The 143729-nt window shown below is 36.4% G+C and overlaps 2 protein-coding genes across 2 annotated transcripts; both read left to right on the top strand.

Moving 5' to 3' along the window:
* Positions 1-64303: 64303 nt before the first annotated feature.
* LOC126823779 (glutathione hydrolase 1 proenzyme) lies at positions 64304-88640 on the top strand. Its single transcript, XM_050552753.2, has 13 exons — positions 64304-64584; positions 74909-75694; positions 77214-77311; positions 77831-77947; positions 78791-79010; positions 79217-79377; positions 80353-80499; positions 80771-80907; positions 82150-82340; positions 83097-83196; positions 86054-86194; positions 86571-86684; positions 86959-88640. Exons 1-13 carry the CDS (start codon positions 64529-64531, stop codon positions 87136-87138), a joined length of 2448 nt encoding a protein of 815 aa, XP_050408710.1. The 5' UTR covers positions 64304-64528; the 3' UTR covers positions 87139-88640.
* A 1932-nt stretch (positions 88641-90572) lies between these two features.
* On the top strand, positions 90573-138419 carry LOC130010341 (glutathione hydrolase 1 proenzyme-like). Its single transcript, XM_050552755.2, has 13 exons — positions 90573-90734; positions 98529-98768; positions 98987-99084; positions 101304-101420; positions 116857-117076; positions 126714-126874; positions 128958-129104; positions 129335-129471; positions 131887-132077; positions 133457-133556; positions 134844-134984; positions 135859-135972; positions 136638-138419. Exons 1-13 carry the CDS (start codon positions 90679-90681, stop codon positions 136815-136817), a joined length of 1902 nt encoding a protein of 633 aa, XP_050408712.1. The 5' UTR covers positions 90573-90678; the 3' UTR covers positions 136818-138419.
* Positions 138420-143729: the final 5310 nt, after the last annotated feature.

Here is a 143729-nt window from a genome sequence, read left to right as displayed (position 1 = left end):
CATAAATCATTTTTTCAATAAGTTCTTTTCTATGTGGGTAAGTTTCGTGCCACTTATCATATGTACAAATCTGACCAGCTCTTTTGAGGATAGACTGATTTAAATCCCATTATTTATTATGTTTGAAAGTTTAGTGCCATTTCCCTATAGCTATCAGAATCATTGAAAGACTTCTTGCGATTTGGGGGTGGATAGATTTAATTGTGGACAAATTTATGATATACTCTTCAAAAAAAGTTGGGGATATTGAAATGCAAATACCTATGCAGGTTGTGATATGATAAATAGTCATGGACACTTGACATGCTTTGAGAGTACATGTATGTTCACAGATGAAGAATTTATCACCCCAACAGAACCACTGAGCTGCACATGCGACACGCAATAGCGCCATACACGTGGGAGGGGTACATTGTCAAATTTGACACTTCAAGGAAGGGTTGATGAAAACTGCCGCGTGCTGGTTTATCTATCCATGTTTGCTTTCCTATCGGTTCTTGCATAAGATTTACCGTTTAGCGTATCCTTGCTTTAGTGTGTTACGTTTAATTTGATCGGGAGACGTGTTCGTAGACGTCAACGTCAACCGACAACACTGCAAGAATTTGCCGTGGCACTGCAAGAGGAGTGGGTCAGATTGCCCCAAATCGTGATTGGACGGTTGATTAGGAGCATGCCACGACGAATTGCTGAATGTCTGAGGATTGGTGGAGTAATTACTCATTATTAAGACAAAAATCAAAAACGTCCATTTTCACTTTTGACGGTGTATCTCTTTGCGAGTGAAATGGGGCCGTCAGATATGAACTGTTTATGTTCATGTGTAGGCAATTGGCCTGTTATTAACATACACTGGTTACCTCTAATAAAAACAGCAGTGCATTTCCGCAGTTTTGTATTGTTTCTGAATATCCCCTACTTTTTTGAAGAGTATATTTCAAATGTTTAACAGCTTTTATAACATCTGCAGGACGTAGTTATTACATGGCGATGACTGCTCTGATCATCTAGACAGCAGTTCCTAATATTTGATTCATGTTGTTCTTCGTTTACTTATTTTTTGCTTATTATATGGCACACAATTAAAATTCATGATATTTAGAGAAAACAAATTTGCAATATTTGTGCTGTATGCTTAACCTATCAAACATAGTATTGTATAATTATCCTACCAACCATAGTATTGCTTATTATCCTACCAAACATACTATTGTATGCTTATCCTACCAAACATACTGGTATATACTTATTCTACCAACCATACTAATGTATGCTTATCCTACCAACCGTAGTATTGTATACTTATCCTACCAACCATACTATTGTATACTTATCCTACTAACCATACTATTGTATACCTATCCTATCAATCATACAAGTACGTACTTATCCTATCGGCCATGCAATTGAATAATAATATCCTTAGTGTTGCATGATTATCCTTTGCACAGCATGGTCATGAGTCCCATTTCAGGGCAAGACTTAGGTAAATCGAGCAGACACAGACACGCCCAAAATAACACGCCTCCAACTAGGATAGATTAGTCGGCACTGTTCCTGTGGTCCAAAAAATTAAAAATTGTGCCAGGATGCGTAGAATACTAATACCTAGCACATATGGAAGAGGCGATAAACTGCGGTTGTAGGAACAATTTTATTTTTCAAAATCGCATTTTATCGCCTCTTCCATACGTGCTAGGTATTAGTATCCTACGCATCCTGGCTAAAAATCTATTTTTTTTAGAACACGGGAACAGTGCCTGCGAAGCTAGCCTAGTTGGGGGCGTGGCATTTTGGGGTGTGTCTGTTAGGGGTAACCCACCGCACAAACTGTCTGGCAGTGGTCATTCGTGACTCCTGTGGTGGCACTGAACAACTCCAAAGCTGTTTTAGGTGGTACAGATTGGTCTGGAAATTAGATAACTCTTGTCAGGGATACTCCACTACTACAAATGTATGGCAATTAAATAGCTCTGTCAGGGGTACCTCACCACTAGAAATGTCTGTCAGAGTGTTTTTGTAATACCTGAAGATGTACGGTACACTGCAGTAAGATTTTCGTGTGGTACACTTTTGAGCTAATCTAGCCTAGTTGGGGAATCATGGCATTTAGGGCGTGGAATACCACACCCACCACCAGAAACCCGGCAGACTTACATTCTGATGATACCAAATATACATACATTGATACCATATAGGAGAAAATTGGTACACTTTTCAGCTAGGTTAAACCCCTGGGCTCCCGGTCTAATAGTGCTTTCCATTGTAATATTTCAAACGCTCGTAAAATTCGAGTTTTAGAACTGCCCATTGAAATATTGTAAACACCACGAAGAAACTGTTGGTTTGCGTATTTTTCTTGCCCTGAAACATTACGTTTATTGTGGAGCAATGTCTAAAGATTGCTTTGGTTGTAACGTTTTCTCTCCTCGAACTGGTTACAGCCAAACGGAATTGGAGGGGTGTCGTACGCGTTTTCTAGTCTATATATAGGCTTTGATATTTTGCATAAAGTCGACATTAGCTATACCCAAATAAACTGATAATAAACCCATGCCCTTTGTTGTTATTTTGTTTTGTCAATTGGTCCTCCATTAACATAATTTATGGTTATTTACTGTAATTATCAGTTTGCTGTAATTAGTTATATAAGACATGGAATCAGTATTAGTTGTCTGCGATGATTGTTCTATTATTTATAGATAAATTCTCACCTGTCTATCATAAGCATCGACATCAATACACTAACATGACAATTGATGTTCCAATCTGACGTCTACCATGTTAAACATTCATGTTCTACACGTCTTGTAGAACGATTGTATCTTTCTCTGAAAGTAAGCCAGTAAAGAACAATAATCAAATACGCCAGTAGAATCCTAACTTTTGATGTTCATGGTTTTAAGTTTTTTGATACCAAAACCGGTAATTGATAATGACTTATGTGACCGTAATATTGGGATATATACACCCCCCCCCCCCACACACACACACACAAAAAAAAGAAATCCCCAAAACAACTATGAGATAAACCCGTGAATTCTTTGTAAATGTTTATGAGCTAATATCTTGACAGCAAACAGTCTATTCAACCGTCCATCAAGACCTTCCTAATTAGGGTAATCTTAACTCAATTCCAGCCAAACAATCATAAAACATTTTACTTCTCAATATAACCTCTTAATACTTTGTTACTATTAATCTTTAAAAGCAAAAATATGTGTTCATATCTGCATTGTCTATAAGCTAACATCTGGGATTTATTAAGTCTGTAATTAAAACACACGAATACGTGCTTTGAGGTGAATAGCCAATATCAATTATTATCAATAAGATGTGGTCTTTATTACCTACATTGCATCTAAATAAATAGATAGAACTCAATGGTCATTGAGTTCTGTTTTTATTCTAATCTATAACTACATGCAAATCTCAAAATACATTGTACTATCCAGATTATCAAAAAAAAAAATATCATCACCAATAATGTTAAAATTCATCATAATTCTGAAAGTGACGTCATTCTGAACAAAAGTAGTACGTGTCCAAGCCACTGAATACAACCATAGGTTATTCAATATGTCGGTATATTAGATTCAAAATTCTAACATACTATCGTCTAATTTCTTACTTCCATTCAGGTAATTTCTAACTTCTATTCATGTAATTTCTAAATTAAGACAATGTATAATCCAACTTCTTTATTTGTTCAGTGTACATTTTAATTCTGTTTCATCTTATTTCTATTATTTAGACGAAAAATGTCTTCTTCATTGATGCTTTACACGTTTAGCATCAACATCAACGAATTTCGAATTTTTACATTCTACCCAGTGATTACGTTTCTAGTGTAAGGAAAGATTTGTAATATAAGAATCTTCAATGAAAAAAATGGAATTAAACAGTTAGAAGGTTTAATGGACCCATGTGATTTAAAGCGTCGACACATGGATCCAAAATTTTCACAGTCTACAACAGAATACAATACAGAACAGCTGTATTCATCCGCAAAAAAAAAATAGTACCTAAAATTCATGTACATTATATAGGTTTAAACGTCAAATGAGGTCAAATGAATAGAGACGTCTTTAATATATACTAAATATTCGTATCATCCCAAATCGACAATAAAACAGTGAGAAAAAGGAAAATCTAAGTAATGGCAATCGAATTAACATAAAATTTACGACATAATCGATTCTTCAATGTTTTGATGGTGATCATGAAGAAAATACATCTGTTCTCAGGAATCCGATAATATTTTCAAAAAAAAGATCACTAGAATTATAGATTGTTATTCCACAAAGTCGAAAGGTATGTTAGATTTTTCATTCAGTCAAGTTAGAGCGAGTTTATTGTCGTCCTTTGAGCTCTTAACCCGATAGAAATGAAGGCGGAAGTGGCCATAATAGTTTTAGAGATCACTACGTGATGGCGCTCCTGCGTCGCGACAAACGGGGCCGATTTGTCTAGCAACAATCATTATGAAGTCGTTTGGTGTCGCCACTGCGTGCTCATTTGGTGATTGCGCACCTGGTCGGGACCATTATGTTGATATAAACGACTCGTCCTTAGTCGGGTTGAAGGTTGGACAGAGTGCTGAAATTTGCTGAGAGAGAGAGAGAGAGAGAAAGAGAGAGAAAGACACGGACTTGATAAACACGAGTGTATCCTCATCGAAACGTCGCTTAGTATTAAACTCAGTAATTGTTTATCCATAAAATTGTACCCTGTGTTAATATAGACGGTACAGTGTATAAATATTAATTGGCTCAATTGTAAAAAAAAGAATCAAATAAAATTCTCCAAATCCTGCACTTGCCTTAAATAAAAATTAGCAAATGCTGTTTAGCTTATATTTGAAATAGTATTTGCAAACCACATCACGTTCGATGTTGTTTGGGGTGTTGGATGGCCGAATGGTTAGCACGTGCGCGCTGTATCATAAGGTCTGTTATCGAGTCAACTGGTGTGGTTTCGATTTCCCGGTTGTACGTGCCAAGGAGTATGTTCGCCTGTCCAACCTCATGGGTTATCTCCGAGTCCTCCAGGTTCCTCCCACTGCTAAAGACCCTACGCGAAAGCGAATTATTGAAATAAAATTGAGCCATATGTTAGTCCCGAAATGACTTAGTTTGTGTGGCGTGGACGTTAAACCCCATTTCTCTCTCTCTCTCTCTCGGTGTATTCAATTTTAACACTCCGCCAAACCATTCAACCTGACGAAGAGCGAGTCGTTTGTATGAACAGAATGGTCCCGATCAGGTGCTCAATCGCCAAATTGAGCACACGGTGGCGACACCAAACGACGTCATAATGACGGTTGCTAGGTAGAAGTATCAAAATTCTAAAACATTTTGACATTCATGCTTAACATGTAAAGCTACAATGAAGTAGACATTTTTCGTCTTAATAATAGAAATAATATGAAACAGAATTAAAATTTACACTCAACAAAAAAAGAAGTTGGATTATACATTGTCTTAATTTAGAAATTACATGAATAGAAGTTAGAAATTACATGAATGGAAGTAAGAAATTAGCCGATAGCATGTTAGAATTTTTAATCTAATATACCGCCATACTTCAATGGCTCTGTTCAATGATATTTGCTTGTATTTGCATGTATTTATAGAATAAATGTTAATATTTTATATGAGAGAATGTAGTCTAACATTGATGAAAGTTATGGAGCACTTTGCGACACTTATTACCACATTTCTTTCATCAGACAAAGTGCGAAAGGTTGAAATTCAAAAACCGTTAATTGATAACAACTCTTTACTTTAATTCTTTCACCAGACAAAAAGCGAAAAGTTAAAATTAAAAAATTAAAAAGATATTTATAAATTCAAGAATAAAGAACAACTCTTTACTTTAATTCTTTCACCAGACAAAAAGCGAAAAGTTAAAATTAAAAAATTAAAAAGATATTTATAAATTCAAGAATAAATATACGTTGAATTTGCAAATTTTGAACATTTAAAAGCCAATTTCCTACAGTTGTAACACCGCTAAGATACATGGCCACTGCAATCATACACGCGTCATTTTATATTCATGCCCATTGCCCAGTCTGGGTTCTCGTATGATTCTACGATTCCGCCATATCATACACTCGATAGTCAAATACACACCGAGATGAAGACTTTCAGACAGGACAGTCACAAATTTTCCCTAGTATAACTGCTTTAAGCATATGACCGTGTATTACACCCAACGTAATTTAAAAATTATTTATAAAATTTCTAGTCGTTTTAGTTTTTTTTATAATAATTTTAAAAAGGAGCAATAATTTCTTTCATATACATCCCCTTTAAAGTGCCATTACTAGATTGAATATCTCGAATTACCCTATCGTTCATTTTTTGTTTTACAATACAGCCCTTTAAGATAAGATTCAAGAGAATCGTTTGTGCTAACACGCATGCAATACTCTAACCATCGTCAATCAGCCACTTCCGATGTTGTCGGAAGTTTTTTCAATAGTGTCTAGGAAACAATCAATTGTAAACTGTATGGTTCACTGTATTCTTGTGAATATGGGCAATAATAAAATCAAGTGCTTATATTATATGGGTTTTGTAAACGGGAAGGAAAGTCGGTAGTGGTTGGGTGAACCCCATCTGGTTCCGCATGTAATATAAAGTTAGGCATTTAACCCAACGTTAAATTAGGAAGAGGGCAACAGTGTTTCTTAATTTTATAGAACATACGATACCACATCTCTTATAAGTTGGACGTTCACACAGATAACGTAACATAAACGACAACACAGTGTCGTGTATCTTGTGCACAACGAATTTGATACTAATGGTAAAGCTTGTCGAATCGATATTCCCAACAGGTATAACCAAAGCAGGTTAATAACCACAGCAGTTATGTCTAAACATCTCTCTTTAAAAAGGGATACAAGAATACAACACCATAATTTAAAAAAATAATAAAAAATACCCCGGCATTTTCCTTGGATACAAGATAAAGTTGTCATGCTTAAACGCTTTTCTCTCAGATGTTTTAACTATCATGCCGTTTTATCCGTTTAATAGTTGCGTAAAGATTTCTTCTGTAGAAATATTTGTACTTGAGCAACTCTGTTGTCAGTTGTAGATCAGCCAGTAGAAATATTATAGTTTACAATTATTTTATTAAATTAGAAACCGAAGAAAAAATTACTACAAATTTCATTCTCCAACATCTCCAACAGCGTATCAGGGCAGGTTATTGGTACATTAAGCGTTTCTTTTAAATCACAAACAAGCCAACAGAGACGCGGATAATCATCACCGCAATCCCAAAATAAATAGATGACACATATTAATTAGTTGCACACTTATCTTTTTGAAAAGTATCGAGCAATCTAACTGATTATCTATACGTAGTCTAAGCAGAAAATGTTGACGATTGAAGTACCTGGTAGTGAAACAATACACTAAGTTTCATCACTCTCCACCAGTTCAGATCAAAGTTATCTTGTCTCAAAGCATCGACCAATGAAATTGCTTAGCTCTGCTTTGCTTAGCTTTAGCAGAAAATGTTAATCACTGAACTCAGTCAAGCCATTCATAACATTCTACCCCAATTAAAAGCATTGGTATAATGAAAATATACTCTGAGTTTCATCACTTTCACTTCACTCACTTAGAACCAAAGTTATCGTGTTCCAAAGTCTCAACCAATCAAATTGCTTATTTCTGCTTAGCCTTAGTGGAAAATTCGCATGATCGAACACTGTCAATGCATTCACCTAAGTAATGGACACCTAACCCAAGATCTACCTCAATTAGAATGAGAGTTATTGTGTTCTAAAGTCTCGAACAATCAGATTGATCTCTCTTCTTACCCTAAGCCGAAAATGCTCACCATGGAACTTAGTCAAGGTATTGATGTAATGAAACACAAAGTCACACCACTCTCACTCAATTAGAATCAAAGTTATTGAGCTCCAAGGTCTCGACTAATCAAATTGATTATCGCCTTGCTTACTCAAAACAGAAAATGCTCATTATCGAACTTAGTCAAGGTAATGGTATAATGGAACTATACACCAAGTTTCATCACTCTGACTTAATTCGACCCATCCACACATACTGCCTATCTCTGCTTAGCCTAAGCAGAAAATGCTCATCTTCAAACTTCATCAAGGCATTCACCTAACAAACACTTACACCACATTTGAATATTCTAGCTCAATTAGAAGAAGTGTGACGGACGGACAGACCCATTTTAAATAGTCCAATGCGTTCTTTGAAATGCCTGGGTCAACAAATGAAATAAAGCATTTTAAATTTATGTTGTATCTGACAAAAAAGAAAATTAGATTTCAATGACAGTATACATGTAATTATGTTCTTTATTGTCTGGTATGAATCGATCAGAAAATCTGCGTCGATTGACATGGTATGACGCTTCCCTCGGTGCAATCCCATCCGTGCAACATGATTTAGATTTCTGCCGAATTGTTTATCTGCTATAGTTATTGGTTAAACGGCCGTATGATGAATTTACCATTATTGCAGGTTTGACATTCTGTGGGTTTGTTGGTTAAAAGGTACCGTGGAGAGTTCAGTTTACCATTATTGTCGGTTTGACATTCTGTTTGTTTGTGGCTTAAATAGCAGTGTGGAGGGTTTACCATTATTGTCGGTTTGACATTCTGTGGGTTTGTTGGCTTGACATTATGTTGATTTATTGGTTAAACGGCAGTGTTGAGAGTTTACCATTATTGTCGTTATGACATTTGTGGGTTTGTTGGTTAAACGACAGTGTGGAGAGTTTACCATTATTGTCGGTTTGACATTCTGTGGGTCTGTTGGTTACCATTATTGCCGGTATGCCATTCCGTCTGACAGTGTGGAGAGTTTACCCTCATTTTTGGTTGGATATTCTGTAGGGCAGGGGCGTGCTGGCAGGGAGTTTAGGAGGACGGTGTCCTCCCGGGCCCCCATTAAACAATAAGTCCACCCGTATAAGCGGGCCCCCCTGAGAGCTATAATTTTCACGCGGAATCCCCTCAAAAAACTGAGAGTGCGCACGCGAAAAAACATACATACACAACAATTAGTAAAATATATTATGCTGACGTGCAAATGTCTGTCACCTTAAGGTGAAATGGTCTTTGATACATGTATTCATGCCTCGATATGTATAAGATGCAATTTATTATTTGGATAGAAATACATTGTATTAGAATTATATTAAGCAGACCTGTCTTGTGTAGTACAGTAGTATGTCTTATAGTCAAAATAGCAGCATAAATTTGGAAAATATGATACCTAGATTTCTCCCAGAAGTGCTTGCAAAACGCGTTTCCCGTTGTCAAATTTCAAAAATTTTCTGGGGGGAGAACCTATAACCTGTAACTGAGTCTGGAAGACTATGCCACTGATCTAGCAACATGTTTTGTCAGATGTATGTTGCACGTAGAACATGCCAGGAAATTCGATCGTTTTAATTTGACTTGATGTGTATAGCAAGGGAAATAAAATTCCTTTATTAAATTTTGAATTGTTATCAATGTTTTATGGATTAAGACAAAATGCATATTTTATACTGTTCTAATGTCCTATAGAATATCATACAATACAGAAATTGTAAGCAATGTAAACTAATCATATATCAGACATACGAGGGGTGGCTGAAAAGTTTTAAGCCTGAAAAGGATAGATCAATTGGGATGAAACAAACTTTTACCAAAACTATACAGGTATATGGGACAACAATCACTGGTTTATTATACACAAGCACGACGTTTCGATAAGTATTCTCTTATCGTTATCAAGCACAATGACATTTAGTACCGTTCGTTCGTTTCTGGAGTTTTACGTCCACTTCCACCTAAGGTGATATCGTAGACAAAACATTTAGTAAACTTGAGGGTCTATATATATGTACAATGTGAAACCATTCTTATTACTAATCATTAGAAGAGTTCAAACAATTAACAGGCATATTTAACATCAAAGACCTGAAAAGCACCATGTGATGACAAGGATATAGTTGTACATGAATCTTAAAACCACCCTGATATTGAAAAAGAAAAATGATTAGGGGGAAACCATACATTAAACAACCAGTATATTAACAGATAGAGCTTATAAACACACGGTCTTGTAAATAAAACCACATTCACAAAATGTTATGAAAACAAAGCATAATAGCACTAAGATAACACAATAAACTGATCCAAGGGTTTGAGGGATCTAATATAGGCTAATAATAATTTACTAAGTTAACATAATAATCACGATTCAAGGTGTTAAAGTTCAAAGAATATATGTTATTAAAAGTTAATAACTGGGGGGGGGGGGGGGTCAAAAATATACATAATTAAAAGTGATAACTAAGGGGGGGGGGGGGGAGAAAAACCCATTAGACCACTTGTATGTAACTGATAAGGGCTTATAACACAGGATCTTGACTGAAAAGTAATTCAGCATAATATCACAATAACTTAAAAGGTTATTAAAACACAGCATAATAGCACTAGGATAACACAGAAATCGCGAGCTAAGGTGTTGTAGGTTGATAACGGGCTAAAACTGATTGGACTAGGTTAACATAGTGATGTGCGATTAACGTGTTGTAAGTTCAAAAATAATTATTGAGAGTTAATGGTTACCCATTGTAGGCTAATTGACTGATTTGATAACTTCATCATATGCCCTCAGAATAAATAGTCCCAAATCTTTGTTTAATTCTGGAGAAAATCTTTTGATGTTAATGGCTTCTTTTAACTTCCTAATTTTCTTATTGTTTTGGTTAGCAGCCAGAATTTTTACCTTATCCCAGTCTATTTTGTGTCTTGGATGGTCTTTCAAGTGTTCGGCTATGGCTGATATGTTGGTTGGGGCTTTGGACTTGTGTTCTGAAATTCTTTTATCCACTGGTCTTTTGGTTTCCCCGATATAGGTCTTATCACATGAGCAGCTAATTTTGTAGATGGCCCCTTTTGGTTGCACAGGAGTGGTAGGTTGTAGTTTTCCACTGGCGTTTAAGATCTGTTTGAGGGATGTGGGGATCGAGAAGGACGTGTCAATGTTGGATTTCTTTAGTAATCGGCTGATCTGGTAAGTGAGATTTCCATGGAATGGTAGGGTGATTCTGATAGGGGAATTTTCTTGTTTCTGTTGGTTGCTTATGCTGTTTTTAGGGTGGTGCTTTTCAGGTCTTTGACGTTAAATATGCCTGTTAATTGTTTGAACTCTTCTAATGATTAGTAATAAGAATGGTTTCACATTGTACATATATATAGACCCTCAAGTTTACTAAATGTCATTGTGCTTGATAACGATAAGAGAATACATATCGAAACGTCGTGCTTGTGTATAATAAACCAGTGATTGTTGTCCCATATAACTGTATAGTTTTGTTATGTTTCCAATTGCTAAATGCCACTAAAGGATTATAAACTTTTACCACCAACAAGGACCAATCCCAACACAGATACATGCTGATATGGTCTCCACTTTAGGGGATGATTCTCTTTACTTTTCCACGGTTATTTATGCGGGACAGAGAAAGCCTTGATGGTGACCTGCGTCGTGATAGGTTATCACCAGACAGCAACTATTCAAGAACACATTACCAGGGTGCACGTGACACGGTGATGGCTGCTCCACGATTGACCACTCGACATAGTGCCAGTGTTGTGGGCATCTCTCATGAGATTGTTGGGCACATTATCGCCAACGAGTTAGGAATGACAAAAGTGGTTGACCACTCGACATATTGCTAGTGTTGTGGGCATCTCTCATGAGAGGGCTGATCACATTATCACCAATGACTTAGGACTGACAAAAGTTTTTGCAAGATGGGTGCCAAAGCTCCTAACTGCGGAATAGAAACGTGTAGAAAAATGAATGGAAATGAAATTAAACGGAATGAGGTTTAACGTCCTAATGTCCTGCTCCGACTGGACTAATGAAGACGGACATACGCCATGCAGTGTCCTATGGGGTGAATACTGCCCAGACAGCGGCGCCACGGCCTACTCTTATATCAAATTCGAACTGGCCAGGGATCTTTTACGTGCACGCCAATGTGTATATGGGACCTCGGTTTTTCGTCCCATCCGTACGACTAGACAGACCATCCGCCTTGCACCACTGACAAGGGGAAACTACACCGGGAAATCCCGATGAACTTTCTCGGCCTACAACGGAATGGAACCCGAAAAATAAATGGAAACCATCGACTTTGTACAGGGCTTTCACAGATAGGCTTAGAACTTTTCAACCAGCCTTCGTATTTTTGTTGTACTTAAATCACTGGATCACTTCAGGGTTGTCTTAAGATCCGTAGACTCCACCTTCTGAAATCCAGACCAAAACGATCACATTGTGTGACAAAATGCTCCATAACTTTGATCAAATTTAGACTATATTCTATACATATAAAATAGTAACATTTATCAGATGCACTGAACCCCACATGTTATTGATAATATACGATATAGGCTACTGACCACAACAAATACACGTATATGTAGTACGATATAGGCTACTGGACATTACATATACATACTGTATTTATTGTGTTTAATTACAGACTTAATAAATTCCACATGTAATTGACAATGCGTTACATATGACTTTGTGTACGCCGGGATGGGGGGGGGGCAGAATGGTTAGCACATGCGTGCTGTATCATAAGGTCTGTCATTGAGGGTCAACTGGCGTGGTTTCGATTCCCCGGTTGTACGTGGCATAGAGTAGGGTCGCCTGTCCAACCTCGTGGTTTTCTCAAGGTCCTCCGGTTTCCCCCACTGCTAAAGACCCGTACGAGGAAGCGAATTGTTGAAATAAAATTGAACCAAGTGTTAGTCCTCAAATGACCTGGTTTGTGTCGAGTGGACGTTAAACCCCATCTCTCTCTCTCTCTCTCTCTTGAACGCCGAGCAATGATGCCGGTTAATGAAAACTGAATAGGAAATTTATTGTGATACACATGTATATGTTTCACAAATCACCATAATGTCGATAGATAGATCATAACTTTCAGTTTAGCGCTGTTTTATGTTCTCGCGTCGTGTCAAATTGACTGTCTATTAGGATGTTATAAACATGAAATTATATTTTTAACATGTAGTAGACAAAGCATTCATGTAAAGTCACTCATACCGAACAGGAGTCTATGCCCAATTCATGCCACGTGGCTAATCAGGTGGTTTGTTAAATACAAGAACGCAGCTAAAAACGTCGAGATATACTGATGTGCTTGTTTTTGGCTACAGAAATATTATGAATAACAATAATCAATCGTCGTTTTGATGAAAAATATGATCAATTTTGCTTACTGAGTCCCGATGTGATTTGCGTTAGGATTTGCTACGTGGAACTATTTAGCACCATCTCATATCTCGAAACACGGAGGGTTGAGAGATGAGGTTTGTTATCTAGTGGTTTGTGTGACAGCTGTCAAATTATGACCGTAGTCTTGGGAAAATGTAGTTTCAGATCTTGAATCATTACAGAACCAGTACCGAAAACTGTTTCCGACAGACAGATCAATTAGAATCCGCTAGGTGGGTCTTATATATTCATTCTATAAAGCTTCTATTATCTGAAAGAGAGACGTAGAACCCATGTTAACGATACACTACCAAGGACACGTGGGTGTATGACAAAAATCGTGACAGAAATGAGTACAATGTTCGCAGGACTCCTACAATAAAAACTGAAGAAACAATCACTTAGCCAGAAGGCAACACCTGTCAGAAGCACTGTACATACCCAAACCTATTTGGACTCAATCATACCCTACGTATTTAATTAATTAAGCAGGTTTATTACCAGAAAACTGTAATATGCCAAAGGTATAACAAGTTGTTAGAGTATAGCACTGGAAGCTATACAGGGTTTGTAACAATCAATATATAGTTGTTCTAGTCTAGGTAAGTAGTCGTGATTTAATCACATCCGAACCAACTTTAAAGTACACACAGTATATGTAAGCTTACTGAAAAAAGATCAAATAGTAAACGCTAACAAACATTTCACTGAAAATTTGAATAAATAAGAATTATTCCTGGTGATAAATGAATCAGTATTTCCCAGTCACTATAGAAACTATCATAATATAATTAAAAGTGTCGTGATCCCAGACGGCATTGAAGTACTGCATAAGGAACTCTTCCAGTTTGCGAGGATGTTTTGGGTGGGGTTCACGAGACAAATGAATGCCGTTTGTGTAGCACGCACATGGAAATCAGCCAATCGGTAAAGGCGATCAATCGATTCTCACGTTTCATTGGCCCGAATGACATATTGAGTCTTGTGAAACGTATGGATTGAATTAAAAGTTAAAAAGTGGTTTTCTAATCAGGGCGCCTACGATCGAGCTATCACAACATATATACAGGACTCGTATCATGGACATACCGAGAACATAGAAGCACTGAAGATAAGAGAGCGATTGATTGATCTAGGTGTGACAAGTGTTATAAAGAACTTTTAATAGATAACTGAAGATCTGATTACAGACAAAACACCTTTGCGCTCCGAAACAAAATTTGAAAAAAAAAGAATTTTTTAGTGTCTACTTTTCCTTTTTGAAAACATATCACCGGTGTATACTTTGAATTCAGATTTAAGATTGGGCTTACATTGTCTCGCTCCGTCCGGCAACGTTTGGTATTTATCAACTGTTTTGTGAAGAACAGTCGACTGTTTGAACTTCTAAAAGAATGTGGCAAAAGGCATTAATACAAGTCTGTTTAGTCACTGTATATTTATGTTGTGTATTAACTTTAACGACATCATTACCAGTATCAGGACAAGGATATGATTTAGATGTATACAGACGTTTGTACAGGTACGTATTGTAATATTCTTCTATAAATATCTGTTTTAGTTGGTGGGTGAAAATTCACTAGGGTTCTTATACTGATCGCGAAAGCTGGAACAGTGGGGATTGTCATTTTTGAAAACTTAACTCTCCTAATATCAAATGAAGGTTAACATAAGTAACTGTTCAACAAAGAATGACTTGCCTTGGTGGGTGCATATCTACGAAAGTTCTCATACTGGACTTAAGGGTCTTATATTCCAAACTTTAATCTTCTAATATCGGCTTGAGAAATATATTCAGTGACGTAATCACGATATTTATTAAGAAGGAGTTCGGTCCAACAATCCAACTTAACATCAGACATAAAACCAAAAAAGTTTTAAGGACGAGGGGCAAACCATTTTGTATTGCTGCCCAAGTTGCTCAAGGCTCTCTCACTTTAACCCTGCCATAGTTACGTGTTCTTGCGTACCATCGCGATCTTTTAAATGTGTAAAAATAGTTTGACATTCATTAGTATCAGCTTTTGATACCTCATTCATACCACAAAATATGTAACATATTTCAGAACTGCGTATTATGAACCATGGTGCATGTCAATTTCGGACATATTAATAATTGCAATTAATTCAGTTATATAAGGGAAACCTATACGCATGCATGGAACTTTCCATATTCTTCGAAGGCTTCCGATGTGTGACGCATAACTGTGCCCCAGGAATGTGCCATATTTCTGCAGGCACATGACGTATTAGAGCTTATATTTGACTAGATAATTAATCTCAAGTCTCCATATTTATTTGTGTCCTCCGGTAAATTACAACAATTTACTTCGTCTAAAAAAATCGACAAAGCTATTTCACAGAAAATGAAAAAGTGTGTTGGAGTATAAAAAAAAATGTACGCTGATCTATTTTTCACATTGAAGAGAAAAAATAATCTGTGAGGAGTTTTTTTTTTTTAAATCTCACCGATTTGTATCTCTTTTCCATCTAATGACACCATTTTTAAAAAAAAAATTGTATCAGGATATTACTTTTATAAGAAACACAAGCTCACAGATTGTATAAGACATAGTCGCAATAGTTGTGAACATTAATAAAATATATCCCGAATGGAAACGGTCATTCTTCTTGTTAAAACCTTAAAAGAGATTATCATTTCAAATCCCTCATATTCGACACGGTTCGTAAATTTTGCTGGGCGATACTTAAACTGGATCGATAACCTGCACATTCTTTTTACTCGCTGGAAAACAACAAAAAACGAAATAATAGTGGAAAGTAGCGAGATGGGTATATCCAGGTACTAGGTGACTGCCAGCAAGAGACCTCTTTCATAACGTACCACAGAGCTCCCTCTACTTATTATTAAACCAGTTTTAATCAACTGAACATATCTGAGATTTCTCCTTTTTTAAAAAAAGAAAAAGAATAGGAATATACCCATTTAAAACATGTACGTTTTTGTTATACAATAGTTTCGTATGACAACTGCCGGGTCTTCGTATAGAAAGCAGTGATGAAACGGTTGATTCTTAAGAATTCGTCCCACTTCTATAATTCAATTCTAATTCTATAATTAGCCAGCACGACGACGGAACTAATTTGGTATTTTTTGAGAGTTAAAGCCAATTCTGCTTTCAAAGATTCAATTAGAGTCTAGACACAAATTAAAGGTTGCTTTGGCGAAGACAGAATATGGTCAAACACAGAAAGGTGTTCAGATGAGTTCCAATTCGTTTTTTGTTTTGTTTTTTTCCTTTTTTTTCCTTTTTTATGTTCCGTGTTTTATATTTTAGAGGCGCTATACATAATTTCCACCCAGCTTACGACAAGTAGAATCTGGGCAAACATTCAAAAGTATACCAATTGAAGATTAACATAAATTTTGACATACCTACCAATCTGATTAAAATCAATGTATTCGGTTTTTTTTCTTTATATATTCCGTATTCTATCTTTTTTTAGAGGACTTCAACATAAATTGTTATTTTATCGTGTTCTTACTTTTGTACCCTGAACAATCAATTATATAGCATCGTCCACTATTTTTATCCCACCAAGGTCTCACGCAGAACATGGCCGACGTAAGCCATCCGACAGATTGCCGTTTCTGAATATATGTTAGATCTAATGTAATGTAGAAAATCAGAATAATACAGAGCAAACGAAATAAATATATAATTTTAATTAAACTGGATAATAATCGTGTGGAACTTGGTCAGCTACACACGGTTCTTGATTTCCTCGTGCGACACTGTTATAGAGAAAGTTTATGCCACACCTGAAAGAGACAAGCTGATATGTTGTTACCCATTTGTTAACTTGGTTTCCGGTCAACCCAAATTGTTTCCACTTTGACTACAAAGAATATTGGTCTGGACAACATAGCGTATGTCTCAACACACTTTCAAAGGTGCGCCTTGCGATGTACTGTTAGCTGGTGAATTGGAGAGACACTTCCCATCAAACACGAACAGCAAGTTAACATACACGCAACTGACGCCATGTTGTCCTGGCAAAAATTCCTGGTAGTCGAAGAGGACAATTTGGGCTACAGTGATCGCATAGTATGTTATGTATTATTAAAAGAAGGTCAAGTAGTATTTTCAAACTTTGATTTATCTTGGTTGTGGATTGTTCTGTATTTCCACAATCTCCACAATTTTAAGTATGGTTTAAACTGGTGATTCCCTTGTCGGTAGCTCAAAACCATAACGACACAATAATACCCCATATCAATTCGATAATTTTGACACATAAATATCATATATTTCTTCGAAAAAAAAATTCAGTTTGTGATAATCACTTGTAAAATTATCAATATCTTGTTAACATTGGTCCTTTTATCCTCTATGACGAGGTATTTAGTATTACAAAGTATGAGGGCAAGAGGCCCTCTAACACTGGCAAAAGAGCAGATTCACATGCGAATATGTGCCTTGTGTAACTAACATTTACATTACAAGTCTATCGAAACCGTTAACATGGATGGTGTACAATTGTGTGGAATTATACATAACTAGCGGTTGACCCCGCGTGGCGCGGGTATAGGCATGAACCGGAAGTATCATAAATCAGAAACCGAAGGTAGTAATCCAACGCCACCAGGACTATGTTACTCCCCGGTCCAAGCAATCCCTATACACCAAATCTCAGCCCCGAAACAACCCTAGCGTAGCCGCCAACCCTGAACAAACGAACGACAGTCACATTAGTATAGATAGAAGCTCTGCGTACCAATTGAAATTTAAAAGAAATCACGAGTGAGTTGGAATTCGAAATAACAGTAGGACCTTTAAACCGCATTTCATTTATAATTAACAAAATAGAAATTATTATTTAACCGTATTTTCACAAAAGGGACAACGTGGATTCAAGCAGGTATTCAGGACCGGGATAAAAGGTTTCTAATTGTAATTGCAGGATGACCCCACCACACATTAATTACCCAAGACAAACCCACGTACAAGACACGCAGACATTCCAAACAAAAGCATGTATCAAATTAAGTGAATGGATCCGTGGGCTATCCGCGATCTTCACTCTAAGATAAAAAAAACCCAAACTAACAATAAGGGAAACAATCCTAGAAAAAGGGGAATATTCTCCAACGTACCATACTGGTTTCCACACATTAATAACTAGTTTGCCTTTAAAATAATTATGTTCAGTAACTTAGACATTTAATCACAATTTTCAGATCTAGAAATGATATTTCAAAAACAATAGCGAGAAAGGGAGAAAACACAATTAGTTCAATACGATAGCTGTGAAATAATATGTATAATATTGAAAATTTTATTTGATACATGATAAGATTTATTGAATTCGATATGGTGTGCGAATTTAGTATATAGATGAGAGTTCTGGAAATTCAATATTTAACATTATTAACAAATCAAAATAGATTCATAACGACAATAAGAATTAATAATTTAGAGTTTCTGAGTTTTGCAATCAACCAGAAATCTGGAACTATGTACTCGACTCTCAGTTTTCATGTAGCCTACTAATACAGGCATCATTCCATAGTGTACAATCGAATTAAAATAAGATTAATCTTTCGTTTCGTTTGTTCATCTTGATTTTACACCACACTGGAATCTAGCCTAACTTATATCAGAACGATGTATACTAATAAAGACAATTTGAATAGTTAATGAGACCACATGGTCCGAACACCGTCTTCTCAGAAAATATGTCAGATGTTCATGTAGTACAGCATAGGAAAAATAATATATCTTTAAAGCCCCGATCCGATGCAATTGTGTGAAACTGTAAATGTCGACATTTCTCAAAAGTTGGTCCTGCTATTGCTCGGTATTTGTACACAATAATGACGTAAAGGAGTCCTGGGCATAACTACGAAATATACCGAATGCCTAAACATTCTCTCAAATTGGTTGCATTTAACTGCTTATGCCACTGCAACCAGTTGCACCTGATTGCAGGAAAGTAGAACATGTGCAACTAACTGTAACTGACTTTTTCAAAGTCTCATAGGCTGACAAGACCGTTTATGGCATCGCATTGGAAGGTCGACCCCCCTCTCACCCCCGGTTAGTCATAAGAGTGTTTACTAGCAGACCAGATCTTTCTTCGGTTAAAGATAACTCTCTGTATTAAGTAAATTAGTACTTTTATTAATTTCTCCTTAGCTGCAGGTATTACAAAACATGTTACAGTTCGTCACTTAAAGAATGTTCTAATCATCGAGGAATTTATCTGACGATTGATTCATACGTACCATGAGTTGATATCTACCACAAAAATATGCCCGGCTGAATTTTAAATTAATTTAATATGATCAATAGCAAATAAATGTACTGTTTCAAGGTCGACCTAATGAGGACACATCTGTAACGATTACAGCGCCCACATAATCAATTACCTATATTTTACTGAATTATTTGTCTGACAAAAGCAACTTGTTTGCTGTCTTCATACCGTCAAATCTGAGATGTATTAGAACGTATTAACATTAGACTACGAGAAACTTTTAACATCCATTTATCAAAATAAGTTTCGTATAACGGTATTCAGTACTTTATCTTACGTGACATTATAGTGGTGTTGTGAGCTATAGTTTTCACTACAGTTACTCGTAGATAAAATGTCGTGTTAATAGCTCTTTTCATTAATAGGCTCGTGAACTTTAAACTTGAATGGTATAGGTTTTAGTAGAAAGTAGGATATAGTAATTAATACGGGAAAAAGTAACTGAACATTGAAATTAGAATCTTAGTCGTCTTATCATTCAAGGTTTTACTTCTTAGAAACCGACCAAAGGTTTTCCAAACCTGTCACTTTGATTGGCACTTCTTTCAGGCTTTAAGCCATAGAGATGAAAGTTGACGAGGAATTTAAGGATTTGCTTGTTTTCTACTTTATAAAATGTTATTTGTTTTGAGTGTTTTTATTAGTTTTCAAAGAGAAGCATTACAAGCCCATCATGTCTTTTGGCCTTTTCATATTTTCGAGCTGAGATTCCACTTCGCGGGTTATTTTTTCCACCGCGGGAATCTTTCGAGATTAGGTTATTTTCGTATAAATAAGCGATGATATGTCAGAGTTGAACAGTTATGCCATTAGCTGGAGGCAAGGTTTTTCTTCAAATCACATTTATTTGAATGCTATTTGTGCCGAACCCAGAGAAATCAACGTTCATAACTTGTCATAAAGCGAACGACATTAGTCACTTATCCGATTATCAAGCTATCAATATGCAATATCATTTGCCAGTGAAAATTAGGTTTTATAGAAGTGATGGGCGAGTAAGAATCGTATTATATTTCTATATCTAATTATGTCTATAAAGATGTTCGGTAATCAATAACTTTGTACTAACACTTCGCCATACTATAAAATCCTATAGGGTTAAAAGTTGTTCAAGTGTTGTGTTCAATGTATTGTAATACTTAAATGATCTTTTTATTGAAATAAACAGGTCTGTATAAAGGCGATGTGTTATACTTAACATCTTGAAAGGCAATGCAGAAATCTCCATTTCAAGCAAGGTGGTGTGTCTCATAGTGGGAAAGATTGCTGAAACCACCTATCCCGTGGCGATACAAGCACCATATTTCGCACACAAGTGCTTCAGAGCCTCCTCTTAGAAAAGTATGTTATCTTCTTGAAAATACAAAATGGTCACAACTACGACATGGTCGGGACACAGGGTCACTATCTTGTCAATTAGGAACCCCAAGAGTTCAGTCTGGTCGCAGGAAGATTTTTCAGTTGGGTGGTAGTTTACTTTTGATTTTATCTGTCACGTCGATCTCCCTTACCTCTCTTTGACCTTGTTTCAGCCTTTAGGCAGGATGTCTGTTCGCTCATACTTTGATGAGTAAGTCTGGATCTTTGGAACTGCATCTTGGACAGCATATTTATCAAAGGTCTTTGATAAATTTTGGAGACAATGAATACACAAGATAGAAACCATTATCGATAATAGCATTACATTCTGGTTGTGTGTCAGGAGGAGAAATGGTAGCTTCCAGAATGATTGCAAGCTGATCAGAGTGGGGTTTCCCTGTGTAGCTCATTTCTGCAGGGAAAGACTAATTCTCATGCTTAAAGAACTCAAACAGGTCACACTCGTGATTGGCAGGACATAAAGACCTGCGAGAACAGACGACGGTCATCTTTGATTGCCCGCTTCTTTATGTCACTGAAGAGTGCAGCTACCTCTTAGCAAAAGAAGTCAGCTTTGTTCTTGTTAACCGGCCTATAGAAGGAAGTCCCATCACCCAGACCATTGAAAAGGTCTTCGATGGCAACTTGACCTTTCTCAGAGTGAGTTCTTACTAGCAGCACTGGGGTGTGCGATATTTTAGTGTGTCCAATGTGAGCAGATCTTTGGACTCTTCTTGTAATGGATTGTCCAGATCCTTCATCACCAAAAAGTTGTGAGTCACGTAATAGCCGCCATCTTGAAAAAGGGCGGCCATATTGAAATTCAATTGACACCTTTGAGTTTTTCCAGTCAGAATACATTCATTTTGATGTTTGGGTCTTTAACACATATCTGTTCAGTCAACTTCTACTTCAAAAACCATTTTATTTTTGCATTTGACAAGGCGGCCATCTTAAACATCAATTGTATCACCAAATGAAAGAAAGATTCATATGGAATAGTGTCTTAATCTGCCCTGTTTAAACTTGCAGACTTATATTAAACCGTACTTTAATGTTGTCGTATATTGTTGTCACTCCGTCCGTCCGTCCGGCCGTCTTCTACAATCTGCGTTAATACTTTACAAGCTAGAACCGATATTTTAAAAATGTTGTTGGCGTCTACCTAGTCTATGCATAAACAAGATCGTAAATGTTGGATTTATTCTGCCGTTTATGTTCCAAATCATCCAATTATGTGAACGCGACATACCTGACATTTTCCGAAAACCTAGTGAGATTATTCATCAAATCAGAAACGAGATTATAAACACTAATAAGTTTAACTTTAACTCATTTTCTAAGTCCTTATAAAAAACCTTAAAATATCTTTTCCCCCAAATTCTTCAAATTAAATAGCCCCAGATTTGTTTTACGTTCTATCAATCACACACCTACTTACATTAAATTGGAGTTTACAAATTACAAAGTTTAAACTCTGAATCACTCTCTAATCCATATTTTAATAAGTTAAACCGAAACCCGTTATTTGTTTTAATTTGAAACCTTGACACTTGTTGGTTACAGAACCAGATGATATTCTGAATCAAGAAGCAAGTATCATTTTATAAAATAAAAAATACAAGTGACAGATTAAGGAAGTTAGGTATTATGTTACAAGAAAATGATTTTTCAAATCATACTTTTTAAATATGACATCTTCATTTGGTTTGGCTTCTTTTCATTTCCACTGAGAGGAAATAGAGTTATAGTCTCAAAGCCAATATACGTCCACTAGATGCCCCTTTCTTCATTAGCTAAGTTGGAGCGGAACAGTAGGACGTTAAACCCCATTTCATTTCATTTCAGTTCATTTCTGTTAATGCTACTTAAAGGCATTGGTTATATAATTTAGTACGTGTTGTTTACCAGCTTAATGTCGGCTATCACGGGGTCGTTTGAATGGGGCATCTAGAAAGTTTTTAACAATTCATTCTAGTAGACACAGAACCTAACCAATTTTACAAGCTTAATGTCCGCTATCACGGGGGCGTTTGAACGGGGGCATTTAGAAAGTTTTTAACAATTCATTCTAGTAGGCACAGAATCTAACCAATTTTACAAGCTTACTGTCCGCTATCACGGGGGCGTTTGAATGGGGGCATCTGGAAATTGATTCTAGTAGGCACAGAATCTAATTAATTTGTAACTTTACCTCCAACGCCTCCTTTAATCAATTAAAAACAACATCTGAAACCATTACCGTAATCCATAAAAAGTAGTCTAAATGTTTCACCCTTAAAGGTTAAAAAAAAAGCTTAACCAATTGTAACCAATTCAATTAGCCATAATAATTTCTGGTTGTTCCGAAAAGAAATGTCATTTACGTGTATATAAATAAATCGAGGGGCATCATTATTATTTACCGAGCCATCGATATGTAACATTTAATTATTTTCATTAATTTAGAATAATACAGTAACATCTCTAAACAGTTATTTCCATTAAGAGTGTTAATTGTTGTTTTTGGCAATATTTAATCCTTTGAGGTGCAACATAGAGAAAACTTTCCACAATTCAATATTTGTTATAGATAGGTTTGTCCCGATAGCGTACAATGGAAAATTAATGAGCTAGTTGGTTGTTGAAAATGGATTTGGATCGACATAGACGATCATGAAAGGTTTCAATAATTTGTAATAATATTGAAATTATGATAGTATAACAAAACTCGATGCCCACTATAGACTAAATGAACGCGCTCAATACCATGATGCAATAGCACTGGCTTCAACTTAAGCTAAATTAATAAAGTTATTTATACCTAATTAAAATGGTATCGTGCTGTTTTCAATAAGTGCACGGAGTACAATGTACAATGATGATCGCTATTAAATATCTGATTAACTAATTTACTGGCGAACTTTACCTATTTGATGACAGAGATTCATTTTGCCTTAAAGATGATAGCATTACTTGCTATGTATACTTATTTTATGCGACACATTTACTTGCGGTTATAGAGTAGATTGGGTTTCCTTTTTGCTCACTATGTGTACAATTGAAGCGACTTACAATTTTAGAGTTCCCTCCTTATTCTTAGTTGAACAGCTCAGTATGTTTGAATATAATTTAATAAAAAAAAAACTTTGGCCTGTACAGTATTCACAATGTTAAATTTACAGCGAGACAACCCCGCAAATCATTGATGTTTGACTGCAGTTCAGTGTTGTTGTTTTTTTTACAAGCCAAGCAATTGCTTTTGACGAAGTTGTGCGAATCCGGATTTCAGCAGTCTTACTTCTTGTGACTAGCATCACAATCTCTGCAAGTTACTTCTTGTGACTAGCATCACAATCTCAGCAAGTTTGGAAGACATATCTCTAAAACTTTAACATAATTGTGGACCAAGCGACCGACCAACGAACATGGGTGACTACAATATACTCAGATATAAACTCTAGGCGTATAAAAGATCACATAGTCTGCACCCGTTGCTGCAATCTGGTTTTTGACTAAATATTAAGAACTGCCTGTGATTACTTTCGTGTTGGGTTTTTATGGTCATAAATTTGAGATATTTAAAGGACCATTATTCTCGCCTTTACGTCATGTTGTAACATGGCGGTAATGATGTAAATTAGCAGTATTGGATAGTGGTAATTGTCCAATTGGCGGATTGGGTAACATTTCTTAACTATTTATTCTCGACGAATCCGACGAACTTTGCAATTTTCATTTAATGAGTATCATGTTCTCTGTATGTAATTTGCTATGACTTAGAAATCGCCACAAGTGTGCATGTATGTATACTGGTGGTAATTACGTTTATATTTAACTTTTGCATTTAACACTGTTTCTGTTTCTGTCCTTACATTTCTTAATATACCCAACCTCGTGGGTTTTCTCCGGGTCCTCCGGTTTCCTCCCACTGCTAAAGACCCCAACGCGCAAGCAAATTATTGAAATAAAATTGAACCATGTGTTAGTCCCGAAATGACCTAGTTTGTGTCGAGTGGACGTTAAACCCCACTCTCTCTCTCTCTCTCTCTCTCTCTCTCTCTCTCTTTTTTTTTTCTCTCACTCAATATATTCCTTGAAGTCAAACAGTGTTTTATAGCGCGTCGAAATATGGCGTTGCATCCTTATTCCGATAGAAACCCAGTCACGAAAGACGTATCCATTCTCTATAAGGCGGTTTACTATGATCCTGAGTATTCAGGCAATATGTATTTCCAATTATGGCAGTTAAGCATTTTTGTCAAGGTTAGGCAAGTTTGATCCTTTGCCCAAAACATGTAAGAGAGATAATGTTTTGAAATCAAATTTAAAATTTAAGGAAAAATAGCTACCATAATAGATTATTACAAAATGAAATATCTAAATGTCACCAATTTCGACAATACCCCTTAGGAATTGACATACAAGACAACTGCTGTAACTATCATAACGCGTTTCAACGATCTATATTTGAGGTTTTATAAACGAGAACTAAAATACAATACTTACACGATTATCCTATGTCATAACCTTAACGTCAGACGAGCTGTCGGGGCAAAATTACCCTCATAATACATGTCCGTCTTCGTTAGTCCAGCTAGTGCAGGAAAGTAAGACGTTAATTTCTTTTTCATTTGTATGGAACCCAAAGGAAATTGCGTCCAGCGATGCTGAAACAAATGCATTGCATGTTTAACAATTTGCCTAATGAGGCCTAAAGTACAAAGTCCAGTAGTGTTTTCCCAGCTTAGCCATCACAATCGTATCGTAAATTAATTCAACATGATTATTACATCTTATCTTTTTATTGGGCTACTAACAGCGGTATTGTCAAACACGCAGTAATCCCATAAATTTACAACAATAATATATCCAATGAGTTTCTGATTATTAGTTCTCCGGGCAGACTTCCATAAGAAAACAAGCATAGCATGACAGATTCTCAGTAATTTAGAATCATATAAACATTGGAAGTTAATGGGTTTTTACCACCTGACCTGATCGTGTATTATAGAGACCATGATATGAAATGTTAGTGGAATTCTTATACAGACATACTAATACATATATAAACAACAGTATGCAATTCAAACACCAACAAATTCGAGCAGGGGTGGGATTCTAACGCCAGCACTTTAGATCATATAATCTGTCTATGACTCAAGTGTCGTGTTCTCGACCCTAAGCTTGTACGTGTCATCAAGGACTAGAGTCGCCTGCCTTACCTAGTGGATTTTGTCCGAGTCCTTCGGTTTCTCCAACTGCTAAAGACCCCTACGCGCAAGCGAATTATTGAAATAAAATTATACTATATTTTAGTCCCGATTAAAAACCGTTTTACACCTTAGCTGCTCTTTTCCTTGGACGTAAATGTTTCAGTTCTGTCGTTTATATAGGGTGATATAACAGATAACCAATTGGTAAATATGGAATGGTAAAGGTAGAGAAAAAAATACTTCCTTGGAATGGGAGATTATATCTGTGAACTAGAATAAATATCTGATGATGATTGGATTTTAATGTTCTAATAAATATATAGTATTGTCTAAACGCATAAAAAGATACCACCGCTCCTCTTTCATACATACAGACACCCAGCCAATCATACGGACTATTAAAAGTTATTTTAATGTTTATCATTCACACGTTTTAAAAATAAAAGCAACAAACAACCATCCTTCCTGAAGCTGCTATTGTTTTCGTATCATCTTTTTCCAGATTATAAAAGATTGAATGACGGCTTTTTGTTTCGTTTAGTTACATTTGTATATTCGCATTATCGAACAAATTGCGGCGTTTTTCTTTAATTTGAAGAATTTACTGGACAACATTTTAATGGTATCCACAAAGTCTAAAATTACCATGACTTAAATATATTATGCTGGGGAAACTATAAATTCTAACTGTTCTCTTTTCCGAGAAGCCTTTTCAAAAAAGAACAAAGAAAAGAAATCTGTCTTTTCAGAATGGGGTTTAGTTCGTCCAATAATTGCTTTTGCATTGTCTAAATTTTCTGAATTGATTCCACTGTTAAAATAAATAAAGCCATGAAGTGTTGGTTTTTAATTAAGACCAGTCGTAAGTCAAGTGATTGGTTCTCGTGCAGAGTTCACTTGTCTTTTTCTACTTTCTGTTCTTGTTATAGCCAAAAAAAAAGTACTGACCTGTCGTTTGGTACCAAATATAATAGGAATATTAACAGCAACGCTTAAGCTAGTGTCAGTATGAATGAAATGATGTTCTGTTTAACCTACAGATAGATGGTGTTGTTTTGAAATGAATTGGGATACATATTTAGCAAAGTACCCAGTTAAGTTTCAGCCAATTTGTAATGTAAGATGTTACAGAAAGATAACAAGAGTGAAAATATTTAAAAAACGCGGAACCTGCGAAGCCAGGAAAAAATACAAACACTTTTCATTTGCAGTAAGGTGTCACAAAGACATTTCGAACTAAACTAACCTGGTGGTAATACCACTGTTACTTTCTATTATGCGTAACAGAACTATTGAAATCATTCTGAAATAACCTTATGTTAACGGTCATTCCTTCTTCATTATGACGTATCATGTTTATATATTTAGTCATGGCGGTCCCATAAACCGACAAAACTCTATTTTTTGTGAATTTTAGGTCGCTTTGTTAAAATTTCAATTTTGTCAGGTTATTATTATCTTAGCGCAGTCGCAGTGGACTTTCACTTGGATAGAAACGGACATAAACCCACGAGTTTGAAGTCCCCCCTCCCTCTCTCTCCCCCTATATATAAGCCACATACGTTCCCACCGCGGCCACCAGGGATTGAAACCACGACCGCACGCCACGGGTGACACTCTAAACCACTAGACAATCCCAACCCCAACCCCATGTTGTGTGTGGTTAATAGGACACAGTCATCGTATATATGCATCGCATACCATCACCTATACACACGGGTATTTTAATGTCATTAAAACGTCAATAGATAAGTATTTTATTGATTGGCCGTTATTGCCAAATTAGTCAAGGCCTAATGAAGAGATATTCCGATACAAACAAGTTTTTTTGTAATCATAAATACTAAGTACGCATAATATATACTCGTAGGTCAAACAAAGACGACGTAATATTATACTACATAATATTACGATGCGTTATGTAAGATTTAGACAAAGGGCTGAACCCTCTTGTTATAATAGTTAAAAAATAGATAATGAAAAATGAATAAATAGAAAATTTATGTTAAATAACTTTTTAGCAAGAAAAAGTCTAAATAGACTCGATTGTGAGTGACGTCCATATTGACGTTTAACGAAGATATGGCGGCCCTTTTCTAATCCACTCAATGGACTGGAGAGTTAGAATTGGTCATGGGCTCTCGTCGTAATACATGTCTAAATAATAATTCATATAACATTTGAAACCAGAAAAAATTACCCCGCAATGAGCAGATTTAGCTTTAACATAATGAATCTTTAATTTATAAAAATGTATACTAAATAAATCCAAAACAAAGCAAAGTTGTGGAAGATAAAACACATTAATAAAGCTCATGAATTTGAAACTGTAAACGTTTCTTTAAACTTGTTAAAAAAAGGCGATTGTCTTTGATTGTTATAAAGAACAATATTATTTTATCTGAAAAATGACCTTGGATTCATTATTGTCTGCAGATTTGTTGAACTGTTGTATGAAAGGAAATGGAGTTTAAACGTCTTACTTTATTGCAGAGACCGGGCTAATGAAGACGGACAGAGTACTGTCGTAATGGCATACAAATGTGGTTCCCTTTTGTTCAAATTATCAATATTCATCGATAGAAAGAAACAAAACATCGGTACTGGAGAGCTCTTAAGTTGAGTAAACTTCGTTTACAGTCACACGCAATAGGTACTGCCCACACAAAATGGACGTTCCATTTTCTTTCAACCACAATGAACTCAGACAATTGATTGTTCTTAATAAAGAAATATTTATAGTTACCTAGGTGGTTATTTCGTGAGCTTGTAAGAAAATAGATATTTTACTTACTGTTTTATGGTCTTATAGGTCTGTAAAGGTAACTCATGGAGATAAATTTCTTAGTATATGGATACGGACACGTGATATGATGTCTAGTTTGACATAAGAATAGTGTTTAATTACACATTAAAGATAGCTTTAGGAGATTTCACGGCGGGTAGACATTCGCTTGGTTACTGTCATTGTTTAAAGTTTCACCAAGACAAATGCAGTGATTTTATGGTCATGTAACCTCTGTATATGCCCCCTTTTACTGCTTGCAGATAAAATCCTCATTTATTATTCTGCATGCCAGGGATTAAAAATTACAGACTGACGTATTATGGTTGATATGGAATTTACGTAATCAGACTGTTATTTCTGAATGATGGTTTCTCGTCTGCACTCTTCATTTAGAATTCAAGGGAATTCCACCAACCAAGTTAAAGCCACCCTATCCAGAATAACGGTTACATAAATAATTTCAGGCGATACACAATCAAAAGAACTTTTATTTAAAAAACACATTTGGTTCAACAATCATTTCACGCTTAGATTGGTGTCTTCGTTTCACACGGCATAATACTCCCGCTGTTTTAATCCAGCTAATTGCATCAACAACTACTGAAAAATGTGAGTTTTTCCATTAATTTACCCAGACTAAGTTTTCAAATTTATGACTACTGGCAGCTTTTTTTAACATTTATCAAAGTCTTTACGATGATCAGAATTATAATGGAAGGGTGGGGTGGGGCGAAACACATACCAGATAGCATCTATAGTCTCTCAGCATCTTTATTAAATAACTAAATAATTTTGATTGAGTAACTAGTTAGGCCTTAAGTGACACTCCCTAGCACCCCTTATCTCATACGAGGCTTTGGTGCCATCCTAGAATCCCGAGCACCCCTTATCTTATTTGGGGTCCTGATGCCATCATTGACATCCTAGCACCCCTTATCTCAGAGAGAAAAAAGAGGGTTCGTTGATAACTTGGGACTAACTTGGACACACCTGGGACTCAAATAATAGGTCCAAAGACTCATGTTTGTGACTCATTCAAACATGTCGTTATCTTATATTTTTGTTCTTCACTTAAACAGACAAAGTGAAAATTAAAACACCCATGAACCCAGCCTCAAGGTTTGCTTATAACGACAAATAGAAATTACGAAATTATGGCCAAAACCCACACTATTTAATATGCACTTAAAGGCAGTACATCTACCAATATTACCCTCCGCCATATTGCGTCCAGAAAATTTATTGAAGCGAAGTTCAAGCAATTAAGCTGTGTAAAAAAAAACTATTTTGCTCCCGAGGCTTGATCTATAAATTGCTTATTACATGAAGTACATAATGCTTAAACTATTCTTCCTTATATAAACGTATACATTATTATCTCATTTTCTTATTTAAAAAACGAAACTGGCTCCTTTAATTGAAGTTACCTTATTTCTTCCGTAATTGACATTCTTTGAAGACGATGTAAAAGTGCCGAAAGGTAGAACAGCGTTTAAAAGTGTATTCTTATAATACATGTTTTAATACATTACCACTATATGTAATCAACTTGTGATGTTCACATTAAAGGAGATGGTTCACCCATACGTCAAACAATCACTGGGATCTAGGTGTTTTAACTAGCCATGCCTGATATCATCACATAATTAGGAGGCGCATAATCGTATAGTTGTTTCTCAGCAAAAAGTCAGTGTTTGAGTTCTCGATTGTTATGCAAGTCTATGATGATCTAAACTATATGATATCGTTCAAAATAAATTATATTCATTTTCTTTGTGAAAATTATAATGCACCTTTAATTGAAAAAATGTAATTTTTCTATCATTGGGAGGGTATCCGTCCTTAGAAGATTGATATCGACCATTAACTTTTAAATATCCGCGCACACCTAGTGTTATTTGTCACCTATAGACGGTTTAAACATATTATACAACCTAGCCCGGAGCCCGCTTAGGACCGAGGCTGCAGCCTACAAAGCATAGGCAAATCCGGGACTGTATGGTTGTAGTTCAGGCGTATGCTCAAAGACCCAGTACTGTGGTGTTAATATGATGTGGGAACATAATCAATAGAGATTGTGTCAATAAAAAAATGGCCCGCAGCATAACACCAGTTCAAACATGGATTCTTTGTTTATATGTTAGATTAACAAACACCAAACCCTAATAATTTAATCATAACAAATAATCATTTGTTGGGTGATAATGTGTTTGTCTAAAAGACATGTTATTTTAGATGTAATTAGAGAGCGCTTACAGCGACTTAATGTTTTGATCTCTTCGCGCCAAGATTTAATAACACAACACAACAAATATTGTAATTGGTCATACTTTAATAACACAATAGAAAACTATAGAGCATAACATTATAGTACATCTTTTTTTGTAAAAATTGAAAAAAAAACCCCTTGGTCGGTAAAGTGACCGATTGTTCAAAGAAAGTACATGAACTGGAATACATCAGGTTTACTTCTAGCCTCGAAACGAACTGGTTTTAATCTTGGTTTTGAAACTCCATTGTGTAAGGACGTGACTAGGGTTTACCTTTCGTAATGGAAACGCTAACGTAGTATGCAGTGAAGAGCTTACTATGTTCCCCGGAAATCAAATCAATGGGTACAAAATTCCAATTGTCAGGAATACTTTTCCGTATACTCCATTGCGTAGACGGGGCATCAGGTTTTCGTTTTCGTAAGATCCCATAAACTAGACACTGTTCTTTGCCAGGCCCTCGGTCATCTACCACTGAAAAGGGGAAAATCCAGCGTCAAACTTGCAAGGATTTATTATCATGCTCCCTAAAGTAGCAACGGTTATTTAAGATTTTCGATGAATGTAAGCCTTGCTTCAAAAATGTCGTACGCAATTTTTGTGGACAAGCAAACTGAACGGAGTTCCTGACCCATACAGATGATACACCTAAGGTTTTATTATTAGGTCATAAAGGTTATTTCGTTGCTTTTGGGCCACTTAGCAATATGCAGTTTGTAGTGGGTTAAACATACATTAAATCTGCCTATTACAAGTCTTTCTTTGGACCTGAAATGTTATAAATATACACTATTAATTACACATTTATTAACAAAACAAAACCATAACCAACTCGCGATGACATTCAATACTCGAGATTTTAAATAGATTAGAACGGTTTGCCATTTAAAAATTTAATTTAAAAATGGGAAAGCGAGGCCAAGTCTCGAATATGCCAGTGCTCTGGTTTCCACAATGCACACATCTTGTAAAAACTACAAACAGTGATGACTTTGGTCAGAATAAAGTAATTTAAATGAAATTTTCAATAGTTTCATTTTGCATTATCTATTTTCGAACTATTATAGTAAGTATGATCAGCTCTTTATCTAAATCCTAACTAATGTATCTTTAATATAAACTGTATCATTAGACTACCATTGGGTAAGCTTCTAACTCTATTTGTTTATTCTGTTTGTTTGTCTTTCTTTAATCTTCAAACATGTCTCAGCGTAATTTCGAAGTAGAACTTTTCCGGAGCCTCTGCATTCAAGATAAGACTTTCTTAATGGCATCCCATTTCTTGTTAGGCCATTGTTACCAAAACTGGTTACATTTTTTTTCACAAAAATGCTGAATAAATTGTCTTTGTGTTATCTAAAAAAATTATGCTTTTCTCTGTTAAAATATACGTCTTTTAAAAGAAATAACCTCTCGACTTTACTTCAAAGAGACTATAATTTCAGGATTTATTTCAATTTTGAAAAAAAGTGTCGTGTTTCCAGATGACGGTAAATATTATTGTTCATGACAGTATTGTATAAAATATTGTTTTATTATAAATCGTCAAACATATTCCCTCGAGCATTATTGGGACATCTGTTGGACCTGCAATATGAATGCATGATAATTCTAATGATCAGGAAAACTAATTTAAACCTAGGATAAATACAAAACGTCAACCAATGTTTATGCTTTGGAGGGACTGCAATATGCAACACCGACGCTCAGTCAGCGGTGCAGCCGCCCATGGGTGGATTGGCGGAGAAAGATAGAGCGAAGTCCCAGCTTTCGCCACATCAAAGAAATGTTTGAAAACTAGACTGCCGGATATGCAGCCTGGCAGTATTTCAGGCACTGGTCGTCGAGATAAATAGAGCTGTTTTTGACTCAAAGACATTGAAAAATATATAAAAAAAACCCACTGAGTTCAGAAATGCAATAATTCAATAATAAAGTGCAGTCTGCTATCAGAACACCCAAGCATAACGATTTTAATGCAAACTGTTGCTAAATAGAGAACAATTCTTGAATTTGGGTATATTTTAGCCCAGATCCAACTTCATTGCCCGCCCCCTTGTGTAAACTTATTACAGCCAAGTTGCGGAGACGGTTTTTACCAGATACCGCCTGTCGCCTGATCACAAGCTTATCCGACCAGAGAGAAAAGTATCAAATGAACGAAGTGAGTGAATCAAAGTGAGGGAATATTCCCGCCGCGTTGAACCTATACCCAAAACTTTGAGGATCGTAAAAAGCACTTCTCAAGTTGTTCACATGTTATAATAACTTTATTTAAGAAGGGTAAAGGATTAGGCTGTAATACAAAAGATGATAGCATAACAAATAAAAGAGAAGGGTGAATAAGAGTATAACATAATAAGGATGAAATTATAATACAAAAGATGACAGCACCAATGTTATTGTTTACAGGAGGTTTACTGCAGGATGGGTTTGGTAATAAATCATTCGGACTCTACAAATCTATGACTGATGGGAATGTGCCGAAGCATATCAGAAATATTGTATCTATTATTTTTGTTAATATTTAATGCGGGTGGGCAGATGTCAGACCAGATCTAAAAGGGTGTGGGTAATTAATAGAGCTCTCCACCCCCCACCCCCCTCAACCTCCATCGCCCAAATGGCGTCGCCACTGGCTCACACAGTGATCGACTTATTGTGAATTATAGGCTACAATTAGTTTTGCATGAAGTATTTGGGGTCTCAATTCTATGGAATACAATGATTATTACTGAGCAGTTGGTGGCATGTGTCGCATTGGTCACCATAACTAAGAATTGTTTTTACATGTATATATACCCCATCACATTTTATATTTGTTATGACGTGTTAAGACTCGCTCAGTAACATACGGTAAAATGCCATTGAAGCAATCTGTGAACTAACTCGAATGAGATATTCTAGTACGGAATATATATTCCCCGGTAGTTTGAATATGTTTTTTAAATCGATGGTAATACATTAAAGATCTAGATGGTCGAGGACATTTTATTGTATGTTTAAAGGGGGGGGGGCTTAGTGGTTAGCACGTGCGCGCTGTATCATTAAGTCTGTCATTGAGTCAACTGGCGTGGTTTCGAATCCCCGGTTGTACGTGTTCAACCTCGTGGGTTTTCTCCGCATCCTCCGGTTTCCTCCCACTGCTAAAGACCCCTACGCGCAAGCGAATTATGGAAATAAAATTGAACCATATGTTAGTCCCGAAATGACCTAGATTGTGTCGAGTGGACGTTAAACCCCATTTCTCCCACTCTCTGTATGTTTAAAATCTCAACAAAATCAAAGATCTGAACAGGATATCACTGTCGCAAACTGATCGGCAGTAAATATTCTCGTGGCCGCTGTTGTATAACATTTGTATTTGTGCAAAATACAGTATCGATCTTGGCCAAATATGTTAACAACCTGTCCAAGAAAAATAAACTTATCAAATTTGGCGTGTGTCATGACATGTAATTATTAGGTTATGCCTTCTAAGTAATCTGCATCATTATTTTCCATTCAGCCTAAAGGTATGTTCAAACGTAAAGACTCGTCTGCTAGTAAGGCCACGCGTTTTGTCCATTATTTGTAGGTCTTCCTGAGTTTATTTGTGTGGCTCTTTGGCATTTGTTATTATAGCTTAGTGAAGATTCTCAAATGATGCCTACTGTGAATATAGGGTGACGAATGCGTATCTAGTAAGTGTTATAACCTACATATAAATGGTTCAAACTACAGAATTAAAGTCCATATTAACTAACAAATAAATAAGAACATTAAAATATTGAGTTTTATAGATGAACGAATCAAACAGATGTAAATTAAAGTAGCCAAGTCTCGAACTCAATAGCATTCAAAGTCTTCGACATTCAAAACACGAATTATTTGTCAATTTAAATCAACATTGATGTTGTGATCTTACCAGGAAAATGTGGGCTTCTGATATCTAATATTTAAGACATAATAAGCATTTTACCATTGGTACAGCCAAGGTCGCTGAGATTTAAATAAGGTTAGGGCACGTGATTGTTGGCGAGATTTTAGGTTAGGGATTAGGGTTAAAGTTGGGATTAGCGCTAGCCCTGTTTACATCTGGTGACCTTATCAAACGGTGACCTCATATTCTTATCTGAAGAGCATGCGCAATAAATACTGTCGGTGTAGATTGGAATAACAAGACGCTAGAGATTGCCATTCGATTTAGACTTCTGGCGTATTTCGCCAACCATAACTGATTAGAAATTACAATTAAAACAGAACCCATTTGTGTCCATTTATAGGTGAAAAATATTAGCGATTTAGCTCTTTTAACTATTTAAATTGCTGAATATCATTCCGATGCTTTGTTTATCCCAAGAGTGTTTTCTTTAACATTATCGAATATGTTTTAAATGTTCTAGAAGTTTTAGAAAGATACATTATCTTTGATGACAAATATATATTATGTACAAACTGAAAATTCTAAGTTTTTCGTTTTATTTGCAGACACTATTAAATCCTTAGCAAATCTCAAGTCGAAGAGAAATTTAATATATTTGTGTTTATTTCCAAAGTAATAGACTATCTCTTTGAACAAACGTTTACTCTGTTTTTAATATATTTTTTTGATATATCTATTTTTTATAAATTTGGTCGAGCGTGTTATTGAAAGTCTCACTATCTATTTTTGGTTCTTTTACAAGAAAATTCAGTCAAGCATAAGTTTGGTATACGTTTACGATGGGGCCGTGGTGGTTTAGTAAATAAGACACTGGCTCATTAACCTAGAGGTCCTAGGCCAGTGGGTTAGCACGTGCGTGCTGTATCATAAGGCCTGTCATTGAGTCAACTGGCGTGGTTTCGAATCCCCGGTCGTACGTGACAAGGAGTAGGGTCGCCTGTCCAACCTCGTGGGTTTTCTCCGGGTCCTCCGGTTTCCTCCCACTGCTAAAGACCCCTACGCTCAAGCGAATTATTGAAATAAATTCAAACCGTATGTTAGTCCCGAAATGACCTAGTTTGTGTCGAGTGGACGTTAAACCCCATTTCTCTCACTCTCTCTCCTAAGCCAGTGGCTGACTCGCCTCACCTCACCTGGAGGTCCTGAGTCCGTGGCTGACTCGCCTCACCTGGAAATCCTGGATTTCATCCGGGTAGTAGACATAAACGTTCTTCATGATTTTCCGGTGTTATTATACCAGTCTAATAGCCTTAATTGGATTAGCCAGTCTATTGTTTCAATTTAGCAATAGTTCTGCCTCAAAGTCTTCTCCACTCACCCTGCCGATTAACTGTCTGTCTTAATCACTTAAGGTAACTCTGTCAACTTATGGTTAATCAATGAGTTTAATTACGAGAAAAGCTCATAATACCTTACTAACCCTGTTAAAAGAGTATTTTCATAGGAATATATGTGAATTAAAACGACGTTATATTGGATTGGTATATTATCCCCCTTGCCTGTGGTACCATCTCTAATATATTTTAAAGAATAAGATTGATTAATTCGTACTGACGGATCTGTCTTGATAATGTAACAGCTAAATATTTTTAGCTAAAACACAATACAAATAATTGGGGTATTATTAGGGTATTTGTTTTTACCTTTTTGGGGTTTATCTGCATATTGTCTCAAGCAATTCACTGTGGATTCTTTGACCGTTTCTTTAACTCTAAAATTGGCCATTGCCATTATACCAAAAGGAGGGGAGAGGGATAGCTGACCGAGCAGTATCTTTATTTAGTTTCCTAATGACGCAAATGTTAGTTTTAGAATTCAGTTCCTTTCTGATATTTCAAAACTATACACATAGAAAGACTCGATATAGTTCAATAAATCCGGCAGGGAATCTGTCTATCTCTCTTCTTTATGCGTAGACATATTATTGTGTTTGTAGACTTAATTAACACTTGTGTTAGATGGGTTACTTGACATTACGCAAAATAGTTCCTCGGGTTATTTTTCTAGGCATCACGACCTTGACTATAGTAACCTAACATCGCGCCATGATAACTTCAAACACTTCTTCATGGCGAGGGGCTGCCGCATTAAATTAGAAAATAACAAATCCCTTTGACAGACTTTATAAAACTGATTCCGATCAGTGTCTCTTTTTATATATGAATCTGTACTATAAATCAGAGAAATGGACAGAAAATGGCATTTCTGTTGAGATCGGTCAACATCGTTTTGTTAAAATCTAAGAATGCATACATATTACCAGTGATATCTGAGCTGGATATTGTTTTAAATAAAAATTTATTCTCGAAACTTTTTATTATTTTTTTCAGACCTGTATCAAGGATAGATCTGGGTTTATTCCCCAAAAGAGGTTGTTCGGGATTTCCATGTATGTACACTCACTTAGGAGCAAAAGCAGGTCGTCAAGCACTGATGAGGTCGCTTATGTCTATAATTGATGATTGCGCTAATGACCCATCTTGTTCACCAGGTAAGCACTCAAATAGAATGGATGACATTTTTTTATGTAGATTTAATATAGAAACAGAAATCTGATATTTCTTGGTTGCGGCAATGATACTGCTAACAATGATCTCATGGGACATCGATGAATACAAACTATCAGTGTTCCATCCTGCTGGACAGTCTATATGACTGATTAACAACTTGGGGATAGCGCTAATAGCATGCTGGAGGTGGAGAATGGCAGTTTGTTATTGCAACGGTCCTGGGAACCTTATGGACCCAACTGTTACATTTTAGAACGATTTTGAATAAAAGACTGATCTCTATCAAAATTATGATTTGCCGATTCGTCTTTATCATTAGGATTTTTTAAGCCTCGCAAAAGCCAATTAGGTGTTAACTTGGTTTGGTTCACAGAGACAACTAACAAGGGGCCCTAGGTATAAAAGCTTTAGTCAGACAAACCCAAGTTGTATGTAGAACTGCCAGAAGCGACTGTCTAAGTGTTCTAGGAATCTGAACATGGATTCATGCAGGTTTGATCAGAAACATGGAGATTATTTCAGTTTAAAGAAACGAAGCGATACAGTACCAAAAGGTTTTATAGATATAGCCCCCCCCCCCTCTTCATCCATCCCAGAACCATATTGTTGTCTTATTAAGAGTTTGGGGAGCAAAGAAAGACATACTAGAGTATCTTTATAGCATATCGGATCCTATTATGATTTTAAAAGATCTATTTCCAGACAATGGAACATACAACCACCAACAGCTAAGACTATTTACAAATGTTATCCCTGTTTTTAAGGTTTTGAAGTTTTCATATTAATCCCCCTAAAACTTTTTCAGGACTTATAGAGTTTTGATATTCAAATATTTTTCAAAATATTCATTTTTAAAAAGTTTTTACAAGCAATGAACTGATGTGCTATTCATGGATATTCAAATATAATATGTTTAATCGTCTTGCTTTTTGTTTCACTATTAAAATAATCCCAAAAGGCTTAATTGGGAATATATTATATAACATTATATAAAAACTCAGACTGTACTAATTGCAAGTTGTACGGGCAGTTACGTTGACAATATATGACCACGTGAACATGTAGGCGAATAAACATTCATTTCGAAATTTATTGTTTTCAAAATACTGTGATTAAAATTACATATCTGGCATATCCATATCCAATTTGCGAAAGATGCGTTTTGCTTTTCATAAAGTGCCGATGCTCGATTTTGAGAAATAGGAATCACTTGCAATATTGTGAAAGGTGGATCTCTAATGTGAATATTTGTCCAATAATGGTTCATTTCCGTTCAGTATTTACAAAGATATGTGGAATTTGAAATTTCATCAATCCATGCAATATTCCCTTCGCCAATATGTTGTCCACAAAAATTTAATGATAGCCCTGTTGTATTAAAATCGATTGAATCCTTGGTATTTTGACTTTGTTAAATAACCAATCGGAGTACATATGGATTAAGCCGTGAGCAATTTGATATTTTAGCGATAAATGCAAATGACGCATCGTTACTCTAATTTTCAAAAGACGTCAACAACATGAAAAGTAAAGCAACATTTAGGTATCTTCTGGAACTTTTTATGTTAATTTCTATCACACTTCACATAAAAGAGCTTGTCAAAAAGGCCAAATTGTTTTTATTATTATTACCTAATATGTAAAATGTTTTACTATTTTTACTGTAACTAAGAAGATTAGATAATGCCATGACGTCTATGAAACTTTAAACATAATGTTTTTTTATTGATTTTTTAAGTTGTTTTCAAATCCATTAAATAGATATTGTTATTATCTCCCGGAACTTTTTATATTAATTCCTATCACACTTCACATAAAAGAGCCTGGCAAGAAGGCCAAATTGTTTTTATTATTATTACCTAATATGTAAAATGTTTTACTCTTTCGTTGTAACTAAGAAGATTAGAGTAAAAATGTCTAACTTAGAAAATGCCATGACGTCTATGAAACTTCAAACATAATGTTTTTTCGTAAGCTGTTTCCAAATCTATTAAATCGGTATTGTAAATATCTAAGAAATATATAAAAAATGTTAAAGCAAACTGAATCTGTAGAACAACGGGGCTGGATAAAGGATACCCGCTAATCCAGATTTAAGCTTTACCAACGCAGTACATCAGTACAGGAAAGACCCCCGCGCGTGCTCTGCGATAATAAAGATAAGACAACTTGTCTGCGATATTACCCTCGGTGGAAGCGGACGTTAGAATATTTCATGCGTATATTCTCTGTTGGGGGAGCAGCGGTGGCTCAGTGTGTAAGGCGATTACTCACTAATACGGGGGCACTGAATTTGATCTTTTTTCAGTGGTGCAGGACAGATGGGATGAAAAACCGAGATCCCGTGTACACGTTGGTGTGCACGTAAAATAACCCTTGGCAGTTGGAATTCGAAATTAGGGTAGGTCGTAGTGCTGCTGTGGTCCGGACAAAATTTCCCTTGTAGCACACTGTATGGCGTATGCCCATTTTCATTAGCCCAATCGGTTCAGAAAAGTAGGACCTTAAACCCCATATCATTTCATTTCTAGGGTTAGGAAAATTAGGAAAGCAGGGGCAGGTGTTTGGTTTATCGTTTATCAGTTAGAAGTTGCATTCTTAGGACCAGTAGGAGAAGGGATTAAAGACATGTTAAGGTTTACAGCCAAGTAATACGATTTCAAGTTGACGCCGTTTTTATGTGTTACAACAAAACTGGACTGTATACTTGTAGCATACCTGATGGATAGTAGTAATTAGTCTAATTATCTATACCCCATTGTCTGAATGTCCATTCTTATATTACTCAAAGTCGACCAGGGCAGTCTGTAAGTAAAGGTCACAATAACTGAAATTGTTATAGTGGCAAGAGACTGGAGGATTATAGACTATTAATTAAATCTAACACGGAAGTTTGGTCAACATATTTGTATGACCACGGATGCAGACTTTTAACAAATATGAATAGCTCGTGGTTGCTTTGTTTAATTCCGGCAAAATTGCAACGCATCAGTCTTAAGTTCTGGTATAACAAAATCGTTTCAGACACGCCTTCGTAGACGGTTAATAAACTGACCAATTTAATTAAAACCCATTACCAACCCATATTAATAATAAGATCGTTTAACATTTAATTACTCCATATGTATGGGCATAGAAATTTAAAGCCAGGAAAATATTTAATTTAAAATTTAAAAGAAAATTATATTTAGTCGAAATAGAACGCATCAAAATGATAATCGAGAAAATGAGTGGACCTTAAAATGGATAGCCATTTGAGTAGTTAAATTTTTACGGTTTGCCTTCGGTAATTTTTACGAACCGACTATTGTAATCATCCCTGAATGTGCTTTACTAATTTTTGTTTTGTTGTGATTGTAAGGAATTGACTAATCTGTACACAAGTAGAGATCTCGCTCTCCAACTATCTAAATACAACATATTATACATATTTAAACGTTTGCTCGGGAGATTGATAGACTTCGTCCTACCTCGATCAAGATTCTGGCTACGCAATTGTGTTCTCTCTTTTCTTTTTATATTTTATCTTCAAATTTGGCTAACTTCCGTTGAAACATCCGAAATGCAGTTTTTCAATTGGTCTTGCGAAACCAATTTTGAAGATGTGTAATTAATGGATATTAAAAAATATTTTGTTAATGTCACCTACTTCTTACGTCATTAGGTTAATATCTGATAATAAACTTCGATAGTTATCTCTCAAGAGCTTGAGATTATAATAGTGATCTTAATCTAGAAACCAATGGATCCTTATCTTGCAATAACGATTTCAATTTCGTTTCGCTACATTCTGCGTTATAAATGTAAAAATACTTAAAGCCGAAATCCAGGCTATAGTTATTACCCAATAATCTTTATGTCATATCTTGGATTTATGTGTCTTTTTAGTAGATTTAAATTGTCCGGCTTTAAAGTTGCTCGATATCCAAGTAACAGTTGCTTAAATAATTAAATTTTAAAACCCCGCTTCTCTTCATGTCAGTACTGGTGTATTGGGTGGACTGGGTTAATAGCATAAATTGGATAAAATGTGTACTATACGCTGAGATGGTTATAAGCTTCAAGTTACCATAAACCACAGACTTCAAGTGGATTTATAGTTCTTCTATAAAGTGGGAATTAATTTCATTTTTACGGTCGGGACGTAAAATAAACTTTCTTTTTTATTTTCCTGCAATTGTCTTCTAGAAAGACACCGCGAGGTTCCATTGTCTAGTGAAGTCGAACAACAAGAAAGTTGCGTGCTGATTAATTACAAGTGGGTGTCGCCTTCGTTTTGGTTGTGTATTGATTTCTAATTTCAAGCTTATATACTGCGTACATATGTTTTATTTTCTACAGAAATTAAATCTCGGAATTGGCCTTTATACAACTACGAGAAGACATTGAATTTGGGAATAATTGGAATTCTAAAGAAATTGTATCAGATTTAATTATTAGCTTCATTTTCCAAAAGAATATAATTTGTTTACAGATAGCCGATTCATAAAAAGCAAATATTTAGAATTATTTAAGTGCCAAGATACACGCTATTCTTTGCTAGGTTCTTCATGGCTGTTGCTTGAAACCGGGTTATCTTCAACTATTAATGTCTAGTTTAACTTGTAATCAATAAGACATTATAAAAACCTAAATGTGTCAGGATTCATGGACCTATGGATAACGAATGGAATTGCATTAAACGTCTCATAGACAATTCTGTGCACAAACATAAGGACTTGTCCACACCAAGAATTGTTTTGGTGGACGATTTTCCATCATTCGTCTTTGGTAAATTATACAGCCTAACAGACTGTCTTTGGCGTTTCGCATGTTAACTTCAACAAACAATACATGGTCGACACAATAAGGGTGGATAAAACTTATTTTCAAAATATTTTTATAGAAATGCAATGAAATTGGGTTTAACGTCCTACTTTTCCGCACCTACCAGGATAAGGAAGATTGGCTTACGCCAGGCTGTGTAATATTGGGGAAATTTTGCTCTTATTTCGAATTCCAACTGGCAAGGATTCTTTTAAGTGCACGCAAACGTGTACACAGGACGCTGTTTTCCATCCCACCCGAACGATTAGATAATGTTCTTGATCAGACCATCCACCCTGCACCACTGACAAAGGGAAACCACGCTGTAAAATATGAAACTATAACTTTTTGCAATATGTGTCATAAATAACCCTCACAGTGAACATTAGCCTCTAAAACTATATAAATTTCAACAAATTATTTCAGATTATACAAGGAGTGAATCCTTTGTCAGATAATACAACAGATTATATAAAATGTCATTTTTCTTTTTAAAAAAATGTCAATCTGGAATGATCACATCTGGTTGAAGTGATCATAACTTTTATAACAAAATTCAATACTATTCCGATCAATGAACAAAATACTGTAAGAATCAGATCATTGAAAAATATAATCTGTCGGAAAATCAACGTCTGTAGACTGAGAAACATGTTTACAAATAATGACATTCCAATTCGTTTCATAAGGATGGGGTACAATTTTTCAAAATTACCATTGACAATGCGATAAGCAATGAATTTGTTGTTTTATGATCTTTAACTTGCCAGGGGGTTGCGAGAGACAAACACACAACTAGGTCATTTTGGAATTAACATATGATTCAATTTTATTTCAGTAACGCGCTAATGCGTAGGGGTCGCACGCATTAGACCATTAGACCACTGAACTCAAGCTGCGCAAATAGAAATTAGATTAAACATTGTTTTAATTAAGAAATTACACGAATAGAAATTAACAGTTACACAGTATCACGATACTTACAAATTTAGTAATTTAAAATCTAATATGCCGCCATACGCACATGACTCATAGAACCATAAACAATACCAGATTTTGTTTCAAATCTAGATTAAATAGCAAAAAAGGGTTTATATTTCCATTTTAGTACATTTTATGCGCCTTTGCATGTGGAATGTTATAGCGACAACATAGAATTTGTTTTATATTCTGTCTATACTCTCTGATATTGATGATATCGCAATGTAATAAATCAAAATTGACATATGTATGTATTTCTCTGTGCTCATTGAACGAGAAAGCAGTCGGCTGTAACTTATTGCAACGTGCGCCATCTATCTATTCTATATCGGTATTTTATTTATTTCTATCCAAGATCTGATCAGACGTAATCAGATGATAGGTCAGTGGGGTCAATGTGTTGTATAGTAGCCAGTGGTCAGTATGGTCGAGGTAGTAATTAACTATTGAATGACAGAAAGAATTATAGGACATGCTTATAGTGGTTGACCATCTTCTCACATGCAAACATTATATTAATTAAGTCGCTAACTAAAAGATTCCACGTGAACATGGATACGTTTCATCAAGTGCGTCCTTCACCTTGGACCCTACATCAAAATTCAAACAGAACTACAATGAAATCGATTCTAAATTACTGTAAGATCGAAAAGGCTTTTAAGACATGACAATAGCTCCCCAATTGTATTGGCTGATGTCCATATCTTAAGGTTACGAGAGGTGGCTGGGAAATTCTAAGCATATCTGTTAAAGACCTGTACAAAGTCGACGATTTCCATTTATATTTGTTGCCAGGCCTTGGATGCCGGTCGGGAAGAACTTTTCTTCAGCTATCCTAAAAAAAAGTCGTTAACAGCTGACATTACGTCACCATTATTAGAAAAATGACGACCGGCTAGTTCTTTTTTCAATTTTTGGAAACCGGTCTCATCCATGGTTACAAATCTTGCCAAAACATTATCAGGGGACCTGCTTCTGAAACGTTTCTGATCCGCAGTAAAGAGTTTTGGCACCCTTCTTGCACAAACTTTTGCTCAACACTCTCATGAGAGATGCCCACAGCTCTGGCAATATGTCGAGTGGTCAATCGTGGAGCAGCCATCACCGTGTCATGCATCCGTGTAATGTTTTCTTGAATGGTTGTTGTTGATGGCCTTCCAGGATCTCTCTGCCACACGTAAATGCCGCAGCCCACTTCCTTACTATGGAAAAGAAGGAGTATCATCCCCTAAAGTCGGCATGAATCTGTGTTAGTTCCTTTAGTTGCAGGTACTTGATGACTGCCCTATAGCCAGTTTTGTCCATTGCTGGTGATTTCAGTGGGTATGTTCACATGATGGTAAGAAGACAATAATATCAATACAGGTGCAGTTCTTACAATATGTCTGTGATTCATTCAATGATTGTTCCTGTTGGTGGCAAAAGTTTGTTTCAACCCAAATGATCTTTGCTTTTCAGGTTTAGAACTTTTCAGCCAGCCGGCGTACTTTCAAATGTGTTTTCAAATATTAGAGTGGATTAACCAACCGGGGTCCTTTGCCCCCAACAATCAATTACAGCGTAAGATCCATTGCTGCCTTTTTAAAAATGGATAAGTACTACAGGAGCAAACATATAATGTAGAGATTCCGAAAATAGAGTAGAAGATAAGCTACAAATTCTTGCGGAGCAAATATGTGTCAACCAATAAATGAATTGAATCCCAATCTAAGCACAAAGCACCTTTAAGGCCGACAATATAATCTGTGATATATGCATCATTCCCCAAGTGTTATGTTGATGAATAGTAGTGGATTAATCCAGACATTCCCTGATGTATTAGGGTCTTCAGTCCATTAACCTAACCTGCGAGTCTGAATCAAAGCAAGATGTCACTTTTGTAGGATATGTAGACATAATTAATCTGTTACAAGTTATGGTGTTGATCTGTTGTTTCGGCACGTTAAAGAGACACCCTGTAAAAACCTCCCACCTTAGTTGCATATGGTGTTGATTGTTGCTTTAAAATTATAGGCCAGTAGTTGCAGTGTGGTCAGTGTAGGCCCCAAAACTCGACTGTGCCTAATTTGAATTTTAATTCTGGAATGGAAATGAAATGACATTGGGTTTACCGTATTATTTTTCTGCACCATTCGGGCTAATTACACTATCTTCTAAAACGTTTTATGCAATATATATATGGAAAAAAATGTGGCATTCAAAAATGTGAAATGTTATTACCATTATTACCAGGAACTCGACCGCAAGTGCTACCCCTCTTCTTGTTCTTCTTTTTCTTGTTTGGTTGGGGGGGGGGGGCACTCTTCTTAAGGCTCGACAAATAAATACGATCAACTTCGGATGTTTTTTTCCTTAGGTAGATTTTATATGACGGCACAATTCCAAGATGAAGGCATGTTCGGGTAATAGTCCGCTAGTACTTGTTTTTATCTACCTGTTTCTTACCCGGAGGCTAAAAGCTCCTTTTGACGTAACCAAAGTGGATAATAAAGATTTTGATGAGTAAAATGAGTGAGGATAAAGATTTATGCATCTTTATCTCTTGGGATAATTAAAACTATACCACCATTCATTATATTGACATATTGAAGAAAGAAAGGCGGATAATGAGCATCAAGGAGTTCTTGTCCAGACGAAATCTCGAGGGCACTTCTTTTTTTCTGTTAGAGGTTTCGAGTAGAGAAAAATGGTCGGTAATGGGAAATAGTCGACGGGACGGCTTGATATGAGCGAAATAATTAAAATCTAAAATGTCAACACAAGTGCGATATGTAATAAATAATCTATAAAGCAAATGAGTGTCAGTCTTTGATCATCACATTATGGGTCGTGTGGTATCATTGTCCCAAGCGGCCCTAGATCAAACATGTCCGTCATCTGATGCCTTGCACCAGCAAAGGAGGGGCGCCAATGTACACAAAATGGGGGTCCAAAGCAAGCATCGACGTAGTTATTGTACTAAAGAGAGAAATGAGGTTTAACATTGACACTTACTAGGTCAACACTAACACATGGTATATCTTAATTTCATTGAGGTCTTTAACGATTGGGGGGAACCTGGAAAACCTGTAGACAGGCGATCTACACAGGGCTTTGATTGAAACCAAGACACTTAAATTAATAGCAGACCTTTCGATCTAAAGCTAACACGTTCAGCCATTGGGCTACCCAATCCAAAGAACCCGGAGGAAAAACCCCAAGGTTGGACAGGTAACCTTCACATTGTCACATGCATATCATGACATTCGATCCCTTTACACGTTAGTGCACACGTTAGAAGATCTTCTTAGAGAATAAAAGTGGTTTTTGTTTTCAGTTTTTTCTCTCCCAAACCTCTAGAATTAAGTCGGATGTCATGACTTGTTAGTGAAACATAGCTTAAATGTCGAGGCTATCAATTTGCATCATGTCAAAGTTAGAAAAAGTTAGCTAAAACAGATTTTCATACTGATGTTGCGACAAAAAATACGGAATACTACCGACAACATGATTGTGACGATTGTAAGATATAAAGATTTAGTGTTGATATAGTCAATAAACGAGATGATTAATACACACCCCACTGGTCTGTTGACTTTCTTATTATACGACCCAAGAAAAGCTGATTGTTCTGTTGGAATCTTGTTTCTATCCTAATGATATTATATTAGTTGGTAAACCGATCAAAGGGTAAATTGTCTTGCTGATTAGCATGTAGACTGATACATTAACTGGGTTTCTATTTGCTTGATATGATCAGTGGTTCTCTCCTACACTTACTATTTGATAGAATTAAATAGTGGTATAAGATTGCTAACCAGGAGATTCGGTGTTCGATTCCGCTGTTGGCCGAGAAAGTCAGTGGTGCAGGACAGAGGGTCTGCAGAGGGTCTGACAAGGACAGCGTATAGTCGTTCGATTGGGACGAAAAACAGGGGTCTCTTGTAGACGTTGATGTGCACGTTAAAGAACCCTTGAGAGCAGGCATTCGATATAGCACACCGTATGGCGTATGTCCGTTTTTATTAGCAGAAAAATAGGACGTTAACCACCATTCCATTTCATTTCATTCTGCATCACAGTTGATAGTGTAGAAAAAGTAGCCCATTTACAAAGTCTGATGTAGACATTGCTTAGCCGAAATAAAATATTGAAGTGGGTTAATTTCGATTTTCGTTTCCAAAGGTAGAATGAAAGGCAACTACTAAATTTTTGACTTACTGTGTGGACAATGAACTACAAACTCGGTTATCTCAATACTAAATTTTTAAAAAAACAACAAATCCTGCACACAGTTTACTTTAAACCGCAAATATATGTATTATCAACCGTTGAAGACCTCCAAAGGGTTAATATCTCTTACAACAATGCTTTAAAGCAATACACTCGGAAATAAGCTGCAGTAATGCCTTTGTACAGAAACCCTTTCAGTACAACCGCTCGCGGAAATGAAGACACGCGTAAACATAATATTACAGTTTTTAAACGTTTTTAAAATGCTTCTTTTTATGGAAATAATCCGAATATTGCATAATATCTATTGCAAAATATCTGTAAATCCCCTCGTATCTAATTTATCAGGATTCTTGGTGTTGTTATGCGATAACAAGACGATAACAATGTAACACTAGACCACTAATTGTATAAGCTCATTAATTGTCTATTAATACAATGTACTATGTACTGTAACACCAGCTTCTTGAGCTCGAATTTACATTTATATTCCTGAATAAGGGGACCATTGTTTAGTGAATCAGTGCCTTACTCACCGAAACATCGCTGCTCCACAGTCCTAAAAGGTATCCTATGTTTTGTGGACCCAGACAAATTGCTCGTCTTCCGAATTACCTGCTGGGCCAGCCTTAGGGCGAACATGGGCCATCTATGGTCTAGTTTCCTATTGCTTTTCTTATAGTTGTCTTGATTTCGCTCAGGCAGTTCTACACCACCGAATGAGAAGTCCCAATTTGTGAGTTTGTCACAAGGAAAACGACACCATTGCAGAAAGCACATCGAGAAATTTGGGTTTATCAACCATCCCGGACGTTTCTGAATATTATAGCGTTCAAGAGGCACCTGTAATGAAAGTGTAATGTGATGTATACTTAAAGGACAATATCGGTGTCAGTCATTATCACATATGTGATAGAACTGGTTACACACATTCCAAACATAGTTTTAAGACACAGATCATTGCTACGGTAGGTGCGTAACGAAGATCTGAAGAAACGGGAAGTGACGCAAAAATGGGAAGCACGAGTTATCCTTACATATATCTGAAGGAACGGGCGATAACAGATACATGGTCGAATTTCAGCTCATTTATAAGGAAAAGTGTTATATGAGACTGTGAGAGGATATCTGACAATTCAAAAAAATAATTGACTGTCACCAGATATGACAAAACGAGAAAAATATAACAACTTTTCGTCTTCGAAGGAATTATCAGTGAGCAGAAAATTGACCGTATATCTGTTATCACTGTTACTTCAACCAGTTATGTTTTGAATTTTTTGCGTCACTTCCGTTTCCTCAAATCTTCGTTATGCATATATCGTAGCAATGATCTCTGTGTTAAAATTATATTTATGACGCGTTTAACCAGTTCTATTGTCCTTTAAGAGTTTAGAATGGTTTTGTTATATTATGATCGTATGTTATACTGTTTTCAGATATCACAGTTTATTAATATACAATACCTTGTCATAATATAGTTGTCATTACTATGTTTTAGATAATCCGACATAAAAGACAATAAATATCACAGTTTATTAATATACAATACCTTGTCATAATATAGTTGACATTACTATGTTTTAGATAATCCGACATAAGAGACAATAAATATCACATATGTGGCGTTTTGGTTGTAATCAGATGTTCTTTAATTCTTTTTATATTCCGTGCTTTATGAATTACCAGTTTCATATTTTTTATTTAAGTAACATCGGAAATTTTTATCATTGTGACCTGTTCTTGGTTGTGTACTGTAAGCAGTCAATGAAAACACAGCTGTTCAGTCAAGCCACAGCACCGCCCACTAATCTGTTTATAAACCGACTACCCACTAGGGCCTAACCTTATTTAGAAAACCAACTGCCAATGGTTCGTTTACTTGCCCACCAACGTCTCCCATCCGAACGACCAGGCGTTGTTTCGTGTCAGTTCCTTCATCCTGCACCACTAAAAAGGGGAAACATGCCGGACAATTCCGATGAACCTTTTCTGTCAAAACCAAGATCTAATCCTGAGGACCTCCTGGGTAGCGAACAAGCGCCTCGCACACTCAGTCACCACGACTCGTATATGCTATTGTTACATTTCTTTGGATTTTAATTCTTGACGGCGTTTTAGGCATGCGCTGTTTTTATATATACGACTCCCGTCCAGGTAGTTGTTTGGGATTTTGCTATAATAGATATCAACATAATGCTCGCCTCCATTAAAAAAGTATGATGAACCAATCACATTCTATATTTAGGGTTGATTTCGTTACCCCCCTCCCCCTCCCCCGGCAGCATATAGCATTGAGATACAACTATTAATTCATAGCGACGTACAACACATCATGGTATGGCACCTGTGTATTCACAAAGCTACCCGTGGACGTATTTTGTTTGCCGATTTTATAATTATACTATGAAATTTGATTGGCTTGACTTCTATTTTGTTTCTTGCATGCTGGCCGTTATCTTATTTAACTAATTTATTTTTGTTTGTTTCTACTTGCAGGCAGAAGAAGAAAAAGAAGTTTACGAGCACAAGCAGACATTCATGAAACTGATTATACAAGTTTTAAACATAGAAACCAGTTCTTCTGATCAAAACCAATTGACGGGGGTACTTCCTCGCTGCCATCATGATGCTAAATTAAGATATATGAAGAAGTCTAGCCTATCAAATTTGCAACACCGATAGAGAGCACCAAATTTATGAAACAGTCGTCTTTAACATATCCGATTTTAAAACTCCCCAAAAATTGCCAAAATAACTTTTTTTGCAAAATATGATTTATTTTCTGCGCTAATGTATACATACTGATCGTTGAAGGAGTAACTTTTTAAAACAATGACAGCCATGGAATACAAGAACTGATTCTTAAGACTAAGGACAAAATGAGAAATTACTGCGAAAGGACTATACTTCCTGTTCCCCTAGTACCTTGAAAAGCTGGAGAAACAGTGGAGGAGCGGGGGGGGGGGGCATATCAAAAACCATTGTGTAAAGTTCCTTGCATGAACCTGATATTCACCAAACGGTGCCTTTTGAAGTGTTTTATTTTTAAAATCAGGTTCTTGCACGAGAAAATCATTTTGGTTAGAATACCCCTTCCTTGCTAATTCTGGTGTTTATACACAAATTCAAGTCAGATATATTTGGCTTTCCCCCCAAACACACACACAATTCCTATGGTAGAATTATATTTTTTATTATAAGTTAACAATCCAGTAGTTGTCTTCGACACTATATTCCACATAATTATATACGATTCCTCAAAGCTATTCCCAAAAAGGCAGATTTAGTAACATCATTCATCGATAGGGTGATAGTGGTATTTCAGTTTTGTTTTATTTTTATTGTAAAATTTTAGAATACTTATTAGTTCCATTTAAAGGGTGATAATCTAAGTATTTAAGTCCCCTTTCGGAGACTAACCCTACTGGAATATAACCCTCCCTTATAAGTTCCATTTAAGGGGCGATAGTCTCTATCATTCAGACAAATATTACGTTGAAGAATTTGAGATTCTTGGTGTTCAAAACTATAGGGGCGATAGTCTAGGTGTTTAAGCTCCCTTTCGGATTCTATGCTAATTCTTCAACTTTGTACTGGAATAAGGGGCGATAATTCAAATAAATAATTCTACTTTCAGAGACTAACCTAATTTGTTAAATTGTTACTAGAACATAAGTCTAACTTATAAGTTCCATTTAAGTGGTGATAATCCAAGATTTTAATTGTTATATCGGAGACTACCCTAATTTTTAACTTATTTACTAGAATTTCTGTGTCGATGATTTTGTCAAGTAACTTCATATCAAATTTACACTTCTGACGTAATCTCCGTGTAGTCTACACCACCTAAAAAGGAAAATAGTATGCTTCTTACCAGAAGGTGACTACAGTGGGATACGGTAACTATAAAGTGAGCATAAGAATGACCAATATTGTTTCATATGTTTGAATATATCATGTGTTTGATGATCCGATACATTTGTTGTTTTATTATAAAAAACTGTAAATGCAAGCAAATATAAACTGGAAGACTTGGTATTTTTATACGTCTCTTTTAATATGGGCATATTTTGAAGTCACCTTTGATCGTCGTTCTGTCATCAACCCCACTCTTTCATATATGAATAAAACCACACGATCAACCGCTATCAACAGATGATCATTTTATATCGCCCCTGTCTAAAAAAAATTTGGAGAGAATTCTTGTTCATACTGGCATCCCAAATTTTAGTTTCTGGGAACTACCATATCATGTAGCATACAGAGAAATATTTCTATTGAATTTTACAGATATAGCTAACAGAAGTGGCGCAAAAAGCTGGTAGGCGTAGGTTTCGTTGCTTAATAACTAACCGTAGCTGGTTAATTAAAGGCTCGATGCATCATTTTATTTTCGCAAAAATATCAAATTTCCCACGGCTTAATATACGCTAAATATATAATCAAATTGATTATTTAACATTTCATTAAGAAAGCAAAATCAAAATACCAACGCTAGATAATCTACCGGCTTGAATTCAGCTGTAATTAAACTAAGCCCGTCGGTTTTATTTCCGCTGCCAATAAAAGTTCATGACGTCGTGTTGCGCTCGGACAGTGCAGATCGATGGAATTTTAACTTATTTTGAGCCATTTGTGAACTGATATACCTGTTAGAAATTAGGCCGTCACAATATTGAGGGTTGCAAGGGATTCTTATAGAGCTAAATGACGCATCGAGCCTTTAATGCTACTTTGTAAAAAGAACCTCATTAATGAGCTGGGTTAACACTATAGATATCAAATAAACCGTTTCGATATTATCACAGTGTGAACAGTGATAATAGATGACTTTTTGTCGACAGCCAATTTCAACCATAAAAACCTGGCTGCACTTTTCCGACAAGCGGTAATATATCTACAGAGGGAAATATCGACACATGAATTTAAGTCACGTGTCAGTACAATGTTTGAATGTTTGTTAAATTTAATACAAATCTTACAAGTCATAGCTGAGATATAAGACATCGTGCAAATATTTCATTAGTTTGAGAGCAGCTTAACGAACATTCGTAAAAAGTTATTTTCAATATGATATTATATAAAACTGATACCCTTTAACACCTTGTCTCAAAGTCTGTAATGTGGATGCAGTCCTTAAAATGTTAAGATCGGTTGAGCAATTTCATGGGTGTTACTTTCATAACTCTAAATTACATTATGATGCATTATTACACTTGTTGAAAGCGACAGTCTCTATTGCAAACACGCAAATATTAATGAATTTTAAAGGTATACCAGTGGTTACAAGCTTTATGCAAAAACTATAACGATCATAATTTTATTAAAATACCAATTTGTTGAGTTAATTAATCAGCATGTATGAAAAATGATATTTTAACAATTATATGATTCATTTTAGAATTTCTATATTTAGTTAACTACATAGTTAAAGCACTTTTGTTGTGGGCTAAAATTTTATGGCACAATAAAGCTGAATATACTGAAATAAGTTGTTTCTTTCTCCATGATTTATTCTATTTTAAAAAAAAACAAACACTAACCAGATATCCTCTGCAAGAAGTTGGATTTCATCTGCGGGTTTAAGTTGGATATTACTGAGCGCCCTACGTGGATTTGGTTCTGGAAGTTGACCAAATCAGATATATTGTGTCACGTGTGGCGATTTCAAATTTCCCAACTTTCATTCGATATACAGTAATATACCCCAATCATCATCAAGAATTTACAAATAGACAAACATATTTTAAAACATCATTTTTAAAATGTAACGTCTATCCAGATCAACATTACTTAACGTCGTATACAGTTATTGAAGACTATTCGAAGTTGATAACCCTCTTTATCCTACTTGCACACGCCAAAAAGAACCCTACCTACAGGAATTTGGTGTCTACGTTCAATTATCAACCACTATTGGGTCCATATTTTCTACAGAGTTGGTAGTTAGACAAATGGTTCGGCCAAGTAATTTTCGTAATAACACGTGATAAATAATTCTAGGCCACTGTGTAAATTCTGCAGCACGGAGGTGACGTAATGTAATAAATGACATTTTCGGTACGTGTAGTTACTTCCCTTGAAAATGGAGTAATCATTCGAAATGGACGCCCCCCCCCCCCATCACGTCAATAGAATTTGGATTGTTTAATAAAGGAGCCGGATTCTGTTAGTCCATATCAGGAAGAAATCATCTGCAATTAGACCAATATCCGAAACCATTCAACTACAATGAAGATACACTGTTTCAATAAAAAGTTTTAAATCTTACGGATAAACCTGATTCAATAAAAAGTTTTAAATCGCATTACAGGAAAAAACCCAGCTCAAATTAAACGTTTAAGATTTCCCTTTTATTTATCACAATTTTCGCCTTGTTAAGCCGGCTTATAGCACAAAAACAAGTCCATCGGGACAAAAGATCAATTAGATGTAGTGTCGCGTTTACACGTTAACGACTTGAATGCACCAGAGCTTAGAAATACAGACACTTTTATAATACATGATAATAGTGTTACTAATCAACATAAGTCTCCTGTATGGCTATTATCTTCGTCACAAATCATTTACTTGAGAGAAAGATTGAAAAAAAAACTATCATTTCTTGATTCACATAAAGCAACGAAGATGTAAATGGGTGAAAAAAATGGGTATATTAGGCCTACTAGCTGTAAGTAAACAAATTAGCAAAGAATATATCTTCAAAATATATATGCATTAACCTGTTGTTAAAATACAAAAGATAGCCACGGAGACGAAGCATATCAAAGCATGCTGTCATATGGTATAATTTTATAGAAGGGTATCATGTTCAAAATGCAATCTATGGGGGAAAAAAGAAAAAAAAAGGATAAAATTCTTTTCTAAAAGTGATATTTTCTGTGTAGAAATTTATAACATTCTGCATTTAACCTGAAAAATGTTCCACTTGCCGGGGTGGCGTCCTTACTGCGCTGCTGCGACCGTACGGCGACCAGAAAATGTACAAGGTCGCCGGCAAACGTGAATACAACATAAGAAAATGTCCCCAAAAATTACAAACTTGAAAAAAGTCGCATTCTCATAGCTTTCCAGTTCAGATCGCAGAACCTTTGCGTTTGTTTTGAACATGCTCAAAACAAACGCCGTGACTCGGCGATCATTGGCGACCATGGAGACCACAGCACGATAGCTGGCGTTTCAACAATGCTTATGACGATCTTGTCGCGCTCGAAAACCAATTTCCAACGCCGTAGCAGCGCAGTAAGGACGCCACCCCGGTCTGACGGGGGTATAACATGTAACCTTGTAATGTTACATCGCGAGAGAGACAAGCATACAGATAGAGGGTGAGAGTGAGTAGTTAACATGTCCACTCTGCACAAACCGGGTTATTTAAAAAAAAATCTTAGATCCCTCGCCACTATCAACCCCAACAACACCTATGACCAAGGGAGAGAGATAGAAATGGGGAGGGGGGCGGTAAGTAAGTGGCCATGACCGTTCGAAGGGCCCTCAGCACACTCTGAACAAATCTATATAAGCACCACTGTATCAACATACTGACCCAAGAACAGGTCATTTTTAAGGAATCTGAAGCACTGGGGTCCGTGGAGATTGTCTCCCCTAAGCGAAAAGTTTTCTCATACAAGTAGAGGAATTTGAGATGTGAACTCTTTGTGCTTTGTCTTACAAGAAGTGTGCTGTTTACCTAATATGCTACTTTCCATCTCTTAAATACAACCAAAAGCGTGTGACATCAAATGCTCCATTACTTTCTATACTAAAAAAATGTCCAGTTGGAGAATGGATCTAAAATATCTAAACTTGCCTCTTTAGGATAACTATATTGGAATATTTCACCAAACATAATTCGGGGGGGTTGGATGGCTGAATGGTTAGCGTGCGCGCGCTGTATCATAAAGTCTGTCATTGAGTCGACTGGCGTGGTTTCGAATCCCCGGTTGTACGTGGCAAGGAGTAGGGTCGCCTGTCCAACCTCGTGGGTTTTCTCCGGGTCCTCCGGTTTCCTCCCACTGCTAAAGACCCCTACGCGCAAGCAAATTATGTAAATAAAATTAAACCATATGTTAGTCCCGAAATGACCTAGTTTGTGTCGAGTGGACGTTAAGCCCCATTTCTCTCTCTCTCTCTCCAAACATAATTCATTAGGGATTAGAATAAATAATTAAATGTAAATCACTTTATATATATTCATATTACATCATAATATACGCCTTTAGACTCAAAGAATAGAGCTGTACATCCTTTAATAACGTCTTACTTTTCTGCTCCAACCGGAATAATGAAGAGCTATGCCGTGAGCTATGATGACTTTGCTCCGACAGTGGCGCCACGGCCTACTCTTTATTTTGAATCCAACTGTCACGGGTTTTCTGTTACATGCACCCCAACGTGTACGCGCGACCTTGTTTTTTTCTATATCACACCCAACAAGTAGACGATGTTCCTTGCCAGGCCTTCCACTGGCACGAGGAACCCACACCGAAAAAATCACGAGGAATTTTGTCGGCCAACACAGGGGAGCGTACTCGAGCCACCGCGGCTCCCGAATCTCGACACCATTCTGGCGAGAAATGGCGGTTCAACGTTCATTCAACTTAAGCTAGATCATTTCGGGACTAACATACATGTATGGTACACTTTTATTTCAATAATTCACTTGCGCATAGGAGTCTTTAGCAATGGGTGGAAACCGGAAGATCCAGAGAAAACCCACCAGGGTAGGCAGGTGACGTTACTCACATGTCACATACAAGTGGGATCGAAACTATGCCACGTTAGACCATTCGTCCACACAACCCCACGTACGTTACCATATGGTATATTATATTTGTTTCCGTGAATATAGTATATAACATATTATCCAAACTGTATAATACCATGGTCTATTTATTATATCCTAGGGCATATCACATTATATATAAATTTCGCTTGTTCTATCATCTGTTTTATTTAAAATGCTTTCAAGATGAAAGAGTACAGGAGAAGATTAAGGAAGGGCGTCTTCTATATACTCTGTCAATAAGTTGAAACATTATATCATATATCGTTAAAGAACATCAACCAGACTGAAGCTGTAAACCTTAATCAAGTTCATCTGTAATTCCTCAACCAGTTGTTCAACCATGTTAAACTTATCATCAAATCTTGCAACTTTAACCTAATCTGATACAAATACATGAAAACTAAATGATGCAAGAATGATATGCTACTAAGTACAAGTCAGAGGAATTAAAGAATTTAGTGGATGGATATTACCGTGCAACGAAGGGCGAATTTGTTTGGTGAACCTTTACTGAAACAATAGAAGAAGAAGAAACTTTATTGCATAAAAAACCTTACAATGTTAATGTGCATATACAAATAAAAATAATACATGAAACAAACAAAGGATACATAATTATACAAAGATACACAACTTCCCAAATACATGAAAGAATTGTATACACAAGCTCCTAAGCATTTTAAAATATCACCCGAGCTGCACTGGAGATGTATTTCCTTTATTAATGATGGTGAAAAATGTCACTGAGACCGTTACAATCTTACTGCATTCATTTGTAGGAAGAAATCGGTGCAGAAAAGTAAAAAAAAAGATGGTAGGGATTTGCGAAGAATGTGGTATGTGTTGCAGGGGAAACAACTCCTTTATTCCCCCATCAGACCTGGGTGGCGTCCTTACTGTGCTGCTACAGCGACGGAAAATGATCTCAGAGCGCGTCAAGATCGCCATAAGCGTGGTAAAAGCGTGGTGGTAACGCCAGATATCGTGCTGTGGTCTCTATCGACGCCAATGATCGCCCAGTCACGGGGTTTGTTTTGAGCATGTTCAAAACAAACGCCAAGGTTCTGCGATCTGACTTGAAAAGCTGTGAAAACTCGAACTTTTTCAAGTTTGTAATTGTTGTGTTCACGTTTGCCGGCGACCATGTGCATTTTCTGGTAGCCGTACAGACGCAGTAAGGACGCCATCCCGGCCTGACAGGGGCATTATTAAGCACGACAAATTTATACTATAAATTATAGAGGCAGTATTTTATAGTCCGGGGACATGGTGAGGTTTGCTCAACATGAAAGGTGCGGAAGCTTTGGGATGCTAGTGGTGTATGGCTGGGTTAGGAGATCCCAGAAATCCAATCCTTAAGTTGCACCTGTGGTGGGTGTGATAGAGGGAGTCTCCCATAGTACCCCCCCACAAAAACTGGTTTATTAAACAAATCGGTGACATTTAATGTATCACTTTTAGTATCAGAGATTAGCATTTCGGCCGTATTTTACTGATTGTCAATAATTTTTATGGGCATTGGTCACATCTACTGTTCTTAATTTCATTTACCACCAAAATATTCATTCTTAAGTTAATGGTTTGGAATCCTATGACCATTCCCTACATTTTACACCTTGTTCCAGCAAACCAGCATTATTCTTAATTAAACTAACCACCAGACATTTCATTCTTAAGAGTGTATCCGCGAGAACACCAGGCAAAAATAGCAAAAGGTGCTAAGATGGGGGGGTCGGAAGTTTTTGATCAAACTTATGGTATGACACCCCCTAGGAGCAAGAAGTGACATGCTGAAGTGGTTACAGCCTAATGTCGCTATAAAGGACTGTACTGGAAATTGTCATTTTCTGGGTAAAATTTTGGTTTTCACATGTGTATTTATCACCTTTTTTAAGCACAGATTGCATTCTATAGTGCAATAGCAACCTTCTAATTTTGACCCTGTCTGATAAAGCGGGTAGTCGACTTCCAACCCAGCATTAATTTGAAAAAAAAAATCAGTCCCTACTAATTTTTTGGGGACTTCTTTCAATGTACCATATTCACATTGTCCGTGTAGTGCAGAAACGGATACACTGTAACTTTTTCTTTCATGGTCGCAAGCAGAATTTCTTTGGATGGTTTTGAAGTGCTAAGCACATAGTATCAATAGGTGTAAAAAAAATGATCGGAATGCAACATACTTAAAATATAGAGCTTATTGAAAAGTGCTAAAAATAAGATGTTGTGATACATTTTTTTGCAAATTTCATTAGGGAAATAATATTTTTGACTTGTATACGTTTTCATCATATCCCTAGCCATCATTTGTACCATGTGGTAATGTATATAAGTGTATATTTGTATTAATTGTATATTTTTTGTATTGTCGTATTGTCCTTTTAACATATTTGTTGTATTGTCTCTTTAAGGTTTCATTTTCCAGCAGGTCACCGAAAATGGCTACAAAATGTTCAATTTCAGAGCATGTTTCCACTATTCATTTTGGGACACATCCACTGATTTCTACAATACAGAAATGTGGAAGCTTCAATTTTATCAGCAACGCAGCTTTGCGTCGAAGTGAGCGACGTTGAACAGTGTAGCATGTTAGCAACGGCTCTCGAGCACCTTCAGGGCCGGATTTAGAATAAGGAATAAGAGAGGCCCTAGGCAATCCCCGTGAACAGCGCCCGCGACATGGACCTTGGGGATTTGGGATAAGCAACTCGGTGAGGGGGTTGGTCGGGGCAATCATGCGGTTTGTGGTTTGAATCTCACTTTTAGTTGAATTTTTCATTTTTGTTTGGATTATTTAATTTAAAATAATGTCTATTTGAGAGTAATGGATATGTTTGTTAAGATTGAGCACGTCGAAACTCCAATGGAAGGTCGTGGACAACTGTGGAAGCCAATTCCCGTCGGCGCCAGATGAATCATGAACGATTACAGGCCTTTAAAGTATTTTTTTCAAGACATTTTTATAAAACAGATACTAATGTATATTAGGGCTAGTAGTAAACACCATATGAATGAAAAGAAACAAAAATTGTTAGTTTTTTTTTTTATCTACTACAGTCAATTATCTCCAAATTAGGGAAATTACGGGTTAATTTCATGGGTTATTGTTTGCTTTACCTAGTTTTTGTCACGTCGATTCCAGTCAGTTTTATTTTTTGTATCAAATGTTGGTAGGTTGCTTGTTCATGTGAGCATAAATTTTTGAAACCCACCCCATGAAAGAAGTAGCTATAAGGCGTCAAACTTTGCTTGACGAAAAATTGGGAATTAAGATAGGCTTTGATATCCAGTCCGTATACAGATCTTATTCGCCAGAATTATCTGCAATTAATTTTGTGGTAACAGCACTAGGTTATCTATAAACTGTGTGAGTTTGGTCTTTTTGCTACGTCTAGTAAAGGTGTGAGGACTTGTCAAAGTTGGTATTAGAGAAAAGACGGATTTGGGCATTTTCGCCATATGAAAAATGTTTTTTCAATTTTCTCAGTCAGGAATTGAAAGATTTATCTGATATTGCATATTTATGTGTTTTGGGCCTATCCCAACTTATAAATCAAATTTGGTCAAAATCTATGATTGAAGCCTTAGAACCTTCTGCATGGTTTTCTCGCGGACACGTTCTTAAGTTGATGATAACGATTTCTGATATCATTCCGCACAATTTAGACTTGGTTTCACACTCGCACCTTTCATGTTGATTGATATTTAAATTACCAATGGGGTCATGTGATATTTTCGGGGGGGGGGGGTCAGACTATGTCATATATATATCTAAAACTTCATTAATTTTATGTCTCATATTTTTGCGCCAAGCAGTATAAAACATATCCATGTAGTTTTGTGTAACATACCCGGAATAGATCACGAGATCACGAGATAAAGTAAAAATCGAAAAATTGCTAATTGATGACCTTTGACCTCTTCTTAAGTGGCCTTTCCACCAAAAATCGCATTCTTAAGTTATATTTGCTAATTCAGGGCACATTCCTCTATCAAATGCCACTGAAGTGGAACTTGCACTTTCCATGTTGAATAAACCAATTTTTTTTTTTTGGGGGGGGGGGGGGTACTATACGGAGCAACTTAAGAATTGGGTTTATGAGGTCTCCTCACCTAGCCATACACCACTGGCACCCCAAACCTTTCGCACCTTCCATGTTGAAGAAAACCCACCGGAATATTATTTATTCAAACATGTCAAATAGACCGCATTTATATAATAGACCGCATTTTGTATATAAAATTAAAAAAATGTCAAATACATAGGCCCACTGTACGTATAAATGTTCTTTTGCATTATAGACCACATTTTATATTTTACATAAAATACATTAAAGTTTACAATTGCAGCACTAAAATAAATTAACAACAGAAAATACAATTTGAAGCAAAATTCCTAAATAGCGATTATACTTTAACCAACATCTTATTTCCTTTTAAAGAATTCCCATGAAAGGGGCTGTGCCGTCTGAGACAATAGTGCCAAACGTTAAACCATTTAAGACATATCAGACCATTCCAGTCATATAAAGTTAAATGTGCGAATACAGATACACCCTAAACTTGTCTCAAAGAAGACAAAACACAAAAAAACCCCATAGAATACCACACACATGGGTCAATCAGACACAGATCTTGACAGACGTAAATAGAAATTATTAACATATTTTGCTTGTTTTAGTTTATTCCTTGGTCGACATCGAAATGTTATCTGTATATCTTTATAGAACACGCCGTGATCTTTCAATTTAAGTGATATAACCGATAATTAGAGCCTCCGCTTACACTCTCCGTAACATCTGATACCACTTTACAATATATGTCAAATTGATATGAATTATAAAGTAACGATGCGCCATTTGCATTTTTCGCTAAAAATGTCCAATTACTTACGGTTTAATCCACACTAATGTGTACTCAGATTAAAGGACAATATTGGTGTCAGTCATTATAAAATATGTTATAGAGCTCGTTAAATACATCCCAAATATAATTTTAACACAGAGATCATTGCTACGATACCTGAGTAACAAGCACGTGAAGAAACGGGAAGTGACGTCAAACATGACAAACACGAGTTGTCCTTCTATATAACAGACTGAAGTAACGAGCGGTAACAGACAAACGATCGAATTTCATTTCACTGATAATTCAGTTGAAGATGAAAAGTTGTTATATGAGACGATGAGAGGATAACAAAATGGCGATGGGGTTATTACGCAGCGAAGAAGCATAGCTCGATGAAAGTTCAATTCCACATATCCTGTTAATTACTGAACGGAAATAAACCATGTTTGGACTGATATTCCTTTAAGAGATTCGTTGCATAATGACTGTAAAGTTTAATCGGACATTTTGGCATGAAACACTTGAATGACTTCTATTAAGGCATGACCAAAACAAGTACAGATTTAAGGTCTTAAATAAAATTTTCATATTGTTGTACCATACAAGCTTTGTGTCTTATCTTTTGTGCATAACTAGTTAAAAGTCAGGTTATTTTCAAAAACATATGATTTATAATTAGAGACTTTTATGGTACAGCAACTACGTCGAAAATGTTTAACTAATATGACCTATATGTACCCAACACCTTAAAAGAAGATGGGCCATCGTTTTAATATTCAACCAATACACGATACTTATAACAATTCGCTGAAACGCCATACCAAATCACAGGCGCAACCAACGATGAACAATTAATTTCGACACAGAAAAAGAAAACAGAAATTATCGATATGTTAAAAACATCGAGATATTGAAAAATCTGGTAGCACTGATGACGCATTCTTTATTTAAAGGTAGCGGTTAAAGGATACCTAGAATGTTCGTAAAATATGACCCCAGTTGTTGTCTTATCATCCGTTTTTTATAATTAAAAAACATATAGACTCTCTCCTTTACAGAAAACATACTATCATTATTTTTCCAATAAATCTGAACTGTATAGTGTTGAACTCCCCTATCACAATCTCTGGTGTCAAACTGCTACTTCAAAGATGACTGGTATCAGTTCAGTAAGTAAAAGTAGAATGGTAAAAGTGATAACACACGTTTATACTGTTATATTGCTATATACATGATAATATATTAGTGTAAATGTACGAGAAAAGGTGTGGTATAAATGTGAAATATATGTATAATATGTGTATATATTTATTTATATTATGGGGTTTGATCTATCTCTTTTCTGATACGTTATCAAAACGTTTGTGATAGATGTTAAGTTTAAGAAAACATCGGAGTATTTCCTTTAAAATTAATTTACCAAATATCATTTTTATCAATATGACGTATGTCCTTTAAATAAGCAAGATATTTGAATAGTGGGTTTTATTATCGAATTTAGTTAAAGGTTACTGCATAACAGAGTTTAATATCCCGTTGACAATATTTTTATTTATCTTCTTCATTTCAATAGCAATATCATATTTTTATTTTCGATGATAACGTCCGAGATGAATATAGATGCCGATGTTAACTGGATAGTGGCGTTTCCTTAAATATTTCTCATTTCAACTTTGAAGGGGTCTTTTACATGCATTTTACACAGAAAATATACTGTTCTTTCCTTTACAACAATCAGTCACACATCGCTGCCATCCCCACGGGAAACGGAGCCACTGTCCTACGGGCTTACGTTATTCTCTACACAGAGAACTGCTCCACACCGAGAACTATCTACTTTAAGAATATATCTATGCACTAAATGGCTGTCATATTCAAAAGGTTGTACACTATTTTGTATCGTGATTCTAATCCGCTTTACATCTTTCATTGTGCCCCAAAAAAGGACATTCATGCCAATAAATGACAGCCCATTAAAGATGGTTATGTAAGAGCTAAATCTGCCTTTTGCAGGTTTTTACTTTGTCTTCAAATGTTATATAAACTATTATTTCGACAAACCTATAATCAACTCTCTAGAACATCGGATGGCGGAGATTTAAACGGTTTGAAATACGGTCGCCATTTAATTTACAAAACATCTTCTCAAAACTGCAAACAGTGATAACTTCGCTCAGAATAATATAATTTGAATGAAAGTTTCGATATATTAAAGCTGCATTAGGTAAGATTAGATAAAGAGTTAAAAAAAATAGATAATGATAATAGATATGTTGAACATTCCATTCAAATTACTTCACACTGAGCCAAGCTATTTGCAATATAATAGCGTTGTAGCCTCGGATTGTCATAGCTTCCGTTGTTACGATAATAAACAAAGTCTTGATTATCCATTATTTCATCAATCGCAAACCGTATTCAAATCGGCTTAATACCGAAGGCTTCTGATGACATCAAGCTTTGATTATGGTCATAGTAAGTTAATTAATGTCTAATCAATAATTTAAGGCCGAAAGAAAGACCTACAATATGCATAATGCCAGTTAAATTTGTATTTATCTATTTTGGAACTAGTACAGCATCTTTAAATGTATGTATACTATGCAATATTGTTAAAACGCGCAATCTGGACTAAATCATCAGCTATGTTATGTTTGTTTATAAAGCTATTGATAACAGTTTTCCTCAATCAAAATCTAGGAAATGAATGTAAGGTACACAACTTCTAACCCAGCAAATGGCAGGCGTTTGTCATATCTTGAACTGTTAGTCGAGGCATAAAGTTATCAGTTGTTGGAAATGGGATATCTTCTGATCGACGATTAAAACCGCCTTCCCACGCGGGTACCTTTGTTTGTTTTGGTTCTATAAACCGGTTGATGAACATACGTCAAAATTACTAAAGTAATCTATTTCCATTGAGGGGTGTTTCTGCTTCTCTCCAATTCTTGACATACGCACTTATTTTATACGTCAGCTGCTTACAGTTGTAAATTTCTGTCATAATTCACGTCTGCGTGTATCCAAGAGGAAGTGAACTCTTGACTACGGTTTCCATAACAATCTGAGCTCACGGTTTTGGCTTCTGTCTGTTTTATTAATTTATGTATGAGTAAAAAAAACTATATGTTTTTAATGTTTTAGTTTAAATGTAGAAGTATGTGTGATACGTTAAGCTTGAAGTAAGCCTCTGTTTAGTTTTTGAGTACATGTTTTAAAGGGATAATATTACTTACAAAGCAACTATAAGCGGAAAATAAAAGGATAAAATGTCGGATATTGAAAATGAAGTTTTCGAAAAGGAAAATGAAACTAACAAGAACAGGTAATTTAAAATTTCTTAACATTAATAAGTATCAAAAGATAGTTAACCAAGAGATTTGCCTGGGAGGTAAAATGAATCCTCCGAAATAAATTATAGAGAATTCCGACTTGAAAGAGAGTCACCCGTGAAAATTAAATTTTAATTGAATGGTATCGCATAAAATCAATTTTCATAAAACAATCATAAAGTTATTAATTACAAATTAATAACCAATGTTTCTGCAACGGAGTGTGCAGTTTTTGTCAAGTTTCAGGGCAACGTTGGTTTTATATTGGCGAATACGTTAGAAAATTGGTAGATTGGTATATAGTATCTTGTAATAAATTTTCCAATCCCTGTTTATTAATATCTCGGCTGTCGAGAACATGTATGTTTTATTGAAGAGTTTTCAGACAAATTTGACTCCTTTCATAGCTAACTCATGTTAATAAGACAACCTACCTCAAAGTTAACGTCTTGATATAAACGGACAAATCCAATATATTAGAAATGTTATTGCCAGATTATCGGCACTGCGGCCTGTTCTTATTTCGAATTCTAACTGTCAAAGGTTCTTTTACGTGCACGCTAATGCACACACGGAACCTCGGTAGGGCGTGTTCGTTATTGGGTGATTTATTCAATCTCTACAAAGGAGCTCAGTTTTTAATCCTAGAAGAATCTGGTCTATGTCAACGGTTGATCGTTATATAAAATGACGGATGTCATTAATCAACCCCGCATCTTGTGTCTGTTGAGAAGATTTGTTAAACAAGTTTTTATTTAAAATTTCTATGTGGGGATAGGCAGTAGATCGGTGTGGTTTGAATTCCTGTCATCATTTGACAAGCACGTGCACTTCTGTATTCCATTTTCTACTGATGTTTGGAGTAATGTCTTTTCCTGACACTTCGTCGTTTCACACCATATGGCATTTCAAGGTGCACTTTCAGTTTATCATTACTTAACCTAGCAATTTACAATCAAACCATCTGGGAAAATATTATGGAATTCTGTTTTGGCCATTCCAGTTTACTTATTAAATTTTAGGGTTGTGCTGTATTTTTACGATTGGCGTTGTTCGGGGTTTCCGTCATCTGATTACTCATTGCAGCAAATAGTTTTTTACATCTGATCAGTGTATCCACGTCAAATATGTAGAGTTATATTTTGGCTACGTAGTGTTGAATTTGCAATTAGAATACAATAGAAGAATCCTTATTGAGGACAGCATACAATATACAAAGTACAAAAATTATGGACGGGCACAAATTCAGAAGACAGTTTCATTTCAGGTCTTCTATAAATCAAAATTGCAAGTAGGTATCCACTGGCCCTTTAATTTCAGTGTGGGTATTTGCATATTGTCAGAAATAAAAACAAAAGAATATTCATCAATTGATAGTATCGGGTTTGATCCTAGAATAACCGTCCATATGTAACATTGTGGTTTATATATATAAGTAAAGATACGACTCGAGCCATCAATGTGGGGAATAACCTTTATTTGCTGGCGACTCCGGATACGACATCTTTTGTATATTTTAACCCCCACTCTTGTTGATATCCCAGCACATTAAATCGTTTAGCTTACTTTGTTCGGCACCATACAGCTTTTTCGTTTAATGCGATCATAGTTTTTTTTTGTATATAGCCAAGTGCTAATGTACATCAATTAATACACAGTACAGTTGACAAATTATAGCATATTATTATAAATTACACAGTAATTGATGCATATCGTGTGTATGCCTGCACGTAATTGACTTGTTGTTTACATATTATACAATACATCTCTATTAGAGACCACCAAGAGAGCCGACATTGTTTTTATGTATATATCTTTCAATTAAAGGATCGTTCAGATGGCTCGTATTGTATATTTTTGACTTGAAAACAGACGCTGATCTCTTTACTTTACGTCTGGGATATAGTTGTTTTTTCCACACAGCTCTTACGAGTTGATCTTATCCAACAGCATGTTAAAAGAATAAATGATCAGAGTAAGTTTTCCCCTGTGTGACTAGGAGTTTAGGAGTCGAACAAAAGAAAGTGGCTTCTGTGTTGGGGTTGGAATGATGGTTAGTACAGTTTGGGAGATCAACATAATTATATCTTTATTTTACACTAATATTCTGTTCATAATCTACCGAAGACGAAGTTTGCGTCTTTACGTGTCCAACAATCAATCAATAAATTTTGGAAAATAAAAGTTAATTATAATATACAACTGATTGATGTAGCCTTTTTATTAGGGGTCACTTCGTATGTTTGTGGTGTACAATATCCGTTTACCCCCGCCCTTTCACTACAGTTTTCGTTTTCTTTTAATTATTTGACGGATTACTCAAAACAACATTTAGGACCCCGATTTGGGTGCGATAAAGATTAGGATTGCATACCTACACCCCCCCCCCCACACACACACACAGTTTCTCCTTAGATTTACTGCTAAAAAACACCAACATATTTTATTCCCGACATGACGAAGTTGTGTTAATAGTCCAGGAGCTAATGACAAAATAATATGGTCATCAGTTACAAAAGGTTTGATCCCCCAAATTTGTAGCGGGTGTCGGTAGGAGTAAAAATCAATTGGTCAGATCGGGCCCTGCTGGGGCGTATAACCGCAGCAGCACCTTAAAGTAGCCCCCAGGGGGCCTAAAATTAGGTCATAAGTTACATGGCTAATACTTTGTAGGGACAATGGTATCCATAGTCGGAGTAAATATTTCACAAATCTAACCAAAATTTCCGGGGCTTTCCCCAAGTCAGACCACGCCCAATATCGCCACACGGGGCTAATAATATGGTCATCAGTTACATGGCTGAAACTTACCAGAAACGAAGATCCACACTTGGTAAATACAAGTTTCAAAAATCTAACCAAAAATTTGGGGGCTTTCACCAAGTCAGATCGCTCTAAAGTATGTCCGACCACACCCTAAAAATGGGGCTTTTTATATGGTCATAAGTTACATGGCTGAAACTTACCAGAAACAAAGATCCATACTTGGTAAATACAATTTTCAAAAATCTAACCAAAATTTTGGGGGCTTTACCCAAGTCAGACCACTCTAAAGTATGTCCGACCACACCCTAAAAATGGGGCTTTTTTATATGGTCATAAGTTACATGGCTGAAACTTACTGGAAACAAAGATCCATACTTGGAAAACATATTTTTCACAAATCTAACCAGAAATGTTGGGGCTTTCCTCAAGTCAGATCGTCCTAAAGCCCACCTGGCCACGCCCTAAAAGTGGGACTTTTTATATGGACACCAGTTACATGGCTGTAACTTGCCAGAAATATTGTTCCATGCATGAAAAATGTATTTTCGAAAATCTAACCATAAATGTGGGGGCTTTCCACAAGTCAGAAGGGCCTTAGAATTGCATCCCCACCCACCACCTCTATATAAATCATCTAAACATATTTACATTTTAAAAAGTGTGAAATGAAATAAGTGTTGTAATATGTGTTTTATAACTTGGGTCTTGCAGTTCCCATGGTGATCATTAGAATAGGTTATCTCTGTGCCACCAAAAATGAACTTTTTTATCTCATAATATAAATAGTTTGTACAATATAATATTCTATAGGTATACATGTATTGTATATTAGTCTTCAGTTACAGTGTCTCATAGAGTACAATTATTTTGTTTTCTTCCACACAAAAAGTATGTAACTTTTACAGTCGGAACAAATTTCATTCATTTTGCAAGTTGAAGTCTAAGAACTTAATACAACATGGAAATTGAAAAAGACGATGGTAAAATCAATCCAATTGGTAATATAACTGAAATTTCCAAATATTCTGAATTAAGGCATAAAGTCAAGCAGTAATATATATAAGCATGTATAAAAATTAGAGTAGATCCAGTACAAATATGTCCATGTTTACGGTAGATAAATACATACAAAAATACAAATACGTCAAGTTAGAAAAATCAACCATCCTTACTTCTTTATTCTGGTATACGGGGATCACGGTGGCTAAGTGGGTAAGGCGCTGGCTCGCTAGCCTGGAGGTCGGGGGTGTTCGATCCCTGCATTGGCCGAGAAAGTTCATCCAGATTTTCCGGCGCGATTCCCCTTGTCAGTGATGCAGGACGGAGGGCCTGACAAGGACAGCTGTCTAGTCATTCGGATGATACGAAAAACCCGAGGTCCCGTGTACACATTGGCGTGCACGTAAAAGATCCCTTGACAGTTGGAATTCGATATAAGAGTAGGCCGTAGTGCCGCTGTCCGGACAAAATTTCCCTCATAGCACACTGCATGGTGTATGCCTGTCTTCATTAGCCCAGTTCGGAGCAAAACAGTAGGACGTTAAACCCCATTTCATTTCATTTCATTCTGGTATACATCATATCGTACGAAGGCTGGTGCTCTCTTCATTCTGGCAATGGTGCCGATTCTTGTTTTTAAGAAAGGTACTCTACAAAACTGTCAAAAATTTTAGAAATCTGTAAAAAGTCACGTGTGAAGTATGCTGAAATTATGCCCCCAAAGTTGTATATGAGTTAACAGGATTTCATATGGAATGATGTAGAAGATTTACAGAGATATCTAAAATTCAAAAGAAACAGAGTGATGAAGTACATGAAAGTGTCAATCCAAATTCCAATCCAAAATTGATGAGATCATGTTTAACATTGACTTCTGCATCCAGTTCAGGTGTGTTCGAGAAGGTCTGCCGGTTTTGCAGTAAATCAAACAGAAAACATCAAGGTCACAAACAGACAGTAATAACCTGTTTCACAAAGACAATCGAAAAAAATATTCAAGAATATGCAACAATTTTTCAGGATGAAAATATGCTTAAGAACATCCAAGATATAGATTTCATTGGCAAAGACATTCATTATCATGCAATGTGCAGAATAGAATATCAACACAGAGTTGAAAAGATGCGAGAAGTAAGCGGGTCATATGATAAAAGTGAATGACATGATACTAGGAATATACATACCAAAGCATTTGATGCTTTATGTAGTATTGTGACTGACATTATTCGGGAAAAACAAGAGGTCTACCTGTTAAATAAATTACTGCAATACTATTAGTCATGTTTATTAGAATTTGGTGGCGGAAACTATACAGAGTTAGGTATTTTGCTCAGCGATTTTCAGAACAAGCTGGTTAAATTCTTTGGTGAGAATATTTCAATTGACAGTGGGAATAAAAGATGTGGTAATATTGTCTTCAGTAAAGGTTTAAATGTTGATGACGCTGTTCGCAAGGCATCTGACAACGCCAGCGAAACTGAACATACAGTTCAGAACTTCAGAGTGTCACTTTCTTACTCCGATGAGAAATATTCAGTACGAAGAAAATGAAACTGCCTGAAAATTTAACCATACAACATATCATAAATGGTGAAATAGCAGTACCAGACATGGTTTCCCCTTTCTTTACACATCTACTAGTTGGTCCATACTCTAATTGTGGATAAAACAAAGTCAAGAGAATTAATTCCATTAGTCAGCATGTCATTTATTCTTTAACCAGGGGTGGGACTAAGCCATCAAAACACCTACAACAGGGTCTTTCAATGAAAAGTCTTAAAGGCAGTAAAAAGGTTAATGAGATTCTTAATCGTTTGGGACATACATAAAGTTACAATAGCATTGAGGAACTCGAAACAGAATTGACATTTACATCCAGTGAGCGCAACCAAGAAACACCCATTGGCATGATGGTGTCACCACACCTATCAACTTGGGTTACTTTCTTAAAACTACGATAGATTTGTTGAAATTCTTTCTGGTAAAGACACTCTTCATGATACAGTAGGCATTCGGGATTTTGTTGAGACTGACCATCAATCACTAATAATTGCCTTGTTTTCTCTTGGTAAAAGTGAATTCATTCCTTCTGGAGTAAATAGTTATTGAAGGATTTGTTTGTTATATCTATAGGATGCCTAAAAATGGATGTCTTTCTGGTATTAAAGGTATAGAAGCAAGCCCTTTGCCGCCATGCTCACAGGTATTAACTTTGAAAATCAAGAGAGCGAATTATATTTGTAGTGTCTGGATAAATGCTTCAAAGAATAATCTCCCCAATTTCCATCCAAAGAATAGAGGGTGGGTTTGAAATGATGATGGGGTGTATGAATTAAAGTGGTTTGATAGTGATGTTGCTCCCGTGTCAGTTGAGAGTATTTTCATAGATGAAGATAGTGACCAAGAAAGCAAGGACTCCGATGACGAATCAAACAATTCTTGTAGTGACCATAAAAGTGTGACAGATTAACTATTGGCATCACCCAGCCACACTTACTCACTTATTTTAAATCATTTAAATGTTGTGCGTAACAAATATTTACCAATGAGGAGGAAGGATAACTAAAGTTATATGTATTAGAACTATAAATAGATTTCATAATTTCAGTAATTCATCACTGACTAACATTTTTTAAAATCCATTAGGTTGTTATTCATTATTGAAGATCGGGAACAGCAAAAACTATCGAATTCAAACCAAAGCAACTTATTAATCCAATAAATACCTTCGAAATATTTGTTTAAATTGTCCACTTTGTTATAAGATATTGAATAACATTCTGAATCATTGTTGAATGGGTTGTTGTGATGGAATACAGAACGTTTGAAGACATAAATTTAACATCAGTCCTAACTATCTATTCATAAGAGGTGTCGTGAATGGGATATGACATGCTTACTCTTCCTAAAACACTTGATACCATTGCTCATTTTAGGATTTCACATAGCTAATAAACATTTGTTCTATTCTTGTGCTATAATTTTGAATCTTGATGCGGTTTAACAATGTATTATTGATATTACATTATTATAAGCTTTATATAGAGGGGTTGGGTGGGGCTGCAATTTTAAGACCTGTCTGACTTGGGGAAAGCCCCCACATTTATGGTTAGATTTTCGAAAAATACATTTTTCATGCATGGAACAATATTTCTGGTAAGTTTCAGCCATGTAACTGATGACCATATAAAAAGTCCCACTTTTAGGGCGTGGCCAGGTGGGCTTTAGGACGATCTGACTTGAGGAAAGCCCCAACATTTTTGGTTAGATTTTTTAAAAATATGTTTTCCAAGTATGGATCTTTGTTTCCAGTAAGTTTCAGCCATGTAACTTATGACCATATAAAAAGCCCCATTTTTAGGGTGTGGTCGGACATACTTTAGGGCGATCTGACTTGGGGAAAGCCCCCAAAGTTTTGGTTAGATTTTTGAAAATTGTATTTACCAAGTATGGATCTTTGTTTCTGGTAAGTTTCAGCCATGTAACTTATGACCATATAAAAAGCCCCATTTTTAGGGTGTGGTCGGACATACTTTAGAGCGATCTGACTTGGGGTAAGCCCCCAAATTTTTGGTTAGATTTTTGAAAATTGTATTTACCAAGTGAGGATCTTCGTTTCTGGTAAGTTTCAGCCATGTAACTGATGACCATATTATTAGCCCCGTGAGGCGATATTGGGCGTGGTCTGACTTGGGGAAAGCCCCGGAAATTTTGGTTAGATTTGTGAAATATTTACTCCGACTATGGATACCATTGTCCCTACAAAGTTTCAGCCATGTAACTTATGACCTAATTTTAGGCCCCCTGGGGGCTACTTTAAGGTGCTGCTGCGGCTATACGCCCCAGCAGTGCCCGATCTGACCAACTGATTTTTACTCCTACCAACACCTGCTACCAATTTGGGGGATCAAACCTTTTGTAACTGATGACCATATTATTTTGTCATTAGCTCCTGGACTATAAATGGATGATAAATCCCGCGGGCGCAAAAAACAGTGTTGGCGAGGGTCCATGAGGCAAAGCGCACCATTCACTGGATAAATTACATATGTTTAACCGATTTATTACAACTGGAAAAAGCGTTTCGTTGTCCTTAGAGTTCCGGTAAAACAATTTGTAGATTAATTGACTTACTGTGATAGTAATTGTGTGATGTTTAAAAGAAAGCAGTTCATTATCTCATTAAGCGAAACAGTTAATCAGTAATCTGAAGTCTATTACACATGATGACTTATTGTCTTGATTTCGGCCAGGTTTAAAAAATAGATTTATTGATTTTAGACATTGAAATAGAATATTTGAAACTAAAATCCCCGAAATGAAATATTTTTGTTAGTTTTAGTACGAAAACATTAAATGCTGAAAATCATAAATAATAAAAGATTTCGGGTTCCTACTTCAATATCAAAAAGCTATTGAAAACAAATTTTTGACTCAATCTAAGAATTTTCCAGACTATATGCTATCAAAAAGCTTATCGGAACAGAAGCAAAAATTGACTTAAAGAATGGGATGTTTGTTTTCGAATAACGGCTGCAGCTCTACGATAGTAAATGCAATTTATCCTATTTTTTTTTTATAAAGGCCCAATTACAACGGTGTTGATAGTCTTTCATGTCAGTCTACACGTTAACACATCTTAATGTTCACATATAATTAATCTTCATCAGTCATTTAATCTTGTCATCAACAGTAGAATTTAGTGCAAAGATTACATTTCTAGATCATAACAGCTACCATAATTGTGCTGGTCACAGACCATGTTCACGTTCAAGACCGTACTCTTTAACGCAAGCTAATTATAGCTCTAGATCAATTTGTAGAATCTTAGTTAAACATGCGTTCTGCTAAAGCTAAATCTTAATCCTATTGGAGGTCCTCCTTTAGGCCTTAAATGTTATCTAAATTATTAATTAGACCTTAATTAACTTACCAAGATCATAATCAAATCTCGAGGTCATCGGATAAATGGGATTTTTAGTGGATTTGAATATGTTTTGTGGGGAATAAAATGACCGTAAAATGGATATTATCGTAACAAAGGTAGTAATGACGACCGAGGCTAGCCTAAAATTAAATCGCTAATATCTAGGTTAATATCTAGCGATTTAACTGAAATTTTCAGGATATATACTCTTTTCGTTATCTATTTTTTTAAGTATAATAGCGAGAACTGTCAGCTCCTTATCTAATCTTACCTAATGCCCCTCTAATGACAGTTATTATCTGATGAAATTTATATGCATTACTCGTATTAGTGATTATCTGACGTGCTTAATATATATAAGATGTGTACTTTGTTCAGATAGGCCAACTATAAAATTTCAAAAGTGGCCGTTAATTACCTATAACGGCTCATTCTATAGAACCTTGTGCATACATTGAAAGACATAATATGATCTACTTTAAGTCATTTGTCATTAGCCATTATACTAGCCTTGTCAGTGTCTCTATTATAATATCTTTATTTCTGAGTTAGGTTGCCATTCTTAAATTATCACCCAGTTTCACAATAAAATTTCCCAATTGACTAACGTAACCATGATGAGCAAAAACAGTAGTCAGCTCCAGGCTACTTACCAATTTAAATCGAAACTTTCAAGCAGGTTAACGTGGTCTTTCTTCACATATTGGCGTTTGATTTATATGCTTGAAATCCCGGAAAGCTCGATATCTCCCGCGCTCTCCAAACAAACGCCTTTTCTTATCTAAAATCATCTAATTATTTTCCGTTTTAACCTATTAGTTGACTCTCATTTTGTAGTGTTTCTCATTATACAAATTAACCTCTAAAGTTTTTGTTTTTTGTATGAAATTATTAGGCAAAGTAATAAAAAGATGACGTGTTAAGTTTATAATACAATTACCCTACATTTTCTGTGATTATTTGCTTAGCGTACCCCACAAAGAGGTCGTGATTAGAGATACTATCTAGGCATATATTGTCTGATGTATCATCAGTTATGCATCTTAATAAGTAATCACGAATTCTAGAATGTGATATGACTTTGGTAACGTTACACCCATAAACAAGTTTATTTTTTTCGCCTGTAAAAAATGAAAAATACAAACTGCAGCACCCCAGGCGTTGACTGACAGGAGACATAAATATATGTAGATTAAACTAGAGGATAACTACTCGAGAAAAACCATTAGCATCCAGTAGCCTGTGATCTGCATGCCTTTCCAAGGTTTACAAAATAGAATAAGGAAAATGATAGAAACGATTTGTCGTTTTGATAACATCGCCCAAACACTTCAAATTACTTTGTTCTGAGCTCCACGCTTTATCACGAAAACATCAAATGAGCCATTTGTTTCTATGGGTCTTTGAAATGTATTACTAGCGTTTCTGAAGCCAAACGGCATGTTAACAAAAAAAAAAGATTAATGTCATTTTGTAACGACTTTTGTGTCATCTAAAACAATGCAACATAGTATTATTATAAAAATGGCTGACTCTTAAAAAAAAATCAGTATTTGATTTTCACTTATATCACATTAGAAGTAAATGATACTTATATTTTGTATTTATGTTATTTTTATTTTCAGTCTGTTATCTTCTCCAAACACTGTACCGAACGGGTCTGAGATTCCACGTAAAAAGAAGAAATGGTCGAAAAAACGCTCAATCATAATCTTGATCATATTAATAGTCATGATAGTATGGTTATTAGCAATTGGTATAGGTGTTGGATTTGGCTTACCCGAACTTCTAGAAGAAAAGACAAAACCGTTAGACCAAAATGAAACTGTGCGTTTGGGTGCAAGAAGTGGCAATGGGAATACGGGTGGTTTAACCATCAATATATCTCATGCAAACCAATCTGATGTAGAAATTAATAGGGAAATAGTGAGCGTTCGGGATCATATAGAAAAGACAACCGAATTGTTAAAATTTCAATCTACTACACGGGATCCTGTAGATGCTGAACGGACTAAATTAGAAAAAGAGCTTGAGCGAAAGTTAAAAAGAAAAAACGGCGTTGATCTCACTTACGTAGAAGATACAACAAAAGCTGGATTAAATACAACCGTCGAGTCTCGTGTACAGGTGACCACCCAATCAATTAGTTATATAAGCACTGAACCGACTAGTGTCAAGGTGACCACTGAGTTAAAATTAAACGAAACAAAAATCGTTGATAAGACAGTAGACGAAACAACTAAATCAAAATTACAAAAAGCAGGGGTCACTGACCAGACTACGTTAGAAGATATATCCGAACCAGAAATTAATAGTACCACAGATTTTCCATCCAAAAGAAAAAAGACTGTCCGATTAGTAACCGTAGGAGCAGTAGCTGCTGACCATGCTAAATGTTCAGATATTGGCAGGTAAAACCTAATCATATTACGTTACTCTGACTGACGATTTTATTATAAGTGAATGTACTTCCCAGTTATTTTATGAGATAAGTATATTGTTGTCGCCCCCGTTCGTCGGTCCGTCTGTCTATCGTCCACATTTTCTTGTGAACACTTTACAGACTACATTTATCATCGGATCTTTTTTTAAGATTTATACTTGCTGTTTACATCAGTGAGACGAAGAAGCTTATATAATTTCAATAATTTCCGTTAATTTTTTCTGGAGTTGTCGTCCTTGTTTTACTTTTGAACCGTGTGAACGCTCTAACGACAAAATTTATCATTTTGTAATGAAATTTATATGCCTCATTTAAATTAGTAAAACGAAGAATCCTATTAAATTTCAGCAATTTCCAATAATTAATTCTAGAGTTATAGCCCTTGTTTCACTTTGTTGATCCCTGTGAACGTGCGAATGGAGAAAGTTATTCGCAACATATCATTTATTGAAACGAAAAATCCTATTGAATTTCAGCAATTTCCGTCAATTACTTCTAGAGTTATGACCATTGTTGTACTTTGATTCTTGTGACCGCCCCAATGAAAAAGTTGTAATCCGATTTGTGTGAAATTTATATGCATTATTTCAATTAGTAAAACGAAAAAGCCTGTCAAATTTCAACAATTTTTGTAAGTTACTTCCGGAATTAAGGACCTTGTTTCAGTTTGTAGAACCTTGTGAACCATCAAACGACAAAAATTAAAACCTAATTTGTATGAAATTGTCTTGTAAATGCCCGCAATTACCTACAAAAGAATAAATTGTAATACAATTTGGTAATTTATGCGAAATTGCATCAGGCGAATATAAGTGCACCAGAGGACATGATTTATAATTTGATAAATACATATGTTTTATCTATCTTCTCCATTGTCAAAATATTAACTTTAGTACGAGTTTATTTGAAAACACAAATTAAATTGTTTATGAAATATTGTGAGAATAACAGAAAAATGGGTCCAAACATGTGATAGGAAAATTACCATTACATCATTGAGCTAAGTAACCAATCATTATAATTAATTACGTCATATATGACCAATTAGATAATTGAAAGCCGAAACCCAAGGGTAGAAAACCATCAGAGCTCTGAGTGATAGTTCAGACACCCATGTAGATTCCAGAGGGAAAGAAATAGCAAGTTCTATCAGCAGACTCGCACTGGCGAGTTCGGATGTGGGTGGTATAGAGAGAATGACTTTATTTTAATATATGCTTGTAACCTATGGATCCAGTGCTCGATATAAAAATGTAACCATAATCTAAGTAGGTTGTAAATTCACAACGTGGGATGTCCGTGTAATAACAACTCCCCACTCCCTGCCATCACTGCAGTTTAACATAGTAAAATTGTAGTTTGAAATGACCCCAATACTAGAATTACTGTCTGGATTCAATCGCCATATAAAATATTTTTTGTAGAAATGTGTTGGCAATTCTTTTAAAACTCCATAACATATGTTTAAATATATAATTCTATTCCAGGGATATATTAGATATAGGTGGTTCAGCAGTAGATGCAGCAATAGCTACATTATTATGTAATGGTATCATGCAACCACATAGCATGGGTATCGGTGGAGGTAAGATATGTATACCATGCAACCACTTGGCATTGTTATCAGTGGGTGTGAGTTAAGATTAAAATATTGCTTAGAAAATAGTACCACGCAACCCTATGAGGGAGGTAAAATAAGAATAAATGATTGTTTGGAAAAGAAATTAAGCTGAAATCCCCAGGTTTACTAATTTTAGTATAAAATTTGGCTTACTGTGTCGACAGTTGAAAACTAAATCGGTTATATTTCAACACTGGCTTTATCTATGGAAGCAATATTTTCAAATAGATAAAATCGACCATTTAATTTTTCACCTAAATCAAAAGCAGTCTACTCATTTCAAAACTGAGTTCAAATTGAGACTTAAAATATTGACACAGTCTAAAAATTAACAGCATGTGTTTGGGTCTACCGGAGCAGGATATAGAGAAAACAGAACGCTATAAACACCCGCTACTTCGCGAAACGTGGAAAACAGCCAATTAGACGGTGTATCTTTATGTAAACATGTTTATTTAAGTAATTGGTATGTGTATACTACAGGTTGTTTTATGGTGCTTTACGATCAACAGAGACAATCTGCTGACGTTATTAATGGACGAGAAGTTGCCCCAAAAGCCGCAACTTTCAACAAGTATACCAACAAGTCACCTTTATTTGGTGAGTACTATACATCACCATCTGTTATTTATAATTCCTGCCACTGAAACCGTATCAGAAATTTGATATGCAAAGTGTTAACCTTGGCCATTTGTTTCACCCACGCTTTCATGGTTTATGACACATGCCGTAGATAGTGCTACTGAAAGATAAGAAAGACTGAAATGGAATAAATATTTTTTTCTATAAATCCTACTTTGCAGTTCTCATGAAAACTAAATAATATCGTAATAAGTAAAAATGGCACAATTAAATGGAGTAATCGCCCTTCAATATTTTGAGAATCTGGCTAAAATGAACTGCGTATGTTTTCATGTGTGATTTAGGCACTGGACAAACAACCAGCGTGTCCTGAAAAAGGCACTGGCCAGGTAAACTTTTCACCATTGCACACGTAATCGTAAAAAACAACATTATCGCTAGTTAGCCGCAAATTAAAGGTTTACGAAGCCTTAAATTGTATGCCACTATATGGTTTTAACGTCCACTCGACACAAAATAGGTCATTTCGGGACTAACACATGGTTCAATTTTATTTCAATAATTCGCTTGCGCGTAGGGGTCTTTAGCAGTGGGAGGAAACCGGAGGACCCGGAGAAAACCCACGAGATTGGAAATTACAGAAAGATAATGCACTAAATCTTCCTTTTATGTGAGGCTAATAAAATATTTTAGATTGTATACAGGCGTTAGGTGAGCGAGACATATATAGATGAACATGCTCCCTGCCAATGAGATAAATGATTTGTTTATTTATATTACCATTTGTATATGTAATATTGTATGAGGGTGTGTATATTTAAAACATGCTTAAACACCGAAATATTTTACTATATTTTCTAGGTCCACTATCAATTGCTGTTCCTGGAGAAGTAAAAGCTTACTGGGCGGCTCATCAAAAATATGGAAAAATACCATGGAAAGATTTATTTGCTCCTTCTATCAAAATGGCGAGAGACGGTGCACCGTTGTCCGCGTCGGCAGCTCGTGGTTTAAGATTTATAAGAAACCGCTTGGCTAAAAATCTTAACACAACACTTAATGAGTCATATCCTGAATTGTGGTTAGTATCGATTGTTTTTGAAATTGGGGGAAAGGAAGTTAGTGATACGCAGTCGTATACTAATGCCATGTCCGACGATAGATGTCGAAGAATATATTATTGGCGTATTAAAATATACCGGGAAAACCAATACAATGACCAAATGGTCAGAAATTTATGGCGAATTATTTGTTTTGTTATCTATGCTCATACATTGTTTTTTTCAGTAAAATATATTGTGATGAAAACGGTAAAATATTAAAAGAAAATAGTACAATATATAGACGTACATTTGCTGAAACGTTACAGGGTTTAGCTGAAGAAGGGCCAGAATATTTATATTCTGGGGAAGGTGCTAGAAAACTTATAAAAGACATAAAACAGTTTAGTAAGTTGTTCAAATTCTTTTAATCAACTAGCGATTACCACTATTTATTTATTAAACTAAATCTACAGATTACCGTAAGGAATAAAAATTTAACATTTTGTTTTTGTCGTAAAGAATAGCATCCCTTTCAATAGTACTTAGTGTAGGGATGCATTTGGACAATTCATTAAAAAATAAAACTGTATTTGCTGATTCGCCATAAAAGATTATCCCCATTAATCATGTGGAAATCATGTGGAAATGTGGTCGTATACTACTTCGCCCACGTTCGTCGTACACAATTTCTTGTAAACACTCTAAACATAGGCATACAGACTCGATGAATGTTGGGGGTGGGGTGGGACAGTACCTGAAATGCCCGAAAAATTACAGGTTACAGACGTCTAGTAAAATTAGTGTTTTATTAGATTTTGGGCTCTTTATTTTGCCAAAAAGATGAAATAATAATTTTTGTTTTCACTTTACCCGTCCGCCCGAAAAGTCAGATTGTTCTTCCTGTATAAGCTGGTAATGTGATTAAACGCTATTTGAAACAAGGGAGCCATGGTGGCTCACGGGGTAAGGCACTGGCTCACAAACCAAAATGTGTCATGGGATTTTTATCCTAGTTTCTGGTGGCTTTTCGGATGGGCAACGACAGTTTATGTCTGTGTTACACGTGAGGGTATATGCTTGAAGAATCAACACAAGGACAAAGTGGTCTCTAACAGGTAGTGGATTATTTATTTTGCGGTTTATGGGTGCCCGTAAAAGAACCCGTGGCAGGTGGAATTCGGCGAAGATAAGGCAGTAACTCCGCAAGCAATGCAGGGTAAAGTAATCGGCACCGTGGATAAATTATATATTGCTTAAATCTTAACATGATCTACATGGAGATTTGAATATTATGCATTACATGTATATATGCATACGTCCAGAATCACCTTTTCGTACTTTTAAAATTATTTTAAAATTGTTTGATTGGGTTACTTTCAGATGGTATTTTGACAATGGATGATTTAAAGAATTATAAATTGAAAGATACACAAGCTATATCTTATCAATATGGTAATATAACTCTGCACACATTAGGTGCGCCAAGTGGTGGACCTGTTATGGGACTAATTTTAAAAATTATGGAAGGTAGATAATTAAATATTATTTATTAATATTTATACAGTGCAAGAAATGGCAGCTCTATCGCGGTTTACAAATCTTAAACAGTTAACGGGTGATAATTTGTATGATATCTAGTTAATAACGCGGAAAAAAATGATAACATTACAATTTTAATAAATGGTGGATATTCTACTTTGAAACGCCGTGCTCTCCCAAATGAAGGCTATTTGAACAAAATTAAAGGGTCATATGCATCAAATTTCTTAATAGTACTGATCTATTGCTATATTAACAGGTTTTAACTTCACGGCCGATGATTTATCAAGTTTAGATAAAAAGGCAGCTATGTATCATAAAATGATAGAATCTTTTAAATTCGTTTACGCTGATCGTTTGAAATTAGCTGACCCTTTGTTTGTCAACTTGGAAAATGTAAGTATCACCTCTTTCATTTGTTTAATTATAAAATCTTTCATAAACGAGCCCCCTTCCCTTTTAACTAATTACAATGAAATTATCGTGGTGGCCATATGTGATGAATATCTACCGGCCTTCAGTTACGTTTGGTGTCTCCTTCTGTACGGGGCTCTTGTGTAAAACTTTGAAAGCGTCTGATTATCGCATGTTATACCATTTTCTAATACAGAAAACCGAGCATACAGTAATGATAATTTTACAAGTGAGGCCCCTTTAAATGATTATAATGTTTATTAGATATATCATAATTTCTATATCTGATTGTCACACTAAAACACTCTTTTCGTGAAATTATAAACAATTAAATATGGGTGTTTCATTGTAAACACGAAAACGGATATCACGACCAGCTTTGTGTGTTCGCCAAATTGGTCTATTTTATGGGGAGTTCAATTGTTGGAGTGAGATATCCCGCAGTAAATCCAAACAGGATATACCTGCCTGTCATGGTTTAAATCGCCGAATCATTGTTTGAAGTAATACACATGAAATGAAATGAGATTTAAAGTCCTGCTTTTCTACACCAACTGGGCCAATGAAGACGAGTTGAAATAATACAATAGATGGATATGTGACAAGGAGGTGCCGATAAAACGTGCTACCAAATAGGGTATGACATATCGTTGTATATTGCAGTTACCCCTATCCGTTCGTTCGTCGTTATATGGGGAATCACGTGGCTAAGTGGGTAAGACGCTGGCTCGCTAGCCTGGCGGTCGGGTGTTCGATCCCTGCATTAGCCGAGAAAGTTCATCCAAATTTTCCAGCGTGGTTTCCCCTTGTCAGTGATGCAGGACGGAGGGCCTGACAAGGACAGCCGGGACGAAAAACCGAGGTCCCGTGTACACATTGGCGTGCACGTAAAAGATCCCTGGCAGTTGGAATTCGATATAAGAGTAGGCCGTAGTCCCGCTGCCCGGGCAAAATTTCCCTCATAGCACACTGTATGGACCAGTTTAGGAGCAGAACAGTAGGACGTTAAACCCCATTTCATTTCATTTCGTTATATGCTGTGTTTATAATATATCAATGTGGAGAAGTAGCTTATTGAGTTTCAATGGTTGCTTTTTCATCCGTTTCATTGCCCTTTCTGCTGTTGTAGCATTAGGTTCTTGGATATTCGGGTTCGAATAACAAAATCTAACCATACATACCTTTCATTTATTATTTCAAATAACATCTAATTAACTCTTTTAGTTGATGAATAAAATGGTCTCACCGGAATATGCCGACTTTTTACGTGAACAAATAGACACCAGTTTTACCCATAATACAACTTATTATACTAATTTAACTAGTGGTAATTGGGATAGTTACGGTACAACGCATATTTCTATAATAGGACCAGATGGAGATGCTGTGGCAGTTACATCAACCATTAACTATTAGTAAGTAATGAGAATATCGTTATTGGTACAGCAATGTCGTAGTTCAGCTATCGTCCTATTGTGTTGTTTCAGTCGTATTCGAAAGAGTAGAATATTATATTTGATCTTTTTCCTGCCGTCACCATTAGAAAGAGAATTCAGGTTTGTTGTTACAGTAAATGCGTGTATTCTTGGGATTGGCGAAAGTCAGTTATTATCAACTCATATATATCATGCCATGAATCATAAAATAAATCAAACTGAAGATTTGTTTAGTAGTATGTCAGTAGACAATAAATTTTGAGTGATCCTAGAATTTATTGTTTTTATAGGTAATCATTTTCGCAATCTTCAAAAATCTTTTACATTTTTTTAAAAAAAAACAATAGCGGGATTATTTTACTGTCGGAGATTGTTCGGTACTGTATTATACATATCTGTCATTTGAGGATGGATTTTATCCCCCCCCCCCCTCTTTGAAATTTGGTTGTATATTTGTTTAAATGATTAAGATAAAGATGCCTATATTGAGTTTACTGTTAATGCATTTGATCACTTTGTAGAATCCGTACTTCTACAACTATGACCTCGGCTAGTGGAATCTTTTAAACGTTCCACACTTCCACAGTTATGGCCCCTGTTATGGTAGAATCTGGTGAACGCTCTACCGACAATTTCCGTTAATTGCTCACTCTCTATAATTTCTGATAATTGCTTATCGAGTTATTGCCCATGATTATGCCATTCTATTTTCTTAGTATTGTTTCTTTTTTACAGCTTTGGCTCCTTGTTATATTCTCCATCAACGGGTATTATATTGAACAATGAAATGGCTGATTTTTCATTCCCGGATAAAACAGTTCTGGACCAGCTTAAAGTACGTCTTGCCCTTGAATTTTATCCATTAACATTTATATTTAATTTTCGAAAATGTAGTTCGAGAGTCGGTTGTTCAAAACTCCGTTAACTTATAACGATTGGTTAACATGGAGTTAACGGATTGTTATCTCTAACGGAGAGAAAGTCTGTTGCTGGAAGCCCCGTTAACTTTATCGTGATGTTAACTTGCCGTTATATACTCTTAAAAAAAGTAAAGGATATTGAAATGCAAATACCTATGCAGGTTCTGATATGATAAATAGCCATTGACACTTGACATGCTTTGAGAGTATGTTCACAGATGAAGAACTTATCGCAACAACAGAACCACTGAGCTGCAGGTGCGACACGCAATATGGCGCTATACACGTGGGAGGGGGTTCGTTGTCAAATTTGTCACTTTAAGGAAGGGTTTATGAAAACTGCCGCGTGCTGGTTTATCCTATCCATGTTTGCTTTCCTATCTGTTCTTGCATAAGATTAAGCGTATCTTTGCTTTAGTGTGTTACGTTTAATTAGCAATGAGATGTCTTCAACATGATGAACGTCTACGTGCAATTGGCATGCTTCAAATGGGTTCTACAAAGCGAGCAGTAGCCAACATGCTTCATGTGTCACAGTCTGTGAACCGGTACCAACTAACACACAATGTTGATGATAGACCTCGTTCAGGTCGTCCTACCGTGAACACATCCTGGCACCGATAGTTCTGCCCTTTGCTCAACGTGCAGGTCGACGTTTCATCTTTCAAGATGATAATGCCCGTGCCCACCGCGCTCGTGTCGTGAAAGACTACCTCCAGCGTCACCATATTGTCCATGTGCCTTGCCCAGCCATGAGTCCAGATCTTTCCCCTATAGAGCATGTCTGGGACATGATCGGGAGACGTGTTCGTCGATGTCAACGTCAACACTGCAAGAATTAGCCGTGGCACTGCAAGAGGAGTGGGTCAGATTGGCCCAAATCGTGATTGGACAGTTGATTAGGAGCATGCCACGACGAATTGCTGAATGTCTGAGGATTGGTGGAGTAATTACTCACTATTAAGACAAAAAGCAAGTACGTCCATTTTCACATTTGACAGTGTATCTCTTTTCGAGTGAAATGGGGCCGCTAGATAAGCGGCCCATATGACCTGTTTATGTTCATGTGTAGGCAACTGGCCTGTTGTTAACATACACTGGTTATCTCTAATAAAAACAGCAGTGCATTTCGCAGTTTTGTATTGTTTCTGAATATCCCCTACTTTTTTGTAAGAGTATATTTAACAAAGGTGTTAGATTCCGTTATCTGTTTAACGATGCCATTAGTCGGTTGTTAGTATACCCTCAGCAAAAATTCCTATAGATTAACAAAGTGTAATTTTCTATAGAATTCTATTATAGTATTCGATAGATTTTTATAGTGTTTTCTGTAGTAAATTCTACAGTTATCTTTTTGTCTTTAATCAAGTTTTGTGAACATAGTACACAGTTGTCCCACTTTCTTCAGTTTCTTGTTAATACCAACTTCTATGAAGTTGTTATACATGTACATTGAATTTAAAAAAAATAAAATTCAGCCAATGGCCAACAGTCTTCTCTTGGATTAACTTTAATCAGTCCGTTAGATAACGGATACTGAATTGACTTTCCAGCAACAGAAATTAAATGGATCGTTAACAAACGTGGCGTTAGCAAGATAACGATCCGTTAGAGTTTAACGGATCGTTAAGTTTTAAGCAACCGACCCCGGACCATTTTTATACACCCACTTCAAATGTGGTCGTAAATTGTCGTTCGCCTCATCGGTCTGTCCGTCGGTCCTCTAGAGATTAAAGTTCATATCCGATTGACTGTAAATTTGTAAACAGTGTTTACGGTCATGAATCAAATAATGAAACAAATTTTAATATTTTCAGATAATAACTTAATTGTTACTCGCCTGGAAAGGGACAACGTATAGTCGTCTGGATGGGACGGAAACCTGTGTTTACATTAGCGTGCACGTAAAAGATTCATTGGCAGTTGGAATTCGATATAAGAGTAGGGTGTTGCACCGCTTTCCTGGCACTGAAATGAAATGAAATGAAATAGGATTTAACGTCCACTGTTCTGCTCCGAACTGGGCTAATGATGACGGGCATACGCCATACAGTGTGCTGTGAGGGAAATTTTGCCCGGACAGCGGCACCACGGCCTACTCTTATATGCAAAACCTTTGTTGACTACCCGAATTACTTAGCTGCTGTGGGCGTATATTTTGTTGCCTGGCAACCTACTTTTGATCATTACTGAATTACCGAGGGATGTTTTATGTTTTAACATTCCCGTGTGTGCAAATCAACTCAATTAATACGGTATTGAAATACAAAATTAATAAGAGAGAGAAAGAGAGAGAAATGGTGTTTAACGTCAACTCGACACAAACTAGATCATTTCGGGATAACAATTCGCTTGCGCGTAGGGGTCTTTAGCGGTGAGAGGAAACCGGAGGACCCAGAGAAAACCCACGAGGTTGGACAAGCGACCCTACTCCTTGCAACGTACAACCGGAGAATCGAAACCACGCCAGTTGACTCAATGGCAGACCTTATGATACAGATCGCACGTGCTACCCATTCGGCTATTCAAAAAAAAAATGAATAATGCTTTGGGCTTGTTAAATTACAAAATATCTTAGTTTAGCGTAGCGAAGTATTAATTGAACCCTGTCTCATCAAATCGATTTATTTGTTCCCCGGCCATTGAAGATTTCAAAGTAGTAATAATTTGAACATTCGTTTATTGTAACATTGTGCGGGCAGCTTTATGTTCATTTGAGCATTTTAACAGATAAATGTCTAATTCGGGGTAATGTTATTCTCTCTATTTCAGTCTCAAACTTCAAACTACGTAGCACCAGGGAAGACTCCATTGTCATCCATGTGCCCCGCCATATTTGTAGACAATAATGGCGAAGCTGTTTTAGTTATGGGTTCATCTGGTGGGGCCAGAATAACTACTGTTAATGCTCAAGTTTGTATTTTGAAAGTTTGTATTTTGCACGTCTGGCTTATTCAAAGTGGAAAAATTTCTTCGCAATTCCGTGGAAAGCGTAAGTCTGACATACGCGCTCATTGCCGCAGTAGTGCTTGTGGAGTACCAAGTTCGTCCACCAGAATTACAGCCCGCACTTATATTTAAGTTCATGAAACAGCGAAGTCTATTCGTTTTCACTTATTTATTGTAACTAATTTTAGCTTTATACTCTTAATAGCGTTAGTAATCATTCCGCTGACTTGAAATTAATGCACAATGTATATATTTATGGGATGAAAAGGCCTATTGAGTAGGCTACCAACAATCTCTAATAATTACTTCATGGGTTGTTGCGCTTGTTTATATTTTTCAGGTAGCGGCTAGAATTTTATGGCTAGACCAGTCAGTGAAAGAAGCTATACAAACTTTAAGATTTCATCATCAATTATTTCCTAATCACGTCATATTTGAACAAAAGTTTTCTAAGGTTAGTGTTGTTTGAACTGAATTTATATTAATATTATCCAAGTAAAATTGGATCGATGCTAGTCCCTATTCATACGGATTATACAACGGTCCTCATTTCCATACGGTTTATACAGCGATGTTAAGTCATCATTTATACAAGGATGCTAGTCCCTCATTTTCATACGTTTTATACAATATTGTTAGGTCCTCATTTATTATCTCCTGGGCTAAATCTGATGCTTCCTTGATATTAAGATAAGAATAACATTAATAACAAAATTCTATATTTTCAGGATGTTATGAATTTACTCCATAATCAATATGGACATAAATATACAGAGAGAACGACATATATGGCAGTGGTGCAAGGAGTAGCACGTGACCCGATAACGCGGGAAATTCATGCTTTCTCAGATGAACGTAAACATGGCAAGGCCAGTCTCTTACAGAGAAACATTACAGTTGTAAACTGATGGTATAGATCTACAAAATAACAATGTGGCTACTTTTTATTGTACGAGAAATCAGATCGAAATATTCGTTTATGCCCTGATGTAACTATCTATATTATGTGGCCATTATAGAGCCGTCCTCTAATAGAACCAGTATTGGGTCTATCCTGCATTCAACCAGAGGGTTCTACCTCCCTCGTTCAAACAATAGTAACCTATTGGGTAGTCGGGAGGATATATGGATTTACATGGAGATTTTCCCGTTTCATGTTTAAACATTTATAATTAATTGTGCAGTCGACCTGGAATATATTTGTGAAAACGACATACCATTATTTTGCAGAAGTTGAGGAGTTTTTATACGCCCACATTGACATGTGGTCGTATATTGTCGTCTCCCACGCCCGTCCGTCTGTCCGGCGTCCACAATTGCTTGTGGACGCTCTAGAGGCTAAAGTTTATATCCTATTGATTTTCACCGATTTCCGATAATTACTACCAGTGTTATGGCCCTTGATCACTTTGAAAAATTTTGTGGATGCTCTAGAGACCAAAGTTATCATCCGATTGATAAACAGAGCTTAAGGTCTTGAGAGAACAAGTATATTGATTTTCAATGAATTTTGATAACTTGAACAGCTAAATTCATGATATGAAATATTTCGTATACGAAACGTTAGCATGGGGCAGAACTAAAAGCCAAACAATTTCTAATGATTTTCTGATTATTACTTAATGAGTAAAGTTGTTACTCTTAATCAGATTTTAGTGTATTATAAATTTTTCATTACCGACAATAGAAAAAATATGTGACAACTCTTGTTGACTGCACGGACGACTTAGCTGCTGTGGGTGTATGTTCCGTTGCCTGGCAACCTATCTTTAACATTTCTAAACTCTATATAGGATCTGTCGTATCTATCTATAATGGTTTGTTTCTCTCGGGATTCGGACAGAGGTAGGGTTGTTTTCTTCGTTTATTTTGAACATCTTCAGTCGAGAATTGAAGTTGGGGTGAATCCACCAACGATCCATAACTAGTACTATATTCCATATACATTGTGCTGGTAGCCAAAGCTACAATATATCTTGTTGTCAGCCCTGTCTGTCGGTCTGTTCGCCCATCCACAGTTTTTGCCAACACTGCAGATCCTGGCAAGGATATTTCGTCTGGTATTAAGTAGAAACCACAGAAAGTGCCTCGAGTCCTAAAAAGCCTTTCGATTTACTTATCTTCCATGTAAAATCTTTATATGTACACAGGTAAATACTGATAATTTTTATTCATCATATATGTGTGTGTCTGTGCGTGTCAATTATTATATTATATTACGTATATTTTTCATTGTATTTACTTCCCCTGTCTACAGCGATGGAGACAGTTTCTTTTGTAAAGAAAACGTTGATTTACTCGCTGTGGGTTTTCATTTGCTGGGGGAGAGAGAAACTTTATCCATGTATATATAATGATTCGTTCTTTGTACTTTTATATATTATTAAAGATGTTGACCAAATAAAATGAGTGTACTGGGTTTATTTATTATTTTTATACGCCCATATTTTATGTTGTCGCTTAGGTTCTTCCGTTCCAATTTGTTTGTGGAGATACTAGTGGTAACATTTCTGCCCGATTTTGGTGAAACTTAAAAATATATCCCAAAGATTTGGGATGGGTGCCTGGAGCTGCAGTATTGTCTCTGATTGTACGATGGGCCCTCTATAGTTAACAGTTTTTATACGATTTTGGTAAACATTAAAATATATGTTTATTACATAAAAATCGCGGATGAGTTCGACTTTAGTGTAATTCCGACCGTAATAGATATACCGCGGTTTGGGGGCTCCAGAGGAGGCAACAATATTTGTCCGATTCAGACGAAAATTAAATATATTCTAAGGATCAAATGGTCTTGGATGAGTTCAATATTTGACCGCAACGTATTGGCTTATGATCCCCGCCTTTTATGCAAACTGTGAAATATGCACAAAGTTTGTTGACCCTCTAGAGGCCACACTTATGGTCCGATTTAGTTGAAATATAAACATAGGTTAAGGGTCACAAGATCTCGGATGCGTCGGACTTTCTGTTAACAATGTTTGTGGGTTGAGAACATGAGATTATGAAACCTCTTGATTTTTATCGTTCTCTGTTGGTACGCCTACTCGCCAGGGACTGGCTCTGCATTCCACGACCTTCCGTTTCGGAGTTACACTATCACCCTCCTTTGACGAAAACAGAAAGCTGCAGTTTTTAACATATTTGGTTCAAATGTGGTGTGCTTCATTGGGATCACGAGAAGATTTCAGCGTTCCGCGACACCCGTTCCTGAGTTATGCCTCTTTCCCCGAAAACTCGGTAAAGCAATAGTGTCTATAGTATGACTTGAAGCATTGGGGTTATGAGAAAACGAACTTTATCGATAATCGGAGTTATGTCCCTTTAGCCGAAAACCTGGACGCGACAGAGGCTACGTTTTTTATAAGCCCACATTGAAATGTGGTCGTATATTGTCGTCGCCTCCGTCCGTCCATTGTCCACAATGTGGACGCTCTAGAGGCTAAAGTTAATATAAGATTGACTTTAAATTTATACACAGTGTTTGAGGTCATGAGACGAAGAATCCCATTTCAACGATTTCCGATAATTACTGCCACAGTTATGGCCCTTGATCACTTTGAAAAATCTAGAGGCTAAAGTTATCACCCGATTGACTTCAGATTGATACACGGAGTTTAAGCTCTTGAGACGAACAAGTATATTGATTTTCAATGATTTTTTTTATAAAAGACTTGAACAGCTAAATCTATGATATTAAAAGTTTCGTATACTAAACGTTAGCGTGGGGCAGAACTTTATAAAAAAAAAAAAAAAATTCTAATGGGTTTCTGATAATTACTTCATGAGTTGTTACTCTTAATCAGATTTTAGTGTATTATAAATGTTTCATTACCGAAAAAAGTAAAAATATGCGAAAACTCATGTTGACTGCCAACACGATTTAGCTGCTGTGGGCGTATGTTTCGTTGCCTGGCAACCTATCTTTAATATTTCTGTTTGGGCGACTTTGCGGCTAGTGTTTTATTGCTTGACGACCTTTGTTTAATAAAATTTAGATTGGCTATGCCAGGTTTTTGTTTTATCTGCAAAGTTCAGAAATCCATGCCCAAAACAATGGCGGCGCATTGGGATTCTATAAGCCAAAGTTATTAAAGGTTGAAGGTGCAGAAGGTAATGCTATTATAACACGCTTTCTCAACTAAATCATCAGTCAGCATGCTATTTATAAATTTAGGAAATTCATGTTAGGTATATAAATTCTATCGCAGCAAATGGCAGGCGTTTGTCATATCGAAGCACAAAGATATCAGTAACAAGTAACGCGATATCTTCTGTCTTATCGCTGTCTTACCTCGGGTAGCTTTTGGTTCTATATGCGATTTGATGAACAGTAGAAGTATGTGTGAGTAAGTTTGGAGTAAGGCTCTGTTTAGTTTGAGTACATGGTTTAAAGGGATAATATTACTTACAAAGCAATTGTAAGCAGATAATAAAAGGATAAAATGTCGGATATTGAAAATGAAGTTTTCAAAAAGCAAAATGACACAAATAAGGACGGGTAAGAAATAGTTTAACATTTGTTTAGAAGTCTTTGAATGCCATTTAGTAATTGGAACATAATCAAATAACACACTTTATATGGAATAACAATTACTATTGTTTATTTCACTATGACATTTCAACAAATGTGAAATCTTGTTGAAACGTCGCAGTGAAATAAACCATAGCAATTGTTATTCCATAAAAGTGTGTCATATGATTTATTTAATATAGTTTAACATTTGTCGTACATTTACTTTAAATGTTAGTTTAAAGTTTCTAAAGGATAATTATTAATATAGTTTCAACAGATAATTAACCAACAGATTTTTTATGTTTCTGTAGCAGGTAGGTAGAATGAAAAAAAGAGAAGATTTCTGGCTTGAAATAAAGTCACCTTTAAAATACATGAAGAATTTTAACTGAATGGAGTCGCATAAAAATATAAACATAATAAGCTAACGTTGACTTAAGGAACAATCGTTTTAATCAGAGCATGTGCAGTTTTGAGTTTTGACACTTTTAGTAGATTCAATGTTTCCAATCGATGTTACTATATAAATGGAGTCAGGTAAACGATACCAACTATATATTTTTCTTTTTGTTAACATCATCCAAGAGGAAAACATCAAATATATAGCCCATTAATGTAGCGTTTCATTGACGTAAAGGAATGTCATTTTGCAACAAAATGGGTGTCGTTTAGAATGGCAATTAAATTAAAAGTTTCAATTATGAACCTATCTGGATCTTGGATCATTGCATTAAATGTTTTGAATCATTCTTATAACGCAGCAATATCCAGCGCGGAGCATCAAGTCTTAGGTCCTAATATACAAAGCCCGATAATCATCAATTTTTAAATTATAGACCGGGAGCCCAGGAGGTTAGCCTAGCTGAAAAGTGTGCCAATTTTCACCTATATGGTATCAAAGCATGCATATCTGGTATCATCAGAATGCAAGTCTGCCGGGTATCTGGTGGTGGGTGTGGCTGTGAGGGCTGCGATACTGGGTATGAATTCTTGAGCTAGATTAGCTCAAAAGTGTACCACATGAAAATGGTACAGCAGTGTACCTTACATCTCCAGGTATTACAAAAACATTTTGACAGACATTTCTAGTGGTGGGGTACCCCCAACAGAGTTATGTTATTGCCAGACCACAGCTAGGCTAGATTAGCTGAAATCTGTACCACTTAAAACTGTTTGTGGAAGTTGTTCAGCACCAACACAGAAATCATGATTGATCACTGGCAGACAGTTTATGCGGTGGATTACCCCTAACAGAACAGACACACCCAATATGCCACGCCTCCCAGCTAGGCTAGATTAGCTTAAATCCGTACCGCCTAAAACTGCTTGGAAGTCGTTCAGCTCCACAGGAATAATGAATGATCACTGCCAGACAGTTTGTGCGGTCGGATACCCCTAACGCACATGCCCAAAATACCAGCCCGCCCCCTCCCCACCTAGCCTAGATTAGCTGAAGCCCGTACCACCTAAAACTACTTGGAAGTTGTTCAGCACCACCACATCAATCAAGAACGACCACTGCAAGACAGTTTGTGTGATGGGTTACCCCTGATAGACACGCCCCCCCCCCCCCCACTCCCCCAACTAGGGTAGATTATTTGAAGTCTGTACGATCTACAATTAATTGGACCTTGTTCGGCAAAACTGCAGGAATCATGGATTACTACTGCCAGACAGATTGTGCGGTGGGGTACCCTTGACAGACACGCCCAAAATACCATGACCCCTGTAAGTTGTTTGGGGTCTTATTAAAGACATTATTAATGTTCAAACAGGTTATTTATTAATTAAAATATAATTCAGTGACTATTTAGTCAGCCATCATTGTTTACAACTCTATTATCATACTACAGCGCCACCTGGACACAGACCACTAATTATTTACTTAGGGAGTCAACTTGTATTGTCTATATGTATTAAACTATTAATGTCAACATCTCCCTTTTTATATAAAATAAAATTTTAAACACAAATTAAACTTCACTCAATTAAAGTAACAAACTAAACATGCAATATCCAATTGTTTTAAATTCACAGAACAAAATATATTTAGTTATCATAGTCTCTCATCCATGATGGTTTCCTGCTTACTCTTCCACTAGCAGTTCTCAATAGATTTGGTTCATTTATATCAGGTTGAATTTCTTCTTGTTGTTCATTTGGTCCATTTGGTTGATTGTGCTCTAGTTCAAAATTTCCTGGAAAGTTATTGTCTCCATTTTGTCCACCATTTTGAATTGTGTTGTCAACTGGATCATGATTAAGATATTGTTCTGTGTAGAAAGGTTTTAAATGTTGTCTATTTCTCCTTATTACTGAACCATCATCACTTCGTACCATATAAGATCTTGGACTGTTGTGTTGATATAGAATTTTACCAGGAGTCCATTTCTTTCTATCAAAATTCCAAATGCTGATTGATTGACCTGGTTGAAGTGGTTTCAAGTCAATTGATGTTTTGTCAAATTGTTTCTTTTGACCTTCTATCTTCTTTTCTCTTTCCTTTTGAACACCTATCTGTCTTGTAGGTCTTAGATATGATTTGGATATTGGTAAATTAGTTCGTAATCGTCTTCCAAATAATAACTGTGATGGAGTTTTCGATCCAAGAACTGGGCTGTCTCTGTAGTTTAATATAGCTAAATAAGGATCTTGTTTATCAGCTTTAGCTTTGATGAGTAACTTTTTAACAATTCCAACATATTTTTCAGCTAACCCGTTACTTCTTGGATAATGAGGACTCGATGTTTTGTGATTTATTCCCCATTCAGTTGAAAATTTTCTAAATTTTTCATTTGAAAAATTTGTCCCATTGTCAGACACAAGGGTTTCTGGAATTCCATGTCTTGCGAAGATGGATTTCATTTTTAATATGGTTTCTTCAGCTGACAAATTTTTCAACTGAGCTATCTCAAAGTAATTTGAATAATAATCAACTAACAGTAAATAGTCTAAATTATTAAAATGAAAACAGTCTGCTCCAACTTTTAACCATGGAATATTTGGTCTTTCATGTGGTTGAAGTGTTTGATTTGTTTGTTGATTTTTATATGTTTGACATATTTCACATTTTGTTACGTAATTTTCAATGTCATTTGACATGCCGATCCAAAACATACAGGATCTTGCTCGAGTAACACATTTTTCAAAACCTAAATGTCCTTCGTGTAATCGTCTCAGCATGTCGCTTTTCCACTCTTTAGGAATTAACAATCTATTATTTTTGTAAATTAAACCTTTAAAATTTGAAAGTTCATCGCGGAAGTTCCAATACGGTTTTACAGTGTCATTTAAATCATGACGATTATCTGGCCATCCATTTTGAATGATTCTACGTAATTCTAATTGTTCATTATCAGCTTCACACGATTTTTGAAAGTTATCTAACATTGTGTTACTAAATGGTAATAATGCATGTACCACATGCACATAATAATCTAATTCCTGATGAAACTTTAAATCTTCAGGTTTTGGGGGTTGTGGTGCTCTGCTTAATGTATCAGCTACTTTTAAGTCTTTTCCTGGTATCCATTCGTACTCAAAATTATACTTTTGTAAACGTATCATCAATCTTGCTATTCTCGGAGGTGCGGATGTCAATGATTTTGTAAATAAAAATTTTAATGGTTTATGATCATTAACAACTTTAAATTTATTCACACCATAAACATATTGATGAAATCGTTCTGTAGTAAATACAATTGATAACAGTTCTTTTTCAATCTGAGAGTAATTTTTCTCAGCATCAGTCAATGTCCTTGATATAAACGCGACTGGTCTGTTATTTTGTAATAGTGCACCACCTAAACCATATTGTGAGCTGTCACAAGTTATAGTAATATCTTCTTTTGTATCGAAGAATTTTAAAACTGGTGCTTCTGTCAACATTCTCTTTAGCTGTTGAAATTTTAGTTCATGGTTTGCTGTCCATACAAACACATTTTTCTCTTTAATTAAGTCTCTCAATATTGCAGTTTCTTGAGAAAGATTGGGTAGGAAATTAGCTAGGTATGTCAACATCCCTAGAAATCTATGTAGTTCTTCCTTAGAAGATGGGCTTTTCATATTTACAATGGATGAAATTCTATCCGGATCAATTTTCTGACCATCTCCAGTGATAATTACACCAAGATATTTTACCTCAGTTTTATTCAGTTCACATTTATTTTTATTCAGTTTTAAGTTCATTTCACGACATTTGTCTAGTGTAGCTTTAAGTCTTTCATCATGAATTTTCTGATTTTCAGCATGTATCATTATGTCATCTACATAAGCTTCTACGCCTTCATGATTTTGAAATGTTTGACTCATAACACGTTGAAATACTTGACTAGAAATGTTTAAACCATAAGGAAGTCTTTTGAAACAAAAATTACCAAATGGAGTTGAAAATGTTGTTAATTTTGATGACTCTTCATCAAGCTTTAGCTGCCAAAAACTTTCGGTAGCGTCTAATTTTGTGAATATCTTCGAATTATTCAGCCTAGCAGTCATCTCATCAATGGTTGGCATCTTATATTGGTCTGATATGATGTACTGATTTAAATCTCTGGGATCTAAACAGATACGTAGCTTACCATTAGGCTTCTCTACGACCACCATTGCATTTATCCACTCGGTTGGTTCATTTATTCTCTGAATAATACCATTCTGTTCCATCCTATTCAACTCTTCCTTGACTTGTTCACGAATAGCATAAGCTATTCTTCTGGGAGGATACTGGACTGGTTTAGCATCATCTTTCATATAGATTTTAACTTCAGGCACATTTATACCTTTTATTGTTTTATTAAAAACGTCATTATATTTATTAAATATATCATTGTCTTTGTTATTTAAACTTTCTACTCGTTTTATTAAATTTAAATCTTCACAGGATCTCAGCCCTACAACTGGAACCGTTTTATCTCGAATAACTATAAAGTTGACCAATTTCTTGTCATTCTTTATTTTAACTATAAGAATAACTTCACCAGCTATATCTAATCTTTGACCATTATAGGTAACTAGTCTTCTTTTGGTTGGATTTAATCTTTTTCTAGATATTTGTCGATAGACATGGTAGGGTAACACATCAGCTTGCGCTCCACTGTCTAATTTAAATTTAACTTTTCTGTCTTGAACACCAACTTTGGCTTCTATGTTCCATTCTAAGGTATCTTTACTATTGGTATTATTTTCTTTCACCATTGATATGTATAAATTATCTTCATCATTTGATTCATCAATAATTTCTTCATTTACCATACCAAGAAATAAATCTTCATCAGAATTGTCTTCAGTAAATTGGTCGACTTTCTTGGTCCTGCACATTTTACTAAAATGACCTAATTTATGACATTTGGTACAAGTTTTACCATATGCTGGACAATCATTATATTTATGATTGTAACCACATCGTTGACAAGTTTTGTCAAACTTCTTCTGGTTTGTTGGCTCATATTTATGTTTTGTTTCTGTATGTCTTCTATTTTCATCTTTTCTTGGATGATTATTTGTTTTTCTCCCTTTTTTACTAAAGGCATCAACGGTTTGGTGACATACTGCAGTAGCGCCTTCTTGACCTTTAGATGTCATTTGATTCATCTGTTTAGTTACATTTTCAAATGTCCTGCATTCCTGTATGGCTACTTCTAATGTTAAATTTTTATTGGTTAGTAATTTCTGCAGCAAGACTGGACTACTTATTCCTTCTACTATCTGATCTCGAACACTTTCGTCAGACATCTCACCATAAGCACAGCTTTTTACTTGTTCCTTGATTTCTGTCAAAAATTCATCAAAATCCCTTTTCTCTTGCTTTATTTTTCTTAAAATATGCCGTTCATAAATAATATTTCTGGCACCAATAAAATAATCATCAAACATTCTGATTAAATCTTCTATTGAGGTTTCATTTTCACCCTCTTCTTTTATTTGGAATGTGGAGGCTATTTTCCTTCCATCTTCACCAACAAGATGCAGCAATCCAGACCTTTTAACATCATTTGGTTGATTCCTCGCTCCAGAGGCTGTCAGGTACAACTCAAATTGTTTCTTGAACGAAGTCCATGCTTCCTTCTTATTTCTACTATTTGTCAAATCTAATGACTTGGGAGGTGGTAGATTCTGCATACTTGCTGTCACTTTAAACTTCTGACACCATGTAAGTTGTTTGGGGTCTTATTAAAGACATTATTAATGTTCAAACAGGTTATTTATTAATTAAAATATAATTCAGTGACTATTTAGTCAGCCATCATTGTTTACAACTCTATTATCATACTACAGCGCCACCTGGACACAGACCACTAATTATTTACTTAGGGAGTCAACTTGTATTGTCTATATGTATTAAACTATTAATGTCAACAACCCCCCTCCCCCAACTAGGCTAGATTAGTTGAAGTCCGTACGATCTACAATTAATTGGACGTTGTTCGGCAAAACCGCAGGTATCATGGATTACCACTGCCAGACAGATTGTGCGGTGGGGTACCCTTGACGTCCGGCCAAATTGCCACGCCCCGCAACTAGGCTTGATTAGCTGAAGTCGGTACCACCTAAAACTGGAGATTGTTCAGCGCCACCACAGGAATCAAGAATGACCACTACAAGACAGTTTGTTCGGTGGGGTACCAATGACAAAAAGCCCAAAATGTCACGCCCCGCAACAAGGTTACATAAGCTGAATGATGATGCCAACATGGGGAAATTTTAATATTCAAGATGGCCGCCCTGAGACATTTTCTGGTTATTTACTTTAATTTAGTGGGGTAAAATTTGGGAGAGATTCTCTCGAACCTTGGTATGAAGGTAGTTTCTATAAGAATTTGACCCATTGAATCCGACGAGCTTGGGTGTTCCTCCTAAAAGTGACTGCTAATTCCACTAGGAAGCCAAATTCACAATGGGGGCTCATTTTTGAAGGAAACTCATAATGTTCCCTAAAACGGCGTGAAATATATTGAAATATAGGTTTTCGTTGTCAATTACTTCAAATATTATAAACATAAAAGACATGTTTCGACCAAAAGGTATTCCAATCCGATGATATTCTTTCCCTTGCATTCTTATAAGGACACAAATTATACACGGTCAAACAGAATCAACCATCGGGCCATCGTGAGTCGAAAGCAAATGTTTATAAAAGCTAACTGGGGCTTGTCCAACCTCGTGTAAAAGTCTAACTTACGCTCGCTTGAATCACTGGAATACTCGCAATCAGTATAACAGTCTGATTCTTCCGCTTTCATCAGTATCATGCAACGGGGGTGAACCTTGTCTTGACAGTTATTAGGTCACTCATACGCGCCGGTAAAGCCGAGGTTGGCAAACATTTTCCATCCCTTCTTCCCCTCTGTTTTTTGGTAGAGAGGGTGACCGCGGCTGGTGTCATAGTGGATCATAATTTATGCTTGACTCGCTCTATGAATTCGGCGAATCAGAAAACTTATAGTTTAAAACATTACTAACATCGCCATGTCTCGCCAAAATTGGCCGCCATTTTCAATATGACCTCCACCTGGAATACCCTTTGGTCGGAACATGTTTTTATGTTTATATCTGAAGTAACTAACACCGAAAACCTATATTTTAATATACTGCACACCTTTGTTAGGGGACTATATGGGTTTCCCTCTAAAATAAGCCTCCATTTTGAATTTGGACCCCTAGCGGAATTAGCCATCACTTTTAGGAGGAATAGCAAAATTCATTGGATTCAGCGGGTCAAATTACGATAGAAACAATTTTGTATGTGTGTTTTGTTACTTTTTTTTGTTTTGTTTTTTTTTTCAGTCGGTTATCTTCTCCGAGCGGGTCTGAGAATCCACGAAAACAGAAGACGAAATGCTCGAAAAGGCGCTCAATCATAATCTTGATAATATTAATAGTCATGATAGTATGTTTATTAGCGATTGGTATAGGTGTTGGATTTGGCTTACCCGAACTCCTAGGACACACAAGTAAAGAATCTGTTCGGTTGATAACAGTGGCAGCAGTAGCTGCTGACCATGCTAAATGTTCAGAAATTGGCAGGTAAAACCTAACTATATTACGTTCATATTTTGTTGACATTTACTGTTAAACGTAAATACATGTAGCTAACTTTATTAAAAATTTTATGAGATTAGTTCCAAATGTAAAACCACCAACCTGTCATTCTTATTATTTAATCTAGTTAAGTATTTTGTTAAACTGGAGTAACAAAAAACACAAGTCATAGCAATATAAAATTAATTGTATATATTATTCAGGGATGTGTTAGATATCGGTGGTTCAGTTGTAGATGCAGCAATAGCTACATTATTGTGTACTGGTATCATGCAACCACATAGCATGGGTATCGGTGGAGGTAAGATATTATGTAATAATATAATTTAACCACATATCGTGTTGGGTATCGGTGGAGGTATGATATTCATATTATGTAATAGCATCATGTAACATGGATATATTATTTATACCATTAATCCCTGAAATAACATGGTAGGGTCAATTCTTCTGACTTCAGCGACTCTTAACAGAAGCAAATTGTTTAACCATAGTTTGGACGTTTGAAATTGTTCGACATATTATATGATAGTGTCCTGTAATTGCGTAGGTAAAATATAGTGTCATGTAAAGTATTGACCCGACCTTATAAAAACTAAGAGAGGATGTATGTTGTTGTTGTTGTTGTTGTTTACTACAGAGTTAAGGTCCAATACAATAGATATGATATTATGGACATGTTGATTTAATTAAATTATTTACTTGAGGGGTTGAAAATTGGTACAAACACAAAAATAAAAAAAAGTCCCTGTAAATCAAAAAGTCACCTTAAAACACACTTATAAAATCGCTGTTGCGAGAAGAGATGGCGGATCATCTTCCATCTTTGTCATAATAAAAACAAATTAAAAAGGGAGGTCCAGATAGAAAAACCTCGTGAGGAAAAAGGAATCCGCTTGCTTTATGTGGAAAAACGTAGTGCTCGCGGTAAAAACCACATAACTGAACCAGTGGATTATTTACATATTAATAACTGTTCGTCCAATAAGTTCCATGTGGTTAAAAGATTGCTGGAAGTCCTTTAATGCGGTTCACAACTTCAGCGTTTAAAAGTTAAAGGCATTAGAGACTTTTGGCAAGTGGATTTTTTCCCATCCGTATCAGGTAATGTATCCGTATCGTCACGTGATACGTTGCGGCAATGTAGTTTTAGAGTTTTGGCCGCGTACGTGCCGCGTACATGTACGTATGGGTAGCTGAGCTGAGCTTATTTCTATAATATCATGATAGCAGTTACCTACAAGGTCAACATCAGTACAATCTGATTAAAATACAGATCTATATTTCGTTTCGTTTTTTATACTTTTGATGGCCTGCACTACATGAAGATCTGACCAGTTGTACTGGGAGGTCGCGTCAGGGATCATACGTGAGGCTTTTGACCCTATGACTTCAGACATTGATTACTCAATCAGTGTTGCCGTTTCTACTGGTTTACCCACAGTTCCGTGCATCGCACGCCAAGAAGTCGCCGTAACAGATTGTCGCTCGACAGTCGCTGAGCTATAATATAAAATTTTAAAAAAATTTAGTGTCGTATCTTATTAAAAATCTTCCACTTCGACAGCAATTTTTGGTTTCACTAATGTATCATTTCAGAAATTGTATACCTCTTCTACAGATTTGCAAGGTCCCACCTCCCTAAATTTAGCGCGAAGATCAACCACCATGCAGACAGGCAGACAGGGAAGAAAAATGTGAAAATTCTGCGAAAAGCTCATTATAGAAAAATGATTAAATTCCAGTCTCTATCATGGTTACGCACAATATTTCAGCCCCTAAAAGTAGCAAAAAATACGGTAACAAAGACGACGATGTTATACGGACCTTTTCCTTATGAAAGCTATTGGGTACGTCCTGCCGTGTCCGTGTGTCGTATCACTTATGAGAAATAAAAACGCATTGATGACGTAACAGGCAATGTCTATACGGATCAGGAATTTACGCTTGCCAATATTGTCTTTATTTCATTAGGGCTAAATCTGTTTGTTAAGGCCAGCTCAATTTTTGTCAAGGTCGCTGAGATGTAAATAAGGTTAGAGCACGTAATTGTTGGCTAGATTGTAGGTTAGGGTAAGCATCGGGGCTAGGTCCATGGGTTAGGGTTGGGATTAGCGCTAGCCCTGTTTCCATCTCGTGACCTATGTCGAAAAATTGAGCTGGCCGTATCATTTAGCACTAACCATTCCATTGGGGTTTTTCTTGCGTATGCCGCTACCCAGATAAGTTACCTGAACAGAAAAAAAAAGTGCCGCCAAAATTAAAATATTTATAGAGGATGTATAGAGAACAGGACGCTATAAAAACCTCAACTGGCGTGCTTTCGATTTCCTGGTTGTACGTGGCAAGGGGTAGGGTGGCCTGTCCAACCTCGTGGGTTTTCTCCGGGTCCTCCGGGTCGAGTGGACGTTAAACCCCATTTGTCTGTCTCTCTCGCTATAAACACCCGCTACTTCGCGAAAAACGGTGTATCTTTATGTAAACATGTTTATTTAAGTAATTGGTATGTGTATACTACAGGTTGTTTTATGGTGATATACGATCAACAGAGACAATCTGTTGATGTTATTAATGGACGAGAAATTGCCCCAGAAGCCGCAACTTTCGACAAGTATGCCAACAAGTCACCTTTATTTGGTAAGTACTACACATCACCATCTGTTACTTGCAGTGCGTTAAATTCCGCCAACCATTTTGCGTGGGGTTGTGAGTTAGTCTGCGCTGACAACAATTCAATAGTCTGAGCAGTACATGGCAAGGAGCAGGGTCGCCTGTCTAAACTCGTGGGTTTTCTACGGGTCTCCCGGTTTCCTCACACTGCTAAAAACCCCTACGCGCAAGCAAAATGTATCCTATCCATGTATGTTTTCCTATCGGTTCTTGCATAAGATTTACTGTTTAGCGTATCTGTGCTTTAGTGTGTTACGTTTATTTTGATCGGGAGACGTGTTCGTCGACGTCAACGTCAACCGACAACACTGCAAGAATTGGCCGTGGCACTGCAAGAGGAGTGGGTCAGATTGACCCAAATCGTGATTGGACGGTTGATTAGGAGCATGCCACAGGGGCGGATCCAGGAATTTTTGCAGGAGGGGGTTGCCAGGTTCCTGAGAAAATGTATACCACCCCCCCTCCCCCTACGGCTGGAAATTTTTTGAGAAATACGTGGTCTCTACATGGCGTATATACATACACATTGAGCTTTTTAAACAGAGAGATCCAACATCCTGTTTGACGTCAATTTTTATTATGAATTAATACGATGACATTGTGATTCAATTTAATTATTGATGCAAAGCATTAATTGTGATATCACATATGTCTATATCATTATCTCGCGCATTGAGTGCCCATCCTTTCGCACTATCTGACGATAAAGGATAAAGCACAAGCTCATAAAAAAAGGTTGTTTTACAAACAAAAAAATATGTAGCTGAGCAGAGGCGTGCCCCCCCCCCCCCATGGATCCACCCCTGCTGCCACGACGATTTGCTGAATGTCTGAGGATTGGTAGAGCAATTACTCATTATTAAGACAAAAATCAGAAACGTCCATTTTCACTGTGTGGCTCTTTGCGAGTAAAATGGGGCCGTCAGATAAGCCGCCCATATGGAGGCAATTGGCCTGTTACTAACTTACACTGGTTACCTCTAATAAAAACAGCAATGCATTTCCAAAGTTTTTTATTGTTTCTGAATATCCCCTACTTTTTTTTTTGAAGAGTATATGTCAGTTAACCGATTGCTTAGTGGCCAAACATTGAGCTAAAACTACTCACTGCCAGGACGATGATTGGGTAAAACGACAGAACGGGTGACCAGTGTTCGGTTGTATGGTGGCTGATTTAGGACATTTAGGACATATTTTTCTCCTGCGCGCCAGTTACTTATGTCGGCCTGAACATTTAATTATTTCTGAAACGGTATGAGGCAATTAAAGGTCACAATATTCTTCTTCAGTGTGCCGTTATCCCCGAAAGTTACCGAGCAAATCCAGATAAAGTTTATATATAGAACGTATCAAACTTATCCCGGAAGAAATCTACAAAGGTATAGCACCAGCAAAAAATTTGAATAGGCATACTTATCAGAAAACATTTTTGTTTGGTGGGCTCCGCCGCAGTGGCTCAGTGAGTGAATCAGACGTTGGCTCGCTAATTTGAGGGTTCCGTGTTCGATTCCGGTGTTGGCCGAAAAAGCTCATCGGAATTTTCCGACGCGGTTCCTCCTTGTCAGTATCGCTTGGCAAGGTACAAGGTATAGTCGTTCGGATGGTAAGAAAAACCATGTACACCTTAGTGTGCACGTAAAAGAACCCACGTCACTCGCAATTCGATATGTGTAGAGCGGGGCTCCGCTGTCCGTGCGAAATTTCCCTCATAGCTCATTGTCAGTGGCGCCTGGCAAGGGACAACGTATAGTCGTTCAGATGGGAAGAAAAAAACGAGTTCCCGTCTACACCTTGGTGTGCACATAGCAGAACCCATGGCAGTTGAAATTCGATATAAGAGTAGGCCGCAGCAAACTTTCCCCCATCATACACTGTATGGCGTATGCCCGTCTTCATTGTGTACGATGATAACTTAGAAAATAATTATTTTTTCGTTAAGATTCTTGACAAATAAGGAATATCTGATGGAAGTGATGCCTGGTTGTAATATTATTTCTCGTTATAACTCAGTCAATTTTGGCCGATGTTTTTTTTTTTTAAATGACGTCATTAAATTTGGTCTATTTACCTTATTTGGTCTACCAAACACCTGTCATAAACAGATAGAATTTGATGGATATTTTGACAATGGTAAGGATTTTATCTTTCTGAAATTTATATGCCTTATTTACATTAGTGAAAAGAAGAAGCCTTTTGAATTTCAGCAATTTCTGTTTATTACGTCTAGAGTTATGGCCCTTGTTTCACTTTATTGAACCTTGTGAACGCTCTAACGCCAAAAGTTATCACCCAATCTTTGTGAAATTTATATGCATGATTTAAGTTAAAGAAGCGAAGAAGCCTTTTAATTTCAATAATTTCTGTTCATTACGTTTAGAGTTATGGCCCATGTTTCACTTTATTGAACCTTGTGAACGCTCTAACCCCAAAAGTCATCATCCGATCTTTCTGAAATTTATATGCATTATTTAAATTAGTGAAACGAAGAGGCATATAGAATTTCAGCAATTTCTGTTTATTACATCTAGAGTTATTGCCCTTGTTTCACTTTATTGAACCTTGTGAACGCTCTAACATCAAAAGTTTTCCTCCGATCTGTATGTGTCATTTAAATTAGTAAAGTTCTAAAGAGAAGAATTTCATCAATTTCCGTTTATTACTTCTAGAGTTATTGCCCTTGTTTCACTTTGTTCAACATTGTTAATGCTCGATTGATGAAAGTTATCATTCGATATGTATGAAATTTATATGGATCATTTAAATTTGTGAAACAGAGGTCTATGGAATTTCAGCAATTTCCATCAATAATTTCTAGAGTTATGGCGGTTGGGAACCTTGTGAACGTTTGAATGACAAAAGTGATCATCTGGTCTGTATGAAATTTATATGCATTATTTAAATTAGTAAAATGAAAAAGTCTGCCAAATTTTAACAATTTCTGAAGATTACGTCCAGAATTATAATCTAATCTGTATGGATGGAACTGTCTTGTAAAGGCCCCCAATTACCTACAAAGAAATAAATATGCGACCGACCTTGCCACCCACCCAGACGATTTAGCTGCTGTGGGCGTATGTTTCGTTGCCTGGAAACCTATCTTTAAAGTGGGGGATCACGTGGCCAGGACAGAGGGCCTGACAAGGACAGCTGTCTAGTCGTTCGGATGGGACGAAAAACCGAGGTCACGTGTACATATTGGCGTGCACGTAAAAGATCCCTTGGCAGTTGTAATTCGATATAAGAGTAGGCCGTAGCGCCGCTGCCCGGGCAAAATTTCCCTCATAGCACACTGTATGGCGTATGCCCGTCTTCATTAACCCAGTTTAGGAGCAAAACAGTAGGACGTTAAACCCCATTTCATTTCATTTTTTATCTTTAAAGTGATGTCATAAAATTGATTTTTATTTTTAAAAAAAAAGGCAAATCTTTGAAATCATGTCAATTAATGATGATGCCAAACGATTAAGTACGTCGTACGGTGCTAATTTTCAAGGTTTTATCAAAATTGATTAGTAACCAGACGTTTTGTGCAACTTTTAAAAAACCCAGGAAATTTTGCCCAGCTGAAAGTTTTTTTTGTTACAACACAACATAGTGTCAAATGAACGGAGTGAGTGAATCAAAGTAAATGAATATTTTAGCCACGAAATTTCGAGGCATAGACTCTCGGAAATGCAGTCTGGCAGTATTTAAGAGATAAATAGTTGTCTACGATATCACCCTTGGTGGAAGTGGACGCAAAACTCCAGAGCTGACCAGATACCGCCTGTCGCCAAATCTCTAGCTTATGCGATAGGAAAGTATCAAACGAACGGAGTGAGTGAATCAAAGTGAATGAATATTCTCGCCGCGTTGAACCTATAACCCAAAACTTTGAGGATCGTAAAAACACTTCTCAAGTTGTTCGCGTGTTCTGGTTTATATAGATAATCTCCTATGAGTCTTTTTTTAAATCAAAAAAAGACGAGTAGGAGATTTTATTTATCACCCAATCTCTTCTTACATGCACAAATAAATAATATGAAATTTATCACACAAGCGATATCTACTGTAGAATGTATTATTGGGTGATAAAGTAGATTTACAGCAGGATGGGTTTAGTAAGAAATCTATGACTGAGTATGAAATGTGTGAATGTAGCTTTTTCCCACGCTTTGAGTGGCTATTTTCTTTGGTTAATCAGCTAGTGGTACCAAAGTGGAAACAAAGAGAGTTTGTTGTTGCCGCTGCTGAAAGATGGAATTCACTCCCAGTTGAACTCAGATTTGTGACTTCTTTGTCAATCATCAAATCTGGATTAAAGACTCATCTTTTCAAAATTCACTACCGAAATTAACAAAAACTTAAGAGCCAAAATACATTTGTATAGAGTTGTATTTTTGCGCTATAGTCACGTTTTTTTTTGTTTTTTTTTTTTTGTTTTTTTGATTTGGGGCCATGTAAATGGACATATTATTTACCAGTCCGTATAGGAATGTAATAATTAAGGTTTGGAGTAGTCGCCCTTTAAGCTTCTGTAGCTTGTTGTAGCAACATTGTTATTAAATTATATAAACCGACAACGTCCACCCTTTGCATAGAGTCAAACATACTATACTATGGTCACCAAAAAACCTTATTGAATGTTACAAACCTCAACAATTCTCAAGGACAACATTTGAAACTCTTTTTCTTTAAATTGGTAGACAAAATAACTCTTCCTCACAGTGAGTTACGTCGTGTCATTGGGAGATAATCAATATTGGAAGTACTGGAGTTTAAACTGTTAGAATATCTGAAGTAATATACATGTTCAATGATTAGTGTGATTAAAGCCTGAATAATGATTATAATTTGCCTGTGTTTGGATCCCAGCGTGGCTCTAGAAGACGTTTAGAGAATTTTCATTCCCGGATCTCAATGATTTCGGATGTTGCTGGCAAGCAAATCCCATGTACAATATTCATGTTTGTAAGAAAATTTCTCACCCTCGCATTGTTCCCGTAATCACAAAAGAAATAATTACCGTATGATACCGGTCAAAGCAAGTGTCTATGAAACGTATAACTGCATTATATTTTATTAAACATTTTACCAGTCACAGAATAATAATCCACTAGTTCACAAAATAAATCAGACTGTGATCAGAAGTTAGGTAAATGAGACATATAATAGATGAACATCATGTCACTGATTTGTTTATTTATGTTACCATTCGGTATATGTATGTTTTCCTATCGGTTCTTGCATAAGATTTACTGTTTAGCGTATCTGTGCTTTAGTGTGTTACGTTTATTTTGATCGGGAGACGTGTTCGTCGACGTCAACGTCAACCGACAACACTGCAAGAATTGGCCGTGGCACTGCAAGAGGAGTGGGTCAGATTGACCCAAATCGTGATTGGACGGTTGATTAGGAGCATGCCACAGGGGCGGATCCAGGAATTTTTGCAGGAGGGGGTTGCCAGGTTCCTGAGAAAATGTATACCACCCCCCCTCCCCCTACGGCTGGAAATTTTTTGAGAAATACGTGGTCTCTACATGGCGTATATACATACACATTGAGCTTTTTAAACAGAGAGATCCAACATCCTGTTTGACGTCAATTTTTATTATGAATTAATACGATGACATTGTGATTCAATTTAATTATTGATGCAAAGCATTAATTGTGATATCACATATGTCTATATCATTATCTCGCGCATTGAGTGCCCATCCTTTCGCACTATCTGACGATAAAGGATAAAGCACAAGCTCATAAAAAAAGGTTGTTTTACAAACAAAAAAATATGTAGCTGAGCAGAGGCGTGCCCCCCCCCCCCCCACCCCATGGATCCACCCCTGCTGCCACGACGATTTGCTGAATGTCTGAGGATTGGTAGAGCAATTACTCATTATTAAGACAAAAATCAGAAACGTCCATTTTCACTGTGTGGCTCTTTGCGAGTAAAATGGGGCCGTCAGATAAGCCGCCCATATGGAGGCAATTGGCCTGTTACTAACTTACACTGGTTACCTCTAATAAAAACAGCAATGCATTTCCAAAGTTTTTTATTGTTTCTGAATATCCCCTACTTTTTTTTTTGAAGAGTATATGTCAGTTAACCGATTGCTTAGTGGCCAAACATTGAGCTAAAACTACTCACTGCCAGGACGATGATTGGGTAAAACGACAGAACGGGTGACCAGTGTTCGGTTGTATGGTGGCTGATTTAGGACATTTAGGACATATTTTTCTCCTGCGCGCCAGTTACTTATGTCGGCCTGAACATTTAATTATTTCTGAAACGGTATGAGGCAATTAAAGGTCACAATATTCTTCTTCAGTGTGCCGTTATCCCCGAAAGTTACCGAGCAAATCCAGATAAAGTTTATATATAGAACGTATCAAACTTATCCCGGAAGAAATCTACAAAGGTATAGCACCAGCAAAAAATTTGAATAGGCATACTTATCAGAAAACATTTTTGTTTGGTGGGCTCCGCCGCAGTGGCTCAGTGAGTGAATCAGACGTTGGCTCGCTAATTTGAGGGTTCCGTGTTCGATTCCGGTGTTGGCCGAAAAAGCTCATCGGAATTTTCCGACGCGGTTCCTCCTTGTCAGTATCGCTTGGCAAGGTACAAGGTATAGTCGTTCGGATGGTAAGAAAAACCATGTACACCTTAGTGTGCACGTAAAAGAACCCACGTCACTCGCAATTCGTTATGTGTAGAGCGGGGCTCCGCTGTCCGTGCGAAATTTCCCTCATAGCTCATTGTCAGTGGCGCCTGGCAAGGGACAACGTATAGTCGTTCAGATGGGAAGAAAAAAACGAGTTCCCGTCTACACCTTGGTGTGCACATAGCAGAACCCATGGCAGTTGAAATTCGATATAAGAGTAGGCCGCAGCAAACTTTCCCCCATCATACACTGTATGGCGTATGCCCGTCTTCATTGTGTACGATGATAACTTAGAAAATAATTATTTTTTCGTTAAGATTCTTGACAAATAAGGAATATCTGATGGAAGTGATGCCTGGTTGTAATATTATTTCTCGTTATAACTCAGTCAATTTTGGCCGATGTTTTTTTTTTTTAAATGACGTCATTAAATTTGGTCTATTTACCTTATTTGGTCTACCAAACACCTGTCATAAACAGATAGAATTTGATGGATATTTTGACAATGGTAAGGATTTTATCTTTCTGAAATTTATATGCCTTATTTAAATTAGTGAAAAGAAGAAGCCTTTTGAATTTCAGCAATTTCTGTTTATTACGTCTAGAGTTATGGCCCTTGTTTCACTTTATTGAACCTTGTGAACGCTCTAACGCCAAAAGTTATCACCCAATCTTTGTGAAATTTATATGCATGATTTAAGTTAAAGAAGCGAAGAAGCCTTTTAATTTCAATAATTTCTGTTCATTACGTTTAGAGTTATGGCCCATGTTTCACTTTATTGAACCTTGTGAACGCTCTAACCCCAAAAGTCATCATCCGATCTTTCTGAAATTTATATGCATTATTTAAATTAGTGAAACGAAGAGGCATATAGAATTTCAGCAATTTCTGTTTATTACATCTAGAGTTATTGCCCTTGTTTCACTTTATTGAACCTTGTGAACGCTCTAACATCAAAAGTTTTCCTCCGATCTGTATGTGTCATTTAAATTAGTAAAGTTCTAAAGAGAAGAATTTCATCAATTTCCGTTTATTACTTCTAGAGTTATTGCCCTTGTTTCACTTTGTTCAACATTGTTAATGCTCGATTGATGAAAGTTATCATTCGATATGTATGAAATTTATATGGATCATTTAAATTTGTGAAACAGAGGTCTATGGAATTTCAGCAATTTCCATCAATAATTTCTAGAGTTATGGCGGTTGGGAACCTTGTGAACGTTTGAATGACAAAAGTGATCATCTGGTCTGTATGAAATTTATATGCATTATTTAAATTAGTAAAATGAAAAAGTCTGCCAAATTTTAACAATTTCTGAAGATTACGTCCAGAATTATAATCTAATCTGTATGGATGGAACTGTCTTGTAAAGGCCCCCAATTACCTACAAAGAAATAAATATGCGACCGACCTTGCCACCCACCCAGACGATTTAGCTGCTGTGGGCGTATGTTTCGTTGCCTGGAAACCTATCTTTAAAGTGGGGGATCACGTGGCCAGGACAGAGGGCCTGACAAGGACAGCTGTCTAGTCGTTCGGATGGGACGAAAAACCGAGGTCACGTGTACATATTGGCGTGCACGTAAAAGATCCCTTGGCAGTTGTAATTCGATATAAGAGTAGGCCGTAGCGCCGCTGCCCGGGCAAAATTTCCCTCATAGCACACTGTATGGCGTATGCCCGTCTTCATTAACCCAGTTTAGGAGCAAAACAGTAGGACGTTAAACCCCATTTCATTTCATTTTTTATCTTTAAAGTGATGTCATAAAATTGATTTTTATTTTTAAAAAAAAAGGCAAATCTTTGAAATCATGTCAATTAATGATGATGCCAAACGATTAAGTACGTCGTACGGTGCTAATTTTCAAGGTTTTATCAAAATTGATTAGTAACCAGACGTTTTGTGCAACTTTTAAAAAACCCAGGAAATTTTGCCCAGCTGAAAGTTTTTTTTGTTACAACACAACATAGTGTCAAATGAACGGAGTGAGTGAATCAAAGTAAATGAATATTTTAGCCACGAAATTTCGAGGCATAGACTCTCGGAAATGCAGTCTGGCAGTATTTAAGAGATAAATAGTTGTCTACGATATCACCCTTGGTGGAAGTGGACGCAAAACTCCAGAGCTGACCAGATACCGCCTGTCGCCAAATCTCTAGCTTATGCGATAGGAAAGTATCAAACGAACGGAGTGAGTGAATCAAAGTGAATGAATATTCTCGCCGCGTTGAACCTATAACCCAAAACTTTGAGGATCGTAAAAACACTTCTCAAGTTGTTCGCGTGTTCTGGTTTATATAGATTTTATTTATCACCCAATCTCTTCTTACATGCACAAATAAATAATATGAAATTTATCACACAAGCGATATCTACTGTAGAATGTATTATTGGGTGATAAAGTAGATTTACAGCAGGATGGGTTTAGTAAGAAATCTATGAGATTTTATTTATCACCCAATCTCTTCTTACATGCACAAATAAATAATATGAAATTTATCACACAAGCGATATCTACTGTAGAATGTATTATTGGGTGATAAAGTAGATTTACAGCAGGATGGGTTTAGTAAGAAATCTATGACTGAGTATGAAATGTGTGAATGTAGCTTTTTCCCACGCTTTGAGTGGCTATTTTCTTTGGTTAATCAGCTAGTGGTACCAAAGTGGAAACAAAGAGAGTTTGTTGTTGCCGCTGCTGAAAGATGGAATTCACTCCCAGTTGAACTCAGATTTGTGACTTCTTTGTCAATCATCAAATCTGGATTAAAGACTCATCTTTTCAAAATTCACTACCGAAATTAACAAAAACTTAAGAGCCAAAATACATTTGTATAGAGTTGTATTTTTGCGCTATAGTCACGTTTTTTTTTGTTTTTTTTTTTTGTTTTTTTGATTTGGGGCCATGTAAATGGACATATTATTTACCAGTCCGTATAGGAATGTAATAATTAAGGTTTGGAGTAGTCGCCCTTTAAGCTTCTGTAGCTTGTTGTAGCAACATTGTTATTAAATTATATAAACCGACAACGTCCACCCTTTGCATAGAGTCAAACATACTATACTATGGTCACCAAAAAACCTTATTGAATGTTACAAACCTCAACAATTCTCAAGGACAACATTTGAAACTCTTTTTCTTTAAATTGGTAGACAAAATAACTCTTCCTCACAGTGAGTTACGTCGTGTCATTGGGAGATAATCAATATTGGAAGTACTGGAGTTTAAACTGTTAGAATATCTGAAGTAATATACATGTTCAATGATTAGTGTGATTAAAGCCTGAATAATGATTATAATTTGCCTGTGTTTGGATCCCAGCGTGGCTCTAGAAGACGTTTAGAGAATTTTCATTCCCGGATCTCAATGATTTCGGATGTTGCTGGCAAGCAAATCCCATGTACAATATTCATGTTTGTAAGAAAATTTCTCACCCTCGCATTGTTCCCGTAATCACAAAAGAAATAATTACCGTATGATACCGGTCAAAGCAAGTGTCTATGAAACGTATAACTGCATTATATTTTATTAAACATTTTACCAGTCACAGAATAATAATCCACTAGTTCACAAAATAAATCAGACTGTGATCAGAAGTTAGGTAAATGAGACATATAATAGATGAACATCATGTCACTGATTTGTTTATTTATGTTACCATTCGGTATATGTATGTTTTCCTATCGGTTCTTGCATAAGATTTACTGTTTAGCGTATCTGTGCTTTAGTGTGTTACGTTTATTTTGATCGGGAGACGTGTTCGTCGACGTCAACGTCAACCGACAACACTGCAAGAATTGGCCGTGGCACTGCAAGAGGAGTGGGTCAGATTGACCCAAATCGTGATTGGACGGTTGATTAGGAGCATGCCACAGGGGCGGATCCAGGAATTTTTGCAGGAGGGGGTTGCCAGGTTCCTGAGAAAATGTATACCACCCCCCCTCCCCCTACGGCTGGAAATTTTTTGAGAAATACGTGGTCTCTACATGGCGTATATACATACACATTGAGCTTTTTAAACAGAGAGATCCAACATCCTGTTTGACGTCAATTTTTATTATGAATTAATACGATGACATTGTGATTCAATTTAATTATTGATGCAAAGCATTAATTGTGATATCACATATGTCTATATCATTATCTCGCGCATTGAGTGCCCATCCTTTCGCACTATCTGACGATAAAGGATAAAGCACAAGCTCATAAAAAAAGGTTGTTTTACAAACAAAAAAATATGTAGCTGAGCAGAGGCGTGCCCCCCCCCCCCCACCCCATGGATCCACCCCTGCTGCCACGACGATTTGCTGAATGTCTGAGGATTGGTAGAGCAATTACTCATTATTAAGACAAAAATCAGAAACGTCCATTTTCACTGTGTGGCTCTTTGCGAGTAAAATGGGGCCGTCAGATAAGCCGCCCATATGGAGGCAATTGGCCTGTTACTAACTTACACTGGTTACCTCTAATAAAAACAGCAATGCATTTCCAAAGTTTTTTATTGTTTCTGAATATCCCCTACTTTTTTTTTTGAAGAGTATATGTCAGTTAACCGATTGCTTAGTGGCCAAACATTGAGCTAAAACTACTCACTGCCAGGACGATGATTGGGTAAAACGACAGAACGGGTGACCAGTGTTCGGTTGTATGGTGGCTGATTTAGGACATTTAGGACATATTTTTCTCCTGCGCGCCAGTTACTTATGTCGGCCTGAACATTTAATTATTTCTGAAACGGTATGAGGCAATTAAAGGTCACAATATTCTTCTTCAGTGTGCCGTTATCCCCGAAAGTTACCGAGCAAATCCAGATAAAGTTTATATATAGAACGTATCAAACTTATCCCGGAAGAAATCTACAAAGGTATAGCACCAGCAAAAAATTTGAATAGGCATACTTATCAGAAAACATTTATGTTTGGTGGGCTCCGCCGCAGTGGCTCAGTGGGTGAATCAGACGTTGGCTCGCTAATTTGAGGGTTCCGTGTTCGATTCCGGTGTTGGCCGAAAAAGCTCATCGGAATTTTCCGACGCGGTTCCTCCTTGTCAGTATCGCTTGGCAAGGTACAAGGTATAGTCGTTCGGATGGTAAGAAAAACCATGTACACCTTAGTGTGCACGTAAAAGAACCCACGTCACTCGCAATTCGATATGTGTAGAGCGGGGCTCCGCTGTCCGTGCGAAATTTCCCTCATAGCTCATTGTCAGTGGCGCCTGGCAAGGGACAACGTATAGTCGTTCAGATGGGAAGAAAAAAACGAGTTCCCGTCTACACCTTGGTGTGCACATAGCAGAACCCATGGCAGTTGAAATTCGATATAAGAGTAGGCCGCAGCAAACTTTCCCCCATCATACACTGTATGGCGTATGCCCGTCTTCATTGTGTACGATGATAACTTAGAAAATAATTATTTTTTCGTTAAGATTCTTGACAAATAAGGAATATCTGATGGAAGTGATGCCTGGTTGTAATATTATTTCTCGTTATAACTCAGTCAATTTTGGCCGATGTTTTTTTTTTTTAAATGACGTCATTAAATTTGGTCTATTTACCTTATTTGGTCTACCAAACACCTGTCATAAACAGATAGAATTTGATGGATATTTTGACAATGGTAAGGATTTTATCTTTCTGAAATTTATATGCCTTATTTAAATTAGTGAAAAGAAGAAGCCTTTTGAATTTCAGCAATTTCTGTTTATTACGTCTAGAGTTATGGCCCTTGTTTCACTTTATTGAACCTTGTGAACGCTCTAACGCCAAAAGTTATCACCCAATCTTTGTGAAATTTATATGCATGATTTAAGTTAAAGAAGCGAAGAAGCCTTTTAATTTCAATAATTTCTGTTCATTACGTTTAGAGTTATGGCCCATGTTTCACTTTATTGAACCTTGTGAACGCTCTAACCCCAAAAGTCATCATCCGATCTTTCTGAAATTTATATGCATTATTTAAATTAGTGAAACGAAGAGGCATATAGAATTTCAGCAATTTCTGTTTATTACATCTAGAGTTATTGCCCTTGTTTCACTTTATTGAACCTTGTGAACGCTCTAACATCAAAAGTTTTCCTCCGATCTGTATGTGTCATTTAAATTAGTAAAGTTCTAAAGAGAAGAATTTCATCAATTTCCGTTTATTACTTCTAGAGTTATTGCCCTTGTTTCACTTTGTTCAACATTGTTAATGCTCGATTGATGAAAGTTATCATTCGATATGTATGAAATTTATATGGATCATTTAAATTTGTGAAACAGAGGTCTATGGAATTTCAGCAATTTCCATCAATAATTTCTAGAGTTATGGCGGTTGGGAACCTTGTGAACGTTTGAATGACAAAAGTGATCATCTGGTCTGTATGAAATTTATATGCATTATTTAAATTAGTAAAATGAAAAAGTCTGCCAAATTTTAACAATTTCTGAAGATTACGTCCAGAATTATAATCTAATCTGTATGGATGGAACTGTCTTGTAAAGGCCCCCAATTACCTACAAAGAAATAAATATGCGACCGACCTTGCCACCCACCCAGACGATTTAGCTGCTGTGGGCGTATGTTTCGTTGCCTGGAAACCTATCTTTAAAGTGGGGGATCACGTGGCCAGGACAGAGGGCCTGACAAGGACAGCTGTCTAGTCGTTCGGATGGGACGAAAAACCGAGGTCACGTGTACATATTGGCGTGCACGTAAAAGATCCCTTGGCAGTTGTAATTCGATATAAGAGTAGGCCGTAGCGCCGCTGCCCGGGCAAAATTTCCCTCATAGCACACTGTATGGCGTATGCCCGTCTTCATTAACCCAGTTTAGGAGCAAAACAGTAGGACGTTAAACCCCATTTCATTTCATTTTTTATCTTTAAAGTGATGTCATAAAATTGATTTTTATTTTTAAAAAAAAAGGCAAATCTTTGAAATCATGTCAATTAATGATGATGCCAAACGATTAAGTACGTCGTACGGTGCTAATTTTCAAGGTTTTATCAAAATTGATTAGTAACCAGACGTTTTGTGCAACTTTTAAAAAACCCAGGAAATTTTGCCCAGCTGAAAGTTTTTTTTGTTACAACACAACATAGTGTCAAATGAACGGAGTGAGTGAATCAAAGTAAATGAATATTTTAGCCACGAAATTTCGAGGCATAGACTCTCGGAAATGCAGTCTGGCAGTATTTAAGAGATAAATAGTTGTCTACGATATCACCCTTGGTGGAAGTGGACGCAAAACTCCAGAGCTGACCAGATACCGCCTGTCGCCAAATCTCTAGCTTATGCGATAGGAAAGTATCAAACGAACGGAGTGAGTGAATCAAAGTGAATGAATATTCTCGCCGCGTTGAACCTATAACCCAAAACTTTGAGGATCGTAAAAACACTTCTCAAGTTGTTCGCGTGTTCTGGTTTATATAGATAATCTCCTATGAGTCTTTTTTTAAATCAAAAAAAGACGAGTAGGAGATTTTATTTATCACCCAATCTCTTCTTACATGCACAAATAAATAATATGAAATTTATCACACAAGCGATATCTACTGTAGAATGTATTATTGGGTGATAAAGTAGATTTACAGCAGGATGGGTTTAGTAAGAAATCTATGACTGAGTATGAAATGTGTGAATGTAGCTTTTTCCCACGCTTTGAGTGGCTATTTTCTTTGGTTAATCAGCTAGTGGTACCAAAGTGGAAACAAAGAGAGTTTGTTGTTGCCGCTGCTGAAAGATGGAATTCACTCCCAGTTGAACTCAGATTTGTGACTTCTTTGTCAATCATCAAATCTGGATTAAAGACTCATCTTTTCAAAATTCACTACCGAAATTAACAAAAACTTAAGAGCCAAAATACATTTGTATAGAGTTGTATTTTTGCGCTATAGTCACGTTTTTTTTTTGTTTTTTTTTTTTGTTTTTTTGATTTGGGGCCATGTAAATGGACATATTATTTACCAGTCCGTATAGGAATGTAATAATTAAGGTTTGGAGTAGTCGCCCTTTAAGCTTCTGTAGCTTGTTGTAGCAACATTGTTATTAAATTATATAAACCGACAACGTCCACCCTTTGCATAGAGTCAAACATACTATACTATGGTCACCAAAAAACCTTATTGAATGTTACAAACCTCAACAATTCTCAAGGACAACATTTGAAACTCTTTTTCTTTAAATTGGTAGACAAAATAACTCTTCCTCACAGTGAGTTACGTCGTGTCATTGGGAGATAATCAATATTGGAAGTACTGGAGTTTAAACTGTTAGAATATCTGAAGTAATATACATGTTCAATGATTAGTGTGATTAAAGCCTGAATAATGATTATAATTTGCCTGTGTTTGGATCCCAGCGTGGCTCTAGAAGACGTTTAGAGAATTTTCATTCCCGGATCTCAATGATTTCGGATGTTGCTGGCAAGCAAATCCCATGTACAATATTCATGTTTGTAAGAAAATTTCTCACCCTCGCATTGTTCCCGTAATCACAAAAGAAATAATTACCGTATGATACCGGTCAAAGCAAGTGTCTATGAAACGTATAACTGCATTATATTTTATTAAACATTTTACCAGTCACAGAATAATAATCCACTAGTTCACAAAATAAATCAGACTGTGATCAGAAGTTAGGTAAATGAGACATATAATAGATGAACATCATGTCACTGATTTGTTTATTTATGTTACCATTCGGTATATGTAATATTGTATGAGGGTGTGTATATTTAAAACATGCTTAAACACCGAAATATTTTACAATATTTTCTAGGTCCACTATCAATTGCTGTTCCTGGAGAAGTAAAAGCTTACTGGAAGGCTCATCAAAAATATGGAAAAATACCATGGAAAGATTTATTTGCCCCTTCTATCAAAATGGCGAGAGAAGGCGCACCGTTGTCCGCTTCGGCAGCTCGTGGTTTAAGACTTAAGAGCGCTTACTTGGCTGAAAAGCTTAATACAACACTTAAGGAATCATATCCTGAATTGTGGTTAGTATCTTTTGTTTTTGAAATTGGATGACCTTAAAGCTTATGTCTCTATGTAAATCATATTTCAATTATCCATAATATATATTTTTTTTCATGAAACCATTTAAATTTAGGATATGATGAGTAGAATGTGCCTATTTATAACATAATTATTTTTCCTTGTTGGACCAATTACATGTATGTCCCATCCTGTTTCAATGCAACTCAAATACAGAAAACGTGTAAATGAAGTGAAGTGAAATGATATTGGGTTTGACTAACGTCCTATAGAACACGTGTAAAGATAGAAGAGTGTCGGGTAGATACACAGTATTCTACGGTGACCTATTGGTGCCATTTTTTAATTTATACCTATTAAAACTTCTTGCCTGAAATGAAATGAAATTAGGTTATAATGTCCTACTATTCTGCTCCTATACTGGGCTAATGAAGACGAACATACGCCATACGGTGTGCTATGAGGGAAATTTTGCTCGGGCAGTGGCACTATGCCTACTCTTACATCGAATTCCAAATGTCAAGGGATCTTTAACGTGCACGCTAATGTATACACAGGGCCTCGGTTTTTTCGTCCTATTCGAACGATTAGACAGCTGTCCTTGTCTGTCATAACATCAAAGTCAGGGGAGGGGTAAAGTTTCAGTACATCAACATCTTGACTAAGTTCGATGATGAGCAGTTTGATTCTTTGATACTTTGGAGCTCGACAGTTTGATTGTAATTGAGTGAGAATGGTGAAACGTGGCATATAATATCATCACTATAATACTTTGACTAAACTCGAATACCGTGACTAAGTTCATTGATGAGCAATTTGATTGGTCGAGACTTTGGAGCTCGACAACCCTGATTTTAATTGAGTGAGAATGTTGATCGTTACATCAATACCGTGACTAAGTTCGAAACAAACGGGGACTATTAAAATTCATCTGTTTGTCTGTCACCTTTGGGAACATATTTCTACTCACATTAAGCATTGATAAGCAAAATGGTCGATGCTTTGTAAAAAGAAAAATATGCAATTGTGTGTCCTCCAGTTACTTTTTAAATATGCCAGGGACATCAGCTCATCACTGTTGGCTTGTTCTAGTACCGTAAACCTTTGTCTCCGCTGTGTAAATATTTTCTCCGCGGTAGAAACCTCTTCTCCGCAGTGGAAATATTTTCTGGTGCAAACCTTTTTCCGGGGTGGAAACCATTTTTCCGACATGTAGATATTTTCTCCGCGGTGGAAACCTTTGTCTCCGCTGTGTAGACATTTTCTCCGCCGTGGAAACCAGTTCTCCGATATATAAATATTTTCTCCTCGGTGGAAACCTCTACTAGAAAAAGGTATAAATAAATGAACGGTATCAATAGAACACCATGTTATCCGTTTTTGTTTTGTTTGTTTGTTTTTTTGTGTTTTTGGGGGTTTTTTTTTGTTTTGTTTTGTTTTTTTTGAAGGGGGGCGGGGGGGGGGGGTCTTATAAAACTCCCCTATGGAAATCCATTAGGTATTAACTAATTCTATTATTAGTAAAGACTGACGTTTTGTAACATGATATGCATCCTTATAGTCAACATATTTAAACGGATACGCTGAGATGACTACAGATGATATAAAAAGAATTCAAACTAACACTAAATAGAATCATTCACCGCTTAATTGTGTTTGCATACCTAAACATAAGTATACCAATTATAACATAGATTATCTGACACAAGTGAAATTTAAGTTCGCAAAATCTTGGAGATTGTTCTCGGCCCGCACTGGGAATCGAAACTGGTGTAGCGAAACACCTTCAGACTCTTTTCAAGTGATAACATATATATGTGTAATACATGTTTTATTGTTATAATTCTTAAATTTTACCAGTATGTCATCTTTAAAGGGACAATAACACTTTTGCTGGCTTGAAAGCTCCAGAAAATAAATAATATCTCTATCTAAGTACTAGATGTTTAAGTGTCCTACCTGTTATGTAAATTATCCATTACATCCTATTTTTCTTGTCCAGAGGGTTCGAAAATATTTTTAAATCGAAGTTTCATTTGAAAAGGTTTACGTTAGACGTTTCAAACCATTATGTTGATTTTTTCAAAAATTTTAAATAAGGTGCGTTAAGATGAAATTTGTATCATCAATTAATTGAAATATTCTAAAATAGTACAATTTGTTGACCAGAATAAAGATTGGGACATATTATTCAGTTACAACAAGGGTGGTATTGAGCCTTTAAGTAGTGTAGACTGGTAACTTACAACTGATTACTTTTCTTATTATTATACTGTCGTTTATGCACCTTCGAGTCCAGGAGCTAATGACAAATTAAAATGGTCATCAGTTACAAAGAGTTTGAGCCCCCACCCCCAGTATGCAGTGGGTGTCCATACAAGTAAAAGTCATTTGGTAAGACCGGGCATTGCTGGGGTATATAGGCACTGCGGCATCTTAAAATACCCGTCATGGGGCAAAAATTAGGTCTTAAGTTACATGGCTGAAATTTTCTATAGCAGGGTATCCATAGCTGGAATAAATATTTCACAAATCTCACCAACATTTCCGAGGCTTCCCCCACGTCAGATCACGCCTAATATCTTCTCACGGCGCTCATAATATAGTCATCAGTTACATGGCTGAAACTTAACAGAAACAAAGGTCCATAGTTGGAAAATATAATTTGACTTGGAGAAAGCCCCCAAACATTTGGTTAGATTTTTGAAAATTATATTTTCCATGTGTGGATCTTTGTTTCTGGTAAGTTTCAGTCATGTTACTGATGACCATATTATTAGCCCCATTTTTAGGGTGTGGTCGGATAGACGTTAGAGCGATCTAACTCGGGAAAAGCCCCAAATTTTAGGTTAGATGTTTGAAAATTATGTTTTCCAAGTACGGATCTTTGTATCTGCTATAATAATATAATTTACTATTTAAACGACATTCCATAGAACTGTTGTATTTAATTTACCGTGTAATTGGCGGAGAGCTGTCCCAAATTTAGAGCGGAATTTGAACTAAAAGGAGAATACATGAAATATATCATGCGTTTCGGTCACTGATACGACACCGTTATTTTATTCAAGAAAATATATGTAGCTTGAACATTGAATTACTAAAGAAGCTGTGGAGAGTGACGATGTAAATTGGATATTAACTAAACGACAGCTCCCTGAGGATATCAGAGCGTGAATAGAAGCTCTATTAGTTTGCAGCGTCTTGTATAATGTAATCAATGATTTAAAATAAACCATAAAAACCTAGATCCCCAATTCAATACTATATTTTAGGTATCATCATCATCGCCGTGACAACAACAATACAAACAATACATGTAAAAATTATAAAATATAATATTCGATGAGTCATTTATTGACCAACGAAACCTTTAACTTCACAGGGTGTAAAGGGTGGTGTGCTCGACTGGTCATATCTTTTGGTAGAGATACCAGCCAGTACTCGATCTACGTGGGGCAAATTTGGACAAATGCCCCCCACCCCACCCCACCCTGCTCCGCATTTGGGGGCCCTCCACATTTTACGTTCTGAATTGACTTAACTTCGAAACTTGATCGACTTTTGACTAAAGGTTTCTCAAATAGAAACTCTCTCAAAAAAATGACTGACTGGGATTCGTACCTTGATTGAGGTTGGGAACTTAAGTTTACTATTTATATTATTTTTTTACGCCCACATTTTCATGTGGACGTTTATTGTCGTCGCCCCCGTCCGTCCGTCCGTCCACAATTTGTTTGTGGACACTCTACAGGTCACAATTTTTATCCGATTTTGACGAATCTTGAAATATAGGTCTATCTCCCAAAGATCTTGGTTCCTTTCGATATTGGCGTTATTTATCTGATTTTAAAAAAACATCATGGATTATGGCCCCTGATTGTACGAAAAATCACGTTTCAGCTCGTGGACACACTAGAGGTAACAATTTTGATCCGATTTTGATGAAACTTGAAATGCATGTTTATAACCCAAAGATCTTGGTTCCTGTCGATATTCGCGCATATCGGATCGTAACTTCTTGAATCGCGTGTTTAGCTTGTGGTCCCTCTAGAGGTTGGATTTTTAAAAAAACGTTTTAGTATATCACCGTTACACCCTAATGCTGGTTGAGTTCGAATTTCGTGAAAATCGGACCAAAACTGCCGTACAAAATGGCCGCCCCTTGTACGCAAAAATAGTGTAAAAATATGGTATATCAAGGTTGTGGACCTTCTAGACGTCACAGTTTTTATCCGATTTGGATGATACTTTAAATATGTTTTTATCATAAAGATCTTGGTTCCTTTTGATAATCACACACATCCGAACGTAACTTCCTGAATTATGGCCCCTGATTGGTCGAAAAATCGCATTTTTAGCTTGAGGATTCTCTAGAGGCGACATTTTTTCCGATTTTAAAAACCGTTTAGATATATTACCATTCCACCATAAGGAAGGTTGAATTCGAATTTCGGGAAAATCGTAATGAAACTGTCTGACAAAGTGGCCGCTCTTTGTACGCAAATCGTGTATAAGTATGTAGTACAAAGGTTATGGACCCTTTAGAGGTCACAATTTTTATCCGATTTTTATGAAACTTCAAGGGACAATAACACATAACACTCTTGCTGGCTTGACAGCTCCAGAAAATAAAAAATAGCCTTATTCTAAGTACTAGATGTGTTAGTGTCCTACCTGTTGTGTAAATTATCCATTAAATCCTATTTTACTTGTCCAAAGGGTTCAAAAATATTTTTAAATCCAAGTCACATTTGAAAAGCTTTACGTCAGGCTTTTCAAATCATTTAGTTGAATTTTTCCAATTTTTTAAATTAGGTGTGTTAAGATGAAAGTTGTATCATCAATTAATTGGAATATTGTAAAATAGTACAATTTGTTGACCAGAATAAATATTGGGACATATTATTCAGTTACAACAAGAGTGGTATTGAGTCTTTAAAGCGTATCTTTATATTCCAAAAATCTCAGTACCTTTTGATATTTGCGCATTTCAGGCCATAACTTTCTGGATTATGGCCCCTGATTGTACAAAAAAAAACGTTTTTGTTTTTAACTTGTTCTCTATCCATCTCTTGCAGAATGCTGGCGTATCCTGCCTGACAGCCGCTGGTTTAACTCGTGGTACTCGCCCAGAATATACCTCAGACTGCGCCAAATCAAATATATTTTTCATAATTTCCTAGGGCAGGCCACCCCGCCGCCACCCACCGCTGGGTATTCGCGCCGCACTGGTCCCTACGCTTTTTTCTTAGTCCCGCCCCCCTCCACTCGCCCCCCCCCCCCCCAATCCCGATTGACTTGTCTCCTGCCCCCGGCCCCACATGGTTAATCCTACCCTTTACCAGCTAGGAATATTTTAAGTATGACTACTAATGTGTAGTACGCTATATGCTTCCTTTGTCTCAAAGTTCGTTGACGGTGATTTTGTTTAAGGTTATTTTCCTTAACAAACCATTTAGTTTGTAGGAGCTTTACATAACTGGCTGCTTTTGGTGGAGTCCTGTTACGTAAACAAAAAGGTTGTACAATAGGGCGTTTGTTTAATATTGTCGGTTCAAGGTGGCCTTTAATACATCTTTAGTGATTACTTCGTAAGTTACCTTTCTAAATCAGTCGTAAAACATCCCCCCATCACTAAATTGATGGACATCTAAAATTTAGATATATATTCCTTTGCCGAACACGATTGTTTTTATGTTAAGGGCACGGTAAAGTCACAAAAATTGTCACATCACCTGAAATAGGGGGGGGGGGGGTCCTCAAACACCTTTCGTGCCTTTGTTTCGTGTCTAGATGTGCTTGAGAGTGACACTGAACAATAAAAAAAAATAGATGAAAATAAAAAAATAATGACTTTGGAATTGATAACTTTGGAAAATATGAAGCAAATATAGAATTCAGCAAAACATGGGAAATCACAAAATCTCACACAGATGCCTGAATATATACACTACAACCATCAAGACTTCAAATTTTGAAAACTGTCTTTGTTTTAGCACACCAATTCCATATAATCAAGGGACTACTTTCAGACTTTTTGTAAGGTACCATCATAAACATCATTTGCATTAAATATTTCGGGTCTGTATCACAATACTGCATCACAATTTCCATGAAACTGCTTTTGTTTTCAGCAATTTTTATAATGAATACTGCGGTCGCCTTTTAGTACCGTACCTTGATTTATACAATTTTCTTGAAATTTACATCATATGAGAAATCGCAGTGAAAACTATTACAAATAAAAAAAACCATGAAAAATCTTTTCTCCGCGGTGTAAACCCTTTCTCTTAGCGGTGGAGACCTTTTCTCTCCGCGGTGGAAACCTTTTCTCCTTGGTATAAAGTTTTTTCCGCGGTGTAAACATTTTCTCCTTGGTATAAAGTTTTCTCCACGGTGTAAACCTTTTCTCCGCGGTATAAAGTTTTCTCCGTGGTGTAAAACCTTTCTCCGCGGTATAAAGTTTTCTCCGCGATGGAAACCTTTTCTCCGCGGTGGAAACGTTTTCTCCGCGATGGAAACCATTTCACCACAGAGAAAAGGTTTCCACCGCTGAGAAAAGGTTTACACCGCGGAAAAAAACTTTATACAGCGGAGAAAAGGTTTCCACCGGGGAGAAAAGGTTTTCGTTTACACGATAACATGCGGATGTACGATTTAAAGGGATATTGACAGTGAAATAATGTATTGTGGGTAATATAGGTTATTTTGGATTTTTGTATCCAAGGGCCACTATTCTGTGTTGGAAAAAAATATGTTCAGCCTTGTTGGTGTCGAGACTATTTTGCATCAAGATGGTGCCAATTAATCTTCACCTTAAAATCCATACATAATTAAGGAAAAAAAGAAAAAAAAGTAAATTCTCATAAAACTGGTGACTTGACTATCATTGTTCATTAAAAAATATCACAATTTCTTTTACGTCAAGTTGTATGTAATACACTTTGAGTTTACCAGTTTCAAATGTAAGCAAACATGAACCGTACTATTTTGTAATTAAGCATATCCTAAATGACATGTGAAATCAATAGAAACCAATGTATACTGAATTATATTTGGACCACAGTTTGTTTGTTAAATGGATTAGAAACTCTAAATTCTGGCAGTTTCCGGATGGAAGAAAATAACAAGTTTATGGTAGTGTAGCAATTAGATAATTATAGTATCTTTAAACCCTTTATGCACGCATGGTATGAAATATTTATTAACCAGAGGCGAAAAATATTTTTTATGACATGCCATGAAACAAAGCCACCAATCTGCAATTGCTTACCTATACATTTATATCAAAAATTCATTACTTAATTGCTTGTTCACCTTGAAGACTATGGAGTCGAATGCACGACATATTCTAACTGTCAAACTAGTAAGGAATGTTTATTTCTATGCGTGTAAATTGTAGTACCATGGGTTTTCTGTCAGATGTGGAAAGCGGCCATACCCTCAAAACCGGTCGCCACATCCGGCGTCGACCCATGCACTCTTTTCTTACAACATATCTTGGAACAGCCCTTGATCGTCTAGTATTGTCTCAGCGTGTATCTGATCTGTTTCTCTCTTTCTTGGTTAGGACCCTTTAAATGTTTCTTTAAAATCTCACGTTGTGTATATCTTTTTATCGGTCCCAAAATATCCTATGATTAACAAACACGATGTCAGGAACAAAAGTGCGGTTTCTACAGTTTTATATCAAGCTTGATACATACATGTATATTACAAGCATAGATCAACCCAGATGTTGCCACTTGAACCTCAACAGTCTATCCCAACAGCATGGTGTTTGCTCTCTTAAATCTACATGGTTATCTGAAGAATCGCCCAGAGCTCAAGCATTTCGTATGCCTTGCATTTAGTTATCTATTATTTAATTGGTCAAATATTACGTAATTAATTATGATTATTGGTTACTAAGCCTAATGTCCATATGACTAAGCCAAATATGGAATGGACATGTCTCATACCTTTCATACCAATATGTGGCATATGACAAATGTGTTTATTAATTTAAGTTCAATTCATGTAGATTTCTGTTGTTTCAGGTGTTATTTTGCTTACCTATGAATCTGTAAACTATAATTAGTCTAGGTCATCTTATTATTATACATATTATGTGTTCTTTTGCACAAATCCTGCAATCCATATACAAAATGGACTATTTTCACATACAAAAATGCTTATCTATTTGAGATATTTCTTAAATATTGCATTTTGATTTTGTTCTATTTCCATTATTGCTTTAAATCTATTGTTAATTGTTTTTGTTTAAAGCAGTTCGTAGTGAGTTTAATTTCGTAAACGGTTTGACATTTTACAAAATGCGACATAATTCTAACACTCATTATGATAACGGGTGGCGCTGTTTTAAATTATATGGTGGCTAATAGTGGCAATATTATGTCGAAATTAATATTATGCTAGCAATATGATTAAAATACAGATCTATATTCCGTTTCGTCTTTTTATACTTTCGATGGCCTCTACTACATGAAGATCTGAAAAATTATTCCGAACTGAAGCAATTTTTTTCTGCGGTCCATAACTTCCTTGACATCTCCCAAAGATTCTGAATGAATGCATGAATGAATGAAATATGAAACTTTTGATTGTGGTATGTACATAGTATGTATATAGTGTATATAGCCATCTAATTAATTTGATCATACTTTACTTCTCTCATATTTATGTTTGTATTTTATGGAGAGGGGGTCTATAAGCTGCTGCCTGTTCGCCAATCCAGTTTCTGTGAATAAATAGTGTTTATAAAAAATCCTGACCAGTTGTATTGTGAAGTCATGATTGGGGTCATACAAGAGGCCTTTGGCCCTATGACGTCAGACATTTGATTAACCAATCAGCGATGATGTTTCTAGTAGGATACCCACAGTCCAGTGCATCGCACACCAAGAACCCGCTGCAACAGGCCGTTTTATTGGCTAACCAGAACGCGGGTTATATAACAACTCCTCCAGATCGAAGTGTAGTCAAGACAAGTAAAACGAAATTTTGAACTAAAAAAACCGAAACGAAATAGGATCTGTGTTTTAATCAAATTGTTATGCTAGCAGCTCATTCCTAAAAGTTTGAAGTATAGAGAGTACCAGTATGGTAATTTACGTTTGACAAGAATCATTAAAGTCATGGGTAACAATTCAGTACTATCCTAAAAATCTATCTGAACATATCAACAGTCACATAAGTCAGACAGGCGCATAAATCTTAGTTTCTTCTAATGTCAAACTACTCAAAATCAACAGGGACCATTTCTATTTCCATACTGGCTGTGCATGCAAACTTGTTTAAATGTGGTGAAGAATTGTAGAGTGAGTAGGAGAACAGTGATGTACGTTTATCACCAATCGTAAAAAAAAACCCACCGTTATCCCAATACGAACCATGTTAGGAAACTTGATGGAAATCTGTGAAAACTGTTTACAGTGAGATTAGTACATGGCAGTTCGACCTCCTTTTGCAATGGTTAATGTATTGGGCTAGAAATTCCTAGCTTATAAATTATATTACGAGGTACCGTATAAATAAGATATATTGTTAAACTTCACAATGAACGCCAATAAAATGACAATATGGTCACCACACCGATGGTACATTTATTCTTATTTTTAATTTCTACAATTTCAGTAAAATTTTCTGTGATGAAAACGGTGAAATATTAAAAGAAAATAGTACAATATATAGAGGCACATTTGCTGAAACGTTACAGGGTTTAGCCGATGAAGGTCCAGATTACTTATATAATGGGGAAGGTGCAAGAAAACTTATAAAAGACATCAAAAAATTCAGTAAGTTATTCATTATATTCTTTATTGCCGCCAACAGTAGACTAATGTAATAACAAAATATGTACATGGCACTTATTCCCATTGTTTTATTATGTGATATTGATGTGATATTATGAACAAGTTGGTCAAATTAGGTTATTTACATATCAAGGCGTAATATACTATTCAAAAAAAGTAGGGGATATTTGATTTTGGGGGCATAATACTAAAATATGCAAATGACTACGAAAAAAGTCACTATAGAACCTAACAGAAGAAACATTTCCAGTTACATGTGACGCCCAAACGCACCAATAGCTACCGCATGGAATGCAGGTGATGCTTGGGATCATCATGGGGGTCCAACCCAAGATTTGCACGACTCTGACTTTGAATGTTACAGTCATTGTGGCATTGAATTCCAGGGTGGAAACATCAGTTTAATTGTTTTAGTGACCAGAAAACAAATTTTGATATGCGTCGGCTTACCCAAAATGAAAGGTTACGTGCCCTTGGCATGCTACAGATCGGCACAACACAGGCGGTTGTGGCGCGGACGATGAATGTTTCTCAGTCTGTCATAAGCAGGCTATGGTCCAGATACCGTGATACACAATCTGTACAGGACAGACCACGCTCAGGTCGACCAAGGGCGACAACTCAAGCCCAGGATCGATTTATCCGTACCTTGGCCTTGAGAAATCGTGTCATCACAGCAAATCAGATCAGCGCTCGTCTTCAAACAGACACTGGTGTGAGAGTGAGTGGCCAGACGATTCGGAATCGACTGCATAGGGGTCACCTTCGCGCCCGACGTCCTCGCGTGATCCCTTGTTTGAGAGATCATCACATTCAGGCAAGACGTCGTTGGTGTAGGGATCGTCAACACTGGGATAATCGACGCTGGAGCAATGTGATGTTTTCAGATGAGTCAAGGTTCACTGTTGATTTTTTGGACAGACGTAGGAGGGTGTGGCGTCGTCGAAACGAGCGCTTCCAAGACGTTAACGTCATCAGACATGATCGATTTGGGGGTGGTTCTGTTATGGTGTGGGGAGGCATCACTGTTGCTGGAAGAACGGCTTTACATGTTGTTGCAGGGCGTGTTACAGGCCAGTACTACCGGGACAACATCTTGGCAGTCCATGTTGTGCCGTTCGCACGACGTCATGGCCGCCGTTTCATCTTCCAGGATGACAACGCAAGATGTCACAGGGCCAGGATCGTTACAGGTTACCTCCAATAACAGAACATCACCACATTACCTTGGCCAGCACTGAGTCCCGACCTCTCCCCCATCGAGCATGTCTGGGACATGCTTGGACAGAGGTTACGTCAACGTCAACAACGTCCTGCCAATGTCCAAGAACTTGCTGCTGCGTTGCAACAGGAATGGGACAATCTGGACCAAAATGACCTTAGACGTCTCATTAGGAGTATGCCACGTCGGATCAATGCTTGTTTGGCAAACAGAGGAGGATTTACCCGTTACTGACTTGGTTGTGATGCTGTGGTAACTTTGCTGTTTGACCCCGGGTATCATTTTACCCTTATAATGGTCAGTCTGTGCCTTACTTAGTCTAACGATCATTTGGAATAAATCGATGAATGTGAACTTCATTTCATTTTGTCATTTGTTTCTTCGTCAGTTTCATTAGGTGACTTTAATAACACTTAAAAATCAAATATCCCCTACTTTTTTTGAATAGTATATTAAAAAAAGGAACGATGTAAGGGTATAACTAATCGGTTTGCTGTGTTGATTGAATTTATCAAGGTTGTGAGATACTTAAATGTATAGCAGACTCCTCGATTAAATAAATTACGGGGAAATAACTGTTGTCAGAATGATGTTAAATGGACAGCGAGTAACGACAATTACAATCTAAAATTGGACTCCACCTCAATCGAACCACTCGACAAACAAGTTTTGCGACAGTTCCTTACGATTAAAATGTTTTGAGGGGGATCTGAAGCAAACTTTTGATAAAGAACTTAGTTTGAATATGTTTTTAGTCCAAACATATCATACACATGGCACAGTTTGTACGTCGAAAGGCATCTTTAGATAATTTCAAAAATGTTTTGATTTAATTATTTTCAGATGGTATTTTGACAATGGATGATTTAAAGAATTATAAATTAAAAGACATACAAGCTATATCTTATCAATATGGTAATATAACAATGCACACATTAGGTGCTCCAAGTAGTGGACCTGTTATGGGATTAATATTAAAAATTATGGAAGGTAAAGGTTTGGTTTTTAATTCGTATGTCAATTAATTATATGGCAGCAGATGTGATTAGTTGCTCTAGTAAAAAACGTGAACATCAAAGGTTGAAATTACAATTTTAATAACATCAAAATCCTACTTTATCTGTCATCTGAAAAGCTGTGCTTTCCAAAAGAACGAAATTTGAACCAAACACAAACCGTAACAATTTCTTAATAGTACTGATCTATTGCTATATTAACAGGTTTTAACTTCACGGCCGATGATTTATCAAGTTTAGATAAAAAGGCAGCTATGTATCATAAAATGATAGAATCTTTTAAATTTGCGTACGCTGATCGTTTGAAATTAGGCGACCCATTGTTTGTCAACTTGAAGGATGTAAGTATTCACCTCTTTCATTTGTTTAATTATAAAAATCTTTCATAAACGAGTCTCCTAGATTCATTTTTTATTGTTTTTGTTGTGGTATTTAGATGGTATTCAAATGGAAACCTCATTTTATGGAAACGCAATGAAATTGGCTTTACCTCCTGCAGGACAGTCTGGGTTAAAGAAGACCTGTAAACTTCGCGCAGTCTTCTATGGGGGACATTTTTCACAGACCGCAGTCTTACCATTTTCCTCTTCATAGAAGTCAACGGTATGTCAAATAATAAACGATGGACCTCGGTTTTCCGTCCCCTCCGGACGAATAGGCTCTGCTTTTATTTAATTTTGCCAGGCCATCAATCAAAGAACATCCTCGGCCTACTTTTGAACTCCTGGCTAGTGAGCCAGCACCAAGCTCATTGACCCACCGCGGCTCTGCTCTAATACCGCTCTTTTGACAATTTGAACCGAAGTTATCGTCATGGGTGTAAACGTCGTGTGTTACCAGATGTAAATAAAACAGAATATTATGTATATTGATAAATGTGAACTAATTGTTCTTCAATATTACATTTTCAAACGAGCCTTCCTGCAATTATAATGATTTCTTTGTGAAAAATTTTGTGAGTCACAAGACTAAGTTCGCCTTTGACGATGATAATGTTTATTATTGGCATATCACACTATCTTCTCGTAAAATTATAAACAATTAAATATGGAGTCTCATTGTAAACTAGAAAACGGATATCACGATCAGCTTAAATGGTCGCCAAAGTTGGCGGTGATTTTGTTGTCCATTGGTTGGCATGAGATCTCGTAGTAACTGCAAACAGGACATGACTGGTTAATCATTGTTTGACGTAATAAGGTAGATAGATATGTGCAGTGTTATGATTAAGCATTTTTCTTATCTAACAAGGAATTGAAAAGGGGTTTAACGTTCTACTACTCTGCTCCAGGTTAGCGAGCCAACGTCCTACTCACCGAGCCGCCGCGGCCCCCTTTCTCACAAAGGGGAGCCGATAAAACATTAGGGTATGGAATGTGGTCTTACATGTATATCGCCGTCACCCTAGTTCTTTAATCCTTCGGTACAATTGCGGCAATGGGTGGCCGAATAGTCCTACGCTTGCGTTTTAGATCACAAGGTCTGTTATTGAATAAAGTGGCGTGTTTTCAATTCCTAGCTTCTACACAGTCGATTTCTATGTCCCTTAGACTAATACCAAGAACCGATTGCCGCAAAACCAGCAAAGGCGAAGAAACGCACCTGTGATAATTTTGTGCTGCCACGAAAACGGTACCGATATACTATGCTTGTCTCGGCATAACAATATCACCAAGTATGGATCTATCGCAAGTCGACGTGCACCTGTTACCGCTCTCTACTTAAAGATGCATTATGTAAGAACTAAATCTGCAGGGGGTTTTTTCTGATGTTATATAAATTATTAATTAAACAATTATTAATTATTACAAGCTCATAATCAACGCTCAGGATGGCTCCGATTTTAAGAGGGGGATCACGTGGCTAAGAGGGGGATCACGTGGCTAAGTGGGTAAGACGCTGGCTCGCTAGTCTGGAGGTCGGGTGTTCGATCCCTGCATTGGCCGAGAAAAGTTCATCCAGATTTTCCGGCGTGGTTCCCCCTTGTCAGTGATACAGGACGGAGGGCCTGACAAGGACAGCTGTCTAGTCGTTCGGATGGGACGAAAAACCGAGGTCCCGTGTACACATTGGCGTGCACGTAAAAGATCCCTTGACAGTTGGAATTCGATATAAGAGTAGGCCGTAGTGCCGCTGTCCGGGCAAAATTTCCCTCATAGCACACTGTATGGCGTATGCCCGTCTTCATTAGCCCAGTTCGGAGCAGAACAGTAGGACGTTAAACCCCATTTCATTTCATTTCATTTCCGATTTTAAGAGCCATTTAAAAGTTTAACGAAAAATTGATAATCGAGACGAAGTCTCGGTTGTCAAGTACCGTTGCTACGATAACAATCAAAACTTCCAACACTCATAACTTTGCACAGAATAAAGTACAGTAAATTGACCTAAATTTTCAATATATTCATATTTCATTATTATGGCAAGAACCGCAACTCTGTATCAAATACATCATGTATCTTTAAATGAAAACCATAATTGGTCTCCTTTATTTACGAAGCATCCGGAACATGAGCATGGACGTTAAGGATAACCCATAGCAACATCTTTAGTTTAAAATTGCATTTTGAATCTGTTTTACCCATTCCATCATATATCTAAGATTGATGTTAAGTTACCCAGTTCAGTAATTATTACAATCACTTCCAAACGGCTCAATATTTGGAATTTAAGCGTTTGGTATGCCCACTGTTATTACACCACACCCACGCGCTCCTATTTGTGGAATTTAAAAGGAGTCTAATTAACTTTTTTAGTGGATGAATAAAATGGTCTCACCGGAATATGCCAACTTTTTACGTCAACAAATAGACACCAGTTTTACCCATAATACAACTTATTATACTAATTTAACTAGTGGTAATTGGGATAGTCACGGTACAACGCATATTTCTATAATAGGACCTGATGGAGATGCTGTAGCAGTTACATCAACCATTAACTATTAGTAAGTAGTGAGAATATTGTTATTAGTACAGCAATGCCAGGAACTTGGCGTAGTTTAGCTATTGTTCTAATAATCAGCTATCTTCGTTAGACCAGAAATAGCGGTTCCGCTTGAAAACACCTGTAGAATGTTTAAAACACCTGTAATCGATTGAGTATTCCTTGCTCGCTAATCTAAGACATTGATGTTAAATTACTAAAGGCGAATTTACTAAACTCGAAACTTGTTTGGAAGACGGCACCTCGGCAAATCCTTAATTCATTACTAATTGTAGACCGATTAACACAGTTTCTGTATAGTACAATTATATTTTCAAACCGAAATTACGAAACAATGACCACAGACAGTATTTATGGTTCAGAAAATATATGCCCAGGGTTGTAAAAGAGATTTTCGGGAAATATGAGAATTCTGGTGTTACCAGAGTAATAATAAATTGTTCTTACTGAAGAACATTGGGTTTTATGTATATATAATCTTTTCATAATTTTAAAAGAATTCAATACCAGAAAACAGTTCATGTTGTTAGCAAATCAAATATTGATTGGAATATGTAACTTATATTACATTGTTAATAACGAGATTAATTATTTTTATATCGTACATTGTTTAGTACTGTATTGTATATCATGCATGCCCTCCACTTAGTCTTTAGAGAATAATTACCTTGAAAATAAATCGGGTTCTTTATCGCATAAACATACATAAACACTACATATAAATTTAAAGGCGATCAAATTTTAGTGATAAAGGAGCGCGTAACCCCAACAGTAAATTAGCTTCTAAAGACTGAGGTTATCATCCGATTGCTTTGATATTTATACTCAGTGTTAATATTCAGGAGACGAAACAGCTTAAAGCAACATTATATTTCGTGGTCTGACAACCAATGTTTTAAGGACTAGGGCACCATATCCAAGAGAGTGTGGCTTACTAAACCGCATTCCTTTTCGTATCATGAACGAAAACAACTGTTTATAATTTGATTATGAAAACAATATTGACGTGATATACTGACGCTTTGGATTTTTATTTAAGGAACAGTTAGTTTCAGAATCCTCTTAATTAGTGCATTGTGATAATTCCATTACGGGTATAAATGGTTTAAATCTGTGATCTTTGCTTTTGACTACTTGGTTCTAGGCACATAAAATACAATATTGCGTTTGACTACGTGATTCTACTCATACGTGATTCTACTCACATACAATACTATTGGTGATTACGTGATGATACTCAGATACACATACACAGATTTTACTGACATAGACATACAATGGTGCTGTTGACTACACGATTATACTCACATAGTTCTTAGACTGCAATGTAGTGCTGGAACTAATCTAACTTTAATGTTTGTGTTTTTTTGTTTTTTTTAGCTTCGGGTCATTATTATATTCTCCATCAACTGGTATTATATTGAACAATGAAATGGAGGATTTTTTTTACCCTGATACTACAGTTCCGGATCAACTTAATGTACGTTACGTTTAATCAATTGGCTTCTGTTATCAAAGAAGCAGTATCTCTTTCAACAAGGGAGTAAATGTAATTAATTGAGACATGCGTTAATATTAAGCAAAGAGCATGTGTTGAACAATTTAAACCCATGATATCTTCTACTGAATAACTTGGTGATGTTTTAAAGAGGCCTTTCCGTGTACAACCCGTGATTTGTTGATATATTTGAAAAAAAAAACATATTCAAACTAATTGATCTATCAAAAGTTTGCTTCGAAACAATCTCAAAACATTTTAATCACAAGGAACTACGCCAAATCGTAATGAGAGGTGGTTCATATTTAGCTTGTATTTGTTGTTACATTTGCCATAAATATCGAAGCCTAAGTATATTCTTGGATTAACCTCTGCCAACGTCTTTTTCCGTCGTCTGTTGCACGTTTAAGCTCCGCACTGTTCTCCCAACAGCTAGCCATTCGATCAACACATACAAAGCTCTTCCTATACATAGTTGGAGCTGAAGACAAGCCCATGGGTTGCCAGTAATATCCTTACATTTTTGTACGGAGCTCGTCTCTAGTATGACTTGATGTATCTATTATCCATAGCTACCCTATAAATACGTTCGCGCTAATATAGCCTATAGTTAACACTATTTCGTCTTGTAAGTGTGTCTCAATTAATACCGTATTGAAATACCCGATGAATGGTAATATGGCAGTGAAGAAATACATATCGCTGCGAGCGACGTATTAACAGTACTCTATACTCATCTATATGGAGTCACTGGCCAGCGAAGATTCCAAAACGCTGATGCCTCTTTAAAGGGACAATAACACTCTTGCTCCAGAAAATAAATAATATCTCTATCTAAGTACTAGATGTTTAAGTGTCCTACCTGTTGTGTAAATTATCCATTACATCCTATTTTACTCGTCCAGAGTGTTCAAAAATATTTTTAAATCGAAGTTTCATTTGAAAAGGTTTACGTTAGACGTTTCAAACCATTATGTTGAATTTTTCAAAATTTTTAAATAAGGTGTGTTAAGATGAAATTTGTATCATCAATTAATTGAAATATTCTAAAATAGTACAATTTGTTGACCAGAATAAAGATTGGGACATATTATTCAGTTACAACAAGAGTGGTATTGAACCTTTAAATAAAACCTTTGTTTTTCTTAATTCAACGTTCGTGTGTTGTAACTTAAAGGGGCGTCGTATTACAGACAGCTTTATGTTTGTGGTGGTCTTTATTTGAATCTTTTAAGGTTAACAATAATAATGTTATTCTGTCTGTTTCAGTCACAAAGCTCAAACTACGTAGCTCCAGGGAAAACGCCATTGTCATCCATGTGCCCCGCCATATTTGTAGACAATAATGGTGAAGCTATTTTAGTTATGGGTTCATCTGGTGGGACCAGAATAACCACAGTTAATGCACAAGTTCGTATTAAGACATATTATTCTATTAGTTCGAGCTTTTAACATTAAAATATTTTATGAAGATATACCTATATTTCTTAAATGTAAACAGTGTTGACGTATATTTAGTTGTCTGGTAATCTATGTTAGTAGAAATTGTTAAACAACGCGGGGATTTATTAGACCCACTTTGAAACGTTATCTTATATTTGTTTTTGTCAACCTGGTCCATCCGTCCACAATTCTTTAAGAAACCTCCAGAGGCGACCTACAGTCGGGGCCTTCTAAACTGCATTATAGACCTCCTACCTACACAACCGCTCACTGGAATAAAAATGTACATGATCGCTAAAATAAATAATATTTATTGTTTTGGTACTTCCAACAAAATATTATATTATGTTTTTATTGGCAGCAAATCACTATTACATACATAGATAAGAATGAGGTTCCTATGCTCGTGGTGCCCCGGACAACTGCCCAGCGTGCCCATGAGTTAACACAATTTTGCCTACAGTCATCATTAGATCTTTTTAAACATATGTCCGCATTTTCTATATTAGTATACCCATTATTAATTTTGAGTTACTGGACTTTGAATAATCTTGTGGACGCACTAGTTGTCAAATTTTTCACGGTAGTTATTGCAAACTTAAACCTATGAGAGTGCTGCAGAGGCTAAGGTTATCATCTGATTATCTTTATACGTCATATTTATATTCACGAGAAGGTGAAATATATTTATTTTCATCGATTTCTTATAACTATTTTAGCTCCAGTGCCTTGGAATTTATGCACAATGCATATAATTATTTATGAGATGAAGAAGCCTCGCGATTTCGAACGATCTCTGATAATTACTGTATGGTTTGTTGCCCTTGTCTATATTTTTCAGGTAGCGGCTAGAATTTTATGGCTAGACCAGTCAGTAAAAGAAGCTATACAAACTCTAAGATTTCATCATGAGCTATTTCCTAATCACATCGTATTTGAACAAGCGTATCCTAAGGTTCGTTTAGTATGAAATGAATTTATATTAAAATTATCTTTTTAAATGAAATTTGGATAGGTGTTGGGTCCTCTTATATATATAACTAAAACAACTCCAACTTTACGGCTTTCTATGGCGACGATACACAATTGTGTAACCAGCTAAAGTCACCATAGTATAGTGTATTAAAACCTGGACAGTGTGGTAAGCCAAAGGTCTATAGCATTGGTTGTCTGTGGCGTATCGTATAGAACTTTTGTGTAAACCTATGGTCATTTTTGCTCAGTTTACTTGTCTGATAAAGACAGCTAGGAGAACCCTCGTCGAAACGTCGCCAGAAATAAATTCTTCAATTAACTTGTATTCCATTAACTCATCTTGTAGTCTCAGATCTAAGTCAAAATACAAGCTTGTACACCAGTATTAGCAGCAAGGTCGTTTGCATCTGCAGAACCATTTTATCAGAAAGACAAAAGCCAGCACAACTTAATTAAATATTCAGACGACAAGTACAAAGATGCATTGTCACTTAATTTCTATATCTTAGAAGAAGGGCGACACGTTCAAGAGGCATTGGACCATTCAACAAGAAACTAATTATGGTAAATCCAAGCATCTGGGTGATTCTATATTCTTCAGGACTAGATCTAATGCTTCATTGATATAGTATTCTATATTTTCAGGATGTTGTAAATATACTCCATAATCAATATGGACATGAACATACAGAAAGAACCACACATATGGCAGATGTGCAGGCAGTAGCACGTGACCCTATAACGCGGGAATTTCAGGCTTTCTCAGATGAACGTAAACATGGCAAGGCCAGCCTCTTGCAGAAAAACGTTACAGTTTCAAACTGATGTGATAGAAATACATCCTTAATGTACAGGCCCTGTTTCTCGAAATCTTAACTAAAGATAAAATCCAAATTTTAGTAGATACTTTAATTTTGATTGGCTAAGAGCATAAATCAATCTAATATTATCCAATCAAATTACTAAAATTTGGATTTTAACTTAGTTAAAATTTCGTGAAACAAGCCCCTGATATAACTATCTCTGTGACCATTATAGAGGTGTTTATTAACAGAAACCAGTAGTACTCAGCCTTAAACCAGGGAGTTAGAAATTTAGAAGTTCTAACTCCCCGTTTCAACTTTCACTTTGTGATTTCGGAAAAATACGGATTTATTTACTGTTTTGCATTTTAACCGCTCGATGCTTTTAACATTTTGTTATTAGATTTATGTCGTATTTTTAAACTGTGTAGACGAAATGAAATGAAATGAAATTTAACGTCCAACTGTTCTGCTCCAACTAGGCTATTGAAGGCGGGCATACGCCATATAGTGTGCTATGAGGGAAATTTTGCCCAAACAGCATCATTACGTCCTACTCTTATTATTATTATTATTACAGCATATTTATAGTGCACCCTTTCATATAACATGTTCAGGGTCACTTTACAAAGTGACAATGTAAATCACACATAAACAACAAGATTATGGGTTATATCGAATTCCAACTGTCAATGTGTACACGGGACCTCGGTTTTTTGTCCCTTGCCAATCCATCGGTCCTGCACCACTGCCGAGGGGGAACCACACCGAAAAATCCAGATGAACTTTCTCGGCCAATGCAAGAATCGAACACCCGACCTCCAGGTTAGCGAGCCAACGTCTTACCCGACTAGCTATCATGGCTTCCGAAGCTGTGTCGACGATCTGGAATCCAAACAAATTAAAGAAAACACGAGACTCATCGTGTTGGGGGCGACGCTCTTCGAAAAAGCCGAAGTACGTTCATTGAACGATTGCACATGCGTAATCATAATGCTTAATTAAAGAGGAGTTCTTCGTCCGGCAACAGTAGTTTTCGAAGGTCTTGGTAGATACATCCTATTAATACACCTGTTGGAAGTTGGCAAAAAATGAAAGGATGTTTGGTTGAGTAAATTCGATGGTTGGCTAAATCGTAAAACCCAAGACCGGTCCCTCTTAAGACTTTAAACAATGTAACTTCCCCTCTACGTGCACCTAAAATATATATAAGGTATTGAAAGCTTTGTTAAGAATTTAGGTTAACTTTGAACTATTCATGGATGCTTAATTTGCATATTTTTGATATGGCTTCTTGCCGAATGTATGACAACTCATCCCAATTCACTCGACCGAAGACCAATCGGACCACTCGAAGACCATTCGCACAAAGATGAAGACCACTCGGACCTGCTGCCCGGGCAAAATTTCCCCCATAGCACACTGTATGGCGTATGCTCGTCTTCATTAGCCCAGTATAGGAGCAGAACGGTAGGACGTTAAACTCCATTTCATTTCATTTCATTTCAGGTTCTGAAGACCACTCGGACCAATCATCCCACAATAGTTGTGTTTGTTATAATACATGGTCCGAGATAGAAGACCACTCGGGCCTAATTAAAATAAAATACTATCCCTTCATCACTTCCATATCACTTCTACCTTCTTTATTTCATGGAGCCACGGTGGCACAGTGGTTAAGACGCCGACTCGCTAGCCTGAAGGTCGCTTGTTCGATCCCTGCATTAGCCGAGAAAGTTCATCGGGATTTTCTGGCGTGGTTTCCCCTTGGCAGTGGTGCAGGACGGAAGGCCTGCCATGGACAGCTGTCTAGTCGTTCGGATGTGACAAAAAACCGAGGTCCCGTGTACACATTGGCGTACTCTGTAAAAAATCCCCTGACAGTTGGAATTCGATATAAGAGTAGGCCACAGTCCCGCTGCCCAGGCAAAATTTCCCTCATAGCACACTGTGTGGCGCATGCCCGTCTTCATTAGCCTATAATCGGAGCAGAACAGTAGCGCGTTAAACCCTATTTCATTTCATTATTTCATTTGAAAATTTGAAGTGTTGTTATATATGGGCGTGTGGTAGACGTGAACACTACATTAAATGTATCCATGGTCGGATCCAGAGAGGGGGGGGGGGGCGCTCAGCTAAATTTGTTTTTAAACAGTACCCTAATGAGAAGAGTGTCACGGTCGTGTGCTTTATCCTTTATCATCAGGTGGGGGGATGGGATGGGCATTCAAGGCCCGATATAATGATACTGACTTAGGCTCGCTAGCCTGGAGGTCGGGTGTTCGATCCCTGCATTCGCCGAGAAAGTTCATCCAGATTTTCCGGCGTGTTGTCCCTTGTCAGTGATGCAAGACAGGGGGGCTGAAAAGGACAGCTGTCTAGTCGTTTGGATGGGACGAAAACGCGAGGTCCCGTGTACACATTGGCGTGCACGTAAAAGATCCCCTGACAGTTGAAATTCGATATAAGAGTAGGTCTTAGTGTCGTTGTTTTGCGTGTAGTACGGTCCTCCTGTATTTGCTATTAAGGATTGTGAGTTATCCCCCTTTAGACTGGATACCCTGCTCTAAATGACGTCATGTTTGTCCTACTTATAACGTAAGTAATAGTTATAATGATAATTCATCGCACGTAATCAAGAATGCACATCACGTAATGACATAACCACATCACATAATGACAGTAGCACATGACCTAAAGAGTTTTCACAGCTAGACACCTGTGGAGTTAGTGAACAACAACAAAAAAATATGTGTACCTACTTTGTGTTTAACCTGCGAGAATTATGTTAGTTTGATCTAAATAACTCGTGGGTAGGATAGGAATGTGACAAAGTGTTCTATAACTTTCATCAAATTGAACGATCATTTTAAGTCCTTACTTAAAAGATACATAAGCAAATGAACATTAACACCAATGGCAAATTTGTAACTTATTTATATTCACATAAATCTAATAAACATCGCAGCATCCAGTATCACAACGACACCAATTGTAATTGTAACTATAAATATCCCGACAGCACCCAGTGCCTCGGCAGACGGCCTCATATCTTCAACGAATGTTACACTCGGAATGTGATTTGATATGTAAACGTCCAAGAATTATTACACAGTCTGTGGTCACAGAATTATACAGTCGCATAGAAATGAAAAAGCCACATCCTTATATTTCAAATAGCATGTGCAGCATGATTTGGAATGAATTATACGGTTTAACGTCTTACTGTACTCTTATATCGAATGCTAATGCTTCTCTTACGTGCACCGCCAATGTGTACACGGGACCTCAGGTAGTCGTCCCATCCGAACGGCTATAATGTTGTCCTCTGCAAGGCCCTCAGTCCTACACCACTGACAAGGGGGGTGGGGTACTCCGAAAAATCGCAATGAATTATTTAGGCCAACACCGGGATCGAAGACTGAGGCACCCTGTGCAGCATAAAGCAGCCACATGTATTAAACTTTGGTATGATGAGGTCGTGGTAATTCATCGAAGTCTATCGTTCTTTCCATTTTAGACCATCGAACTTTCTGGAATCGTCATTTGGAAACTTCGAGAAACCATGGAAACAGTGTTAAGAACTTTATCCATCGGGTGATAATTTTAGGGATCAAACTCAGCCACCAGTTCAATACACCCTTTAAATAAATAAAAGATCAACAGAAATCATATTTCAAAAAAAACATACATAGGTGAAACTAAATCTGATATTGAATAAAAGAGCTGTAAAAATTCGATTTTAAGACAGGATAGTGTTGCCTATAAGCCAAACCACTTTAACTATTTAGACCTCGTCGGTTAAAGGTTAGCGTTAATTGCGCATTGGCACGAGCCGTCAGTTTGACAGGAAGAAAGCTTGGCTGGCGATTTTAACATCCATTTCTCACCCTTTGTTCGTTTTTACCATGTCGCAATGTAACAGGTTAGCCTGTTATTAATAGCCTGTGATCATTGTCGCCATTATCCGGGGACAAGCAACTCTCTGTTCATTATATTTTTTAAAGTGAATCCTAGACAGTATTATTTTAAGCAGTCAAGCGGCTTTCATTATATTTTTGAAATTGAATCCTTGTCAGTCATTTTGTTTAAAGTTAGCTTTAAGTTTGTAATTGATATTATGTATATTCGTTGTTATATGAGCTGGGACAAGAGATTGAATAACTACATAAATAACAAAATGAATACACGGTGGGTGCAGATATTTAACTACGATGAAAATATTTCACACTTACCTGAGCACTGATCCAGGATCTTTATTACCGAACTAAACAATTTTTCAAATCTTTTCCCGTTTTCGTTCGTGTTCATTTTTTTCGGCTTCATAGTTGTTTTGGTATTAGCTCTCAAAAGGTGGAGGACAAGGAAAGATATGTTATAGAAATACAAACGAATTCATAAAAAATATGGATAATTTAAAATCTGAAACGGCGAGGTAATACCGACAAGGAGGAACTATAGCTTAGATTTTTTAGAAACCTCACAGATAAGAATAAATGTATATATATATATATATTTCTTATTAACACATATAAGAATTCACTTCAGGCCAGTGATTTGATTGTAATTAAAGACGGTGCCAGTAGTTACAATATACTTTTTAAAATGTCCATTTAAAACAGTTTATATGTGCATAAAGTGCTAAATATACACGGTTTTTATACAATTCAAATACATTCTACTATTCAATATTATTTTTCAGATATCTATATAAAGTTTTACATGAAATCATGAAGTTCTTTTGTCAGAGTTCCACTTTTTAAAATGTGCTTACAGGAAGTGCCTGTCAAAGGACGATTTCAATTTTATCTACATGTATTATTCTCTTCTGAAATAGAAATGGGATAATACTGTAGATTACATTAAATTCAACGTGTAACTATATATTTTAATGGATACTATAAATGACATGTGCTAATGCATGTAAACAATATAATAGATCAAATCTATAAAGCCGGGGTGGTTTTAGATTGTTGAAAATAATGATTATTAATCGTATTAATCGGCAATATTTCATAGCTTAAGTACACCCCTGGGTGCCACTGCACACAAATCAACCTTGTTGAATTAGTAGACACTATTCTCCACAAGTGTTAAATCAGTGGAGGTTTTTGTTTATTATTCCCGAACTGTTGATAAACCATAAGCCCGAATTAACCTGTTGTATCTCCGCAGCGTTAAAGGACATCTTTTTTAGAGGATTTAAAGCCGCTAAATCGCCATTCTTTGGCACCTAGACATATACACAAATGGCTCGCAACTCATATAATAATGTAATATGAATGAATCTACTGTAATTTCTAATCAATTATGTTCGGCGAAATAAGCGAAGAGTCCAAATTGAATGGCAGTCTTTGGCGTATGGTTATTCCAGTCTACACAGACTGCGAAAGATCTATCACCGGAGTTGGTGTTGAGAAGGTATCTGAGGTATTGTGGTGAAGAATCGTAGTCCAGTCTAGATGTAACCATAGCTTTTAGTCGTGTCACTATCAATGAAAGACCTAATTTTTCCAATATTAAATAAATCTGAAAATTAATACTTTTACACATGGCCGAAATTTGTCTATTCATGTCCAGATTAGAGTCAAAATAAACATCAAGATATTTTTTTACAGAATCTAAGATGGTTCAGAAGAAGGCTCAATAGCTATATAAATTTGAGTGTAGTCGTCGTACAGATGCTAGTTAAGACCGTGTTTACAGATGACATTTCCTAAAGATATTGTGTATGTAGTAAATAATAAAGGACCCAGAACGGAATCCTGTGGCACGCCATACTTTAAAACCGTTGAGTTGGATGGGCAACCTTTGATAACAACTGTCTGTGTACGGTTTTCAAGGTATGACTGGAACCATGTTGTTCAGCAATCTGTTAAAAATAATTTGGTGGTCTATCGTGTCAAAGGCAGCATTTAGATCAAGCAGGACTAGTACTGATGTTTGTTTCTTACCCATTTCGTTTAGTAAGTCATTTTGAACTCGTAATAAAGCGGTGTCAGTGCTATGTTGTTTTCTATATGCAGATTGGAATACTTCGTTGAGGTTATTTTTTTATGAAAATCTCTTTTAAATTCGGATGCAACAGCTTTCTCAATATTTTTTGAAAGAAAAGAAAGATTAGAAACCGGTCTGTAATTCTTTAGTAATTCTTTATCAAGGTTGGGCTTTTTTAGTAGCGGAAACACTAACTCCGGCATAAAACCAGAAGCCACAGCGGAATTTACAACATGCGTGATAGCTGGGACCATCACGTCAAGACACTGTTTTAGTAGCCAAGTACGAATGGGATCTAGGGTGCACCATGCTGATGCTTTGATGATCTTATTTATATCCAGATTAGATACGGTTCTAAATGATCAGAGTTGCACGCCAGAGTAAATATTACTATCCTGAGAGTCACCTAGTAGAATTGTTCCAAGACTTGGTCGTATAGTATCAACTTTGGTTGTGAAAAAATTAACAAAATCATTTACCAAAACCTTAAGAGTCAGGATTTACTGGGAGAGTCTGTTCTGGCCCGTCTTTATTTAGAATTTTATTACCACGATTCTCAAGAATACCGTCCATAATATGGCGACGTTTTGAATTTCTTATTGTAATACTAGTCTCATTTTTACATTTTATATATACCTGCCTGTGTATTTCTAGATTTGATTTTCGCCATTGTTTGTTCGCTTTCCTTTTCTTCTGTTTACATTTCCGAATTTCATCATTAAACTAATTTCTTTTTGATCTGATAGTTATACTTTTAGTTTGAACCGGTTCATGTTTAACTATTAATCTAATAAGTATTGTATTATATTGTTCAATCTTAGATAAATATTATCATGTTCTTTGATCTGTTCATAAAACTGCTTTTAAGTTATGTCGGTTTTGAATTGTTCTACTTCAATGTTTCTAGTTTTTCGGAAAGATATAGTGCGTTTTATTG

Source organism: Patella vulgata, chromosome 6 (assembly GCF_932274485.2).
Source record: "Patella vulgata chromosome 6, xgPatVulg1.2, whole genome shotgun sequence".
NCBI classification, from domain to species: Eukaryota; Metazoa; Mollusca; class Gastropoda; family Patellidae; genus Patella; species Patella vulgata.
The sequence above is the reverse complement of the archived record's forward strand: the minus strand, read 5'-3'. Positions and strand labels throughout refer to the sequence as shown.

Bases quoted from the DNA above. Each gene is read 5' to 3' on its own strand.
- LOC126823779 (XM_050552753.2), top strand. From the start codon at position 64,529: ATGTCGGATATTGAAAATGAAGTTTTCGAAAAGGAAAATGAAACTAAC. The intron at 77,948-78,790 runs GTGAGTACTATA...TATATTTTCTAG, and splicing joins CAACAAGTCACCTTTATTTG to GTCCACTATCAATTGCTGTT. The intron at 86,685-86,958 runs GTTAGTGTTGTT...CTATATTTTCAG, and splicing joins TTGAACAAAAGTTTTCTAAG to GATGTTATGAATTTACTCCA.
- LOC130010341 (XM_050552755.2), top strand. From the start codon at position 90,679: ATGTCGGATATTGAAAATGAAGTTTTCAAAAAGCAAAATGACACAAAT. The intron at 90,735-98,528 runs GTAAGAAATAGT...TTTTTTTTTCAG, and splicing joins AATGACACAAATAAGGACGG to TCGGTTATCTTCTCCGAGCG. The intron at 135,973-136,637 runs GTTCGTTTAGTA...CTATATTTTCAG, and splicing joins TTGAACAAGCGTATCCTAAG to GATGTTGTAAATATACTCCA.